The 112,729-nt window shown below is 35.7% G+C and overlaps 8 protein-coding genes and 2 long non-coding RNA genes across 18 annotated transcripts; 7 read left to right on the forward strand and 3 right to left on the reverse strand.

Moving 5' to 3' along the window:
- The first annotated feature begins 19,478 nt into the window (after positions 1-19,478).
- Positions 19,479-21,063, forward strand: LOC130462638 (uncharacterized). Its single transcript, XR_008923204.1, has 2 exons — positions 19,479-19,629; positions 20,579-21,063. It is a non-coding gene; the product is annotated as an uncharacterized lncRNA (long non-coding RNA).
- Positions 21,064-21,900: 837 nt separating this feature from the next.
- LOC130463531 (uncharacterized) lies at positions 21,901-43,585 on the reverse strand. Its single transcript, XM_056832689.1, has 4 exons — positions 43,422-43,585; positions 23,411-25,634; positions 22,962-23,313; positions 21,901-22,863 (listed from the first exon to the last, which is right to left on the reverse strand). The coding sequence occupies exons 1-4, from the start codon at positions 43,583-43,585 to the stop codon at positions 22,046-22,048; spliced, it is 3,558 nt and encodes a 1,185-aa protein (XP_056688667.1). The 3' UTR covers positions 21,901-22,045.
- Positions 43,586-50,742: 7,157 nt separating this feature from the next.
- Positions 50,743-53,865, forward strand: LOC110790808 (pentatricopeptide repeat-containing protein At1g32415, mitochondrial). The gene has a single exon (XM_021995573.2). The coding sequence runs from the start codon at positions 50,910-50,912 to the stop codon at positions 53,094-53,096; it is 2,187 nt and encodes a 728-aa protein (XP_021851265.1). The 5' UTR covers positions 50,743-50,909; the 3' UTR covers positions 53,097-53,865.
- Positions 53,866-54,570: 705 nt separating this feature from the next.
- LOC110790809 (uncharacterized) lies at positions 54,571-63,498 on the reverse strand. Its single transcript, XM_021995574.2, has 10 exons — positions 63,257-63,498; positions 61,997-62,216; positions 61,759-61,913; positions 61,513-61,658; positions 60,817-60,879; positions 60,634-60,726; positions 58,632-58,793; positions 57,596-57,687; positions 55,390-55,541; positions 54,571-55,242 (listed from the first exon to the last, which is right to left on the reverse strand). Exons 1-10 carry the CDS (start codon positions 63,342-63,344, stop codon positions 54,926-54,928), a joined length of 1,488 nt encoding a protein of 495 aa, XP_021851266.2. The 5' UTR covers positions 63,345-63,498; the 3' UTR covers positions 54,571-54,925.
- A 5,170-nt stretch (positions 63,499-68,668) lies between these two features.
- LOC110790810 (cationic amino acid transporter 4, vacuolar) lies at positions 68,669-76,294 on the forward strand. 3 transcript variants are annotated; one of them, XM_021995575.2, is made up of 14 exons: positions 68,671-69,214; positions 71,253-71,454; positions 71,544-71,628; positions 72,022-72,156; positions 72,262-72,380; positions 72,470-72,566; positions 72,774-72,946; positions 73,082-73,148; positions 73,446-73,604; positions 73,697-73,958; positions 74,239-74,347; positions 75,329-75,441; positions 75,620-75,695; positions 75,823-76,294. In XM_021995575.2, the coding sequence occupies exons 1-14, from the start codon at positions 69,064-69,066 to the stop codon at positions 75,950-75,952; spliced, it is 1,878 nt and encodes a 625-aa protein (XP_021851267.2). In that variant the 5' UTR covers positions 68,671-69,063; the 3' UTR covers positions 75,953-76,294. The 3 variants fall into 3 exon arrangements, with proteins under 3 accessions (XP_056687154.1, XP_021851267.2, XP_021851268.2); XM_021995576.2 differs by lacking the exon at positions 68,671-69,214 and having other exon boundaries at positions 71,292-71,454; positions 72,022-72,170; XM_056831176.1 differs by lacking the exons at positions 75,329-75,441; positions 75,620-75,695; positions 75,823-76,294 and adding an exon at positions 74,719-75,291 and having other exon boundaries at positions 68,669-69,214.
- An 846-nt stretch (positions 76,295-77,140) lies between these two features.
- On the forward strand, positions 77,141-79,396 carry LOC110790814 (transcription termination factor MTERF4, chloroplastic). Its single transcript, XM_021995581.2, has 2 exons — positions 77,141-77,340; positions 77,524-79,396. Exon 2 carries the CDS (start codon positions 77,537-77,539, stop codon positions 79,058-79,060), a length of 1,524 nt encoding a protein of 507 aa, XP_021851273.1. The 5' UTR covers positions 77,141-77,340; positions 77,524-77,536; the 3' UTR covers positions 79,061-79,396.
- LOC110790812 (uncharacterized) lies at positions 79,176-84,840 on the forward strand. The gene is made up of 3 exons (XM_056830723.1): positions 79,176-79,181; positions 80,097-80,233; positions 82,753-84,840. The coding sequence occupies exons 2-3, from the start codon at positions 80,138-80,140 to the stop codon at positions 84,838-84,840; spliced, it is 2,184 nt and encodes a 727-aa protein (XP_056686701.1). The 5' UTR covers positions 79,176-79,181; positions 80,097-80,137.
- A 2-nt stretch (positions 84,841-84,842) lies between these two features.
- On the forward strand, positions 84,843-87,749 carry LOC110790815 (serine/threonine-protein phosphatase 7 long form homolog). The gene is made up of 4 exons (XM_021995582.2): positions 84,843-85,282; positions 85,380-85,467; positions 86,587-87,018; positions 87,110-87,749. Exons 1-4 carry the CDS (start codon positions 84,843-84,845, stop codon positions 87,542-87,544), a joined length of 1,395 nt encoding a protein of 464 aa, XP_021851274.2. The 3' UTR covers positions 87,545-87,749.
- A 2,076-nt stretch (positions 87,750-89,825) lies between these two features.
- On the forward strand, positions 89,826-99,271 carry LOC110790813 (cationic amino acid transporter 2, vacuolar). Of its 5 annotated transcripts, none has more exons than XR_002533933.2 (14): positions 89,826-90,239; positions 91,769-91,970; positions 92,204-92,288; positions 93,069-93,209; positions 93,323-93,441; positions 93,546-93,642; positions 93,752-93,924; positions 94,039-94,105; positions 95,069-95,227; positions 96,718-96,991; positions 97,766-97,874; positions 98,077-98,338; positions 98,437-98,549; positions 98,694-98,708. XR_002533933.2 is itself a non-coding variant. In XM_021995579.2 (14 exons), the coding sequence occupies exons 1-14, from the start codon at positions 90,098-90,100 to the stop codon at positions 99,029-99,031; spliced, it is 1,911 nt and encodes a 636-aa protein (XP_021851271.1). In that variant the 5' UTR covers positions 89,828-90,097; the 3' UTR covers positions 99,032-99,271. The 5 variants fall into 5 exon arrangements, 1 of the variants encoding a protein (XP_021851271.1); XM_021995579.2 differs by lacking the exon at positions 98,077-98,338 and adding an exon at positions 98,878-99,271 and having other exon boundaries at positions 89,828-90,239; positions 98,694-98,769; XR_008922700.1 differs by having other exon boundaries at positions 98,077-98,549; positions 98,694-98,730.
- Positions 99,272-101,888: 2,617 nt separating this feature from the next.
- On the reverse strand, positions 101,889-105,487 carry LOC110790804 (uncharacterized). 3 transcript variants are annotated; one of them, XR_008923337.1, is made up of 7 exons: positions 105,105-105,483; positions 104,907-105,011; positions 104,706-104,774; positions 103,678-103,764; positions 103,134-103,262; positions 102,401-102,451; positions 101,889-102,252 (listed from the first exon to the last, which is right to left on the reverse strand). It is a non-coding gene; the product is annotated as an uncharacterized lncRNA (long non-coding RNA). The 3 variants fall into 3 exon arrangements; XR_002533932.2 differs by having other exon boundaries at positions 103,134-103,474; XR_008923336.1 differs by having other exon boundaries at positions 103,134-103,764; positions 105,105-105,487.
- Between the last annotated feature and the right edge of the window lie 7,242 nt (positions 105,488-112,729).

The raw sequence follows: 112,729 nt of genomic DNA on the forward strand, positions 1-112,729 counted from the left end.
TGATCAATCCGGTCCGAATGAAAGGCCATGGGCTACCACCATGAACCCCAACTCCTGTTTGTCCGTCACTTTAGACGTGCACAGTCTAAAGCTATTGCTACTCAGTTTCACTTTACATGATTTACAAATTGACACCCTGTTATGACTCAACAATCACATAAGGCATGCAACTCACATTTATTTATAACTGTTTTTATCTTGGAATTGAGTAAGTGATCACAAAGGCATCAAACAAGACTCATTCCAATTAACTCCAATCTTTTCTTTAATACTGATCAACCCCTGAATATGGGTATAAGGTTTCAACTTACTAAATAAGGTCCTCCGCCCTCATAAAGTAGTGAAAAGCTAAAAAGGGAACAACAATTAACTGATCTGAATTATATACTAAATAATCTAGTGTTCCCAATCAAACATGTTTGCATCAATCTTCCATACTAACATGTTATAATCCTCAAAATGCAATAAAGGTTTAATATGTTCATCCAACAGTATCAAACATGCAATTTCAACCTGACTAAGTTCATCAACAACATTATCATAACCAAGTTCATCAATAATTCAACATGGTTTCAACAATTAGCACACATTCCAAGCACACAGGTATGTACATACCTTGCGTAAACAAACTGATAGGTCACTTTAACACTTTCAGAAGTCGCCTAAAGAGAATTCTCCGCCTAAAACAACCAACAAATAATCCCAATCAATGTCTAATCATTCGCAACCATAATAAAGCATTCTAAATGCATCCTAAACATATTTAAAACCTTCCTCAATATCAAAACTTGAATATTTGATTTCCTAGCATCATAATTATTGAATTAGTGATTGAAATTCGTTGAAAACTCTTTGCAAACATCGTACTTTAAATTTCCAGCAATATGAAATCATTTAAAGCTTTCTCAAAACCAAATTATCATGCTTAGAACATAAAATAATAGTTTTAATAATCCATAATCATTCTACAATGACTTAAAACCATTAAAGGCTTAAAATTCATGTTTTAAATAATTCAAACTCTTATTTCAGTCAATTATACAATCTGAAATTTATTAATTAAATTACATAAAACATATAAATCGGAAATTCTTAATTGAATACTAAAAACTATACATTTAATTCAATAAAACGTAAATTACATAAATAAAACATAATCAAAACATTTAATTAGCTTAGGGTTTTTAAGAATTAACCAAACGAAAGAGAGAAGGGTGGCTGGCCGGCAGTCAGGGACGGCGGCAGCAGGGCAGGAGGTCGGCGCGCCGGTGGTGCAGCGTGGCTGGTGGCGCGACGGAGGTGCAACACGGTGGCTGGCGAGAGCAAGAAACAAGGAGAGAAGGGAAGACTGCTTGCGTGTGTTGGAGGAGAGAAAGAAGGGAGGTTAGCCGCGACTGGGCGGCGCTACGCGACAACGGTTGTAGTGAGGTGGTTGTTGCGGATGGTGGTGGTACTGTGGTGGTTGTCGAGGGAAGCAAGCCAAAAAGCAAGAAAATAAGGAGAAACGAAGGCATGAACGAGAGGGAGAGAAGGGAAGTCGCTGGCTAGTGCAGGTGGAGGACGCGGCGGGAGCAGGGGTGGCGCAACAACAGGTCCGACGGCTGAGGGCAAGGAGGAGGGTTTGAGATTTTTGTGATTTTTTACGTGAACACGTGAATGGGGAGAGAGTTGAGTTTCACGTGAGTATTGAAACAAGGATTTGGGTTTATGGGTTATTTGTTTTGGGCTTTATCAAATTGGGCTATATCAAATTGGGCTAGGATTAGAATTAAGTTTGGTATTTGAATTCAACACCGCTTAGGATTGTTTTCTAAATTCAATCGTGTTTTCGTAATTCAAATTATTTTCAACATCAAATTCTAAAATTATTTTAATTTCATAAATCGTTGAAATATTTAGAACGTATAAAAATAAATAAAATAAATATACGTTAATTATATATTTATTACTAAAATTCGTAAATTTTTATTTAAATATAATTAACTATACGTTAAAATATATAAATAATGTTTCTAAATTTACGGGGGATTACAATCTACCCCTCTTAAAAGAAGTTTCGTCCCGAAACTTGACACGAAAATTCACACATTTTTTCAGAAGTCTTTAATTCATTCTTAGTAGAGAAATACTTGTGCCACTCATGTGCACTCTTTTGCCAACTTAAAGTTGTTTGTGTTACTCAAGAACACCTTTTCTTGTGCGAAAAATATCTTTATTTTGCATTAACAAGTATAAGTTGCTAAAAATGAGCATAAAATGCATAAAATTGCTATAAAAATAGGTAAAAAGCGCGAATTTATATCGCATTCTACCCCTCTTAAAGAAAACGAGTTACGCCCTCGTAACTCATCTCAGGGAATAACTTTGGGTATTTCTTCCTCAACGAATTATGTCCTTAATACAATATTCTCACTAAACTCATTCCAACAAGTAAGACTTCTACAATTCTTTCCATACAGTGCCTCAACATGTGACATCGTAATGCTCGCATGGTAACTATTGATGCACGAAAATTCATTCGAACCTAGGTGGCCTTCCCAATTACCCTTAAAGTCAATAACACCGGTTTTCAACATAAATTCCGTTAGTAATCTCAATCTGTCTATCGGTTGCAGGGTGGAAAGAAATATTCATTTTCAATGTTGTCCCAAAGATTCAACTGGACCTTATTGCCAAAATTTCAGACTTTTGTTCTCGGTAAGGATCTTACATGTTGCTCTATAAAGGTAATGTCTCCAAATATTCGTAGATAACACCATAACATCTAACTCTAGGTCATGGGTTTGATAGTTAGCCTTATAAGGTTTCAATTGACGCGACAATTACTAAATCTAGAAAGCTTCCTCCATTTCTCACTTCACTTGAATTTCGATTCCTTTTTCAACAAGTTGGTCATTGGTTTTGCTTACTTCGAAAACTCTTTCACAACTTCCTATAATAGTCGTCTAGGCTTAGAGAACTTCAAATATCGGACACGTTCTTTGGAGTAGGTCACTCACTCACATCTTGAATCTTAGCAGGATCTACAGAGACTCTTTCTGGTCAACTTTTCCTTTTTACCAAACCTCCTTATGTCATAACTCTTGGTCTTAACTCTTAGAACTTCCACCAATTCATACATTCCCATCTTTTTAAGACAACAAATGATTTCTAACGATCCTGGACCACTCGAATCTTCTCTTAATTTTATTCCCTTAAGTAACGTAGTTTTCAATCAATTTAGTCTTCACTTTTCCGTCGATGTTACTTATACACACATGACTTCAAGATCCGTATACTTAATTCATATGAAATAAATTCTTTCTAAGCGTCTCCAATATAATTCCCAAGTGTTTGTCATGCTCTGTCTCATTCCTTGAATAAATCAGGATATCATCAATATAATAACGAACTTAATTCGGAATTCGTGGAAAATCTTATTCATCACATCCATAATTATGGCAGGTGCATTGTTTAACCCAAAAGACATTATTCTAAACCCATAATGACAATAACGAGTCCTAATGAGGTCTTAGGCCCTTATCAGCTATCCTTAATTGGTGATACTTCGAACACAAATCAATCTTCGAGAACACCCTCGCCCAATTCAATTGATCCAATATTTCATCTCTCCTATGCAAAGGATACATGTTCTTGATGGTGATTAATTTCCTAAAATCAATGCATAATTCGATACTCTTATCTTTCTCCTTAACAAACAACGCAGGAGCTTCCCGCGGTGATGCACTAGGCCTAATACATCCCTTAACGAAACAACTCTTGCAATTGTGTCTTAATTTGCTCATTTCGAGAGGTGTCATTCTATATGGCGCTTTAGTTATAGGTGTCGTTCCGGGAACTAAGTTTATAGGGGACTCAAAGGCTCCAACAGGTAACATATTTGCAATTTCACTCGGAAACATATCAATGAATTCACTCACAATGGCAACATCTTCGATTTTGACTCCAAGTTCTTTATTCACCTCTAACACACTACAGAAAAATAGTTCACGCTCCCTATTCATCAATTTCCTCACTCGCATTACAGAAATAACCAAAGGTTCTTGGACTACCCAAAACATCTATACGAGGTCAATCTTCCAATATGGTTCCTTACATTTACTTTCTGAATTTCACAGTACGTCTATCTTAGCCTTGTACAAACTTAGTCAATTTCATCCTAAGGTTTATGAATTCTTGTGCCTTTTGCTTTCTCATAAAAGGGGTTTCCTTAAGGCAGTAAAAAAACGAATCCCAATTGAATCTCTCAACAGCGCTAAGTCTAACCCCATTTTCTCTCCACCATAAATCAGCTTCATCTTCCAAGTACAGTACAACTTGACCCACTCTCATCTTCTCAAGACGGTTCAAATCCCCAAACAGTTTCTCGAACTCTCTAACCTAGTTCTCTAAAAAGTAAGATCAGTTTCCCCCTTAAAGTATGGTGACTTAACTTTGGCTAGTCTTTTTAAACATGTCCCCAGCAGAATCGGGACGCTCAATTCTCTCTTGGATCATCTTTTCCGTCAAGAGGCGAATAGCAACAACTAAGTCATTATTGCTTGACATTCTAGTGTGTGACCTAAAATTAATTACTCTACGATCCATAACTCATATTTCCCCTCTACGAAAGAAATTTAGATTTAATCATAGAGATCGCATCAACAAACACTTATTCAAGAATGTACACCAATAATAGAGCAATCATCGTCACTCATTCAAGAAAATATCCCCATCAAGGACATACAATTTGAAAACCAATGAATGGAAGTTCAATCACAACAAATAAGTAATAATATTCCCATTCGGGTGCCCAAAATAAACTCATGATCATTTGGATTATCTATAATCTAGCTTTATTCCTCGAAACAAAATGTTGATAACACTTCCTAAATCGTAACATCGAGTTTGTCCTAAAATAAAGTAAAGGTTCTATGACATAAATTTAAACTACTGTTGGCGAATTATGGAATTCCCAAATTGGAAAAAAAAATACTTTAACTTCTATTGCTGACTCTATAAAGGTTTATTATATCCTTGAAAATAATAAAGAACATTTCAAACTTCAATAAACTTTAACCTTAAACTGTTGTAGCTTTGCTACTTATTCTTTAAAACATAAAAGAGCTAATTAACTATTTATGACTTCAAAATATTTGTGGCCTCTTGCCTATCCATTGCTCCTGAAACTTGCGGAGTGAAATTTAGATCTCAAAATCATCAAACTCTTCTTCAGGGTCTTCATCGGGGTCTTCCTCAGGGTTTGCATCTTCACCCATGTCTTCATCTTGATTAGGCTCACTTGCCATCTCCTGTTCACTTTCGAGCTCTGCATCCGAATCACTAGAGATCTCAATGGTTGGCTCATGAGCCGCTGGGTTAGGATACTCTGCCTCAACACCTACATTCTCATTCTCCACAGCTACATCATTTTCCTCTAGGTCATTATTTACACTAATTCCCATAGGTTCTTCTGTAACTGAATCCCCAACATGACTCCCTACGATTTTACCGTCTCTAAACCCACTTTCTGCCGCTTCAATAACGGTGGTCAGAATTTCTGAATCATATTTCCATCTACCATCCCAAGTTCCATACTTAGCCAAGTTTGGAGTTCCATTATCAGAATGCATGTCTTTAAACTTTTCCTTGAGTTCTAGGTATGGAAATTTGTTAGGTAAGCAATTAATGATAGTGGCTGCTATGATATCCTTTCTCATTAAGATAGGTTGCCCTTGAACCTTAGCATAATATTCACATCCAAACACAATTTTCTTCACATAAATATCTGGGGTTTCTATATCAAGTTTCTCGAAGGATCCTATATTGGTATACTTGGAAAGAAACATTTTATCCCTGAAATACACAATTCAAGGTCTCACTAACGATTTTCCAGCCAAAACATAAACAAGGTTCAGTAATCGATAAGTTTGGTGGAATCAAACAATTCTTTATGCACTTGTAAATGTAACACTTAAACAATTAGCACATGCACATACATAACAATCAATTTCTTATCATTGACTAGCTACTAATGCACATATAATTCTATCTTATATGCCCTTCTTATACTACCCATCTCTCATAAACTAAAGCATTAGAATCATTTATATAACGAAATAAAAGGACGAAAATATAATAAAATTATAACGTAGAGTAATAACATAAATAAAAATATAACATAAGTAAAATGAAATAAGTTAAGAAAATGCGTAGCGAATAAGTTCGAGAATAAAGTTATTAATTCGAAAAGATTTATATTTCCTAATTAACGAATTCTAACTCTTGAAACAACTTAAAAAAAAATTGAACTCCTTTTTAAAAAAAAAATGTATTCATATTATTTTTATTTATTTGTTTGAATAATAAATAATAAAAAAAATAAATGTCCAAAGTATCACTTTAACTTGGAAAAATAATTTGATTTCGAACGTAAATAAGGAATATCGTATACTTTCAAACAAGGTAAAATGAAATCGGCCCCCCAAAAAAAAGTACCAATTTTTGAACACTATAATACGTAGAATCTCGATTTTTAAGAAATTTATTTTAAATAACTAGATAGTTAGGCGCCTAAAAATTTATTAAAGTAAAACCTTAGCTTCTAGATACCACTTTGTAACACCCCGACAATTCTCTCTTTTCTAAAACAACATTTTAATATAAAACGTAGAGAATTATCAAGGCATTATCGCCCGTGTGAAAACGTAACGGCTTATTCAGAATTTTGCAGCGGAAAACATAAAACTAACTTTAGGTTTATAAATAATCGATTACAGGTTTACTCCCAAAAATCATCCAACGAAAATAAGGAAATATAAATAGTACGACAAGTTTAAAGTCCCAATTAACAAACCCAAGTTAACTTAGCAAACCAAAACTAAATACAAGCTCTCTATTCCCGATCCCAATGATGCAACATCTTCAAACCTGCAGATGGACAATGCTTGTTGATCCTTAGAGACTGCTCACCAAAGATTGGGTCATCACAGGATCAATAAGGCATAGCCATGATCAACATGCACAAGCAAAAGCACGTAATCAGCAAAGCTGAGTACTACATACTAAATCAATAATAATCCTAACATGATTCTATTAAACGATCAATCATAACATGATACTAATGAACATAAATAAGGGCAGACAAAGCATGAATATCTGACGACCATACTTAACTAGACTAGGCTAGACTGGACTAGACTTTTATAGCAATAATATTATTTTAATTGAAATAGGCAATGGACCGAGTTTTCTAGCTAGGCGAGGTACGGGCGCGACTCCGTAACCTCAGTGACCTGCGATATCGAGGAACGTTTGACTGAAAATAGGACGCGGTGATCAATCCGGTCCGAATGAAAGGCCATGGGCTACCACCATGAACCCCAACTCCTGTTTGTCCGTCACTTTAGACGTGCACAGTCTAAAGCTATTGCTACTCAGTTTCACTTTACATGATTTACAAATTGACACCCTGTTATGACTCAACAATCACATAAGGCATGCAACTCACATTTATTTATAACTGTTTTTATCTTGGAATTGAGTAAGTGATCACAAAGGCATCAAACAAGACTCATTCCAATTAACTCCAATCTTTTCTTTAATACTGATCAACCCCTGAATATGGGTATAAGGTTTCAACTTACTAAATAAGGTCCTCCGCCCTCATAAAGTAGTGAAAAGCTAAAAAGGGAACAACAATTAACTGATCTGAATTATATACTAAATAATCTAGTGTTCCCAATCAAACATGTTTGCATCAATCTTCCATACTAACATGTTATAATCCTCAAAATGCAATAAAGGTTTAATATGTTCATCCAACAGTATCAAACATGCAATTTCAACCTGACTAAGTTCATCAACAACATTATCATAACCAAGTTCATCAATAATTCAACATGGTTTCAACAATTAGCACACATTCCAAGCACACAGGTATGTACATACCTTGCGTAAACAAACTGATAGGTCACTTTAACACTTTCAGAAGTCGCCTAAAGAGAATTCTCCGCCTAAAACAACCAACAAATAATCCCAATCAATGTCTAATCATTCGCAACCATAATAAAGCATTCTAAATGCATCCTAAACATATTTAAAACCTTCCTCAATATCAAAACTTGAATATTTGATTTCCTAGCATCATAATTATTGAATTAGTGATTGAAATTCGTTGAAAACTCTTTGCAAACATCGTACTTTAAATTTCCAGCAATATGAAATCATTTAAAGCTTTCTCAAAACCAAATTATCATGCTTAGAACATAAAATAATAGTTTTAATAATCCATAATCATTCTACAATGACTTAAAACCATTAAAGGCTTAAAATTCATGTTTTAAATAATTCAAACTCTTATTTCAGTCAATTATACAATCTGAAATTTATTAATTAAATTACATAAAACATATAAATCGGAAATTCTTAATTGAATACTAAAAACTATACATTTAATTCAATAAAACGTAAATTACATAAATAAAACATAATCAAAACATTTAATTAGCTTAGGGTTTTTAAGAATTAACCAAACAAAAGAGAGAAGGGTGGCTGGCCGGCAGTCAGGGACGGCGGCAGCAGGGCAGGAGGTCGGCGCGCCGATGGTGCAGCGTGGCTGGTGGCGCGACGGAGGTGCAACACGGTGGCTGGCGAGAGCAAGAAACAAGGAGAGAAGGGAAGACTGCTTGCGTGTGTTGGAGGAGAGAAAGAAGGGAGGTTAGCCGCGACTGGGCGGCGCTACGCGACAACGGTTGTAGTGAGGTGGTTGTTGCGGATGGTGGTGGTACTGTGGTGGTTGTCGAGGGAAGCAAGCCAAAAAGCAAGAAAATAAGGAGAAACGAAGGCATGAACGAGAGGGAGAGAAGGGAAGTCGCTGGCTAGTGCAGGTGGAGGACGCGGCGGGAGCAGGGGTGGCGCAGCAACAGGTCCGACGGCTGAGGGCAAGGAGGAGGGTTTGAGATTTTTGTGATTTTTTACGTGAACACGTGAATGGGGAGAGAGTTGAGTTTCACGTGAGTATTGAAACAAGGATTTGGGTTTATGGGTTATTTGTTTTGGGCTTTATCAAATTGGGCTATATCAAATTGGGCTAGGATTAGAATTAAGTTTGGTATTTGAATTCAACACCGCTTAGGATTGTTTTCTAAATTCAATCGTGTTTTCGTAATTCAAATTATTTTCAACATCAAATTCTAAAATTATTTTAATTTCATAAATCGTTGAAATATTTAGAACGTATAAAAATAAATAAAATAAATATACGTTAATTATATATTTATTACTAAAATTCGTAAATTTTTATTTAAATATAATTAACTATACGTTAAAATATATAAATAATGTTTCTAAATTTACGGGGGATTACAAAGCTAGACTCGGGACAAGTAACCAACGGGGCTAATAGGGCTCAATTTTGTGGAGTTAAAAGAATAAACGGACAAGGCTACAACATGGGTATGAAAGGCAGGAACTGATGTTTCTAAATTCGTCTGAAGGCTTCCTAAGAGAATGGCCTTTGTCATACGCGGCATGCGTGAGTTGCAACTAAGCTACTAATGAATCTCAAGCCAAAATCATAGGATAACAAGTCACATCAATCACACAAACACATAGTAAGGTGACCTACAAGATAATTGGCTAGCTATTCTTGACATGAGACCAACATCTTACCGCATACCATTCAATTGGTTCACACAATGCCAAGCAGTTAGCAATGTATAGCATGACCGACTGAATTTCAGAATCATAACTAAGTTCAAAAGAAGCTCAAAAGAGTCAAATAAAGCCCGAACATAGTTTGAAAGTCAATTGCACAATGCAGGGTATAAAGACATATGAATGCAAAAAATGCAACTAAATTGAACAATAACACTTAGGAAAGCAGTACATTTTTTTCGTTGCACGTAAACTCCCACCCCTTATGGATGGTACAAAGCGTACAACACCTACAAAAGCGATAAAATTATACTAGAAAGCAATAAAGATAGATATCCCTCCCCCAAGCTAAACAAAACACAGTGCCCTCACTGTGAAAATAGCAACAAAATAACTCAAACAAGGGAGAGAGATGGAAAGTGCTCACTTGTGATGAGCCTTGTCTGCCAAGTATGACTCGATAGGACTGTCAACAGTAGAAGCGGTGTGGCCAGAAGCTTCAAACTGACGACGCAAAAAGTCAATCTTCATGGATGTGGTGGATTTGGGTGAAAGATAGTTGGTTTAGTTGCTTTCATGATGCAACAACCACGATTTAAAATACTCCAATCAACCAAGACGGTGCATACTTCAAGATTCAACGATCAATCACAACGAATAGTTCAAGCAATAATCAATTATCTCTCAATGCTAACAATTTGAACTCAACAATCAACAAACGTTAACCAATCTCAATAAATAATTCATATAATATTCACAACGACAACCATTTGAATTCAACAACCAATATTGTCATCAAAATTCCAAATTTCTTTTCAAAATATGATTCAAGTGAATAAACGTTAGAAAATTTGAAATTTTAATATCTTTTTTTGTGCACCACAAAGACCATAGTTTAGTTGTGAATTTCGCAAACGAGCCACAATACTACACAATTTACCAATGTCCACAAAGAACCAAAAACCCCCAAATTGATTTCAAAAGTTAGTGTTTTAAATTCATGAATAGAATAATGGTGAAGGTGGAAGATTTGAGAGGTGGAGAAGGAGGGAAGGTGGTGCGGGGGTGCGCCGACCGCCAGTGCAGCGCCGGCGGCCGTTGATGGTGGTTCGCGCGGGTGGACTGGGCGAGAGTAGAGGGCGTGCGGTGGTTGTTGCGCGGGTGAACTGGGCGAGAGTGGAGGGCGTGTGGTGGTTGTTGCGTGGGTGAGAGAGATTGGAGGGGGTGGCGTGTGGTTGTTGCGCGGGTGAGAGAAGGTGGTGGGCTGGTGTTTCTCCGACCACTGGTGCAGCGCCGGCAGCCGGTGGTGCTGGTGGACGGCAGAGGGGAGGGTGTGCGAGGGAGGGAAGGTCGAAGGAGTGTTGGGATGCGATTTTTTTTGTCTTTTTTGGTTTTTTTTTTAAAAAAAAAACTAAGGATGGGCGGCAAATCCAGCGGGGTAGCTGGAATGCCAGCGGGCGAGGCAGAGCCTCGACTTTTGGTTGAAAGACATCCAGCGAGGCCGCTGGAGAGGCGGTGGAATGCGCGCACAACTGCACCAGCGAGCAACGACCAAGGAGCTGCACATTGCCAAATTGTGATGCATTTTATTTCCGAGATAACTTGAACTTGCACCTATACTTCCTAAAAAAATTAAAAATCAAGCACCACTAAACTCAAAAGTTAGAATCGTTAGTAAAATTAAACACACAAAATAAATAAAAAGATAAGTAAATACGATGAACGAAAAACTAATCTAAATATAAAATAAAATTATGAATTCAAGTGAACTCAATGGAAAATATTTTTGTGCTTTTATTCTATTTTTTTTTCAATAAATTAAACAAATAAAAATAAAATACTAAATTAAAATCAAAAACATTAAATTAAAATTGAAATAAATGAAAAAAAATGAAATGAGGGAAAATTAGAAACCGGGTTGCCTCCCAATAAGCGCTCGTTTTAAGGTCCCGCTCGACCCTACTCCAATTGTTAATCAGAAGAATCCAACGCCTTGAGTAGTTTATCAAATTCCCCTGCAAACATGTCATTGAGCACTACATATGGCTTGAGTAAAACCACATTCATCCTCGCAAATAGGGTATTAGATAAATAAGCAGAAACAATAAAACCAAAAGAAAAAGAATCATAAGTAGAAGAAAAATCAAAATAAAAAGAAAAAGAAAAAGAAAAAGGAGAATATTTACAACTTCCCTCTAATTGCTCCTCGGGCAATGTAAACGATTTAGAATGAGCATCAAGGTCGGTAAGGTCAAATGTATCTTGGAATGGAGACCTATTGATAAAGTTCGAAAGACTTAACATGGGGGATGAAGGAACAAGATCAAGCCTCCGCGAGAACGGGACATAGGTGGGAGGAGATATAGGCTCAACATTAATGCTTTTACCTACAATTCCACCCTCGTGAATAAACTTGTCACTAAAATCTTCAACCAAAAGTTTCGCAACCAATGGTTTCTCAACCAACGATTCTACAACCTTTAGCGATTCTTCATCCTCCAAAGTCTCCGTTATATCCAACTTTTCCTCATCAGTACCAAAAGTCAAATGATAACCTTCCTCTAATGAACTAACATTCTCAACAAATCCACCATCATCATCATCATCATCATTATAAAGGATTTTCATGTCACAATAAGATGGTTCGAGTTGGAAATTTTGCATATCAAATCGAAGGAAAGGGTTGACAGTACTAACATATGACTCGTTATTGGGACAAAGAGAAGTATCATGGTCATGACAATGACAATAAGAACAATAATACTGGGGAGGGGTGTGAGTTTGAGGAATAGGAAAAGAGAAATTTTGCAGAGTAGGTTCAACAAACATTGTCATCTCCCACTCATACGTATCCCTAGCTAATTGCTCAATCAAATCCCAACACTCTTCTGGAGTCTTCTCCACAAACATATAACTACTCATGGAATCCAACACCAATCTTGTATCTTCATTCAATCCCTCATAAATCACCATACATAGTTCCCATTGTTCAAAAATATGATTTGGACCAAGAAAATCTCCAAACCTATAATAATATCTCCAAAACACTTCATTCTCAAATTGAGGAAAACAAATAGAAGCCATTTTATATTAAAAAAAAGGGGAAATTTTATACACAAACGAAAAAATATATACAATGTAGTCTCACCAAAAATAAAAGCTAAAAAGAAAAATAAAACCGTCTCCCCGGCAACGGCGCCAAAATTTGATAGGCTGTCGTACACCCGTCAAAAATAAAATCCTAACGAAACCTCCTAACAATTTAGTAGGGTAAGCAGGGTCGAATCCACAGAGAGATGGCTATTTAAATCTAGCTTTCAAGGTATGGCGAAACTAACAATGTCACGAAATTTAGCATTCAATGTTTAAACTAAAATAAATAGAAAAATAAACTAAAAGATCTAGGGCAACGGTTCACCATGTTCATAGTTCAGAATCAATCAAAACATCATCAACAACTCAAATATTCAAATTATCTAGAGCACAAGTTAATCCTACGGTCGGGTCTTAACACTCTCAATTCAACATATGCAGTACGATCGCTAACATAAGCAGAATTGCTAGTTGTAGGTAAGCCTCTAAAATTCGATCTTTCGATTCTAAATCCTATTAGCATGATTTAATCAAACAATTGATCAGATTGCAAAGATTAACAATATAAACCTGATCAACTAGAAATATCAATGAATAATCAAACCATCAACAATAATAATAAGGATTCATAATATAAACATGGATTCCCAAACCCTAGAAAGCGAACTACTCAATCATGAAACGAACAATGAAAATCAAATCTAAGAATGAAAATATAATTAAAAGCAATAAATAAAATAAAGAGAAAAATCAATAATACCTCCAAGAGTTACATTGATGGAGTATGTAGAAAAACTAGGGTTCATGAAAAAGAAAAGAGAGAAAAAGAACTTGAATTCGAAATCTCGGAGAATTAAAACCTAAAGGAAAAATAAAGCATAAGGGATAAAAGCATTCCCTTGAAGTATTTATATGCTTCCTAAATTCTAAACAAAATAGGAAAAAATAACAATTACATAAGCTAAGATTTAATTGGACGATCACGAATACCAAAACAAGCGCGGAAATCACTTGGGCGCAGAAACCAGCGGGCCCGCTGGTTGGTCGCTGGTTTTCGCGCCCAAGGAGGAGAGTTGGGCCTGCGTTTTGGGCCGTGGGCAAATCGGATAGTCGAGCCATCTTGTTTATGTCATAACTCTGGTTCTACAATGCCTATAAGGACGTGTGACCTGTCGTTGGAAAGCTCTTGAAGTCTACTTTCTAGCCCAATCAAAATCGTCTCATTCCGACATGTAGAACTTGATATATCATCAAAAGAGTGAACGCTTGTCCTTTTTTATGCTTAGAAAAATAGCGTTTAGCTTCGTTGTTGACTCAAAATTATCCCTAGAGACATGCAATGATCCTCGAGTCAACATTCCATCCGTTCATCATCCAAATCAACTCGTAACACTCCGAAAACATCCAAATGACCGTAAAATCACCTGAAACATTAAGAAAACACAAACGGGGCGTAATAGAGTACGACAACAATAACTTATGCAAATGTGATCCTAAATGCAACTAAAATGATATAAATGCCTAATAATGCAACCTAAATGCGCCTAAAATACCCTATACAAATATGACTCATCACTGATCAAACATAGCTCAGTTTCTTGCCCTCCAAATATGCCAAATGGCAACTGAGAAGACCACTTTCCATTGCATACTTAAGGATAGATTATATTCAATCCAATCATGCCATTGTGAACTGAAAAAAGTGGTTAAATTTAACTTCTTGGTAAATCTAAGACGCTGGAAAATTTAATTCCAAAGTATACTGGACTCCCAACAGTCACAAAATAAGTGTAGATGATCTTCATGATGACCATAACATCTAGTACAATTGGGAGAAATGCTGCTAATGTAACATGCTAAAGATTGTGCTACAGGTAAATTTTGATGAACACAATTCCACATCAGCATCCTATGTTTAAAAGGAACATTGATCTTCCACAAAGATTTCCATGAAATTGAGTGAGTGGATTGAAAAGTAGAGGGAGTAGAATTGAGAGACATAAAGTAAGCAGATTTTATGTTAAACTTTCCATCATCAGACTTAGTCCATCTAATATAGTACTCACTCAGTGAGTGAGTTACCAAAGGAGTAGCCAAAATATCAGTGATTATGTGCAATGGAAGGAGATGTTTAATTCTATCCAAATTCCACTTTCCCTTTTTTATTATATCACAAACATAAAGATGCGCTATAGAATCAGGTATATCTTTATCGATTTGTTTATAAATAGGACCCTGCCCCCACCCAATGATGGTACCAAAGAGATGTTGATTGACCATTCCCAATCCCGGTAATTAGCCCCTTCTCTAAGAGTGGTCGCCCACGTAAAATATCCCTCCAGATCACAGATTTAGTCGGACGGAAAATGCTGTCAAAAAAGGTGGTATTCTTTAAATATCTATCTTTTAAAATTTGAACCCACAACTTATCCGGTGACGTCAACATTTTCCATCCTAGTTTTGCCATAAAAGTCAAATTCCATTCTCTTAACCTCCTAATTCCCAACCCTCCCAAACTCATTGGAGCAGTCACTTTTTCCCAGAGGTTCTAGCCAAGTATTTAGTCCTATCCACTTTATTCCATAAAAATTTCCTACAAGCTTTGTCCAGTCTGATAATCACCCCAATTGGCAACTAATTAGTTTGCATATTATATAGTGGATAAGTTTTCAACACCGACTTTATGAGAGTACACCTCCCTGCCATATTTAAAAGCTTTGCCTGCCACCCCTTTATTCTATCCAAAGTTTTATCCAATAGTCCAAAATAATTACTAATTTTTAATTTATTGGGTCTAATATCCACCCCCAGATATTTCCCGAAACAAGTAGTGATACGTAACCCGTGAGTTGCAGCTAGCATATTACGAACAGTGTGATCCATTTTGTTTGAGAAAACAATACAAGATTTCTTCATATTTACCTTTAGCCCCGACAAAGTACTAAATTGAGAAATTGTGCTCATAATAGTTTCCATATTAGTGACAGATGCACTTCCAAAAAGGAACACATCGTCAGCACAAAAAACATGAGATAAAGAAACATTATGGAGTATTATATTAGAGACCTTTAAGGGTTTCCAATTGCCTTTTGCCACTTGATCTTCTATTAACGTTGATAATCTATCCAATCACAGAACAAAAATATAAGAAGACAACGGATCACCCTGACGTATTCCCCTACTTGTTGTGAATTCCTGAGTTGTCTCTCCATTCCAAAGAACTGAGATTCTTGGAGAAGTAATACAACACATCATTAAATCAATTAATTTATTAGGAAAATGATAACTAATTAAAGTGTCTCTAATAAAAGCCCATTCCAGACTATCATAAGTTTTTGTTAAATCCAACTTCACAACCATTATGTTCCTCCCTTTTCAAGCTTTATGAAAAATATGGGCCACTTCCTTTACGACTATCACATTAATTGTCCTCTATTCCTCGGCTTTTAATAAAGCTTGATTGAAGTGGGCTAACAAGATTACCAATTGGCCTTAACCTATTGGTTATTATCTTTGTTACTAATTTGTAAACTGTATTGCACAACCCTATTGGTCTGAAATCTGATATTGTTTAGGGATGATCTGTTTTAGGAATTAAAGTAATGAAAGGATTTATTTATTTTCCTCGGGGATAGTAGCAGACTCGAAACAATTCAAACAAAAATTAACAAGAGTGGATTTTATGTCACTCCAATATTTATGGTAAAAGACATGTTGTATTCCGTCTGGGCCTGGACTCTTTATTAGATCCATTTGAAAGAGGTTATATTTAACCTCTTCCTCAGTAATAGGCCTACACAAACTGATTACCTCGTCACTAGAAATTATCCTTGGGATTTGTAAGCTTGGCACTCCACAACTCTGAAAATGGGTTGTTTGAAAGATTTGTTTGAAAAACGACACTGCCAATTGCTTCAAAGCTCCATCATCCGTTATCCACTCATCATTATCCCCTTTCAAAGTTAAAAATTTCCCCCTTGATTTTCTAATTTTAGCTATTAAGTGGAAATATTTAGTATTTAAATCCCCATGTTTTCTCCGGTTCATCCCTGCTTTTTGAGCCTAGATTAGCCGTTCTCTTTTAAATATGATATTTAGCTCATGTAAAAGAGTTTTTCTAAATTGATCTGAAATTTGGAGTGTTTTTTAGCCAGAGCAATTTGAATTCCATTTATACGCGCCAAAAGTTTTTTCTTTGCTTTTTCTAAATTCCCAAACACATTAGTGTTCCAAAAGGTTATATTATCCAAAAAATTCTTTCGTCTTACCAGAAATTCAGTTTGGTTAGCGTTCCAGAACTTAGTAAAAAAATCTTTAAAATCTGGATGATCCATCCAAACTTCTTTACATCTAAAAGGGAAGGGGCCAGCAGAGTATTCATTAAAGAAAGAAACAATGATTGGAGCATGATTAGAGTGAGTTCGAGGGAGATGTGATACCTTCATATGTGGAAAATTGTCTAGCATTGTTGCATTTGCCAGCGCCCTGTCCAACCTTTCATTGATCAATGCCGCTCCATCTCTAGCGTTTTTCCATGTGAAAGGGCACCCACTGTAACCCAAATCCACCAGGCCAGCTTTGTCTACGAAATTGTTTAGGTCTCGGCATTGTCCTGTTCTGAATGGGCGGCCACCCTGTTTTTCAGCTTGCGAAGTGACCTCGTTTAGATCACCAACCACGGAGTGTCCTCTGGTGGCAACTCCTGATGCAAATCTCTCCACAATTGATGCCTCGGACTCGCAGCACTCGGAGCATGAATGCCAGTGATTAACACCTCTGGTTTTATGTTACGAAAATGAAACAACACATGGAAAAGATTTGTCTCCTCCGAAAACAGTGTCAAATCCACTGTGTTTTTCCAAAACAGCCAAATGCCACCTCGCCTATTAGTTGATTGCACAACCCTATAATCATGAAACTTCAACTGAAACATAACCTCCTTTGCTCAATGATCGTCACTTTTTGGTTTGAAAAATGTGTGTTTGATGAATAACTCGAAAATTAGGTGTAGTTCATGGAAAAAAGAATGATCTTCAGCTAAAATGGTAGAAGCTATTAAAATTTTTGAAATACGTCCCATTTTATTTTAACTAGTATTTAGGCACTGGCCCCGGGATAATACATGAATAATAATTCCAAAAAAAATTCAAAATTTATTGAATTGTCATTTATTATTCGGAGTATTTTGTTACGAAAGATGACAAGTGAACGTTGGAGTGAGATTAGTGAGATGTCATGTCAAACGTAGACTTGCTTATCAACATTTTTTATTATATCAGTATAAATTACAACCTACGGTCCACATCAGCTATAAAAACCTATCATTCTTTTTTACCAGTCAAAAGAAAACCGCCAACTGAATTAGCGGTTTGATATGATAATGATAACATTGAGTTAGCGGTTTATTACTTAAGGAAATTTACACCTCCTCGTACGCTTATTTGGATTTTATTAGATGCACACATGAACGAGTTATTAGCTCGGGCGATGTCCCAACTCCCAAGCAGCGTTTAAAAAAGCGTGCATAAGCGTTGAAGCGCAAAGAGCTTAATTAGGCCTAGGCAAAGTGTTTTGAAAGAAGTGTGTGCGAAGCACTGAAGCGTGTTTTTTTGCGCTTCATTGAAAATCTTTCTCTTTTTTTTTTGTGTTGGAAGCTTTTTTTACATTGTTATTGTGTTTTTGGTTACACCCTATTAACCCTTAACAATAGAAAGTGGGTCAGGAGTCCAAAAGAAAAGGAAAAAGAAGAAAACAAAAAGAAAACAAAAGAAGTCACGGACTCATAGTAGCCACCCTATCTTCTTGATAAACACTATGTTATATGATTTATTTTCGTTAAAACAATGAGTAATATATTTTTTAAAGCAAATCTGATATTTATATATTTTTGCGATTATTTTAGCAAGATATACTATGCATCAGAGGGCGGATCCAAGTTTTATAAAATCGGATCCAAAAATTCTAACCAAGCAACCATAATTGCGTTTTTTTGAACGAACAATTTTATTTTGAACCTAGTTAAGCTACCATAATCTATCTATCTATATACTCTACTAAAACACAGGGCGCTCAGTCTAGAGCTGACAAGTGTCCCTGTGTAAAAAATATAATTAATTTTGAAAAACTAAATTGTTAATATTATTTACATAATTAGATACGTAAGAATATATTTCGCAATCTAATATAGAATATTCGGATGATATTTAAATATAGTTAGCAATCTACTATAAAATATTTAGATGGCAATACAATATAAACTACTATACAATCTAAGTGAAAAGTTATTCTAGAATGTTTTTTTACAATAGCATTAAATTCGAGACCCGTGCAATATCATTTTAAAGGCTTAATATTAAACATGATGAATCTGATAATGAACATGAGGAAAGCCTTAAAAATGATATTGCTATGCATGGGTTCAATATGTAGATTATTCCGATTATTCCTCAATTGCTCTAACATTTGCATTTTTTTTTATTTAACTAAATTCTACCAAATTTACATTATTAAATACGTTATGTACTTATGGTATAATTCACTATAGAATATTTAATCTACTATATCTATTGTAGAATATTCAATGTGCACAGATTAATTAGCCTATAAATCTACTATAAAATCTAGGGAAATTCTCTATGGTAGCATTATGTTTTTATAAATTCTCAATGGTAACAAAATTATTGGCATTTTCTCAAAAATAGCATTAATAATACACATTTTCTCTAATCTAGGATTATTGCAGTAATTTCAACATAATTTACTAATATAATATTAACTATGGTTAAAAATCAGTTAAATTAATTACCCTATTTTACTATCCTCAATTAATCAAACCAAAATGTCTCCAACATTCACGATTAAAGTCCTCTGCAAGACTGCAACCCTTCATTTTTTTTCCAGGTATGTTCTTCATCCTTTCCTCTCACCCCTTCATCTGCTTCCTCGGATTTCTGAGTTTTCTTTTTCGTTCAATTACTCCTCATTTCTTTCAATTATAACCCCCTTTCCTGTACAATTTCTATATGGATTTCTATTTTCATCTCAATTTTTTGGTCAAAATTTGAAGCTCTTAATTGATTCTTACGAGAAATTAAACCTCAAATTCGCGTCGAATGAAGTTTAATCGTGATTGTTAATACTCAATTTCGCAGAAAATTGTTGATTGATTCCTTTTCTGTAACAGATTATCATTTTGCTTATTTTTGCCCAATTTTGTCGACCTAAGTTCTGCTACTTTAGTCGATCAATTCTTTGTTTGTTCGTTAACTCGATTCAATTGGATAATTTTCAAGTTTATGTGCAGGAACTTAGCCCTTGATTGTTCTATACTTCTATGTTCATATTAATTTCGCCTCTGCTCGATAATTTCTTGTCTGTCATTGTTGTTTAAACTGCGAGTTTTTTTTTCTTTTTTCTTGGTATTTTAATTCATCTACATTAAAAGTCTGTATCACAGAATAGTATTGGAATCTTTACTAGAAGTTCTTGTTGCATAATCCACTCAGTGATGCAACTCATTAGTAGTTATGGAGTAGAATAGTATTGGAATCTGCTCGATAATGCGATGCTTTTTAATGAGGCAATTTGATAGTGCTTTACTCCTCATAATGTGATGCTTTTTACGTTATCTAGATTAGGTTCATACATTAAATGAGGCAATTAACTAAGGAGTACCAGTACTCATTTATTAGCCTTTGTTGCTGCTTTTCTTATGTTTGGTTATGTGGGGACATGATTGATACTGCTGAAGTTGTCAAGATACTCTGTATTAAAACCTTGGTTGTTCAGAGCTGCCTTTGTCTATGTTTCTTATTTGATCTACATGATCACTTTGATCCTTTTATGTCAGTTTTCTCAATCGATTCAAGCTGATGACATTTTCACGTTCTTCTCCAAAATTAAACGAACTTGGGACCGATGGATGGAGCTCATTGATGCATTCGAAATGGTGAGAGAAAAAATGCTAGTATAGATTGCTAATAGAAGAGGAGAAGTGCATTGTACAGAAATAACTGAGAATTTTCTTACAATATAACTGGATCAATTGAGAAAAGCAGAAAGAAGATCATTTATACTGCATATAATATTACAGCCTTAGAATTGAGATGGGAAGCAGCTCAGTCTGAAGTTGTAGAATTCAAGAGATGGTCAGCAGCTCACTCGTTTTATACTGTTATTGTAGCATAATTAGTTTGTTACTTAGTGTAATTAATCGATTAAATATATGCTTTATTATTTGGCTGGAAATCTGGCAGTCTTGTAACAATGGAATTTAATCCTCTGTGTAAATATTTATCAGTGGATGAATGAAGAGAATATAAATTTTGTGGTGAATTTGTCAGGATTATTGCATTGATCAGGGAAGCCTTCTTTTTTTGAAGGAGAGCATTTAGCTCATTGTATGAATACATCAGCACTCAAAATATTCGAAATACAGGGAGGAATATCATCTTCCCATATCCTTTGGCCAAACACCCATGGTTGAAAGTGAGCCAAGGCATGGACGCCTTTGTTCTCTCTTTGTTTGACAAACGACCAAATTAACCAACAACAAAATATCATCTAAAATATCATCTTCCGCCACAACGGGTTCCCACACCTGTTTGAACTGGACAGCAGCACATGTGCAGAAACCCCCTGCATCATCCCTGCAGACCACTCCTAGCCCTGTGCCCATCTCACCCAACATGCACTCCAAATCTCCCAACAGATTGTTACCACCTCTCCCATCTCTTCACTGTCCAGCTTCTCAAAACAAAACTCCCACCAATCAACCAAGGAAGGGCACCGCATTAGCAGCAGCCTCAGCAGGGCAAGGGTTGTCAGAGCGCCCAGTCGAGGTCTGCATGAGTTAGTCCTCCACGCCCTGAAACACCACGAAAAGAAAAAAAACAGATATCCAGGATCCAATACTCTTAGGGAGAAACTCGTTTCATGTGGTGCTTGAGCAACATGTAATGTTTTACTTAATGCAGCCAGAGTTCCATTCACAAGCATTGCAGCTGTCATACTGTTAAATGATCCCATGAGTGGTTTCTGAAGCTACTAATTGATGTGGTGCTTGGACATGCAACCATTTCAACTACAATCATGTACTACAACCTGTTTCAGCATAATTAAAACTGCAAGATAACATATGTCTGCTGTTAAAAACCATTAAAATTTCAACAAAATAGCAGCTTCATTAAAATAATAAATCGGCACACAGTTACCATGTTCAATTCACACACAAACAAATCTAACATTGTTCAAACTTAAAAAAAAAATCGGCCTTGTTCAAGCATAAACTGAAAACCACCTAACTTATCAAAATAATTCAAAAATGTCTTGGTTGAGAAGCAAACATAAAGACAGAGCCTGATCTTGTTAATCTTGCAGGTACAGGCTGAGATGCATATTGCATTGTTGTCTGACTAGTTAATCTAACAGATTGAGAGAGAAATTGTTGAGTGTTCTGTCTGGTATCCCTGCCTTGCTGAGATGTTGTTGCTTCATTGGTGAAGCCATGAGATGGAGAAGATATACCTTGGACCGGAGTCTTCTTATTTTTCCCTTTCCCCCACTTTTGTTTTGCAGTAGCCCCTCCCTTGCAAGTCTTTGCATTGTGCCCAAATTCCCGACACTTGCTGCACATTACAGTTTTTGCTCTCTTCCCCTTCTTCTCTTCAGTATCATCTCTCTTTCTGTTCCTACACGGCCTTCCAATTCCTCTTTTTAGCTCGGGTGGTAATATCTTTGGCATATTCATATCAGGCCATTGCTCAAAGTCTGGTATAGACTTTATGCCACTAGAGTATGCTAACTTGTATCTACGGACAGAATGCCACTCATCAACAAAAGCATGAGGGTCAAGTTGGGCATCTAATATGGCCCTCATCCCATGCCTACATGGAATTCCAGAAATTTGCCATTGTCCACAAATACAAGTTTGATTGTTCAAGCTTACGGGTAGGTAAGATTTACCTTCAAATATCTCAAACTCACCTTCAGAACAAAGAAATGAATGACAAGTCCTAGAATCATGACAAAGCTTTTGAACCCTTTTCACAATATTTGGACATACGTCATTCCTTGTCCACTCTTCACACATCTGTCTTCTAGTAGCTAATCTCACCATAGTATTCCTCCTAATACCTAAAACAGACAATTTAATAGTTTAACACAATTAAGAAACTAACACACAGACTGTACAATATTACAATATTAAACAGTTTAACGACGTGTGAATTTACCTTCTAACAGTGTAAGCACGGGTCTACATCTGTCAATACCAAGCGTTGCATTAAAACTCTCAACAAAATTTGATGTGTTTACATCACACTTTGTAGCAACATTGAACTTATGCTTACTCCATCTAGCCTGATTACCAAGTTTGGCCAGCCACAACCTTCCTCCCTTTCCCACCTTATCTATTTGCTCCATGGCTTTTCTGAATGTGAAAGTTGAGTATGCCCCCGTTGCTTTCCAAAATAGAGAAAGCATGAGTGGACCAGGAAATGCTTTCTTCCAATTGCCGGACAAATGTTTGGTACAATATCTCCTATCTACTTCTGGCCACAACTTGTTAAATGCAACTTCAATACCCTGCTCATACACCATCCCAAGTTAGCAACATTCAATATTCAAATGAAATTTTAAAACACAAAATATAATGGAATGGAATGAAATGCAGCAAACTAACCTGATGTCTATCTGAGATAACACACCACTCATCTCCTCTTCCAGTTGATCTCAGCAAATCTCTCAAATGATGCACAAAAAAACACCAAGTGTCTGCATCTTCATTTGACACTATTCCCCATGCAAATGGGAACAACTCATTGTTCCCATCTAATGCCACTGCAGATAACAATACACCCCCATAATTCCCTTTTAAATGAGCTCCATCAACACCAACAAAACCTCTAACGCCCTGCCTTAGTCCATCTACACAGGCCTTAAATGAAATAAATATTGTGACAAAAGCCAATGGTCTGTCAACATGATTAGCAGGATTCCACACACAAGAAGCAACTGATTGAGGGTTAGTTTTCCTTATCATCTCACAGTAACCAGGCAAATGAGCATATGATTCATCAAACCCTCCATGTATTTCAATTAGTGCCCTTGCTCTCACTCTGTACAATGTACTTGTAGCCATTTTAACCTTAAACTTGTTCCACAACAACAAGTTCAATGACTTTGCAGAAATATCATTGTTTGCCCTAATGTCTTCCAACAACACTCTGCTAGCCCATTTTGCTGTGACCATTGGGTTTCGGATCTCCAAACCTAGGCAAGTATGCTCTGGATTCTTGATTGACTTGATAGCCCAAGTGAACCCATCTGCTAATCTGGAAGCATGTAGCCTCCACTCACACCCCTCGGCTGAACAATAGACGGTGTAAATGGAATTGTTGGCTCTATCAACCACTACAGAAAAACCACGTTGGATACAATAATCTCTGACTACATCCCTCAAATGGTTTTTATCACAAAAAAGATGCCAAGGTTTCAATTCAATCTTCACATTCTCTTTCTCTTCAAACATTTCCCCATTTCTATACAACTTTGCAAAGTAATTCCCATCCCCATCATCATCTACTCCATCATCTACCCATACATCATCAACATATGGGTCATAATTATCTACTACAACCATCCCGGTATCACCATCTAACCCCACATTATCTTCATCATCCGCACTCAATTCATCAGAATCTGAACCTCCAATGTCACTGCCACTAACATTGAATTCCGAGTCATTTTCATCACCATCAAAATCCTTATTTCGAATTGAGAGTGCATTATCATCAACATCAACACTAATAGTAACACTTCTGTTCAGTTGCTCATTTCCACCTCCGGAAACAGAATTACCACTTACAAGCAACCCCTTCCTTCTAGCTGTCGTCTTTGGTATCTTTTTCCTATGAACGGAAGCTTTTGAAGACAAGGATGACCCTCTACTTAAGATTAGGTTTGGTTCTATGACAGTTTCAAGTTGAGGTTCAGTTACAAGTTCAGGAGTAATAACAGGTTGAATAACAGGTTGTTTATGTTTTCTTGGACTTCTCCTTACAACCCTAATTCCAATTTCTTGTTCATTTGACTCATGAGTTTCAACAACAGGTTCATGTTCAACTATAGGGTCAGTTGCAATGTTTGTTTCATTTTCAAGCCCCAACCAATACTCAAACCCTCTAGTTGGACCTCTCCCTCTCCCCCTAGCAGATCCCCTTCTTCCCCCTCTCCCCGCACCTCTTCCTCTACTTCTTCCTCCGCCTCTAGCCTTGCACCCACCTCTGCTTTTCACTGGAGATAATTGAAAATCTAACCATGTGTCATCATTGGACCTATTCAAAGCATCCATTGCCTCCCAATCAACCTCATCTGGGTTGTAAGGTTCCTTATTTTGCCCAAAGTTAAGGTTTGGAATGACCAGAATCTCCTCTTCCAACCTTAGGCTTCTCCTAGATGTTAGTTCTGGAGGACTAAATGCAACAACATCATCATTCCTCTCAACTCCAATGTTACCCCCATCATTCACTGTAATACCAAATTTTTCTACAACCCCTCTCATCACATCCTTAAGCTCTTTTGCATTTCTGGTTGTCCTTAAACTCGTAACAACTTTAAAAATCTGAGATGGCTTATCTTCATCACTTACCCATATGTTGATTACATCCTTACCATTCAAATTACTAAACATCTTCATTAATTCATTATCAGTGTTTAGAGGCAGGCGTTCATTCTTATGCATGTACGTAAAGCTAGGAAATTTAGGTATCTCATTTTTTTGCTTAACCGCATTATCGCAAAAATCAATTATCAAGTCAACCAGCATGACCTTATCAATATCATCCACAACTACATCAACATCACCAGTTCCAAACATAAACTTTAACAAAATATTATCACCCATCCTGCAATTATAAAAAAAAATGTTTATTTAATTCAACTGGCATAATTCAGAAACAATACATAACGCATAATTCTATCAAAAATCAGAATGCTCGTAATTCAGTTCACATAATGTAATCAAAATACGCATAATTCTATAAAAAAACCAGAATACCTCAGTTTACATAATTCAATCAAAAATCAGAATACCCATAATTCAATTTGCTCAATTCAATCAGAATGTATACAATGCAACATATTATGATAATAAACCATACTTAGTATTAGGCTTAAATTTGTTAACAGAAAACTAAATACAGGAAACTCTGAAAAGTGTGAGAAAATAATCAAAATTTTACTCTGTTATTTCTGGAGCAATATGTGTTTTTTTGGAGTAGCAAATGCTCTGTCTCTCAACCCAATTCACACAAGAAAGTGTAATTGGAGTATTCTGTATAAGTATCCTATATAAGACCTTATTAACGCATAACTTATAACTCACTAACGCATAATTCAATCAAAAATTAGAATTCAATCCAAATCAATACAAAAAAAATCAATAAAAAGTCATAATGAATCTAAATTCCAAACTTCATACACACAGGCTACAATAAACTTCAAAAAGTAATTCATACACTCGAAAAGATTAAACTAGTATCAAATAACCAAAGAATTCGCGAAAATTTTAACCTACTTCACACTTCATCAGGGCAGTAGGGAATTCGGTGTTCAAACAAAAAAATCAAAAAAAAAAAAATTGCGTAAAAGGAGAGACGAAATACCTTGCAAAAGTTGAAATTTATCCTCTTTGTCCAATGCCAGGAACCACCGTGAAGATTGATATATTTAGGAAAGATTAATGGAGGAACTTGGAAACAACGGCTTTGCAGAGGAGTTTCCCGACGTTTTACGGAGTTTTTGGTTTGGAATAGCCTTTTTTTTGACGGGGGGTTTGGGAATAGTTAAGGATAGTAAAGTAGGGTTATTTAGTAATTTTATTGATATTTAATCATAGTCAGTATTATATTAATTAATTAGGTTAAAATTATTAAAATAATGCTATTTTAGAGAGATTACATATTACTAATGCTATTTTTGAGAAAATGCCAATAATTTTGTTACCATTGAGAATTTACAAAAGTATAATGCTACCATAGAGAATTTCCCTAAAATCTACTATTATCTACTATATAATATTCAATCTACTTTTTAGGTTGTGTGTAGCAAACTTACATTATTAGATACGTTAGATTATAGTTAGGAAATCTTTTGATTCTAGAAAAGATTTTATACAATACATGAATTTGGTATATTATTGATTTAAGTGCAATAAAAAAAATGGTTGCAAACTTAAAATAAATAGATCTAACCAAATTCATATACCGTATAAAATCTGTTGATATTGCCGTACAAGTGTACAACTATATGCCAATAAAAAAACTGATACCAACTAATTACTTATATTGAATTGTCTAGGGTTTGCACCATACTACGTACTCCCATAAATATATAAGAAACTATTAGTTATTGAGTAATATCTATATATCTATATCTATCTATATACCATACTAAAAGACATGACACTATCTATGAAACTGACACGTGTCCCAGTCTTTTAGTATTTTTTATTTACTTTTTTTACTTACAAATATATTAAATAATTATTTAAGTTAATCGATCAATATCTTTTACAAATCTATTTTATCATATACGGAGTATTTGAAAAAATGAAATAATTCTATTACTTTGTCATACTTAACAAGAGTTTCCTAATATAATGATCGATCTATTATTTGGTTAACCTTAAATAATTATGATTCCAAACAAATTTAGAATGACCAAATATAACTAATAATGTATAATATCTTATACATAATATAACATTTTAAAATATAAATTCGACCTAAAAATGCAACTATTGAATGTGGAATATTATGGAGTATGATTTACATTGCTTGAGTTACGTAATAAACCAACTATTGAATGTGAAATAATTGTAGATTCAATGTAATAATCTAAATACTCCGAATCTATTTTTTAAAATGGGTACTATATTAGGCCGATAAACTTATGAAATTGCAGAGGATTTCATGAAAAATCCTTTTAGTAATAATCTAAATGTTTGGTAAACGTTTTCAAAATTACCCGTATGGATAGTATATGGCTTCAATAATTGCAAACGTTTTAGTAATAATCTAAACGAGTTCTATACTTTATGTTATAATGAACCATATTTTTAAAAAAATATCTTTATAGTGGAGTTTCAAGGGTACTATATGATATATAATAAGTAGGTAATATATATCATTTTAAAAAATATCTTTTATTTTTTTATATTATTATATATATAAAAAAAAGTATATATTACACATAAACTAATTAATTGATATATTATTGTCAGATTAGGCTGACTGAATGATAACAACGACTTATCAATATGCAAAATTCCATGAAATACATCAATATTTTACGTAGTCAATCTCATGCATAATATCTTAATCATAAAGAGTATTACCTGACATAATCTTATCTTAGTATATTTTACTTAATAACGTATCATGGACATTTTATTTGGAATACAATTTTGTGTACTACATTTATACACAATAATATTATTGACAATATTACTAATATACATACATACTCCTTTAATCCTTTATACAATCTCATGATACATTCTCACGCATTTATACAATGGAATTATGAATATCTTTGCATATATGATAAATAAGACCCGTGTGATGCACGACTTACAAATTTTAACTTGTAAGTGCGACGTAAAATTTTTTATGGAAAAATATATAAACCGATTTGACAACTAAAACAATTAGGTGTTATACATACTTTTCTATTGGCTACTTTAATTTTTATTATTAACGTTTTAAAAATATGAAGTTGTCCTGCTATTTATTAACATATTGGAAACACATCAATAAGATATGAAAACTATCACCAAATAAATTTACTAATATCTTAATCTTATGAATTTACGAGTGTGGGGTATTCTCAATTCCATGATATTATTATCTTTAATATCTCCATAAAATATTTTCTATCACAACTAAAATAATAAAGTCGGTGAAGTGAGTTGAATGAACATTTGTCTGCCTCCACCCTATTAGACGTACGGGAATATATAAGTAGTGATTCGACGAGTGATGGACATTTATAGAGATAAAATTGTATTTTTCGTGGTGATGTGGTAAGTGGTATGTGGGTTTTCTTTGGTTTGCATTTTAGCAAACATAATTTCTTTCCTTCATAAATACTCCACAAAGTATAACCATTTATTTATTTATTATTTTGACCACATATATAATAATTTAGTAGAAAAAAGAAAAATGGAGGGGGAGATGCGTTCTCTTCACCTTATTTGAAAATAAATTTTTCGAATTTATCTGAACTTATCTAAACTTACTGGCCTCGGAACTGATTAAATCTAATGAAATTTGTGGATTTGGTCAGACTTGATTTCAAGAGAATAACTTGAGATTGGTCGGGTACTTAAAATGAGTATGGGTAACATAATACAGGATGAGATAGTATTTGAACTTAATATGGGTTCAGAAATGGGTCGGGTTGAACATGTATGGCTGGGTTACATCGGGTTCAAGTTTACCTAGGTTCAGGTTTTTATCGATAGGTTTATACAATGTGGATAAATCAGTGCGAAATGAAATGGGTAGAGGGTTGTACTTCGGGTCAGGTGAATTCGATTCGAAATTATAAAATCACAATTTTTAATACGTTTATAAATTCTAATGTTTGAGGCCTTAATTAGGGGACAAAGGCAATAACTAAAATTTAAAAGTGTTAATAATTTACGATAAATAGCGGGATTAAAAGTGTTATGGGTTATAAACGATTCGAATTAAACATGTTACGGGTTGTAAACGGTTCAAATTAAGCGGATTACGCGTTAAAACAACTTCTATTGTAAACGCGTTTTCCTCGGGTTCAAACGGTTTGGATTGAAACGAATTGGGTCACTAACGGCTTTCAGATCCATTCGGTTCGGGTTGAAACGAATCGGGTTGTTGTGGAACAGGTTTGTTATCGGGTTTCAGATCTTAATCAGGTTAATATTTTCCCATCGGTTCGGGTTGAATATAATAGGATCGGGTCTTGGGTTACAGCTCGCGGGTTATTAACGGTTTGGGTTCATAACGATCGGACCAACCCATCGAGTTCAACGGTTCAACTTGAGAATTGACATCTCATAATACAGGATGATAACTGATTTTTATACCTAACATGAAACCATGTGTGGTGCGTGAAAAGGAATAAAAAAATCTACGTATTTATCTATGTTTTTTTTTCTAAATTAATTGAACTTTACACTTAAATTTTAAAATATGTAAACCGTGCATCGCACGGGTCCTATACTAGATATAAATTATAACATATAATAATAATCTGTAACTAGTTAAGTCGTGAATTTACCCAAAAAAATGTTTAAAGGATTCTGCAAACCGAATACTCACCACGGGGTACTCCATATATTAAGGCAATTAACACCGTAATTCGTTGTATGAGAGAAAAACGGTAAGAATTAGAGACCAAGTTTACCTTTTGTGTGACTTGCGAGAGAAAGAGACCAAATTTACCTTTTGTGTGACTTTGTGAGAGAAAGAGATCAAATTTACTTTTTATATGACTCATTTACTTCTTATAGAGTTGTAGCTGGTAAAACATATGCACAAAGACTTCATTTCACATAGCCACCATGTTTACTGAAAAGACATGTCCTTGTAGTGTTGTAGCCTATAATTTGATGGGAGAGAGAAAGATACTCTGACACAAAATTCTATAATTGCAGCTTAACATTTAATTTTTACTAGCAATATTTTCCTTTTACATTGTAGTTCAGGGTTTTTTTTCCCAAAAATAATGTGGGTCCCTTTGGACCCCACCAAGACATCATAGGTCCGCTTATGCTACGCATAATCGTAAAGAAACATTTAATTATTTAAAAGTGTGCTTCACTTTGATGAAGGCGCGTCTTGCGCTTAGTCTCTTGGACTAGTACGCTTTGTGCTTTTTTTGGTCCGAAGTAATTGCATCTAACATGAGATTAACTTATTTTTATTACTAAACTCAATTGTTGAACATAAGAGAGGATAAAAAGATTTGAAGAGGGATTATACTACATGTACTCCTAGAGTACATGGAATCTTGTACACCATGCCATTCATTGGTTGAAATGGCATCTTTAAAGATGCCCTCCTTTTTGAAATTTTCCAAAATTTTCAAATTTAATTTCAAATTTGAATTTCAAATTTTACACAGATTACAATAAACTTAATTAATGCATTATTTTTTTCAGATTTTTTTTTCAACATGAGAGAGAAAACATATTTTTGGGTTGAATTTTTTCATCCATTCTCAGTGTTCTCTCCCGTTCTTCGTGTTCTCCTCAGTTCTTGGTGTTTGATTTTCTTCTGTTCTTCATATTCTTCATTTCTTCACGTTCTTCCTTGAATTAAAGTTTTTGGTTTAATTAAAGTTTTTGTTTGAATTAAAGTTTGATTTTCTTATGTTCTTCATGTTCTTCATAAACCCAGATTTACGGTTTAGGGTTTTGGCGGCTGTGGTATTCGACCCAAGGGTGGTTGTTGGAGTCAAACCACGACGGTGGTGGGTCGTTGGTGTTCTTATTTCCGGCCGGAATCTAGGGTAAGAGGGGTAATATTAGAAGGAAAAAGAAATAAGAGATTCGAAAGAGAAGGGAGGTTTGTTGAGGGTGGTGACGACGGTGATGGTAAGGCGGCCAGCGAGGAAGTAGGCGGACAAAGGCAATAACTAAAATTTAAAAGTGTTAATAATTTACAATAAATAGCGGGATTAAAAGTGTTATGGGTTATAAACGATTCGAATTAAACATGTTACGGGTTGTAAACGGTTCAAATTAAGCGGATTACGCGTTAAAACAACTTCTATTGTAAACGCGTTTTCCTCGGGTTCAAACGGTTTGGATTGAAACGAATTGGGTCACTAACGGCTTTCAGATCCATTCGGTTCGGGTTGAAACGAATCGGGTTGTTGTGGAACAGGTTTGTTATCGGGTTACAGATCTTAATCGGGTTAATATTTTCACATCGGTTCGGATTGAATATAATAGGATCGGGTCTTGGGTTACAGCTCGCGGGTTATTAACGGTTTGGGTTCATAACGATCGGACCAACCCAGCGAGTTCAACGGTTCAACTTGAGAATTGACATCTCATAATACAGGATGATAACTGATTTTTATACCTAACATGAAACCATGTGTGGTGCGTGAAAAGGAATAAAAAAATCTACGTATTTATCTATGTTTTATTTTCTAAATTAATTGAACTTTACACTTAAATTTTAAAATATGTAAACCGTGCATCGCACGGGTCCTATACTAGTTATAAATTATAACATATAATAATAATCTGTAACTAGTTAAGTCGTGAATTTACCCAAAAAAATGTTAAAAGGATTCTGCAAACCGAATACTCACCACGGAGTACTCCATATATTAAGGCAATTAACACCGTAATTCATTGTATGAGAGGAAAACGGTAAGAATTAGAGACCAAGTTTACCTTTTGTGTGACTTGCGAGAGAAAGAGACCAAATTTACCTTTTGTGTGACTTTGTGAGAGAAAGAGATCAAATTTACTTTTTATATGACTCATTTACTTCTTATAGAGTTGTAGCTGGTAAAACATATGCACAAAGACTTCATTTCACATAGCCACCATGTTTACTGAAAAGACATGTCCTTGTAGTGTTGTAGCCTATAATTTGATGGGAGAGAGAAAGATACTCTGACACAAAATTCTATAATTGCAGCTTAACATTTAATTTTTACTAGCAATATTTTCCTTTTACATTGTAGTTCAGGGTTTTTTTTTCCCAAAAATAATGTGGGTCCCTTTGGACCCCACCAAGACATCATAGGTCCGCTTATGCTACGCATAATCGTAAAGAAACATTTAATTATTTAAAAGTGTGCTTCACTTTGATGAAGGCGCGTCTTGCGCTTAGTCTCTTGGACTAGTACGCTTTGTGCTTTTTTTGGTCCGAAGTAATTGCATCTAACATGAGATTAACTTATTTTTATTACTAAACTCCATTGTTGAACATAAGAGAGGATAAAAAGATTTGAAGAGGGATTATACTACATGTACTCCTAGAGTACATGGAATCTTGTACACCATGCCATTCATTGGTTGAAATGACATCTTTAAAGATGCCCTCCTTTTTGAAATTTTCCAAAATTTTCAAATTTAATTTCAAATTTGAATTTCAAATTTTACACAGATTACAATAAACTTAATTAATGCATTATTTTTTTCAGATTTTTTTTTCAACATGAGAGAGAAAACATATTTTTGGGTTGAATTTTTTCATCCATTCTCAGTGTTCTCTCCCGTTCTTCGTGTTCTCCTCAGTTCTTGGTGTTTGATTTTCTTCTGTTCTTCATATTCTTCATTTCTTCACGTTCTTCCTTGAATTAAAGTTTTTGGTTTAATTAAAGTTTTTGTTTGAATTAAAGTTTGATTTTCTTATGTTCTTCATGTTCTTCATAAACCCAGATTTACGGTTTAGGGTTTTGGCGGCTGTGGTATTCGACTTAAGGGAGGTTGTTGGAGTCAAACCACGACGGTGGTGGGTCGTTGGTGTTCTTATTTCCGGCCGGAATCTAGGGTAAGAGGGGTAATATTAGAAGGAAAAAGAAATAAGAGATTCGAAAGAGAAGGGAGGTTTGTTGAGGGTGGTGACGACGGTGATGGTAAGGCGGCCAGCGAGGAAGTAGGCGGACAAAGGCAATAACTAAAATTTAAAAGTGTTAATAATTTACGATAAATAGCGGGATTAAAAGTGTTATGGGTTATAAACAATTCGAATTAAACATGTTACGGGTTGTAAACGGTTCAAATTAAGCGGATTACGCGTTAAAACAACTTCTATTGTAAACGCGTTTTCCTCGATTCAAACGGTTTGGATTGAAACGAATTGGGTCACTAACGGCTTTCAGATCCATTCGGTTCGGGTTGAAACGAATCGGGTTGTTGTGGAACAGGTTTGTTATCGGGTTACAGATCTTAATCGGGTTAATATTTTCCCATCGGTTCGGATTGAACATAATAGGATCGGGTCTTGGGTTACAGCTCGCGGGTTATTAACGGTTTGGGTTCATAACGATCGGACCAACCCAGCGAGTTCAACGGTTCAACTTGAGAATTGACATCTCATAATACAGGATGATAACTGATTTTTATACCTAACATGAAACCATGTGTGGTGCGTGAAAAGGAATAAAAAAATCTACGTATTTATCTATGTTTTTTTTTCTAAATTAATTGAACTTTACACTTAAATTTTAAAATATGTAAACCGTGCATCGCACGGGTCCTATACTAGTTATAAATTATAACATATAATAATAATCTGTAACTAGTTAAGTCGTGAATTTACCCAAAAAAATGTTAAAAGGATTCTGCAAACCGAATACTCACCACGGAGTACTCCATATATTAAGGCAATTAACACCGTAATTCATTGTATGAGAGAAAAACGGTAAGAATTAGAGACCAAGTTTACCTTTTGTGTGACTTGCGAGAGAAAGAGACCAAATTTACCTTTTGTGTGACTTTGTGAGAGAAAGAGATCAAATTTACTTTTTATATGACTCATTTACTTCTTATAGAGTTGTAGCTGGTAAAACATATGCACAAAGACTTCATTTCACATAGCCACCATGTTTACTGAAAAGACATGTCCTTGTAGTGTTGTAGCCTATAATTTGATGGGAGAGAGAAAGATACTCTGACACAAAATTCTATAATTGCAGCTTAACATTTAATTTTTACTAGCAATATTTTCCTTTTACATTGTAGTTCAGGGTTTTTTTTCCCAAAAATAATGTGGGTCCCTTTGGACCCCACCAAGACATCATAGGTCCGCTTATGCTACGCATAATCGTAAAGAAACATTTAATTATTTAAAAGTGTGCTTCACTTTGATGAAGGCGCGTCTTGCGCTTAGTCTCTTGGACTAGTACGCTTTGTGCTTTTTTTGGTCCGAAGTAATTGCATCTAACATGAGATTAACTTATTTTTATTACTAAACTCCATTGTTGAACATAAGAGAGGATAAAAAGATTTGAAGAGGGATTATACTACATGTACTCCTAGAGTACATGGAATCTTGTACACCATGCCATTCATTGGTTGAAATGGCATCTTTAAAGATGCCCTCCTTTTTGAAATTTTCCAAAATTTTCAAATTTAATTTCAAATTTGAATTTCAAATTTTACACAGATTACAATAAACTTAATTAATGCATTATTTTTTTCAGATTTCTTTTTCAACATGAGAGAGAAAACATATTTTTGGGTTGAATTTTTTCATCCATTCTCAGTGTTCTCTCCCGTTCTTCGTGTTCTCCTCAGTTCTTGGTGTTTGATTTTCTTCTGTTCTTCATATTCTTCATTTCTTCACGTTCTTCCTTGAATTAAAGTTTTTGGTTTAATTAAAGTTTTTGTTTGAATTAAAGTTTGATTTTCTTATGTTCTTCATGTTCTTCATAAACCCAGATTTACGGTTTAGGGTTTTGGCGGCTGTGGTATTCGACCCAAGGGAGGTTGTTGGAGTCAAACCACGACGGTGGTGGGTCGTTGGTGTTCTTATTTCCGGCCGGAATCTAGGGTAAGAGGGGTAATATTAGAAGGAAAAAGAAATAAGAGATTCGAAAGAGAAGGGAGGTTTGTTGAGGGTGGTGACGACGGTGATGGTAAGGCGGCCAGCGAGGAAGTAGGCGGACAAAGGCAATAACTAAAATTTAAAAGTGTTAATAATTTACGATAAATAGCGGGATTAAAAGTGTTATGGGTTATAAACAATTCGAATTAAACATGTTACGGGTTGTAAACGGTTCAAATTAAGCGGATTACGCGTTAAAACAACTTCTATTGTAAACGCGTTTTCCTCGATTCAAACGGTTTGGATTGAAACGAATTGGGTCACTAACGGCTTTCAGATCCATTCGGTTCGGGTTGAAACGAATCGGGTTGTTGTGGAACAGGTTTGTTATCGGGTTACAGATCTTAATCGGGTTAATATTTTCCCATCGGTTCGGATTGAACATAATAGGATCGGGTCTTGGGTTACAGCTCGCGGGTTATTAACGGTTTGGGTTCATAACGATCGGACCAACCCAGCGAGTTCAACGGTTCAACTTGAGAATTGACATCTCATAATACAGGATGATAACTGATTTTTATACCTAACATGAAACCATGTGTGGTGCGTGAAAAGGAATAAAAAAATCTACGTATTTATCTATGTTTTTTTTTCTAAATTAATTGAACTTTACACTTAAATTTTAAAATATGTAAACCGTGCATCGCACGGGTCCTATACTAGTTATAAATTATAACATATAATAATAATCTGTAACTAGTTAAGTCGTGAATTTACCCAAAAAAATGTTAAAAGGATTCTGCAAACCGAATACTCACCACGGAGTACTCCATATATTAAGGCAATTAACACCGTAATTCATTGTATGAGAGAAAAACGGTAAGAATTAGAGACCAAGTTTACCTTTTGTGTGACTTGCGAGAGAAAGAGACCAAATTTACCTTTTGTGTGACTTTGTGAGAGAAAGAGATCAAATTTACTTTTTATATGACTCATTTACTTCTTATAGAGTTGTAGCTGGTAAAACATATGCACAAAGACTTCATTTCACATAGCCACCATGTTTACTGAAAAGACATGTCCTTGTAGTGTTGTAGCCTATAATTTGATGGGAGAGAGAAAGATACTCTGACACAAAATTCTATAATTGCAGCTTAACATTTAATTTTTACTAGCAATATTTTCCTTTTACATTGTAGTTCAGGGTTTTTTTTTCCCAAAAATAATGTGGGTCCCTTTGGACCCCACCAAGACATCATAGGTCCGCTTATGCTACGCATAATCGTAAAGAAACATTTAATTATTTAAAAGTGTGCTTCACTTTGATGAAGGCGCGTCTTGCGCTTAGTCTCTTGGACTAGTACGCTTTGTGCTTTTTTTGGTCCGAAGTAATTGCATCTAACATGAGATTAACTTATTTTTATTACTAAACTCCATTGTTGAACATAAGAGAGGATAAAAAGATTTGAAGAGGGATTATACTACATGTACTCCTAGAGTACATGGAATCTTGTACACCATGCCATTCATTGGTTGAAATGGCATCTTTAAAGATGCCCTCCTTTTTGAAATTTTCCAAAATTTTCAAATTTAATTTCAAATTTGAATTTCAAATTTTACACAGATTACAATAAACTTAATTAATGCATTATTTTTTTCAGATTTTTTTTTCAACATGAGAGAGAAAACATATTTTTGGGTTGAATTTTTTCATCCATTCTTAATGTTCTCTCCCGTTCTTCGTGTTCTCCTCAGTTCTTGGTGTTTGATTTTCTTCTGTTCTTCATATTCTTCATTTCTTCACGTTCTTCCTTGAATTAAAGTTTTTGGTTTAATTAAAGTTTTTGTTTGAATTAAAGTTTGATTTTCTTATGTTCTTCATGTTCTTCATAAACCCAGATTTACGGTTTAGGGTTTTGGCGGCTGTGGTATTCGACCCAAGGGAGGTTGTTGGAGTCAAACCACGACGGTGGTGGGTCGTTGGTGTTCTTATTTCCGGCCGGAATCTAGGGTAAGAGGGGTAATATTAGAAGGAAAAAGAAATAAGAGATTTGAAAGAGAAGGGAGGTTTGTTGAGGGTGGTGACGACGGTGATGGTAAGGCGGCCAGCGAGGAAGTAGGCGGACAAAGGCAATAACTAAAATTTAAAAGTGTTAATAATTTACGATAAATAGCGGGATTAAAAGTGTTATGGGTTATAAACAATTCGAATTAAACATGTTACGGGTTGTAAACGGTTCAAATTAAGCGGATTACGCGTTAAAACAACTTCTATTGTAAACGCGTTTTCCTCGGGTTCAAACGGTTTGGATTGAAACGAATTGGGTCACTAACGGCTTTCAGATCCATTCGGTTCGGGTTGAAACGAATCGGGTTGTTGTGGAACATGTTTGTTATCGGGTTACAGATCTTAATCGGGTTAATATTTTCCCATCGGTTCGGATTGAATATAATAGGATCGGGTCTTGGGTTACAGCTCGCGGGTTATTAACGGTTTGGGTTCATAACGATCGGACCAACCCAGCGAGTTCAACGGTTCAACTTGAGAATTGACATCTCATAATACAGGATGATAACTGATTTTTATACCTAACATGAAACCATGTGTGGTGCGTGAAAAGGAATAAAAAAATCTACGTATTTATCTATGTTTTTTTTTCTAAATTAATTGAACTTTACACTTAAATTTTAAAATATGTAAACCGTGCATCGCACGGGTCCTATACTAGTTATAAATTATAACATATAATAATAATCTGTAACTAGTTAAGTCGTGAATTTACCCAAAAAAATGTTAAAAGGATTCTGCAAACCGAATACTCACCACGGAGTACTCCATATATTAAGGCAATTAACACCGTAATTCATTGTATGAGAGGAAAACGGTAAGAATTAGAGACCAAGTTTACCTTTTGTGTGACTTGCGAGAGAAAGAGACCAAATTTACCTTTTGTGTGACTTTGTGAGAGAAAGAGATCAAATTTACTTTTTATATGACTCATTTACTTCTTATAGAGTTGTAGCTGGTAAAACATATGCACAAAGACTTCATTTCACATAGCCACCATGTTTACTGAAAAGACATGTCCTTGTAGTGTTGTAGCCTATAATTTGATGGGAGAGAGAAAGATACTCTGACACAAAATTCTATAATTGCAGCTTAACATTTAATTTTTACTAGCAATATTTTCCTTTTACATTGTAGTTCAGGGTTTTTTTTTCCCAAAAATAATGTGGGTCCCTTTGGACCCCACCAAGACATCATAGGTCCGCTTATGCTACGCATAATCGTAAAGAAACATTTAATTATTTAAAAGTGTGCTTCACTTTGATGAAGGCGCGTCTTGCGCTTAGTCTCTTGGACTAGTACGCTTTGTGCTTTTTTTGGTCCGAAGTAATTGCATCTAACATGAGATTAACTTATTTTTATTACTAAACTCCATTGTTGAACATAAGAGAGGATAAAAAGATTTGAAGAGGGATTATACTACATGTACTCCTAGAGTACATGGAATCCTGTACACCATGCCATTCATTGGTTGAAATGACATCTTTAAAGATGCCCTCCTTTTTGAAATTTTCCAAAATTTTCAAATTTAATTTCAAATTTGAATTTCAAATTTTTCACAGATTACAATAAACTTAATTAATTCATTATTTTTTTTCAGATTTTTTTTTCAACATGAGAGAGAAAACATATTTTTGGGTTGAATTTTTTCATCCATTCTCAGTGTTCTCTCCCGTTCTTCGTGTTCTCCTCAGTTCTTGGTGTTTGATTTTCTTCTGTTCTTCATATTCTTCATTTCTTCACGTTCTTCCTTGAATTAAAGTTTTTGGTTTAATTAAAGTTTTTGGTTGAATTAAAGTTTGATTTTCTTATGTTCTTCATGTTCTTCATAAACCCAGATTTACGGTTTAGGGTTTTGGCGGCTGTGGTATTCGACCCAAGGGAGGCTGTTGGAGTCAAACCACGACGGTGGTGGGTCGTTGGTGTTCTTATTTCCGGCCGGAATCTAGGGTAAGAGGGGTAATATTAGAAGGAAAAAGAAATAAGAGATTCGAAAGAGAAGGGAGATTTGTTGAGGGTGGTGACGACGGTGATGGTAAGGCGGCCAGCGAGGAAGTAGGCGGCGGGTTAGGAACCCAGATGAATAACCTAGATCTTAAAGTTCTTCAATTTTTTTATATGTCTTTGATTTAACGGGATCATTTAAAAAATAATGAAATCAAGGTAAATTGAATATACGGGGTCATTTGTTTTATTAGAATCAAATAAAGTGATTCTAATACAATTATGGCAGCCATAGATAAAATTAATTTACGTTACCAAAGGTTATGTGCTGATACCCCTTGCCTCATGGTCAATGCAATGCTTCCTATATTTCTTTCAGCCTGCGCGTGGCGTGTTCGATCCCTGATATCAACGATCTTTTTTTCATTTTTCCTTCAGCCTGCGTGGCATGTTCGAACCCTTGTAGCAACGTTTTGTCTTCATTTTAACTCTGAATAAGATTTTACGGGATCTTTTTAACTTTAAGGAAATCAAAAGGTGATTTTTTAAACACTGAATTAATTTATGATTACGTAAATTAACAAATTGTAAATTTGAAATTAAGGGATCATATTCGTTTTCTAGAAATCAAACTAAAATGAAATGTTCTTAAAGTTAAAAAGATACATAAAGCTATCGTCGGTGCTATATGGTTGTGATACAACTTTTTTCCAATGCTAACGAAGTTGTTGTAATACCTCGTATTTTTATAATATTTATAAATATATTTTATTATATTTATAAAGCATTTTACGATTTATTAGCATTTAAATAATATTTAAATGTATTTAATGTATTTTAATTAATTAGAATATTTATTATTTTAATTAATTACGAAACGAATTTAATTCTTGAGTCAGGAAATTAAATGAGTTGCAAATGATTTTTAAAGCTTCGGGTTTTAAATAAAAAGTCCAATTCGTTTTATTAAACGAGCCCAATCAAAAGTATTTAATTCAAGTCCTAAGCTAGAACAATTCATTTAATTCCTAAGCCCAACTTAAATATCCTAAGCCTAGCCCATCAAGGGATTAGGGAGCCTATAAATAGGACTCCCCATCATTAAATAAACCCCTAAAATTTCATAAAGCCCCTTTTTGATTTATTGCACCTCACTCCTCTCCTCTCTTTGCTCGGCACACCGCACGCACGCACACAGCCCCGTGCCCATGCTGCTGTGCACTCGTGCTGCTCGGCCTCACGCCCAGCGCTGCACTCTCTCGCTCGTGCCCTCGCGCGCAGCGCCCACACCTCCCTCACTCTCTCGCTCGTGCCTCGCGCGCAGCGCCCTCACTTCCTTCGCTCTCTCGCTCGTGCCCGCGCGCACAGCGCCCAGCCACACTCTCGCCTTCTCTCGCTCTCTCCTCGCGCACAGCGCGCGCCCCTGCTGCCCTCGTCCTCGCGCACAGCGCGCGCGCCGTGCCTCGTCCCTTCGCTGCTATGCGCACACACACGATTGCGTGTGTGTGTGTGTGTTGTTGTTCGTGTTCGTTTTCCAATCTCTTTTCGCCCAATCACCCTAATTCGTGATTGTTCCGTGCTATAGGCCGGATTGGTATAATTCTCTTCTTCCTTACCTATTCTATTTAAATTTCGTATTTTAAATTATTATATTAATATTGTTTTGAGTAATTAAAATGCTGGGAACCGGTTATGAATACCGTGGTTTGAGGATTTGTGTGTTGTGATTCATTAGGTTTGTTTTAATTTATAAAGGATGAATTTTCAGATTTGTTTATCTAATAAAGCATGGATTTTTATGATATTAAACTAGTGTTATTGGGATTTTCAAGTTAGGGTTTTAACCTAGACCTAATGAGTCAATTGATTAGCATAATTAGGTGATGATTTTAATTATGATAATCAATTATATTTTCAGATTTGAATAAAGGTTTAAAGTGTCGATTTTTATTGATTTTAAAGGCGGAAAAAGTATGTTTTTGTACTAGGGATTGATTTTACAAATTGAGACGACTTTATTATTGAAAAACGATTGAATTCTAAAGTCTAAAGGAAGTTTTAAATTTTATAAAGTTGCTGGAAATTTAATGAACATGGAAATAATTTAAGTTTCATTATTTTGATGATAGGAGGTGATTTCTAGTTGAGTGCTCGTTATTGCAAAGTGGCCCCTACGCTTAGGTATTCAAGGTACGTACAAGTCTAGGGCGACCACGCCTTTTTGTCAATGACATTACATGATTGTTGATGATGTGAATTACATTATGTGAAATCATGTTCATTTTGGTGAACGAGCATGTTTTTTGTGATGTTGGATTTATTGAATTAATTGTTGAACAAGCATGTTGGAATTATTATGAGTATGGATTTCATTGTCAATCATGTTGTTCAATATTTATGCATGTATGGTTCAATTCACATGCAAGGGAAGGATTAATTATTTGTATGCTATTGTAAGGGATGTCTAGCATACTTTGAGCCATTTATTTGTACCTCGTTGTACTACTTATTTTACCACATGTGAAGGGTTAGCTCACGTAAGCCACCCACAATGTAGGGTTCAGTTGGGAATATTATGTATGAAATGAATCAGGATTTGTCGTGCAAGGGCACAACCCTCATGTTAATATGCATGATGTGGAGTCTCACTTTGGTGAGGAGGAACATGGTAGTAATATCACAAGTGTCTTGCTTGGTTGATCACAAGTCTTAAAGCATTAAAATAAGATTGTTTTGGTTGTCGTTTATTAATTGTATATATGCATGTTGTCGAGTCTTGAGTTCGCCTGTATTAAAATATTAATAAACGTAAAGTGCAACCGGAACAAGCTTCAAAACTCTTGGAAAGTATATACCTTGAGTATGAACAATGGGGGGAGTCTTGCCGGAAAGCTCGTACTCCTACTAATGATACCAGACGTTGTTTCATTTATATTATGCGCAGGAATTCCGTCGGTATGGCCCGACACTCGGTATGGCCCGATTTTATTATTATTATATTTGGTGTTTGGTTGGCTCCCATTAAAGATGGCTGTGGGCCGGGCCGGGCCGTGCTTCGTGCCGAGCCCACGGGTCGTGGGCCTAACCGTGCCGGGCCCACGCCAGGCCCACGTTGTTTCGTGCCGTGTCGTGCCGGGCCGAAAAGTTAAAAATAAGGCCCAGGCCCGGCCCAAGCCCACGTGCTTTCGTGCCGTGCCGGGTCGGCCTGTCGTGCGTAAGGCTAATTTGACTAAATTTAACTTGCTTTGTCGTGCCGGGTCGAGTCGTGCCGTGCCTTGTCGTGCTTTTTCCAAAAACGTAAGGCCCGGGCCCGGCCCACGGCCCACGACTTCGTGCCCGTGTCGGGCCGTGCTTTTTGCGTGCTCGTGCCGGGCCGTGCTTTTTTCGTGCCGGGTCGGGTCGGGCTTCGGGCCGGCCCGGCCCACAGCCATCTTTAGCTCCCATCACCTTTTCCCTTTGTGGATTATTCTTTTGGCCCGTTCGAAGCTTATTCTAATTAAATTGTGAGTCAAGAGTCGAGTCAAGAGTCGAGTCTTGTATCTCATAATTGTTTGATTTGTTATTATATGGCTTTTGCATGTTGATTAGTATTTAGTGAGTGATGCATGCTTAGTTTCATTACTCTATGCTTGTAAGTACTCAGCTTTTGCTGACTACGTGCTTTGTGTGTTTCCAGTCATGGCCTTTGCCTTAATGACCCTATGATGATCCATCATTTGCACTTGCATTGTTGGGGAGTAGAATAATATAGCAGGTTGGTAGATCAAGTACGATCGAAATCATGTGGCTTGGGATGATTGAGAGAGTTGCATGTTTTCGTCTTTTAACACTACTACAGAAATATTATTTAATAGCGTTTTTTTAACAGCGCTTTTACCTCTTCCGCTATCAAAAGTATAAAAAATAACATATTATAGCGCTTATATAAAAACCACTGTCTTACGTACACATATTATAGCGCTTATATAAAAAGCGCCATCATATGTACACAATATTACAACGCTTAAGTCATATGCTCTCTCAAACTATTGCTATTATAAGGCTTCTAAAAACAATGCTATTAAAACGTATAGGAGAAAAAAAAACATAAGGAAAAAAAAACTGCATTTTTATCCTACCCTGTTCTCTTCACTCTAAGCCTCAAGACCCTAATTGAGCGAGACCAGCCTAAATCAATCACACGGCGGCGATTACGGTGGTGGCGATGTCCTTTAGGTGGCGGCCTTTCCTCCGCCCAACGGTTCTTCTTCTCATGGCGAAAGAGAATTTCAAGGTAATCCATCCTTAAAATGTGCGATTTCTGTTGATTTTATGTTTGGTTGTTCGTAATTTGCGTTTTAAGTGTTGGATTATTGTTAATTAGTTTTCTTGAATGGTTTTGTGGTGAAAGGGGTTTGCATTCGATTAGGATTGGTTTAATTTGTGTTTTAGGGTTTTGTTCCTCTGAATTGGTTCACGTATGTAGTGAGTATTTAGATTGTAATTGGGTTTTGATTCTCTATTTTGATAATAGGTTGTTGGATTATTTGGATTTCATTATTGCACTAGAGTATTACATTTGCTGGAATTTTGGAAAACTACAGTAGGATACTTATCACTTTAACTTCAAATGTGACTATTTCATTTGTAAGAAAACATTATACCAACTGGAAGTGGGATATATATTTGTTTAGGATGCTTATCACTTTATCTTACTAGTCTCAATTCTCCTTAGACGACTCTTGATGCACAATTGTATTTCAAGTGTTTCAAGAATATTTTGTTTTGATCTTGGATCTACACTGCATAATTTCTTCAAATGTGGCTTCTTTGTTACATTTGATGAATAACCGAAGGCTACTTTTCAGGTTAGTTAAATTTTTTTCTACTATGTTCTGAGATTGTAATTTATTTATTTTTGGTTAAAAACTTAAAATTAATTTGATCTGATTTTAATTTTAGTTAAACTTGATGGGCTAGTAATTTGGTTTTAAACTTATCTGATTATGTGATTCAATGCTATTTTGTCGAGTAAATATGTTTTTGATTGTTTGGTCGAATGAGTATGATTCAATTCGGTCAACAAGTGGCCAATTTTGACTGATTCTGGTTGTATTTAAAGGAATTGGAATTAGGCGGAGATAGATATAGGTTTTCGGTTAGTTAGAGCTTAATTAATGGAAGTTTGCTCCACTTTTTGCCTTAAAAAGTAGATTATAGGATTCAGAGAAAGATTTCATCAAGAACTTTAATTGGATATGCCAATTAACTTTTATCAGGAACTATTAATATCGAACCAGAACTGCTGTTTTATCATAACTATTTTATATGGAAATTTCTATTCAAATTTTACTGTTTTTAACCTTGTGTAATGATTATGGAATGGTTGTCCTGTTTATTTAAACCAGGACTGCTGGTGTAGATGAATTTCTTTCACTGGTTTAGTAGACATATGATCATCCTCTTAGTAGGCTAGAGCTAGATAGAAGCTATGATATCTTGTGGATCCCCATCCCAAATTTTGGAAAATGGAGCAATAATGTAGTTGCAATCTTCAATATGTTTTTGATTGTTTGGTTGATTGAGTATGATTCAATTCGGTCAACAAGTAACCAATTTTGAGTGATTCTGATTTTATTTAAAGGAATTGGAATTAGGCGGAGAGAGATATAGATTTACGGTTAGTGAGGGCTTAATTAATGGAAGTTAGCTCCACTTTCTGCCTTAAAAAGTAGATCATAGGATTAAGAGAGATTTTATCAGGAACTTTAATCGGATATGCCAATTAACTTTTATCATGAACTATTAATATCGAACCAGAACTGCTGTTTTATCAGAACTATTTTATCAGGGAATTTCTATTCAAACCTTACTGTGTTGACCTTGTGTAATGATTTGGAATGGTTGTCGTGTTGATTTCAAAACTAGAACTGCTGCTGTAGATGAATTTCTTTCACTGGTTTGGTAGACATACTATCATCCTCTTCACATTAGGATAAAGCTAGATAGAAGCTATGATATCTTGTGGATCCCCATCTCAACTTCTGGAAAATGGAGCAATAATGTAGTTACTATCTTCAATATTTTATCAAACTCCTTGTCGAGGTACTCAATTCGACAACCATGGTCAGTCAGCTCAAAGACGGTTAACTATACAAAAAAGGAATGGCAAATCGATAAAATTCCCAGTATGGTTGTCTTAGACCCTACAGGAACAATAACCAATATAAATGCAACTGATATGATATGGATCTAGGGTAAGCATACCCCTTCGCAGGTTCAAGAGAAAAGGAGTTGCGGAGAATAGAAAAATGGAATCTGAGACTCTTACTTGACAGTATCAACCTCTTTTTCCCATGTAGGTATGATCTTTGTTCTAGAATTTTAAAATCTTCTCTGTTATAGTTGCAATAAACTTGTGCACTGGTCATTATCTCACAATAATGTCAGGTAGAAAAGGGAAGAACACTTTGCATTTACGGAAGTATTAAACTTGAGTCGGTAAGAGAGTTCAACGCTGAGATTAAAACACTAAAAGCTTAGTTACACAACTTCAGGTGGTTTATGTTGGAAAAAAGGTCAAAGTGTACTAGTAAGAAACATAGTCTCTTCCACAGAGAAAGAGAAGCTAAGCCACTCTCTTACTTTGACTAAGATATCTTTATTTTGGAGGCGGCTTGAGAGTATCAGACAGTCCAATACTCAGGTTTTGATTTTGGTTTTGTTATTTTCTTTTCAACTTTCTCTAATTAATATATTTTGTTTTATCTTTTCCTATTGATAGGCGACATGTATGGACACAATTTTGCTTGTCTTATCGTGGTCAGAAGCTACTAAATGACAACGAATATCTCAGAAACAGTCAGAGATTGTGATGGAATGAGGTATGTTTGCTCACATACTCTTTAAACTCTACCATGATATTTGTGTTGCAAGTGAGTTATGTTTGCGTACATACTCTTTAAACTCCAAGTGCTCTTACATTTGTATTACAACTGAGTTAAGTTTGCTTACATACTATTTAAACTCTGAGTACCCCAAGCAGGAAATATAATATACTTCATGCCTTCCTGGTATTGATTATTCACTTCCCTAACTTGCATTTTACAATTCCAAGTCATGATAAGATTTTTTTAGTTGTCTGCATTGTACTCTTTTTTTTTTTTCATGTATTTGTGTGATTGGTTTTATATGGTTGTCAGTGCTTTGTCGGCTGAAAAATTGAGATTTATGGGCATTGAGTATGCTTCTTATTATTTTAGGTCAACATATCATCGTTCCGCAGCTTTTCTTTTTAGATAGTAAAATATGAGGATACATTTTCAATATTTTATCTAAGCATGTGGTATTAAACCAACCTTGTAATATCTCTCTACATTGTTGTTGCTGCTGCTCGTTAATTCGTGGCACTTGGTGCTCAAGAACATTGTTCAATTCTCTATTAAAATTAAACTCTTAACAACTTCAACTGTCTAATCTACACTTAACATCTTCAACTGTCCAATCTCTCCTACTGCTACTGCATTCTTATTTTGTTTGTGTTTCTCCTTTTCTACCTTCTTTTATACTGATTCTTTGTATGCATTACGACCGATTGACCGGTGGTAAAGCCTCTTTTTTTCCTGTGGTTGGGGGACTTTGGGGAACTTTGGCTAATGAAGGTTTCAGGCGGCGAGAGTGAATTAACCTAGATGAACTTTTGTTAATTTACTTTTCAATAGAGTTCTTATATTAATGCTAAATCCTTTGTGTTTATTTTTTTTCTCCTCCTATATTTGTATGAGTATCTTATACCCTGTTGTTTCGCAATACTTTTCAGATTGGCAGTTTCCAATTTATGACCAAGAGTAGATGGACAAAGTAAAAACTCACTGGATGCGCTATGCTGTTCAACAGATGTACATTAGCTAGGCTACGTTAAAGGAACCAACAAATATACACCTCTATTATTTTATTTTATTCGAAGTTCAATATGTTTGGTCTTATTTTAGAACATATCTATGTAATTGGTTTTATTGTAGTGACAGTTTCTTCTTTTTATTGAAGTTTGGAAATTAATATTAAACTATTTACTATAACACTTCAATATATGGTGTTATTATGAAATATTTATAGTTTTGTAGTATAAAATGAAATATATATCGTACCCAAAAAATTATAAAAAAAACTTTCAAAAAATTACTTTAATAACGCTTTATATACAAACGCTATTAGAAAATAATTTAAAAGTTGGCGGAATTATCTTTAACAGCACACCTATGATAGCGCTTATAATGTGCTATAAAAGAAACATTTGAATTATCCTAATAGTTCTTTTGACAGCGCTTTTGCAAAGCGCTATTAAAAGTACCTTTTACTTTTAATAGCGGAGCCATCAACAACGCTTCAAGAAGCGCTTTAAAAGGCAAAAATAAGCGCTATTAAAAGTATTTTCTGTAGTAGTGTAAAACTATTTTCTTTAATATTTTAATTATGTTTGAAATGTTTGGATTATTTATATTTTGGGTTTTGGGCCATTATGGTTCCAAATTGTAGGAGGCCTCGATATTTTATTTATTATGGTTTTTAAAAGTTAGTTGACATTTAATTCCGCTGCGTAATTCTGGTAATAGCCTTAACCGTTATCACAGTGGCGGTAATGCTTTAGTAATTCCTTTATTTTAAGTTGGAAAATGGTTTTATAAAAGCAAGGAATTATTAGGGTGTTACAGTTGTGAAGCTCCAAATTGAAGTTTGAAATTTTCTATGGGAGTTGTGTTTTAAGAGACGTTTGAACTTCTCTGTGGGAGTTGTGTACTGAGGGACGTTTGAACTTCTTTATGTGAATTGCGTTTTATAGGTATCAATTCATTTACACTCAAAGGAGTTGGTATATGACGTCTGATTGAATTTCTGGGACGGTATCATTTTTAATAGAATCCTTTTTGATTTGTAAGACTCTATATCCATTTTAACGGATTGAAGTTTGAACCCTATAAAAACAAAATGACTTCTCTATATTCAAAATGATCTCGTATAGTAATGTTATGTTAAAAACATTCCTTGAAAGGAGTCGAACATGGGTGCGTGGGGATATTACTCAATATGATCAGCGTTCAGTAACCATTACGACAAAGGGGTATCAGCACATCTGTATTTTTAAAAGAACCAGTTTGTCTATTGAATTAGAGTTTGACTGTTTTTTTCTTTTTACCTTAAAGGTATAATGATCCTGTAAATTCATGGTCAAAAATTATACCAAGTAATTTCCTCTTTGGCCAGGATTCAAAAGCTTAGTTAAACTTTAAAAAGATGATTTTTGCTCTAGGGAAATCCATAGTCAGGGTAACCTTTTATTTTTATTGTCGTATTAGATATGTTTACTAAAACATAAATTAACTTCTAGGTGTGTATGGATTCTCATCCTAGATTCTTAAAGAGTAATCGTCTATTTAAAAGGTAAATGTAACCTTCTATTACGACGGTATTGTTTTAGCAAATATCTATAAACGTTTGTAATGAATGGATTAAATATTGCAGGTAAATTATAATAGTACTATGATGAAGCATTTAGCGCAAGTCGTGAAGGCTTGAAAAGACTAATTAACTTGAACATATGCTTAATTACTCCATAATTTTCCAAGTGCTTGAATTATCAATCAATATTCGGTCCTAATTCAATAAAGGGTTATTGGCAGAAAACGCTTTTTTATTATATTTTTACTAGGAATTACTCCGTATGTTTTTTTAATGAATCTGCTCCTCTTTTTCCGTTGCAGAAAAGAGATCCCTTCCCCCCGCTTTCAAAAATGATGAATATGAAGTTTGGAATTTTATTAGTATGTATTTTAATATGTGGGATCATTTTATTTATAATGAAATCTAAACATTCGCTGCTTATAAAATCTTATTCTCAAAATCTCAAATATATTATATATTTTCTAGCACAAATGGATGTGTTGATACCCCTTGCCAAACTGGTTACAACGAAGTTTATATGGTCATCTTTATACTGCCTAGACCTGAGTTCGATCCTTTATATGTGGTTTTTTTTTCTTTGTGCAATTGTTGTTTTATGTTTCTATACTTTTTATGGTTTCTTTTTAGTATTTACGGAATCATAATAAACAATGCATAATCAGATTGCATATTGCAATATACGGCCATTGTCACTTCTGAAAAGCCATTGTCGTCTTCATCAACCTTCAGTAAAGGGTCCAGCTTTTGCTTCCATTCAAGCACAAAACATCCACATAGCTAGTTTTCTTCTATACCTTCTTCCAACCATCAATATAGCTAGCTTTTGCAACTGAAACTAATTTAGAAAAGGTAGATTAAATTTATTATTTCAACTGAGTATTTTATCAAACACCTTATATGCATCACAAAGGGAGGTTTATGTAATAAAAATTCTGTCTATCTCATAGCCCAATTCGAAAGATATTAAGGGAAACTCGAATTGCAGTTGATAATAGGTTATATCTAGCAAGAATCTCCAGCTATGAAATTAATTAAATTTCAATATTTATTCTTAGCAGGAATGAATATGGACCAACAATGGCAAAAAATTTTTTTTTAGAACAACAATGGCAGATTTCTTTTATGAACAACAATGACAGAAAAAGGAAAGAGAAGAAGGGAGATGAAGGACCTACAATAATTTCGTTTGGCGGGTTGGCAAACTTGGCGCAATATGGCAAATTGTATCCCGCCCAATTCTCACTAATTGGCGCCATATGTGAAATTGTATCCCGCTCAAAATGAGTTTTTCATTTCTGTTTTCCCTCCCCTTTTTTAGTGGGATTGATGTGTTATCAATATATTATAGGTGGTGTACAAAAGGCTCTTGTACTCTAAGTGTACATGTAACCTTTTCCTTTGAAGAGTAATAAAAAGTACTCCCTCCGTTCCTAAATAAGTGTCCAGTTCCCATAAATAGCGTTCCCTTATAAATGTCCAGTTTTCATTTTTGGACATACACCTTTCCCACTTTTCTATACACTTTTCCCACTTTTCCACACACCTTTCCCACTTTTCTATAAATCATTTCTACTTTTTCTTATACATTCTACACTTTTCCACTTTTCAATCCCTACATTCTTTTTATTTGTACTTTTAACATTAAACTATTATCTACTTTTTCCTTTTCCCAAACAAAACATTTCCAATCATTACTTCTTACACACAATTCAGTTTTATTAAATCCTGCGTAAATATCTAAAGTGGACACTTATTTAGAAACGGAGGGAGTAGTATAATTGGTAATGGATTATAAATGTAATGAAAAACAATTACTCCTAGTGGTGTGTATATGTTACTCATCAAATTTTGTTCTCCTTTGCAAAAAATTATGCTATGTGTTATAGATTGGTGTAATAAACAATAAAATTTCACAGAGTAGATAGTAATTTCTTTATATTCAAGTGAAAAGTTATAGGTTAAAATCTTAATATAATATGTACTCCGTATATTTGTATATGGATGTCGGATCATATTTGTAATTAAAGTAATAAAAGTTAGTTAGTACATTATTTTAAAAGTTAAGTACTGATTGACATTTGACGGTATATCCTAACCCATATGGCCATATTCCTTTCGGAGTGTAGTTATAAACTTATAAATTCCCATGAAAAAAAGTGAGGTTGAACATGAGGCTTTATTGTGCCAGAAACTTGGCCTTTTCTCTCTCCAGAACTCCAACTAAACTAATTAATCGTACGTTCTCTACTACCCTATCTGATTCCCAACTGGTATTTTCCACATTTCAACGATCAAATGAATCTCAGCTCTTGGATTGTTTGGCTTATGGGAACTTGCAGTATGCACGCCAACTGCTCGACGAAATGCGGCATAGAGAAAATCAGTCTCCTGTTATTACATGGACGTCTGTGCTTACTAGATTCTCTAAGAGGGGCCGTGTTGATGAGGCACGGACTTTGTTTGACATCATGCCAGAAAGAAATGTTGTTACTTGTAATGCTATGCTTTCTGGGTATGTGCAGAGTGGTAAGCTCAGTGAGGCGTGTAAGTTTTTTGAGGCGATGCCAGTGAAGAATGTGGTGTCATGGACTTGTTTGCTCTGCGGATTGATGAAATATGGGATGGTTGAGGAAGGAAAGGCGCTTTTCGAGGCAATGCCAGAGAAGAATGTTGTTACTTGGAATTCAATGGTTGTTGGGTTGGTAAAGAATGGGGATTTGGAGGGAGGAAGATTGATTTTTGAGATAATGCCGGTTAGGGATTCGGTTTCTTGGAATGCAATGATTGGTGGGTATGCAGAGAATGGTACGATGGAGGAAGCCATGGAGTTGTTTGATCAAATGGGGGGTAAGGATGTGAATGTAATTACATGGACTACCTTGATATCTGGGTATTGTAAAGCTGGGGAAGTATGGACTGCTTATGGTTTGTTTCGTAGAATGCCCGGAAAAAATGTTGTTTCTTGGACTGCCATGGTTGGTGGATTTTCATGGAATTCTTACTATGAAGAAGCTATATTGTTAGCTCTTGAAATGAGGAGGGCTGGTGTGAAAATGAATGAAGAGACCTGTATTTCACTAGCTTATGCCTGTGCCGGGATGGGTTTTCCTCGGCTTGGTATGCAACTACATGCTTTTATAATCACTAACAATTTCGAATGTCTTGATCAAAGTGGACGACTTTTGAACAGTCTGGTTTATATGTATTCTAGATATGGCTTAATGGAGTATGCTTACTCTATATTTGAGAAGAACAAAAATAACTGGAAGACACAATCTTGTAATGCTTTGATCAATGGTTATATTCAGATTGAAAAATTGGACAAGGCTGAGTATGTCTTTAACAATATGCCTTTTTATGATAAAATTTCAGTGACTTCCATGATCAGTGGGTATTTTGACGTTGGAGAAGTAGCTAAGGCGTATGAACTGTTCAACAACATGACTGATAAGGATAACATTGTGTGGACAGTGATGATATCAGGGTACGTGCAAAATGAGTTGTTTCTAGAAGCTATGTGTTTATTCTCGGAAATGTGGATGCAAGGTGTAATACCTCTACAGTCTACGTATTCTGTTCTTCTTGGAGCAGCTGGTGCAGCTTCTCACCTTGAACAAGGCAGGCAATTGCATTGCTTATTGATTAAAACACAATTGAATCTGGACTTGATTCTTGAGAATTCACTAATCTCAATGTATGGAAAATGTGGTCAAATAGGTGACTCGTATCAAATTTTCTCAAACATGGATTGCAAAGATTTGGTTTCTTGGAATTCCATGATTATGGGTTTCTCGTCTCATGGGCTAGCAGATGAAGCTTTATCACTTTTCAACGGTATGCCAAAATTACTGATAAAACCAAATTGTGTTACGTTTTTAGGTATATTATCTGCATGCAGCCACGCGGGGTTGGTGAAAGAGGGTTGGCTTATATACAGAGCCATGAATGAGAATTATGGGGTTGTTCCAGATTTGGAACACCATATATGCATGATCAACCTCCTAGGACGTGCTGGAAAAGTTGGGGAAGCTGAACAGTTCGTGTTGAGTTTACCTCCTGAGCAAGGTGTTTCTGTTTGGGGTGCTTTGTTAGGTGTATGTAGACTCGGTGAAGGAAATACCGATATTGCTGGACGTATCTTCGAGAGACTCCTTGAGCTAGATCCTTTAAATGCAGCAGCTCATGTTGTTCACTGCAATATGCTTGCAGCAGCCGGTCAGTATGGTGAAGAGAGAATGTTGAGGAAGGAGATGAGATCGAAGGGGGTGAGAAAGGCTCCTGGACTTAGTTGGATATCGAGTGGAAAAAGAACTCATGTGTTCCTTTCAGGAGATAAGAGCACAATCTCAAGGTGAAGAATTGTCATCCGGATAATAGATGACACGTCACATATATATAACAGGCTGAAAGCATTTTGTCTGCAGGAGACAGGACACGCTTCCTGTAAGCAAACCAGTCCAGCATCGGGGATGTAGATATGACTTAAACTGCTAACAATTTTTCTGATTTTCCACTGGTGAATCCGCAATCAAATCATCTGCATATAGTTGAAGACAAAGGGGCAAGATAAACAGTTTGTTTGAGGTTCACGAAACAAAAAATCGCAGCTCTAAAACCTGAATCAAAGGATGTTCTTTATCTCCTGAAAATAGTTTACTTGAAATTGGAGGTGCAGTTGTAGGTGCATTTTATGGTGAAGAAAAAGTTTCATGGATTTGGTGTGCCTGGTTGCAATTTTCTTCATGCGCCTCTTTAAGAACCAATTTTGTCCACTTGTAATTTCTAGTCATTTACAGTGTGTGGAATAAAAGGGTGGAGGGTAGGGGTGACTTGGTGAGAACAGTAGCGGATCTTGACTTAAAATTACGAGGGGCCAAGGTTTGACACTTCAACATCTTACTGTACAGATACATTCAATTACTAAATCACCAACAGAAGATGAAAGTTTGAAGTCTGTTGTCCTGCGTAGTACTATTAGTTTTGGATGTAAAGAAAGCCTTAATTATTTTTTACATGTAATTAGATGTACATATCGATCTTTGAGACTCATTTGAAACTGATAAATGAGAATAATTTTGTATGATGAATAATTTATGTGTGTTTTGCTGTTTCTGTTTGATTGAAGCCAGCCATTCTGCATCTGTCTTTCCTTTTTTTTGGACGTTACTGAAAATAATAATGTATCCCTATTTGTTGATGTTACTGAAAATAATAATGTATCCCTATTTGTTTGTCATGGTGATGGGTCTTTTATTTATTCGATCTCATAGGTGAAAAGATTGGATTTCATTTCTGAATGACCAGCTTAAAGTTGAGCACTGTCATGTATATTATTATTTAGCAACAAATTATGTGCTTAAAAACAGTTTGCTGTAGTTGAACATATGAAGGCAGCTTATTATCATTTGACAGTACTGGTGATCACTAGCAGCTGGCTGGTATGAACTATGAAGGTAGGCTGCTACGGCAATCAAATATTCAGAACCAGACATGTTAATTTAGTTGAATACGCAGGATTGTATCATTGCTGTTTAAAAAAAAATGAAGGTGGAACTGAATGTTTGTAATCTCACTTGCATATTGATGCTGAAAGCACTTCTGACAAAACATGGCGACTTTCATGCACATTTTGTTTGATACTCCGTAACACTTATTTCCTCCGTTTGCATATGATTCCATGAAATGAGTGCCTAACAATCTAATACAACTACTTCGTATACAAGTATATCCAATCTTTGTCCGCCAATCATAAAGCATTGAGAAATATGATATGACAGAATGAGAGTTATAATTGTGAAGGTTAACATATACGAAGTACTCTGTAAACAATGGACAAAAATTAGACTGTAAATTTTGTTAATCAAATATTACCGAGCCAGATTACATCAAAGATACACAACGTGCAAGAGTCTCATGATACTCTCATTTGTGCAAGTTGAATGATTGTATCTACAAAAGAACAGAAGAAGAAACATCTTACAAGTGATTCACCTAAAATTTGACAAAACTTGAAATGTAATTCATGACATCTCTACTCCTAAAATCATAACCTATGCACCTACAAATTGTACTCAACAACAAGATTGCATGCCAACCCCATCTCAAGTTTGACCCCTAACTCAATATCATTCTGACTAATGTATTCAAAACTTTCTAGTCTGTACAGCCCTAGCTAGTCATCTTACTACCAACTGAATAAACCATTCCGAGGGACATTATCCACAACAGTCTCGTCTGTAGAATCTGAACCACTACCAACTGTCTCATCTGAGTTATCATCTGAACTATCATCACCACGAATTTGTATTCGATCCGCATTCTTAATCATCCATTCACTAAATTCTGGACTAGAGGTCAATTCGATCATAGCTTGCTGGGTTGATTCCCGTGTAAACTCTTCCCACTCTTTCTTGGACATCTTTTGTTTACGCATCTTATGGAAGCTTGAATAGTAATTCTTCTGAGCACTCATCCTCCTATTAGAGGAAGGTGATGTCAAACCTGTGCCAACAGAAGGTCCAAAGCATCAGAAGAGTAAAAGGCTGTAATTTGTTAAGCTGTCATGTTAATTATCATTTGAACCAAATAAAAATTCATTTTACTTTTGGTAGTCTCGAGCAAAAAGATGGGATCATGAGAATTCTTTACCTCTAACGGAAGAGTTGCTCCGGTTAGGTGCAGTATTTGGAGACCTCGACACCTTCCCTTGAGGACTGTTTTTCGAAGACCTCCTAAGAAACTCAGCACGATTGTGCCCAGGAGCCAACTTCCTAGCCTTTCTCCAACGAAAATTACTGTACCTGTAAATCCATTGGGTTTTCAATGACACAAGGACATGCATTATGATATGAGGATTTAACAAACAAAATACACAAGTCATCCAATTAGTCAAACTGCTGAGTAATATTACTCCCTATATCCCTCAATATGAAGTAAAACCTACCACCTCAGAAACTCCACCACCCCACCCCTAAAAAGAAGAAAAAATGGCAATAGGAGTCAATGTGTCATTCCAAGGGATACTTCTACAAACTTCAATCAACGGTGCCATCAATATTGATGTGAACCAAGTCCTACTTCGCTACAACATAGTGGTTGGTGCTATGTTATCTTATCCTTTTAATGGTTTCTAGGAGTTGCACGGTTTTTATGTTACTCCTAAAGTGAGGGTTTTACATGTGGCTGATTCTTTCTACCAGTATATTAAAGTGGTTTTATCATTTTGGGCGATTAAATGGGTCCACTTTGTTAGAGTTAATTATTGGGCTAGTTTAGTTCATTAATTAATTCTTTAGAGGTTTTGTTGGGGTACAAAACAAGGTAACATTAACTATAAATATAGAGTTAGGACTAGGGTTGTATTTTTATTTTTTAACTTTTTTTGGCAATTAGGGTTGAATGTTGAAGGTAGACGTTTATTGACAAGTTTACGAGTTAAGCGTGAGCTTTCTTGTTATAGTTTGGGATTCAGGTAATTGAATTCAGGGTTGAGTTTAGTTTTTCATTAATTAAAGATCCAGAGTTATTACTTTTATCCCAAAGATCACTTATATTCTTCCATCCACAAAACTCTTGGATCAGACTATCTGATAACGAATTGAAAGTTGGGCAAAGTACGTGAAAACTTAACCTTCTTTACCAGGTATTACCGTATTATCATCTGTTGCAAAGAAACCTTCCTACGTCTTTTACTTTACCTTATAATTTTTTTGTCTGAAACTAATACTAGTCTGACCAAATGTTTCTAGTCAGTTCTTCTGTCCAAGTCCTACAGGTCGACACCAGTTTAAGGTAAAGCTATCACTCTCTATCATAACTCACAAGACCAGCCATTGACAAAATTCTTACTATATGGTGAATGTTAATTTTGATTGTTGCAACACCGGTAATTCCAGCTTCATGCTCGAAAACCAGGCTCCATAGAAACACATTCAACATAATTCTCCTCCCCCTTCTAAAACAAAAATAATCAACTTCGTTACTCCAATCAAAAAATTATGACAGAATTCTGACTTCCAAATTAATTATGGAGTACTTCCTCCGTTTTTTTTTTACTTGCACCATTTGGGTTAGGGCACAAACATTAAGAAATGAAGTAAATATCAAGAATGCCAACAAACAAATTAGGTAAAAAAGGTTAGGTGTTAATGGTAAATATAAAATATGTATGAGTAAAATGGGTATTTAGTGTGTGAACACACCAAAAGGCATGTGAATGCGTAACATAAAAGGAAATGGTGCAAGTAATATGTAACTTCCAAAAAAGGAAAATGGTGCAAGTAAACAAAACAGAGGAAGTATTATATATTAGCAAAGCATGTGAACTTGTATTTCCTAATAAACAAAACTATTCACTGCCAAACATGCTAGATATCTCCCTAATATGTAATGAGGACCAGATCTTAGAAGTGCATTGAGTTACAAAGAATCCAATTTAGCAAAGCTCTAATACCACTATTTTGAGGTTCATATAACTATATAAGTCATCTAGTGTTATTTGGCTATTCTAAAAGCAATAAAACTTGATATTTGAACAGCAATGAAGTAACCTTTGAAGAATTTGTTCAGTGCATAAATCTTGCCGTAGTGCTTAGAAACCACTTTTCTGCACCGGTGCACAATATATCCTTGATATAGACATATAGTACCATTTAATCAATTCCCCCTAACCTATGTAGATTTATGCCTTCCACAAAGGCACCAACATGCACAAAAATTCTGTCAGCATTCTATTTCTAAGACAAAACAGGCATGTTTCCCAAAGGTAATTTAGGTACTTAAGACACTCCCAAAGAATGCTTCTCTAATAGGGGCAAAAATTTAAAGCAGATTGATTGTATTATGTAAAACATACCCTGAATTGGACCATTGCATGGAAGAGACTAATGAGCACAACAACCAACACAAAACAACTGTTGCCCATGCGAACAAAGTATCAGGAGTGCCCTGCATTTAAAACAACACTGTTATTAAGAACAATCTCAACTTGGAACATATGCTTGAACTTGAAGTATACCGTATCAGTACAGGTGTTATCATTTACAAGTTGAAAGATGGACAGCTCTTTCACACGCTCTATGCACGTCATATGACTTTTCATACATCAACTTTTTGTCTATTTATATACATGCCACACTAGCATGGAAATGATACATCCTTTGTCAATTCAAGGTGTCACAGAATGAGTTAAAGAGGTTTCCTAGACAATTCTGGAGACAAAGACTAGGCATCAATGCATCATGGAACTAAATAAAGATCATGCCTTACATGCAGGTTATTCCATATAGAATTTTCAATTTATCATTCCACAAAAAATCATCCTATTACAAGTGTTTCATAATCACACATTTCACACTTCGTCATATGGTATAGATAATAGATTATAGATTGTTATGTTACCATATGAGCTGTTCTAACACGTTATTGAAGGCAATGCATATAAGCAAAAACTTCAAGGCTCGTCTTATTTGTTACTAATAATGTCTAGAATCTCTTATATTCAATAATCACAATTAACAAGATAAATTTTAAGTATAGCTTAAAACGACTCTTAATGCATTATACGAACAGGAAATTTTCCAGCACGTCAAATCATGCTGCAATGGGCCCTATGACCACACACCACGAAACACACATGAGATGCTGCTTCTGCAGCTTCGCTACTGTTATAACAATCATGACTACGACAGCAACTTATTTATAAGCTAGGCACACTGACAAGTCTAACACTTCCAATGCAAGGAGTTCCTATCCCCTTGTCCTGTAAGATTATATACATGTCCCTGTGTGGGCGTCAAAAATAATTCCCAAGTCATGTCCCTTATATAAAAACAATACCTTTTTTTATTATATCATATAATTGAAATCAATGTAACAAAAATATAGGTTACCTGAAGAATAAATGTACTCGCAATTATTCTCATTGCCCATTTGACAAATTGAGCAACTCCGACATCAACACTCCCATCATCTGATATAACATATCTTCGTACAATCCAGTAACCCAAAGCAGCTCCCGCGAGAACAACACCAACTAGTAGAAAAATGGAAACCTGCAACAAAAGAATTTAGACAACAATCATCTGACTCAAGCAACATGAACTCAAAACTGAAGTATCTACAAACCTATAAGGCTATAACACTCTCAAAATCGAAAGTAACCATCAGAGGTATGACAAGCAGGACATAAAATGTTTTGGAAGGATATATTATCATTTATCAGCACTTCATAGCAGTTAAAATCCTGGATATGAGCAGAAAGTGAGATCAACAAGTTAAAGAGGAAGCAGTTACCAAACCAAATTTCCAAATATTCTCAACCCCCATAAAACTTCTCTCTAAGTTTGAGAGTGCACAATTCCGCATATGCTCATCTGACACCTCCAGTGTGTTTATAGCACTGCCTTTAACATTTTTTCCATTTGGCAAATATAGTGTCGAACTTAATAGCTTATTGCGGTTAAATGTTTCTCCACACATGGTCTATTAATTACCAACTTAAACTATCTAATCAATCATTCTTCAACTCTACCATAATTACAGTATTTTTTTTAACTAGTGCAAGTATTATACTTCAAAACTAGGATGCTGTTGTGGCAACAATCAAATCTGAAACTAATATATTAATACTCTCTCCTTCGTCTAATTACTCTAATACTTGTCACTCCCTCCGTTTTCTGAGTTCTACTATGTTACTACTTACTATAGAAATAGAATCCTAGAGGAAATCAAAAGGGGGACACACATGTGGATACGTTTACTTTTAGGATGAAAGAGGTAGAAAGTGAGGGAATTATTAAATACTAGGGTTCACAAGGTAGAGTACAATGACAAAAAATGAATAAAAAGGTTGCCATAAAGAGAATAAAATAAAAGTGAGTAAAGCTCAGAAAAACGGATGGAAATGAAAAATGAGATTTAATGTTTTGTTGTTTCCCACTAATTCTTCAACACAACATCATTCATTGTGGTGTTTCCACTAATTCCTCAGCATTAACCATTAACTAAAAACCATTTAGTTTTGCAGCATAGTCAATGCTTTCAATATTATACCCTTAAATTGGTTTAATACCAACAAATATTATAGCCAAAGCACTATTAAATCCATAAAATAAACCAAGTATAATTGTCCAACTACTCATATACCACCAGTAAGATAAACATTGACAACCATGATAAAGACCAATTTTTGTGCTAGCCAATGTCAAATTCTTTATAAACTTGCTACCAGTTCAATGTTTTATTTGTTGGTATGAAAAAGAAATTTTATAAGTAATCTCAACTCCCCCCCCCCCCCCCAAACCCACCACCAACACCAGGCCGCCCCACCCAATTTCTATACGGAGTAGTAATTTTGTCTTAGAAAGTACGCCCCAAAAAACCAAAGTCAGGTTATCTTTATCTGTGTGTTGACACAGTTATTTATTCAGAAAATGATGCATAAAAGCAAAAAGTACAACCTGATTATCTTTAAACTAAAACTCTGGTCCCTGTGGAACCATTACAAGATTTCTACTTTTCCAAGCAAACGTTAGCACATTACAGCTACTTCTAGTCATAAAACTAGATGATATAGCCAATATCCTAAATAATACCTATCAAGTTTCTCTTAGAACTGAAGTTGCTAAATATGAAGTACATAATTTTGTTAGCAAAAAGTGATGTCAAGGAAATAGCTACAATTTAGTGAACCAACGCATAAAGAAAGAGGTCATCTAAGCTCGATAATAAAAATGCACAAAAGCTAATTCTAAGGTAGTTTTTCATCAATGAAACATTACATAACACAGCACATATTATTATTATTATTATTGCCAAATTTGTTTTTTTGGTGGGGGGTGGGGGGGGTGGGGGGGGGGGGAGGTAATGGAAACTGGTGGAAAATGAACTTACCGGGTTGTGCATCTCCTCACCCAGGCCAAAATTCACAAGAATGGAATTTACAAGCATCGAAAACTGATGCAAAAGAAATGATCCTGCTCCGAGCTGGTTCAAGGTAGAAAGCAGAAAAGGTATAAGTGTAATCTACAGGTTAGCTTTTGACACAAAGAGAGAAGAATGGATACAAACACTAACCAGTGATCCATAGATAGTCAGATAGAAGAAATTTTTGCGGCCAGTTGGTAATAATTTCATCCCCTGCACACCAAACATATAGATGTAAGATGAAGACAAATAGCTATGATGGTTAGTGAATGGAAATACAGAGCCTTGAACTATGGAATAGGTCAATGACTCTATCAAGTGTCAGAACTTGACAATGATAGCTTAGAACAAATAATAAATTGAGCAGCTCCATACAGCTTAATTCTTGGTTCCATGCTTACAAAAACCTTGTTCGTAAAGAGTAAAAACTTACTCCGTAAAAAAATATAGTCGGTCAATTTATCTTTAAAACAACAGCATAATTTATAATTAAAACAAGTTCAGATATATTTATAAACACTTTTCTGACAGGATTCACAGGAATAAAATCAGTGACAACTGACAAGATACACGATTAGGTAAAACAACAGTTAAAGATGAGCTGTCTGACATGAATTTCTTCATATATGGGAGTGCTTGTTATAAACTTATAATGCAAAAGCAAAGAGCTTCTAATCAAAATGATACTAGAGCAACAATAATCCCACCAGATAGAGAAACAAGTACACAAAAACAGAATTATTGTTATCAGGTATTAAAAACCATGGTTGCAATCCAATGGGGAGGAGCCTCGGGGGAGAAGGAACAAAAAGAAAAACTAAAAGACGGAGCTCAAAGTCTGAGTACCTGAAAAAGAATGATTATGACAACAAGTAGTATCCCGATTGCCATTGTACTGCTATAGTAAAAAGGCACCCAACTGCTAACAACTGGTGCAGCAAGTAATAGAAAGATTCCAAATGCAAGACTGATGAGACGCCAGCGTTGAAATTCTGCACGCAAATCCAGAAAATAATTAATATCCAGAAAGAGAGGAAAGAAAAAACACAAAGGAAGTAAGAAACATGTTAGGGATAAAAAGAAGTCACCAACCTTCTTCAGCTGAGATTGTGACTGAACCCGATACATCAAGAAACCTCACATCAATATATTTGTCTTCATAGGGAGAAATCATAGAGCCCCATATCCCCTTGTGGACGGGTTTCCATGCGTCCTTTTCGCACTGACACATTCCAGTTGAAGCATTCCTGTAAAGGCAGATTATAGAACATGAGCGAAAACTAGCATAGACAGTGTATTGAAGACAAATAAATAACTCTTATCCACTTACTTGTGTAGACATATCTGGATTCTGTTGTGTAACTTCTCAGGAATGACTACAGAAGGTGCCACTGTAAGACGAATTGAGCTGGCATAGCTCTCAAGTTTAAGTCTTGAGCAAGGAACAATATGAACACGCTCACACGACAATACTTCTTTATTGTCTTTGGGCGTATATCCCTGCAAGGTGACAGGTTTGATTGAGAGGTGTGGATTTTCCAAACTGATAGCTGCAATACAATGAGAACCAGGCGTAATTAAACTTCCATAAATGTATACTGATAACAGTCAAGAAAAATAAACACATAGATTAAAAAAATAATCAGCAAGGAGCAATAGTGAACTTTTCAAGCAGAGTCAATGGACTCGCATGACATCAAGGCTCCAGCTGTTCATGGCAAAGTGAATGACAGTAGCAAGTACACGAAACTAATCACAAGAGATATCTAAAAGTACAATATAGATGGCAGAACAAATGCACAATCAACTTCAGAATGACATATAAAGAATATGGAAACACGATAACACCTATCAGATTATAACATATGTCAAGTTTTCTAATGACAGACTAGGCCTAATCTTGAATAGTTTGATTCTCAAGTAGTCAAGTGATAAGTAAGGACACGATTTCTTTGCCTTCCATCAAAAGTTAATTAGCTTGATATCAAACTGAAAATCAGTTTCAATTTCACAATGAATAATTATTCCTGCTTCGCCGTCTAGCATGTCATAATATCTATTAAAACATAATAATACCAATATATTTTCTTAAGATCAGTCTAGTATTTTTACGACTTCTGTGGATTAATTTGACAGTTATCAAGACTTCATCACCACCAAAGTCTAATGTAGTCATTAATTAGGACATAAGAAGTACAAATTACCAACTTCCAGTTTAATAGAAATCAAAAGGTATTGTTATTCTTTTTATACTATGAAACAAATCGTTCTGCTCAACTCAAACAATTAATAGAAGATTAAGATAAAACCCACCAACCCAAATCCCAAATTAGACAACTACCCTTTTCTTCCCATCAAAAATAAAAGTTACCCTTTTGCTAAATGCTAAAAGGCACAGAAGTTGCAACATTTCAAGCAAAATTGAACTGAACCAACGACAACTTGTAGCGTGTTCTTCACAATTAAACACCTAATCAACAAAAATACGAGTGACCCAGAAATCAAAAGGGAACCCAACAAAACCCTACAGTACTCATTTCAAATTTGCAGTGAAAAAAAAAATCAATTAAGGGAAAACTGGATAACTTACTTCGGATTGAAGAGTCTAAGCAAGAGCAGTAGAATGTTGAGAACAAAAGTATTAAGAAGAAAAGATGAACTTTTGAGGAAAGCCCCATTCTTATCGCCTTTTCACTCTTGCTTTCCACGCATCTCCACTTTCTCTCTCCTCTTTTTGTGTTAATGGCGAATGAAATTATGAGAAAAGAGGAAGAAGGAAAGCGCGGTTGAATGAACAATTGAATCGAAAAATTTCTGGGTTTTTCTATTAGTCTTTGTTTTGGAGTTTTTTTATATGTGGGACAACCGTGTTTCTGTACCCTCATGTCTAATTGTCTAATTTTCTACCGTCTACGCTACGCTGATTGAGGCATATACATTTGGCCAGTCGGGTGTCAATTGGGTTAACGGGTATAATTGGGTTGGGTCTAAGTCTAGCTGATCCATTGAATTTATGTCTGGACCCGGTTATTGCCATATTTGACAGGATAGCTCGTTGGATAAAGGATTAGGGTCAGTGTAAATGAATTATATTAGCCATGATCATCGGTTAATAGTGTTGAACGGTTGATGCAGAATTACAATATTAATCCAATAATTTAGTAAAAGAAAATAGATAACGTAAAATCAACATTTGAATAGATTAGTACTAGTATGTACCCGTACTAATGCACGGGATATTTATAAATTAAAAAGCTAATGAAAAAAAGCATTAATCTTAGTTTCCTTCTTTATTCATATTATTGTTTGAATTGACTAAAGTTTTTAATATTTTCTTTTTTTGTTAATATTTTTTTCCTCTTGTTGATAATTTAATGTAATACCCCGAATTTTTAAAACTCGATTAATTATGCTTAATTATTTTTATTTAACTTAAAATCATTTTAAGTCCTAAATTCGAACTTTATTTTAATTAACGAAGTTTTATTTCGCTTGAATTTTTAATATTGTTACACGATTTCTTTTTCAGTTTATAATTTAATTTCAAATTTACGAGCTTGAGCTATTCTTTAAATATTAATTATTTCGTAATTTATTTTGAATTTTGAATAATTTCGAAACGTTCTTATTCTATTCGGAAACTAAATTTATTTTTCGTTAAGGATATTTTTTTTTTTTATAAAGAATTATTTTAAAACTTGATTTTAATTAAACATTTCTATTTTTATAAATTTCTGAAAATTACAACAATTTCTGAATTTTTTTGCCTAATATTGTGAAATTACGAAAATGCCCTCAAGGAACCAAAAATTCACTTTTTCCCTCTTCCCTTGCTCTCCACGTATAAACCAGGAAGGAAATTTCCTTCCCTCAATTCTGTCCAAATTCAACCCCTTGGACCCCAAGTAAACTTTTCAATATTGATATAAAAATTGCATTTCCATTTCAGGAAATTCAATCAAAAACAAATTCTGATTTTCAATTCTCCTCCTCCTCTCTGCTTCGAACCATCACCACCATTAACCACCACAACAGCCACCGACCACCACCATTCCCACCACTGTTCGACCACCACCTCAGCACCACTCGGCCAGCCAGAAACACCACCGCGCCTCACCGCACTTCCCTTTCCCCCTCCTCGAAGCACCGCACTCCCCTGTTCCTTTCCCCTCCTCCTCTGCCTCGTTGCACCACCACCGTCGCGCTCCACCACCTCCAGTCACCCTCCTCCTCTCTCCGGCCAACCTCCGTCTCAAAACCTCGGTGTTCCGCCCTTATATCCTCCCAAGACCCGAACCCAGTGCCACCCTCCTCTCCCCTCAACCTCCCCTGCTTCCTCCCTTTGCTTCGCACTCCCTCCCCCTTCCCTCGCCTGTACCACCACCGCACAAACCACCATAACCGTCGCCTCCGGCGCGGATTTGCGCTGCTGCGCCGCCCAGCTCAGTCATCCTTCCCTCCCTTCTCTCCTCCTCTCCTTCGTGCCCCTGCTTCGCACTCCCTCCCCTGTTCTTGCCTGTTTTCCCAGGAAACCGAGAACAAAAAAAATAAAATAAGAAAGAGGAATCCAATTCCTAATTTTATAGCCTTGACTTTTATCTTCCCTCAAACCCAATTTTAGGTTGGGCCATTTCTTAATTTGGGCTTTTTGGGTGATTTAAGGTTGATTTATAATTATCAGATTTTAACATATCAATGCCTATGATTTAATAAAATGATTAATTACTAATAAAATGTTTATTATTTTTCAGGTTTTATTATCGATTTTACGAAAATAAGTTACTAGTTTTATTTATTAAAAACGGAATTTAAATAATATTTTCATGAAAACCGGTTTTATGAAATATAAATATATATATTTCGATTAAAATTTCATTCAATAATAATATTTTCATTAAATTTCGAAATTATACTTTTTATTAAAATTCGTTAATTAAATTCTTTATTTATAAAATTTATGATTTATAAAATATTGATTTTAAATTATTTATCGTCGTAGTACTAATTCAACAAATTTAATATTTTGAAAGAAATCGGACTTGGAGCTCAGGAAGAACGATCCATCAGACGGGAAATATAAAACTACGGTTGAGGTAACGGCTATTGCTAGTACCCGCAATTCCCTTATAAATGTGATTATGAAATTACAACGTATGATTGATTTATTAAATGAATGTTTTGACATGTTTTATGAATTACGGGAAATGAAATATGATTTTATTGAATAATTTATTATAATATGATTTGATGGAATTATTCCTTATTTTATGATTGATTATAAAATGCTATGATGATTGATTGAATTTCTTATAAAATGCTGGTTATAAGAAACCAGGAAAGAAAGGATGTTTGATCTTATGATCCAAAGGAATTATGTTACTTCAACTGAAGTAAAAAGACTAAAATGTAAAATTAAACGAAACATGATAAATGAAAGTGAAATTCCTAGTCCGTTTGGCAGTATATGTTCACAGGTTACGATTCTCGGTCATGCATGTACCCATGGGGCATCCGCCCATTGAGCCAAGGCTCTCATGTTTTCGGGCCAAGGCCCCATGTTTATGGACAGCGGTCCATCGTGGAAGACGTTCCACCATGTCATACTTGCCACGACTAGCATGTGCACCCTAAAGTGAAAATGAATTAAATAAAGGACTTTATAAAATGTTTTACATTATTCTATTCTCCCTGTGTTATTAAATAAATTGAATTGAAATGAATTTACGTTGCTAGAATAGTTCGTTACTGAGTCTTCGGCTCACCGTTATTTTGTTTTCTGTTTTAGGTACCGCTGGGATCGATGGGAACGCGTAGTTGCGAGGAAATTTCACTTTTATATCATTCACCTAGTTTATGCTTGATGTTTATAATAGTTTAATTAAAGACTTTTAGTAAGTTATGTACTTTTATTTTGAGAATATAAAGGATTATTATATTAATTGGAGGTTTTTATGGCTTATGTATGATGTTGCCTTGTAATTTTCAAGAGAGAATTACGGCAGGTAATGTCCCGACCAAATTAGGTTAATTCCGCTGCTAATTATGCTTTAATAAGTGATTTAGAGGTCGGGGCGTTACATTTAATTTCATTATGTTTTGGTAGTTTCCTATTTGGTTCAGCATAATTTAAGAAGGAAACTAAGGGTGGTGACGTGAAGTAGTTGTGATTTTAGAATTGGGGTTTTGAGGGCCTCTCGTTTCTCACAACTCTACTTTAATAATATACATATTTACATTGATTGTATATTGACTCTCTTTTTCCATCATTTTTCTTGCTAGTTTATTAACCCGCTCATTATCGACATGTTATTGGCCCTTAATGGCTTGACCCACATCAACAAGACCCGATTTGGCCCTTTAAAAATAAATCCTCTAATAACCCAGACCGCTTATGACTCGCACTACCCCTGACTTGACCCGCTTGATAACCAGATCTTCCTATGACGGACTTGGTCTTATAGGTCAAGTTAGTTTGATTTTAAAATAACTTTTTAACACGTCAAAATTAGGTTCGGGTAGACTTTCTATCGGGTAACTTCGATTTCGATTCGATTTTGGATCAGATCTCAATTTCAGATAGAATTCAGGGCAATCAGGCAATTAATGAGTCGTTATCGAATCATTGTCTCGATTTGTAAAGAGTCATTCTTTAGACCAATTCACTTTTAGGTCACTCGATTATTATGATCAATTGCAATTTGCAATACTATTAAAATTTTAAAACCCATTTATTAGCTATCAATATATAAATACCAATTGTCTGTTGGTTCAGTGGTGATTGGGGCTGAACTTGGTAGGGAGAACTCGTGTTCGAACCCCCACAACAACAATTGGGATATACTGGAACCTATCCACCCAAAACTCGCGCCCGAATCCGGATTAGCACTAAGGGTGAACCGGGTGCTAACACCAAAAAAATATATAAATGGATATGGAAGGTACAATATATAAGTAATAAACTGACAGGGTGACTTTTAGATTCGTTGGTCTTTTCCCTGTGATACGGAGACCTTAGAAACCGTATACCTGTCCTTATCAAAAAAATTAAAAAATAAACTGATTGTTGTTAGTGTAATGGAGTGTTAGAATAGTAAAAACATACTCCCTCCGTCCCAGAATAGTCGTTACACTTACCTTTGCACAAAGTTTTAGGTGATAAGTGGTTGTATGGTTATCAATTGTTATTTTATTGAAAAAAATAGATGTGATAAGAGTTAGTGGGGGTATTTTTTTAATTGAATTAGAGAGGGTGTGGGGACAAAAAAATTAGTGGGAAGAGAGAGACAATATAATAATTGTGAGATCATTCCTAATTTAGAAGTGTAACAACTAATCTGGGATGAACGAAAAATGAAAGTGTAACAACTAATATGGGACAGAGGGAGTACAAAAATAGGTTAGCATCTTTATGTTAGACATACATTTGTAAGTGATGGTACTACTTCGTATAAGGCAATGGTTGAATAAGTCTATGTAACTATGCCATAACTATAAATCTGCAAATTTGTATCTGCATTTATATTATAAAGGTATAAGATAAAGAATATCGAAGTGGGTAAAATGACTAAATGAGACAAGTAAAAAGGAGAAGGAATGAGTTATGCTACTTTTAGATGCTGGTTGGGTCCACGTCACTCTCATGTCAGAAAAATCGGGTAGGTTTCTTCGGATCGTGTTAGGTTTGTCAGCTCTACTCATAATATATAAATTACTCTGGTATAAACCAAAGACTAAAGAGGTACGTATGACTGTCAAATTAATCGGGTCATCGATCAATTACAAATTGTGTATAATCGGTTAAGGTACAATCAGAGAATATTTCTTACGGGACCATTGTGCTCATGCAAATTGAAAGAAGCGCAATTTACTTCAAATTTGGTCAAATATCGGTAAAAACGGGTTATTTTTTGACAGCCCTAGATCACCGTATCACATGAATCACATGTTTTTTGAGTGGTTGCTTTTTTTGTACTTTAACGTCATCATTCCCTATTTCTCCCCCTTTCGGCCAATCCCCTTATCAGTTTTTGTTTCGATTGAATTCCCCTTATCAAAACAACTTTGAATCCCGCATCAGATTCTCTCACCCTCCCTCTCTTTCTTCGTCAGCAAACCAGCAATGAACAAATACTACGAATTTTAATATACAGTCAACTTAATTATTTTTCAAATTCATTTGGTCCACTCTGATTTTCCTTGTCCCATACTCAATCAAAAACCCCCAAATTGATTGATGAATATTTGTTAAAAATTAGTCTCTATCATACCCAGAATTAGATTCTCGACATTGACATTTCTATCGTTCTGAATTTTAATATTTTTGAAGAAAAAAACCCAATAAGAACAATCAAATTTGTGGGTTTTATTTGATTTTCTTTTTTTCTTTTTAATAATTTGATGGGTGTTATGAATGACAATGGAGGAGAATGCTTAATGGGTTTCAGAGGCTTAAGAAGAAGAAAGCAAGTTGACTCTGATAATCTCAAGATTAATCGTGGTGATCAACAATTGGCCAAGAGATTAAATGCTATTGATCTTGTTGGAATTGGTATATTCATTCTTTCTCTACTCTTGATTTTAGTTTTTCATTTTATTATGTGGAGTTATTTATAATTCAATTTTTGCTTGTGATATGATGTTAATGCCATTGTTATGTTACTGAACATATTCGGCATCAATGTTTTGGGTAAAGTACCATAGTGAAATCTTTTGTGTTTTGAGCAAATATTTGTAGTTTGGCATGAATTGTGCCTTTTGGAAGAAATACAATGTTAATTCTGGTTTTGAAGAATGTTTATTATTGATACTGGATTGGCTTGAAGACTGAATGTACTAGTTATTTCTCAAATATGATTTTTTTTAACATTCTAGAACCGGGTTTCTCGCTTACTGATAAACAAGTATGAGAGTTAGATGAAGGAGTTAATTGATTGGATTGGCTTACTTCAACCACTATTGTTTCAGCTTCAGGTTAAGATGTGATAATTTAATAATTAGCTTCTGTAAAACTAGTTGCTAAGTAGGTTCACCTATTCCATGGTCGTTTTAGCCATGAATCTGTATGTCTAGATATTCCAATTTCCAGTTTGTTGTCTTTCCAATCATGTTCTTTTGTCGCTTCAGCATCCAATAGCTGCTGCCATAATGAAAATGGCTGAACACGAATCAGGAAAGTTAGCCTGCCTGGTCTCATGAAAGCTGTGGTTTGGGTTCTAGAGTCTTGCCTTCAGCAGCCTTTTTTCGCCTGCTAACTCTGAGTGCCGCTTTATTCTGCAGCCATTATGAGCTTGTAAATCAGAACTTCTACTGTCATTTGTATCATTGCTGATTTGCTGCCAGTGTATAGTTGCCAGACTCCTATACATTTTTCATTCCTTGAGTTGTTAGTCACTTTCACTCCCACTGACTGTAGATAGGTGACACCCTCTCTAAACATGCTGACAAAGGTTTGTGACTTATTTTCTTTAAGGAGTCACCAGAAAGTGAGCAGAACTGGGCAAGTATGTTAAAAATAAAACTATACTCATTGAGCCGGTGTATTCTGGAAGTTTTGGTGCTTGGAATGTAAATAACACACGGTGTATGTATGACGTAGATGTGACAACCTAAGATTTTCCATGCTTGAATATCGTTTGACAGTACACTTCTATAACTTCCTAGCTACACTTTTGTAGTTTACTATTACAAACAACATGACTAGCTGAACTGTCACTTTCTAGCAGAACTCTCTCCCAGCAAACTAGCCCTCAGAGTTATATTTGTCGCAAGTTCATAATTCCTGTGACTGGAGTCTCATCTAGAGGGCTGAACAGAATGCATAGTGTGTCTGCAATTTGCATCCTCATTGCCCTTGATACTTCTCAATTCATCCTCCTACGATTCTAGGAAGTCCCTTCCCCTACACTGGAACACCATCCCTGCCTTATTTCTTCTCAGATTTTGTAGGTTGATTTACTTCTCTACCTCCTTGCTCCACCAAGCCTATTTTAATCAATCTAAACTAACCTAATCAACCAGATTTAGAATGACCAACCATGAACATGGAAATTACTTCGTCCTGCAATCTACTGCTTATGTCAGAAATTAGCACATCTTTTGAAAGATTACGTAGTTGTTTGACGCCTTGTTGCCTTATGGTGCTGTTGAATTGTTGATAGATAGAACAACATGACACCATACTGATTTCCAAATTCTGCTAAACTCAGCATTTGATGGTTAAATAGACATGTGACATGATGTAATGAGTATATTGGTCCTTTTCTTTCAGTCCTTCACTTCCTTTATGTAGTTTTGAATTTTGGGGAACTGTAAAGCCACATGAGAAGGGTGTAGTTATTGAGAATGATTTAGGCCTTGGTTGTATACTTGTATGCAAATCGATTTGGGAAGTTCTAACTCCATGCAAGACCAAAGCTAACATAATACTTATGTGGTATCCAATGGATTAGCGCTTTGAATTTATCTTATCTTAATAATTATCTCCACATCTCTCTATTTCTCTCTCTCTATATATATGTTAATTATCAAGGATGTGTTCTGTCTCATACTCTTAGATGCTGATTTACATTAATTTGTATGTGCTGGAGGTGTTGGAACCACCATTGGTGCAGGGGTTTACATTCTCATTGGGACTGTTGCAAGAGAACAGACAGGCCCGGCCCTTCCTATTGCTTTCTTAATAGCTGGGATAGCGGCTGCCTTGTCTGCATTTTGCTACACAGAGCTTTCCTGTCGTTGCCCTTCAGCTGGAAGTGCTTACCATTATTCATATATATGTATTGGGGAAGGGTAAGTCTTTACTTGTCTTATACGAAGTATTAGTGGTGGATGTTGTCTAGATATCTGAGTATAAACTGGTACTTTCTTATTGATTGCAGTGTTGCTTGGATAATTGGCTGGGCTCTAACACTGGAGTATGCCATTGGTGCTTCAGTTGTGGCTCGTGGTGTTACCCCAAATTTGGTACTACCTTGTTCCTTCATGCTAACGTGCAATTTGTGTTAGTTTGCATTCCTTCACAATCATAATTTCCTTTCTACTAGCAAAATGTTAGATCATCAGTCACTGGGATAGTGGGGTATCCTGTCATATCCCAATGTATCCTACAGAAGATGATATTATTTTGCATCTGTTATTGTTGTTTACTCGTTTTAGTAAAAGAACAGGTGAGAACTTCTATCAAAAAATTTCTATGTTGGAAATAAGTTGTAGCTAGTATGCTTCTTAAATAAAAAGACTCCACACAATTTTATTTTCTACATAGTGGGTGATCAAGTAAGAATGTGGAGACCTGCTTTCCCCAGATATAACAAGTATATTGTTGCTGTCTTAAATCATCTTCTTCCATGCTTTCAGGCCTTATATTTTGGAGGAGAGGGAAATCTTCCGTTAATACTTGCCCGTCATACTATGTTTGGCATTGTAGTGGACCCATGTGCTGCAGCCTTGGTCATCATAGCCACATTACTTTTATGCACTGGAATCAAGGAAGTATGTTTGATCAGGTTTCAGTAACACTTGTTTTTTTCAACTTTTCCCCCAAAATGTAAGGATAGTCCATTTCCTTCAGTAAAAATGTTTTTTTGTTTGTTTCAGAGCTCCTTGGCTCAGACAATTATTACGTCTATAAATGTTTGTGCACTGGGTTTTGTAATTGTGGCTGGTGGGTACCTCGCCTCCAAAAATGGATGGGTTGGATACGATCTTTCAAATGGGTAAGTAGATTATGTTAACTTTAAAAGAGTCTACTGGTCTTTTCCAAATCAGTCATTTATTTTAATTTTGAGGTCTTTGTACATTTTAGGTACTTACCTTTTGGTGTCAACGGAGTGCTTGGTGGGTCTGCAACTGTATTCTTTTCGTATATTGGATTTGATTCAGTTACTGCCACTGCCGAGGAGGTATGTAGCTTTCCCAATTCCTAAATAATTTGGTTTAAATGGTGTAGAAGATGTAAGTACTAAGTAAATGAAAAAACGTAGCCTGAAATTGCATCATCTCTTTTGACATTTGAGCTTATCCTTATCTTCCTTTGTTTGTGCAACAGGTTATGAACTTATGATTGACCATGGTTTATTTTTTATTTTTTTTTGAAATTGGTGCAACAGGTTAAAAATCCTAAGAGAGACTTACCCTTGGGAATAGGGATCTCGTTATCCCTAAGTTGTATACTTTATATGATTCTTTCTTTTGTTATTGTTGGGTTAGTTCCTTATTATGATTTGAATAAGGACACCCCAATTTCATCAGCATTCTCCGAGTACGGCGTACAGTGGGCAGCGTAAGTTTTATATCCCTTTCTGTGTGGCGAGAGCTCTTGTTAGTCTATGACATTTGATTTCTTAATTTTCTGAGAATGATTTATCACCAGCAGGAGATTCACTGGGTTTATTACTGTTGTTCTTGTCAAGTGCAGTTTGATCATAACAACTGGAGCAATTATGGCCCTGCTTGCAGCTTTGATGGGATCACTTCTTCCTCAGGTAACTATATATTGATTTATAATTAAGGGCCTGCTCAGTATCAATTACAGTTTTAACTTTTAAGTTTTTTGGGTTTTACAAAACTGAACACTGATTATAGTTTCAGTTTTTAATTTTTCCAAAAAGGAGTAATACACAACACTAAAACCAAAGAATAAAGCGCTAATTGTACAAAGTGTTAAAAAAACTACACGATGATTTTCCTAAAAACAATTGTATGCTTTTCTTTTCCCCTTATAAAAACAAAGAAGACTTCCTTTTACGGCTGCTAATGGGTTACTGTGCTAATCTGTTCAGTCTCGAATCCTGATGGCCATGGCTAGAGATGGCTTGCTACCGTCCTTCTTTTCTGTTATTGATAAACGCACCCAAGTTCCGGTGAAGGGAACAATAGCAGTTGGTATTCTTGCTGCTGCAATTGCATTCTTTATGAACGTGTCAGAGTTGGCCGGAATGGTATCTTTATGAACTTGAAAGATTTGACTGCTTCCTATTATGTATTTATTGTATCTTAGACAGTATAAGCAGAGTCTGTTTCTTAACTGCAGGTCAGTGTGGGTACATTGCTCGCATTTACTTCAGTTGCAATATCGGTATTAGTAATCAGATATATTCCACCAAATGAATTGCATCTTCTAGCATCTGCTGGTGAATCTTCTTCTGCAACTGGTGGCCATGGTCAAAGTATGCCAGGAGCTGACGAGGACGTTGTTAAGGGTTCTTTTACTTTGTTGGGGAATGATTGCGAAGATCTAATTCTGAAAAGGGACCCATGTGATGGAGCATCTATTGACCAAGAAGCATATTTAGGTAATGAGGATAATACAGGAATCAGTATTCTAGACTACTAGTTCACTTCGCGATCAGTGTGTTACTCAGTTTTCTACTTTTGACTGTAATTTCCATATCAAACTCTTTCTTTCCTTTTACCTTATGCTTTTGTTGAGGTTCTTTCAATGACGCCTTGAGCATGAAAAGAATAAGTCCCGTTTTGTTCTAAAATCAAGTTTTGTTAGTTCTAGTGGATGTAGGTTGCTTGTCTAATCTTCACATTTTTCCTAACTACATTTTGAATTTCTTTAACAAGCAGATAATCAAAAGGGGCAAAGAAGACGGAAATTGGCTACATGGTTCTTAACTACTATTTGTATAGGTGTTATTGTGCTTACATCTTCTGCCTCGGCAGAAAGCCTTCCAAGGTACTTTGTCTTTGAAATTTCAGATGCTCAATTCTTGCAACTGATTCCCACTTTGATGGGCATTTGTGGTATTTAGTACTCCCTCTGCCCCTTAAAGATTGCGCCATTTTCCTTTTTGGGCCGTCCCTAAAAGATTGCTCCAATTCCATTTTAGTTAACATGGTCCCCACGGTTTCTCTCTATTTTATTTACTACTCCACATGCTAAAGGATAAATCTACCAACTTTCTCTATACATCTGTTAAAAGTCAAAATTGGGGATGGGGCAATCTTTAGGGGACGAAGGGAGTAACAGGCTGTTGGTATATCATAGTATATGTTTATACATATTAGTGAATCTTAAGAAAGCCTTGGAACTTTTGCTGGGTGCAGCTGAACATGATGGCTTATAGGTTAATGGTCATCCCAATGTCCTTCCAAAAGCATGGCCCACACTTGACATATTCTCACGTATGCATCCTGCTATATTTGCTTTCTATGTTGGACCAGTCGTTGTTCAGGTAGATGTATCAAAATTAAGAACGGAAGACATTTAAGCATGTCATGTATTGGTTTAGTTCTGTTTCTGGAAGTCTTTTCAGGTGAGAAAGAAGCAAAGATTTGGCTATCAAATACTCTCTATTATATTGCTTTTGCATGGCTCCTTGCATCTGTTGTCAATTTGTCATCATAGGAACTCTTTCGATAGTTACTCTGGTCATTCACTAGTTCCTTCAATGAAATGTAAATGTGTGTGTTATGTTCAAGAAGCTTCTAATGAAGGTTCAATTTATCGACCTTAATCTCGAAAATAAATTGTATGCAAGTTTCTTCTTATATTCTGTAATTTTGGTGAGGTGAATGAGTTTTTTACGTAAATTATGTCGAGGAACACTAGCATTGAATTCTTAGGGGTTAGTTTTAGGAGTGCTGTGGCATGGGTAAACTATCTTTTCTTTCTGATGTGATTCATCTTCTTTAATTTGTGATTATGTGCTGCCAGCCCCATTCGCATCACACTTTGTGGAGTTGGTGGTGTTATTTTCATGCTTGGGACGATTGGCCTTGCATTCATAGGCCAAGATGGTGCAGCAGGAAGATTTGGACACACAGGAGGTAAACTTCTAATATCTGATTATCAGATTATGACAGTCTTTGGTCTGCTAGTCCAAGCAATTGTTAAACCTAAGCTAATATCAGATCTTCTTTTCCCATAAATCTTCAGATTTTTTTACTAACTCAAGGCGAAAACTTGTATGATTAGATTATAACTCATGGAATCTCATGTCTTCAGGTTTCACATGTCCATTTGTTCCATACTTGCCAGCTGCTTGTATACTTCTAAATACATATCTTCTTATAAATCTTGGGTGAGTATTCTCCGATCAATCCAATGTGCATAACGTAGCTACTTTATGACAAATTATCTGAACTTCCCTTAAAATGCTTGTTAAGGGGAACTAACTGAGTTTGATTCCATTAATTTCATCTTGGCAGCATAGGGACTTGGATTCGCGTATCAGTATGGCTGCTAATAGGAGCATTAGTTTACCTTTTCTATGGCCGAACACACAGCTTACTGTTAGATGCATCATATGTACCCATTACTCATACTGAAGATATATAAATTATTCTTAGTTTCATCCAAACTGCCACAGGAAACAACAGGACTTTACTGAATTTCTTCGGTGTACTTCATCGCATTCATGCTGGGGTGGGAGAACCATGCTCGCCGACCAGCAAATATTATGTGCATAATTATTTGGAAAAATCACAGATTCATTGACAATGTCGTTGGAATTGTACAGTCAAAATGTATATTGTTACAAAAGGGTGTTCAAGGTCTTCATAGCAACACCCCCATCAAGAATTTATGTTGTTGTTTGGTAGTTGTAATTTCATCGTAGACCAGACACTATAGACACATTTTATTGACATTGGTGAGTGATTAAGTGTTTTATACATTGTACTAGTGCTTAAGTAGTCATCTTTTGATATATACTTTTATATAAACGAAGGACTCAAGGAGTTATTTATATACGGAGTATCGTATAGAGTGTGAAACACGAGACTTGCACGGATTTGTTCAAATTTGAAATAATGTCAAAAGATGATTAGTTGTCTTCCTGTTATGGGGTCGGGGGATCCGGTGAGAGAAAGTAAAAAAAAAAAAATCTGTAAAAGTTCATGTCGGAATGATTAGTTGTCTTCGCGATAATGGGGCAGATGATTCAAACCTGAGACCTACTGTACACAAAACCTCAATCTTAGCCACTTGGTTGACAAAGTTGTTATTGATATTATTTGATATTACTTCTTTAAAATTTATAGTCTTGACTGTATTATGACCTGACTCGATATGAATGTGAACCTGCTAGAACATAGAACAAACCTATTTTCAACCTACGACCTGTGTCAACTGGGACAAAATAGCATTCCTCATTTCCTCCCGACTACAACCCGATTAAAATTAACTGATTCAAATGATTCGTTAGTTTTCAAAATCGACCTCAATCGACCCGCCAACTAAATGAACTCCTTTCAATCCACTACACAGTTAACTCGATCCGATTATGACCCGCAGACCCGAATGGATATGAATTCAAACACGCTTTAACCAGACCAATTCCAAACTTTCAAACCGAAATAACACATGACAATCCGACTATAACCTGACTGATTTGAATCCTTGTAAAAAAAATACCGAACCGAAGTGACGACCAACCATAACCAAGTTTTCTGAATCGACCCTAACTGACCAGCTAGTCAAATGAACCTATTTCTATCCAAAATCGTTCAACTTGACCCATGACCAAACCGTCAACCCGAAAAGACTTTATCCATTAACATCTTCATTTCCGTACGAATATTTTTAAGAAAAAGCTGAACAAGGCAAAGAGCCGTCTTTCTCCTTTCACCAAATTGTGGATTTGAGGATGAAATGCTAAATATTGAGAGGGAAGGATTTAAGGCAAATTCAAACTTTTCCAGAACTTGAATTCAGCCACAAACTAGGTAAATTGCTCGTAATTTTCTTTCATTGCTTAACTCTACGGATTCAGCGTGCAATTTTTATATTTCTAAATTATTAAATTTTTAGTTTACTTTTTGTTGTTTTTTCAATTATAGTTCATATTAGAAGATTTTAGAATTAAACTTGATTTTTGCTGTTTTTGTTGAATTTTGTGGGTATTGCAGATAATCTATAAACATGAATATTAGAGGCTGCACTGGTGTTTTTGCTAAACCTGGTTTTTTACTAATTCAACTGGACTTACCCACTTTGAGGTTGGGCAAAGTACATTTATGTAACCCTTGGAAAAATGCAGATTTTAGATTTAGATCATTTTCTAGTTATCGGCCCGTGTCGGCGGTTAAGCCGTACTCCGGCGGGAGCCAGGTGAAGGAGAAAGAAGAGGGTGCTTCATCCTTGTATTTACGCCCTAGTTTGATAGATATGAAGAAACAGAAAACGGAGAATCGAACCCGGGTTTACGAGTTTCTTAGAGGGATTGGTGTGGTTCCTGATGAGCTTGATGGGTTAGAATTGCCTGTTACAGTGGATGTCATGAAGGAACGTGTTGATTTTATCCACAAATTGGGACTTACAATTGAAGATATTAATAATTATCCACTTGTTCTTGGTTGTAGTGTCAAGAAGAACATGATTCCGGTACTAGATTATCTTGGAAAACTAGGTGTTCGGAAATCTAGTGTGACTGAGTTTCTAAGGCGGTACCCACAAGTCCTCCATTCTAGTGTTGTTGTCGATCTTCAGCCTGTAGTTAAGTATCTCCAAGGGATGGATATTAAACAAGCTGATATTCCTCGTGTTCTCGAAAAATATCCAGAGGTCTTAGGGTTCAAGCTTGAAGGGACCATGAGCACATCTGTAGCATATTTAGTCGGGATTGGTGTCGGAAGAAGAGAAATTGGTGGAGTTTTGACTAGATACCCTGATATTTTAGGCATGAGGGTAGGCCGCGTTATCAAACCTTTTGTTGAGTACCTTGGAAGTCTAGGCATTCCAAGTTTAGCTGTTGCTAGATTGATAGAGAAAAGGCCTCATATCCTTGGGTTTGATTTAGACGAGAAGGTAAAACCAAATGTTGGATACCTTCTAGAATTTAATGTCAGAGAAAGGTCACTTGGAGTAATTATTGCTCAGTATCCTGATATTATTGGTATTGATCTAAAGTCCAAGCTTTGCACGCAGCAACAATTATACAATTCTATCCTTGATCTGGGTTCCGAGGACTTTGGGCAAATAATAGAGAGGATGCCACAGGCTATAAGCCTTAATGAAAAAGCGATAGTGAAGCATGTGCATTTTCTTAAAGTTTGTGGTTTCTCTACAGAACAGATTAAAAAGATGGTTGTTGGGTACCCGCAGTTGCTTGCACTGAATCTAGATATAATGAAGCTGAATTTTGATTACTTTCAATCGAAAATGGCACGGCCTTTGGATGACTTGGCTGATTTTCCAGCCTTCTTTACTTATGGTTTGGAGTCCACAATAAAGCCAAGGCATCAACAAGTTGCAAAGAAAGGATTGAAATGCTCCCTTTCTTGGCTTTTAAATTGCTCTGATGAGAAGTTTGAGCGAAGAATGAGTTATGAATCTATTGACTTGGAGGAGATGGAGCCTGAGCCCACATTTGACATGAACTCTTTAATGGGATCAATAACAGATGAGTCAGATTCTGAGATTGATGATTATGACGATGAAGCATGACGCTCACATTTGACATGTAATGGGTTTTTCAGCTTTGTAGCTCTACGGGAGTTGTGCATTGTTTCACTCTCCAACAGCATGGGAATGTCCATATAGATAGTGGTATTCTAATATCTTGAAGGTAAAGTTATTGATCATTACTGTATTATTGTATTAAGCATATTCACGAGTTTGTTAAAAAGCTAAAGCTCCATCGTAAAGGGATATCAATTTGCTTACTTGTCAATTTGCACAATTGGTGTTAAAGCTCCATCTTAAAGGGATATCTAATGTGCTTACTTGTCAATTTGCACATTGTGGAACTGCTGCTTAATTGCTTATGTATTTATGGCTATATACTCTTGGTGACAGATGAGTACACATTGTAGTGTGGTTATAGTTTCATTACTATACTGTATTGTTGTACAGAACTTCGATAATATGGTAAAGTGGTAAACTAATGAATTGTAGATTCCCGTAGAGAAAAGTAGGAGCATTCAAATTTAGAACTCAGCACTGCTTTGTCATTGCCTTGTCATTTATTGTCACCTCGTGCTTTACTATGGGGGAAATTTTCCACATTATCTTTGGCATATGAATGCCATAGAGCGTGATAGACAGCTTTAACTACCCATTATAGTGTTATCCCCGTACTCCTGCCTCTTAGTCCTCTACTTATGTACTATCAGGTTGCTTTGACATAATGGATGTCTTTAATTTTGGGGTTCAATATCATATAATATAATCAAGTCCATGCTTCTTTTCTTTGTCCCTTTCATTTGCTTCTATAGTCTGAGGTAGTTAGGTTAAGCCTGCTGTTGGGGATTGATCAACTTGCTTATGTGAATTATTGTAGTAGCCAATCAGTGAAAATTTTCATCATTTTCTCTTCTGTATGAAATTTATTTTGTGGCAATAAGATGATGTCATTTAATACAGTTAAGGCTACTACAATAATTGACAAAAGCAAGTTGATTCCCCCTGTCCGGCACTAGTATCCGCGTCCGAGTAACGAGGTTCTATTGCTGGTGGTCCTATGCTTCTCATTTACCTGCAGGATTTGCTAGCAATGATGTACTAGTATTGGTTAAAAGTTCCATGTGGAAGCAATTGGTGATCTTTTATTCAAATGTGGGAAGTAAATCCAAAATGCAGCTTCTGGAGTGTTCCTCAAGGATCTCAATTATATCTCAGGTTAGTCAGCTTGTTTTCAGGGTTCCATTTCGATTCTTTTGTTTAACCATTTTAGCAGCGTTATAAAAATATCCATAAATGAACTCACAATTCTTGTAGTTGATTGCTTTAGTCTGGGTTCCAAACTTTTAATTACTGTTTGTTGCTCTTGTGCAAAATGTTTTACCATGAAAATTTTCTGTTCAGAGTATACGAATATGTCAAGTGAGAATTGAGTTCAAACTGGACAGGTGGACAGAAAGGGGGGGAGGGGAGGTTACTTGTGCATTGAGTGATGGATATTGAATGTTTTCACAACTGAACAATTAAAGTCTTAGAAGATACAATTGACATGACTCATGAAGTTTTCTTCTTTGTAATTTTTTTTTACATCGGAGTGCTAAATGAAATTACAAATTAATAACAGGAAATTATGTTCTGTAATATCATGATGACTTTACTGAACATGTTGACGAGGCAATTTCTTAGTACAACACCCATTGCAAAGTAGCAGCCTGGAGTAGAATCTGTTTAATAGTCAAAAGTATTTCCATGGGAACATTATTGCGATGCAGAGAAGTTGTGACCAATTGTGGAATCAGATATTAATCCTTACGTGAGTAGAATTCTTGTCTTGACCCAAAATTAGATCTTGTCTTGTAAGTAGGAAAATGTCTCTATTTGAAGTGCAGACTGTATGGCAGCATCGACCTCTACGGCTCTACCTCTACCTCTACCTCTACCTGTACAGTCACCTGTCGAAGGGGAAGCTGAAATCCAATCTATAGCTGTAACCAGCAACTTTGACCTGAATTTGTGGGGAACCTAATTTGTGACTCCTATATTAGGTACTAAGAACAAGTTGGGTCCATTGTATCTGCGTGAACCTTTGTTAGGTTTCACAATTTGTATGACTGAAGGCCATTGTATCCCAAGATATAAGGTTGCTGGCCTCTTAAAACTAACTCATTTGTAGTTGCTGTCTCAATAGTGTCATCTGTTGTTTAAGTGTACAATGCAGTTGCTCATCAATCTAGCTTCTTAATTGTTCTTATTCAAGGCTTCATCAGCTCTTGCCACTTAACCATCAGCACAGGACTCTGCTCACACCATTCTCGTCCGTCTTCTGTTTCCGAATTGCTTACATTAGCATCCTCTGTTTGGTTTATAGGCTTCTACTTATTTATACCAACTACGGAGTATATTTTTGTGTTATTTTGGGTCACTAACTTATTTATACTAAGTTGGAAATGTTTCCACGCATCTTGGTTGTGTACATTGTTATCAACCCACACTGTCACTGATGTTCGTTAATGGTTATCAACTTTGGCAACTGTCACGTCACTGCTGTCAATTTCCACGTCATGTTTCCTTATCCTAAGTTTGGAGTCTTCTGATTTACTTTCTTTTTTCGTACGACTCTACAAGATTTTTTTTTGGCTGGGAACTGGTTTTGAGTAAGAATCTTCCCCAGGCCAATAATAGCATTTGTACATTGTGAAGTATATATATTAGAGCGATTTCCGTCAATAATGCACAAAGATAAGTTAATTCCCAAAATACGTTACTTTTTTTGTTAATTCCCACCATACCGTCCACGTCAGCATAGTGAACCGGTCTTTTTTTTTTAAATAAGCAGCGCAAAACCGCTATCTTAGATAGCGGTTCATGGGGGTTAACCGCTATCTGAGATAGCGGTTCCTGTTTAATGAACCGCCATCTCAGATAGCGGTTTACCACTTATCACTTACCTCCAGGAAGCAAATTCAAAAAATCAAAAGCACAAAAAAAACCCTGCTTTGTTCTGCGTCTCTCTCTCTGTCTCCGTCGTCCTGCGGTTAACCTGCCGTCGTCCCTGTTTCTCTCTCCACCGGCCGGCTCGCCGTTAGCCGACCTCATTCCTCGCCCTACCTCCGGCCGTCGCGTCGAGCCTCCTCACCCACAACGGATTCTCGAGTCTCTTTCTCACCCTTCTCCATCGTTCCTCCGTTTCGAAATTGTTCCTCAGCCCTTGCCGGCTGTCGGACCTCTTCCTCACCACCACCAGCCGTCGAGCCTCCTCATCAGCCACCAAAGCCGTCGAGCTTCTTTCTCACCCACCACCGGTCGTCGGTGGTTCGAAATCAGGTAAGCCCTAATTTTTTTTTTTGAATTAATATATTTGAAGCTAATTATTAATTCAGTAATAATCGTTGCTATGTTTAGGTTTGTTTGATGATGTTATTAGGAAGATCATGCTTATGTTTGATTGATGAGTTTATGATATGATTACCCTGAATTAATTGTAATTTTTTTTTATTGTTAACGTATATCTAACCGCTATTTGAGATAGCGATGTTATGAATTATATTATTTTAAAGTGATTATGCTGTGATTTTTATTTTTTTGAATTATTTCTGATCTTTGATTCGTTTTAAGCTCTTGAGTTTTTCAATTTGGAATTTTAGTCTTCAATTTTTCAAGTTCAATTGAATTGAAATCAGATTATGATGGCCCAAATTAGGGATTTCATATTATTAATCATATTATTTTTTGTTTAGAATATGGAGTTGCCAGACTATCCTATTTATTGTCATTGGGGAGGGGAAATTTTGCAAAGTAGCGGTGATGTTACATATAAAGGAGGAGAGCGGAAATTTGGGTTTGTCAATTGTCAAATGAGTTATGATGAGGTTTTGAGTAAGGTTTATGATCTTATGAGATGTGACTCGAGATATGTGGAGTTGAAGCTACTAATGAGGTATCCAATGATGTCCGGTTCATATGAAGCCATTCCGTTGGATGATGACAATTCTTTAAAAGCAATGTTGATTGCTATGTCTCAAACACAATCAACCACAATGCAATTGTTCATCGAGCAACTTCCAAAGCAACCCGAAACTCAATCCCACTTGGAATCCTTTCATGAAATGGATTCATGGGCGAGTCCATTTCCCTACTTGCCCTTGACAAATCAAAGTGGGTTAACGGGTTCATTCACAAGAATGCTTACGGATGAACAATATGCTAGTGAACACATTTCAGAGCTCACTTCTCCAACTCAAACACCACATGTAGAAGCTACAAATGGTGATCCATCTATGATACTTTTCGATTCTCTAGATCAAATATGTGTTGATTTTTTTGGAGATGAAGCGGTTGGGGTGGATAGTGATGTTGATGAAGATGAAGATACACAAGATGCTAATGACAAAGCTATAAGAGAAAGCGCTCCATCTCAAATTTTCAACAATGTTGCAGAGTTGGATCCGATTTTGCTTGATTCTTGGAGGACTTGGTCCAACAACCACTCTTTCGATGGTGAATTTGCTATTGGGCAAGAGTTTGATTCTTTGGCGCAATTGAAAGACATAGTCAAAGGTTATTCCATAGCTAAAAATCATTCATTTAAGGTGTTGGAGAGTGAGCCCACAAAATACGTAGTTGAGTGTAAAAGAAAGAGTTCATGCAAATGCTCATGGAGGTTACGTGCAATCAAGGATCCTTGTCTTGCTTCATTCAGAATTGTGAGGTATAATGGCCCCCATGCAAGTAATTGTTTGGGTGACATAAACTCAATTGATCATCCTCTTCTCTCCTCTGATTTTGTATGCAATGAGATAAAAGATCTTATTCGTGCTGATCCTTCTTTGAAAATCCGTGTTATTGTGCAAGCGGTGAAAGTCAAGTTTAAGTATACCATCACTTACAAGAGAGCTTGGTCAGCGAAACAAAAGGCTATTGCAAGCATTTTTGGTGATTGGGAGCAATCTTACGAAGAGTTGCCTAGGTACATGCAAGCATTGAAAGAATCTAATCCAGGAACCGTCGTGGAATGGTGTACCTTGGCTTCTAATGAAGATCCTTCTGTTCACATTTTTTTGAGAGTGTTTTGGGCATTCAAGCCTTCCATCGATGGTTTTAAGCACTGTCGACCCCTAATCACCATAGATGGAACTCATTTGTATGGTAAGTACAAGGGCACGTTACTCATAGCCATGGGTACAGATGCGAATTTTCAATTGTTCCCTCTTGCTTTTGCTATTGTTGAAAGTGAAAATGGTGAGAGTTGGAAATGGTTCATGAAATGCATTCGGCATTTAGTTACTCAGAGGGAAGGTTTATGTGTCATTTCTGATAGACATGCAGGGATTTTGCAAACAATGAATGAGGTCAATAGTGGGTGGGAGGAGCCGCGTGCCCACCATCGATTTTGTACTCGTCACCTTGCCTCTAATGTCAACACTCAGTTCAAGAATGCTTATGTGAAGAACCTTTTCGGAAAAGCCGCAGATGCTCGTCAAAGAAAGAAGTTTGATTACTACTTGGGAAGAATTGGTGAATTGAATGTTGAAGCTCATAAGTACTTGATGGATATTTCTTCTCATCGGTGGTCGATCCACCATGATGGTGGTTTTAGATATGGCGTGAAAACCACAAACATGTCCGAAGCTTTTAATGGGGTGATGAAAGGTGCTCGTTGTTTGCCGATAACCGCCCTTGTTCGGATGACGTTTTACCGAGTGAACTCCTACTTTGTTACAAGACGAGGTTGGGGTAAAAGGAGAATTGAAGAAGGCCACGATTTCGTTGAGAAGGCCACAACAACAATTGAAATGAACATGGCAAAATCCAGGGTTCATCATTGAGGATGACTTGGTTGAGGCGACACTTCAGTCAGGGCCCCCCTAATGACGCTGCTGATATTGTTTATGAGAGGTTTAGCCGAGCATATATTCTTGCACTTATGGGGTCCATTTTGTTTGCTGATAAGAGCGGTGATGCCGTGCAGCTCGTCTACTTGCCATTGATTCGCGACTTGCGTAGAGCTGGGACATACAGCTGGGGGAGTGCGACCCTTGCTTATTTGTATCGACAGATGTGTCGAGCCGCTCGTAGACGATCCCGTGACATTGGTGGTCCACTTATACTTTTGCAGTTATGGTCATGGGAGCATATTCACATTGGTCGTCCGAGGATTTCGAGAGTTCGCGATGCTCCACCTCCTGACCCAGAGCATCCTATTGAGGTCGACGATCCATCTATTCTTGGTACTCAGCATCAGCGTGGAGTGGACCCCTTAGCATGCAGGTAACTAATTTGTTTAACTACTCATTACTACTTCGATAAATCAAGTAATTTGTTAACACTTTACTTTACTAACACTTTACTTTACTTGTTTTGTTAGTTGGCTTAGGGTTCACTTTTCATGTGGCCATACAGCTAGTGGACTCTCTTTCTTTAGGGATGCACTTGACCATCAAAAGGAGACACAGGTATTTAATATCTCACCTTACTAATTACTCAAATGCTTCTTTTGTTTCAAGTTAGGTCAACTTTGGTCAATTTTTGTCAATGTAGGTGCATTAAAGTCAACTAGTTCAACTTTGGTCTAAATTGTCAATTTAAGTCAACTTTGGTCTAAATTGTCAATTTAAGTCAACTTTGGTCTAAATTGTGATTAATTCAAGTTAAAAGCATAAAATGACCTAAATTCAACTAAAATAGCATAAATTGACCTAAATTCAACTAAAATTGCCTAAATTCAATTAGTTAGGTCAACTTTGGTCAATTTAAGTCAACTTTGGTAAACTTTGGTCTAAATTGTAATTAATTCAACTAAAAAAGCATAAAATGACCTAAATTCAACTAAAATAGCATAAATTGACCTAAATTCAACTAAAATTGCCTAAATTCAACTAGTTAGGTCAACTTCGGTCAATTTAAGTCAACATTGGTCAACTTTGTTCTAAATTGTGATTAATTCAACTAGTTAGGTCAACTTAGGTCAATTAAGTCAACGAACGTCAATTTGAGCTCCCTCGATTCTACTTAGATAAAGTTATGTTAATTTAGGTTAATTTAGGTAAATTTGTGCTATTTTTGTCTTAAATAGCCTACATTCACCAAAAATTGTCTAAAAATTCCCTTAATTCACCAAAAATTGCCTAAAAAGGCTAAAATCGCATAAAATAGCTTCAATTCACCTTAATTAGCCTAAATCCACCAAACATAGCCTAAAAAGGCCTAAACTAGCTTAAATTCACCTAACATAGTCTAGAATAGCTTGGATTCACCTAAAATAGGCTAAAATAGCTTAAATTCACCTAAAATGGCATATAATAGCTTAAATTCACCAAAGATTGCCTAAAAAGGCTTAAGTTCGCCTAAAATGGCCTAAAATCGCCTTAAATAGCTTCAATTCACCTTAATTAGCCTAAATCCACCAAAAATAGCCTAAATACACCTAAACACGCTTAAGTTCACCTAACATAGTCTATAATAGCTTAAAATCACACCTAAAGGCTTAAATTCACCTAGAATTGTCCAAAATAGCCTAAAATTGCTTAATTTCACCTAAAATTGCCTAAATACTCACTTTTTACTTATTGTAGATGACTTGGCAGCCATATTCAGAGACGGTACTTGGTTTACTACCCGAGATTTGTAGATGTGATAGAGATATATGGCGCTCAGTTGTACCGTTGATTTGCTTTGACATTGTTGAGTACCACTACCCAAATCGAGTGATGCGTCAGTTTGGATTGGAACAGTCAGTTCCCGTTGCGTGTGACACGAGTGTTGATCTTCATAATGTGGATCGATGGCATAAAAACAAGAAGTTTGAAGAGATGCATCGCAAATATGTGGAGGAGTGGCGTGATCGTGAGAGTCGGATTGTTCAAGGCACTCCTTTTGCCGGTCATCGTGAGAGGATGAAGGAGTATATGGATTGGTATTGTAGCATCACGAGACTCCTCATTACTCCTGTTACACGATCACCCCCCACCACTCATTATCAGCCGTCTTCCTCTGATATTATTTTGGTAAATTAATCCTTGTTCCATTTTCATGTATAATGTTTATATTCATAACTAATGTTGAATTCTAATTATTGTTTCACATTCTTTTTGGTAGTCACATGCATTGGCTGATCTTGCCTCAAGATGCACTCGAGCTGTGGATTCTGCGTTAGAGTTACCTCCCAGTTTGGCCCTTCCTCTCACTCTTGATACGTTACGCAATTTGAGTTCCTCTTGCATTGAGACCTTATCAAGAGTGGGGCAAGAACATATCCTCCAACAATATGATTTAGCCTCGTCTCAGTGTACACCCGACACCTCCACCTCACATGTTTCTCGAGGGCGTGGTTTTCGACCACCACGTGCACGCCCTCCACCACTTACTCCTCCTCTACGCCCTCTACGCCCTTACTTCTCCACACCCTCCACCACCACCTTCTCCACGCCCTCCACCTCTTACTCCTCCTGCATCTCCGCCAGCATCACAAGTTATTTCATCTCCTCCTTTGCAGCTTCTCACTTACCGGCGACAAAAGGGTTGCTCTCCTAGTCAACGTCCCGAGCCAATTGCCGAGGAGGATGAGTCCTCATTTTCATCGTCCGAGCATTCAAAGAAACAACGTAGAACTTAGATTTGAGCTACATTAGAAATTTTGTGTAATCTTTTGTTCTTTTTGCTAGTATTGGAACTTTTAGAACTTTTAGAACTTTTAGAAACTCATGTGTCATTATTGGAACGATTGAACTTTTGGAAATTTTTTGTTTGCTCTTCTATTTTGTTGCATAAGTGTTATGGTTTGGTTGGTTGGTATGATTTGTGGAGGTTGTTGGAGTTGGATTATAGACGTTGGAGTTGGATTATAGACGTTGTTGGAGATCTTGGATTTGTTTACAGGTTGTTGGAGTTGGACTATTTGGCAGAAGATCTCAGCCCATTTTCTGGATGAACACTGGAAACTGCAAGCTTGGATGCAGGGGGCATTATGAACCGCTATCTGAGATAGCGGTTTGGTTTTGAACTAAACCGCTATCTCAGAATGCGGTTAAGTAGTATAAACCGCATTCTGAGATAGCGGTTTAGTTCTAAATCAAACCGCTATCTCAGATAGCGGTTTAGTGTTGAACCGGAAAAAAAAAATTAGTTTTCTCTCTCCCTTGCTGACGTGGACGGTATGGTGGGAATTAACAAGAAAAGTAACGTGTTTTGGGAATTAATTTATCTTTGTGCAATATTGACGGAAATCTCCCTTTGTTTTTATTTATTTATTTTAAAGATGGTGTGAGTTAGTATAGGGTTGTAGGACCGTGGGAGAGAGAGGAAGATTGATATTATTGGGAGTGAGAACTATGAGAGGGGAAAAAAAGTATTGTAGTAAAATGTAGAATCTTGTCAAAAATGAAAGTCTTATTCAAAAACATATTATAACAAGGGTAGTTCTTATAAAAAGAAATGGAAGGAGTAGTAAAAAATAAAATCAAACCTAGTACTCCGTACATAAGTTGTATGCAGTAGAAATAGTTAAAGTTATAGTGACGCGTCAAAGAAAAGAGGGAGTAAAATATTGTAGATTATGTAAACTAAGAAAAAGTTGCAATCGTCATGTGATTACAGAATGAAATATTTGGGGGAAGGTATAGCAAAATTGAGAATTTTATAGTACATGAATGTGATTAAAGAATGAAGTTTTTGGGGAAAGTATTGCGAAGTTGAGATTTTTGTAGTACGTGGAAAACTTGCAAGTTAGTCCTCAATCGACCATCATTCATTTTACCAAAGGTTACATATGAATTTTACAGAATCCTTCTTTCAAGAGTGTTCTTTAAGAAATTTAGAGACAAATGAGAAATGAGAATTTTTTTTTTATTTAAGAAAATCCGATAAAAAACAACTATAATTTTAACTAGCAAAAGGGTAAGGATATGCCACATCAATAAACATGCACATAAATTGTCAAAAAACTCAAACTATAATGCAAAATAACGCTCGTTGAAAATATTTTTCTAAAAGAAAAAAGAAATGGGAAATACAAGAACAAAGGTACACGATAACTAAAACATCATAAATTTTAGAGATGGTGATAAGCTATGTAACCATCAAATTAAAAAAGCGATTTCATGGTTCCTAATGATATTCTATAAAATTCAAAATATATCACATCATATTCATCACATGTCAAGGTCTATTCTATAGAAAGGCAACAAACACACCGAAAAAAATTACCTATGTTCTTGAAATCATAAATATCTCCGTTAATTCTTTGTATTTAGAATAAATTCATTCGTTTATTAATGTATAACCGTAAATGTATATAAGGCTCCCACTCACCATAGTGGTCGGGAGATTACTTTGACTCACTGTTGTAGAAGCAAATCAATGTGACAGATTGATCAGCTAACTTTGGGGTATTATCCAATATAAAGGTGATGATCTTTGAGGCAGTATTGAGCGATCTTCATACTCCGTACTGTTTTACTAGAGAATTTGTGTGGAGTAGCCTAGGTTCCTTGCCTCCTTTGATGAACAGTGTGATGGAGGCTCAAATTAGGGTCACATCTCCAATTTTAATTTAGCTTGGTTAAGTTGTATTTTAGTCTTTTCGTTGGGGTGTGTTTTGTTTGTGCAACTTTACTTTTTATTTCTATCCGTCTCGTCGATCTCTTTCGCGCAAAAAAGGTACTATGTACAATAATTTCATTCAAAATATGTTTCAATATTTTTTGAATCAGGTCATATTAGTTTGATTCAAGTCATGTAATGTCGTGCCGTATCATATCCACTACGGTAACTCATTTATGAATGGACAAAATAGGCCAAATGACAATTTTACCTCTCATCCGAGATAAAACCAAATCAACCCATCACTAAGACCCGCTTTCCTCTCTCCCGAGTCTTTCCCATTCCTACCTCTGCAATCGAGTTCGAGAAACAATTACTCTCCAATGGTGGCACACCAAAACTTGCAATTTATCTCTTTAACACCCTTTCATTCTTGAACCCCTTTACTTCGGATTTGGAGGGGGGATTGAGTCTCAATAAATCACAACTTTGAGAAGCATAAATTTGTCCAAAGAACAATTTCGTATAACTAGATTATTAGATAAGATGGAAAATTATGCTGGAAAATGGTTTAGATGTCTGAGCAGAAGAAAACAAGTTGATTCTGTTCATGCAAATTCTTCTTCTTCCACAAGTGGACAGCCACAGCTTGCCAGAGCATTATCTGTTCCTCATATCACCGCCATTGGTACTTAATTTTCTTTAATTTTAAATTTATTTTGCGAATTTTTTGAATGTATTTTGATTTTGATCTTATTTTTAGTTTTTTTTTTTTTTTTTTTTTTTTTTTTTTTTTTTTTTTTTTTTTCTGGTTCTTGGTGTATTTGAAATTTTATGAATAATTTGGCTGACATTTTTTAATGGAGTATTGACCATGGTATCAATTCTTGCTATTAAGTATGATTGAGTTCAGTTTATCAAAATTTGGGTCAGTGCTACAATTTCAGTTTAATCGAATCATGTCTAAGTAACTAAGTTACTCGAACTTGGGCACGGATGTTGATTTCGAGTTTTGATTCAAAAAATCAATGCTGAATTTAAATATTACTCCCTACGTTTCGTAAATAATTGTCTCTTTAACTAGCTCCGTTTGTTCTTGAATAACGGTGGTTTTAGCAGTCGCACAATAATTTAGGGGGGGCGACAATTATTTAGGGGAGGAAAATGAGATGTTTTCTTTTTCTTCTGACTAAAACAATTAAATTTTTTCATTTCGATGCATGGTTATTGTTGAATTTCTTTTGGAAATACTCTAACTTCCTCTTCTCCTATGCATATATTTATAATTCCCACAATGCAATTATTTAAATTTCAATGGTGGAAGTTAGTTAAAGAGACAATAGAACGGAGGGAGTAATTACGAGTAGACCTATCAAATTGGTCAGTCGGTCGAATGATTTGGGGCTCAGGTCAGTAAGTAGGGTGATTTCAGTTTCGGGTGGAGCAATGCTTTTCAAGAGTTAAAACGTTTGGGTTCAACCTATGTGTTAAGTATATTTATACGCCCGTTGTATTCCATTTTGAGTGAGACACATTTAAGATGTAACTCGGTCTGAATCAAGTATGCATTGTATAAAATACATGTTTGAAATAGCAAGTCACAATAAACATAAACATGTATGGGAATTTTATAAAATACATAAACATGTTTGAAATAGCAAGTCACAATAAACATAAACATGTATGGGAATTCTAACCATACAATAATACACATGATGTTCAACTGTAACATAAACCATGCTAAATCCAATATTACTAATAGTTGGACGTTTACTTTTGCAGAAATGTCATAAAAATCTCGTTTCATTGCTTCAAATGCAATGGTTATAGGTCAGAAACTGACCAGGTTGGACACAAATTGTAGTGGGAATTCTGGGATAATCGAGTTTTAGGTCGCCAATTTTTGGTTATCATCCACCTTTTAAGGTTGGATTGATTTTTTGTAGGTCTACTTACAAGTGTCCAAGTGTTATACTGTACTTAATGTTTTTGAGAATTGGGTAATTTTAGCTGATATTCAAAGTTTGAGTGAGTTGCACCTTACACTCTTTTATCACCATCATCATATTCTAACTTAGAACTGCTTGATCTGGTATTGGTTGAGTATATTTTCGGCTCATGTTCATTTTATTTTACTGAATGTCAATGTTGAATTCTTGTCATATGGAAGCTTTTGTTTTGTATTTTTTGCTGCTACCTAATATGTTGAATATGCAGGAATTGGCACGACCATTGGTGCCGGAGTTTATATTCTGATCGGTACAGTCGCTAGAGAGAGTACCGGACCGGCCCTGTTTCTATCCTTTCTGTTTGCTGGTATAGCTGCTGCTCTCTCTGCATTTTGTTATGCAGAGCTCGCCAGTCGGTGCCCTTCTGCTGGCAGTGCGTATCATTACTCATATGTATGTGTTGGAGAAGGGTAAGTCTCTTTGGTATTTCATGCTCATTGTGAAAATATTAAAAGTTCATGTTTATCTGATATAAATTTATTTGAAAAAAGATGTTTTAATTTCACTAGGAAAATGGTTGATCTCTTGAAAGCAATCTCAAAGCTTATTGATTTAGTTCTCTTCCCCTAACCACTATGCAGGTGCCAGCTAAATTTGTTTTCTTAACTTCTTAAGTGACACTATCACTTTCATCTATTTGCAGTGTAGCATGGTTGATTGGTTGGGCTTTGATGCTAGAGTATACAATTGGGGGATCTGCAATTGCCCGTGGCATATCTCCGAATCTGGTACAGTATTCATGGATAATCTTGTCATGTTTACTGAGCTATTTGATCATGATGTCAGTATTGTTTTTCTGAGACATGACTGCTTGGCCGGAGAAAATATATTTCTTGAAAAACATATTATATTTTTCTAATTGCTATTTGTCTCCACAATTTTTTTTTTTTGAGCCAAAGAATCATTTGTTCTTTTGGCTTTGGGATGTAATGGACTAAATCAAAATGGCTCTTAAAACCTCTTCAATTCCTTTCCATGAAGTAGAAGATGGTCGTTCCATTATCCCCCGTTATCGCTTTTGGGTCGATTGCAGGGGTAAGGTTGCGTAGGTCCAACACCCCCTTACCCTGCTTGTTGCGGGAGCCTCTCTGAGGCAATGGGGTAATGATAATGAATGAATGGATGAAAGAAAATGATTATGTTAACTTTCAATTATTTTGGGGGATTAGTCGTGCTCCTTGAGGTGAAGGTACAAAGGGGTTGTTTGAGGTTAAGTAAGAGTTATATTAAGATTTGTAAGTAGTTGAAAGGAAGATTGACATAGTCTCTCTTCAAAGGAATCCCTTTTAATATTTTTTTAGGTATAAGGATGAGGAGTGAGGACCGCTTCATGTTCAAAATGAGGAAGATAGTGTTCCTTTTTTCCATTAGCCCAGCTTCATGTTCAAAATTTCTTGAAATTTATCTACATCTAGTTTGTTCAAATGCTTCGTTAGAGGGAACTATATAAAGTTTCTTCACTTTTTTATATGCTGCTCAGTGGCTGTTCTCTTCTTTTTTTTCATCAGGTTTTGCTCCTTGGCAGCAGTGATAGGCTGCCTACATATCTTAGTCGTCAATATATTCCTGCTCTTGATGTTGTTGTTGACCCTTGTGCAGCCATTCTTATTTTTGTTGTCACCATGCTCTTGTGTCTTGGTATTAAAGAGGTAGTGCTTTCTATTGTCACATTTCCCAGTTACTTCAAAGAAACTTTTTTCATTTCTCCTTGTTGGCGGTTCGACATATCAACTTTAATTAACTGAATCACTTGATATTGCAGAGTGCATTTGCACAAGCTGTTGTGACAACGGGAAATGTCTGTGCTATGCTTTTTGTTATAATCGCTGGGGGATACCTAGGTTTCAAAACTGGATGGGCTGGTTATAAGCTCCCCACAGGGTAATAATCATGGACCACTGTTTATTTTTATTTTTATTGTAATGGCTTTATGCCCTTGTGCTAGTAGGTCCATTGATTGTTTCATTCCTCACTGCTATATCTAGGTACTTCCCTTTTGGCATAAATGGTGTTCTTGCTGGCTCTGCTACCGTTTTCTTCTCTTATATTGGTTTCGATGCTGTTGCAAGTGCTGCTGAGGAGGTATATGCAATTTATTTCTTGCCAAGTTCTCTGCTTGAAGCTAGTCAATAAGTTATTCTGCTCTCATTTCGATGCACTTCTTAAGCCACCTTTTGCTTTCACTTCGTAGGTGAAGAATCCGAAACGAGATTTACCGTTGGGTATAGCCTTTTCACTGTTAATATGCTGTACATTGTACATGCTGGTTTCTGTTGTTGTTGTTGGTCTGATTCCGTATTATGAACTTGATCCGGACACTCCTATTTCCTCTGCGTTTTCTAGTCAAGGGATGCATTGGGCAGCGTAAGTTGTCTTTACATGTTCCATGTTTGTTTACTTATTTTTGGGCATTTTCCATTTTGTTGGAGTTTGACTTTAGATCTGATGCACTGATAAGAATTCTTGCTGAAAATGAAGGTATATAATCACGATTGGAGCATCAACAGCCCTTTTTGCGTCTCTGTTGGGTTCATTTCTTCCACAGGTAAGTTTATGCGATATGTATTATACAAAATTGTTTTACTCAATTTTTAATGACCCGAAGAGATGATGTTCTAGTTGTAGCTCTAATCATCATCTTTTGATGTTTAATGTTTGCTTTCAACTTTTCATTTTATTATTAAGCTTTTTTCCAGGGGGCGGGATGGGGGCGGAGATCATGTTGTTTAGCAGTTATTGGCTGTTTACGTTCATTTTATTTGTTTTGATGTAGCTTGCAATTCTTTTTCGTATATTACAGTTTTTTAATTGTTTAAATATATGTATTGAATGCATTCCCGAAATTGCATAATCGCGATGGAAATGCTGTTCAGAGCATAAATTGTTCCATTCAAATTACTCCATATGTATAGTGAAAATAACCATATAATTGTCATATTCTATATTCCAATATTTTTTTTCTACACATAAACAGTTTATAAAAAATGATAGAAGATAAAAGAGAAACAAAGTAGATATATTTCTAGGAAAATGTTTTTGGCGGGAAAAATTTACACTAGGATGTCACTCCTGGTGTCTGTTTTAGTATTATAATGTAATATATATTGAATAGAGAATGTTCAGATATAATTGATAATTTAACAAGTAACTAAAAGTTAAAAACATGTGACAGGTATCTTAGGCTCAAAGCATAAAATGTTTTTAATATTTTCCTTCCAGACTCTCAGTTTTGTGATTCCCTACTGAAATCTCCACAACAAAACTGGTAGGTATTGCCTGGAAATAGCCACATAAACAGTACATATGAATTATTCATCAGATTTCATGTTCATCCAGGATGACTGCTGAGGCTATTGTACCCACTATTCTTTTCCATGTTATGTTCCAGAGTAGGAGTTTCTTGTGTTTATTGTGCTGTTTTGAAGTTGGTTTTGTTATTTGGTTAATAGTTGTGATAGAGTCATCCATTTCACTTGGCTAACATATATGTTGAATTTCTTTGCTGAAGCCCCGAGTCCTCATGGCGATGGCTAGAGATGGCTTGCTACCCTCATTTTTCTCAGATATTAACCCACACACACAAGTTCCTGTGAAGAGTACAATTGTAACTGGAGCTTTTGCTGCAATTCTAGCCTTCTTCATGGATGTTTCTCAGCTGGCAGGAATGGTATACCATCTAAAGGTTTCCATATTAAGTGTTGTTCCTCACGTGTTTATTTATTAGACTATTTAACCGAGATGCTCAACTTATCTTTTAATGTAGTTTAGATTCCTATAATAATACGACCAGAAGAATTTCATTTGCATGAGAACGAGCTGATTAGTAATATGAAGTAAGAATCATGGTTTACTTAACAGTATGTCCACTCTGTTGATGTTAAAATCTCGAGAGATACTCGTGTTGCTGTAGCTGTTATTTTCAGTCCAACTGTGGATATTGTTAACTTCAGGATAATTTTTTTTTGACAGCCAACTTCAGGATATTGTGATGAACAATATAGAGCAAATTATTAGCCTCTTGCTTGGTTAAAATATGATTCTTGGTGTTCAAAAACATTTATTATGTTTGGACTTTATTACTTGAGTTACAAACATGTTCCAATGGACTGATGAGGGGACGTTGAAGCTTAAAGGGCATGTAGGAGCTGACATTGCCAAGTCCTAGCCTGAGATTGTACAAGCTTATGTTGCATCTTGATGGTTGGGCCTAAAGATGCATATCTTCTTTTGTCAGGAAAAGAACCCTTCAGTTCATATGTTAACTGGAGTCTTTAGTTCCCAGCGTAGAAACCAAACACACGGTTGAAGTCTGGAGATAAATAATTTTCAATCTTTTTAATTTACAGTTTCTCCCACTCTCGTTGCAGAAGAAAAACAGGGGATTTCCTCCTGCCTTTTCTGCTGCCCAGTTGCTAGTGTAGAAACCAAACTTGTTTCTTTCAATGCAATGGAGAAGAATGATTTTCGTCCTTTTTAATTTACAATTTCTCCTGCTCTCATAACAGAATAAAAACAGGGGATCTTCTCCATACCAAAATATCTTGGCAATTCAGATCATGATTACGACTTGTGTATTGTTCTGTTTAGTGCAAGTTTGCAGATCAGTGGATATCTTAGAGGGTGAATAGAGTTCAATACACAAACTACTTCTAATTTTCTTTTGAAACCTGGCATAATTACTAAGTCAGCTCTTCGCATTGTATACTTTCATTCTTTTCCTGCTTGGTTACTTCATCTTGTCGTTCACATTAAATGATGTGGAGCATCTGGAACCATGATAAATCAACAACCATGTAAATTAGAGTCCCTGGGTACTGAGTTAGGGAAATTGTTTTAATACATCCTTTGCTTTGTGTGGGAGGGGAGGGGAGGGGGGGGGGGGGGGGGGGGGGAGGGGAAAGAGTAATAGGATAAAAAACACAGATGTCCAATTTGGTTTAATCCATATAGTGGTGTTGTGGGGAACACACTTGATCCTTACAGTTCTTTTAGGTAACTGGAAATGTCCGGATGCTTTTTTGTTGGTTTAAATTCAGTACTGGATTAAGGGTTATTTCAGTGTTATATTTGTATATTTACTCATTATCTATATATAGCATCACTTTTTTTTGTTTTACTTTTAACATGAAGTACCAAAAATTGGTCATTTTTATGCAGGTTAGTGTAGGTACTCTTTTGTCTTTCACAATTGTTGCCATATCTATACTTATAGTCAGATATGTTCCGCCGGATGAGGTGCCGCTTCCATCATCGCTTCTGGAATCAACATGTGTGGCTTCATCAGAATGTAGTGCTATCGTTGAGGAGCTTGATGAGGCAAATACTCAAAAGCACGTTGGCTCCACCAATGATGAAATTCAACCTGTACATCACAACGAGAACTTATCTGCTACATATCCTTTGATTTTGAAGCAATCAGCTGAATTCAGTAGTAAGTTAAGAATATCGTAGTTTGATTTAAAATTTTCTTTCAAGTAACACTGAAGCCCTTATTGATCTGGATAATCATATTTTTCCTTCTAAAGAGAAGAAAAGGTCATTTAGATAATGGTATCTTGATACCAGTAAGGTTATTCTCCTGCCAACCACAAACTTCATAATATTAGCATAGTTAAAGAGACTGTTGAGTCTTGACAAGTGTGGACAGGAGTATCAATTGACTTAAAGCTCAATCAGCCAACATCTTTAAAAATGTGTAATACAGAAACTATTCTATCATGTTTGTGAAGATTGTCTTAAATATAAATACATAGCTACCGTTACAATTTCAGTACGTTGTACTAGTAACTATTGTTTGGCCTTGGCGTATTGATTCCACTAAGGCTCCGTTTGGTAGGGCGTAAAACGTTTTCATGGAAACCGATTTTCCCCTTTTCAATCATTTGTCCATGACTCCCTCAAAGGTGGAAGACCCTTTTCCATTTGGAAGGGAGGGAAACCATTTTTCCTTCTTTCCTCTTTACCTCCCTCTCAATCTTCACCATCTTCTCCCATTTTCCTTTAAGGTACCAAACAAATGAAAACTAGTTAGGAATTGTGTTTTCCCTTGAAAAATGTTTTCCATGGAAAATCATTTTACAAAGAAAACATTTTACGCCTTACCAAACGGAGCCTAAGAGTTAAATATATGAAGTCACATATCCAGCTTGTTAACATCTAATATTTCTGTTGGTATTGTGTGTTTAATTATTTTATGTACTTTCAGGTACTTCACATGATGAGAAGAGGCGAAAAATTGCTGGCTGGACCATATTGCTCACATGTCTAGGGGCATTTCTTCTCACATTTGCAGCTTCATATGCGGGGCTTCCCAGGTTTGTAACCAGTAATTTTGCGATTGCTGAAATTGTGATAACATTATTCAAGGGGGGGGGGGGGGGGGGGTGATTCCATGAAAATGCGTCATATAACATTCTCAAGAGCTCAACAAAGATGTAGAATATTCTCATTTATATAGAGGCTTCATAATATTGAGCACATTTGATTTTTTGTGTGTGTGTGGTGGGGGGTTGTTAGTGGAGGCTGGTAGTGGGAGAAGCCACAAATGAAGGATAGTTCATCGGTTGAATCCTCTTATCCTTCTTCTCTAAGCTACTAGCACATCTATGATCTGAATCATCTGATGGGTCTGAACTCTGATACCGACACTCCCAAGCAGAGATATGCAAGAGTTAAAGGTGAACCTTTAAGAACAGTTTTAAAATGTGCATGGAATGTAGTTAGGTTGGATGTTTTCTAAATAAAAGCTCTTGCCGTCATATCAAGCGGAGGTAAATTGGTACGATTATATGGAAAGCTTTTTCCTGCTAAATTCATCGTTAACATTGTACTGTATGTAAACCTATGTAATCTTAATGCGGTGCCTTTTTTCACCAGTATCCCTCGCTTCACATTATGTACGATAGGCGTTGGTCTTGTTATATCCAGTTTGGTAGTTCTCTCATGCATTAATCAAGATGATGCGAGGCACAGCTTTGGTCACACCGGAGGTACTCTGTCCTTTCTATTGAAGGGATTCTTTCCCTGTTTCTGTTCTGGTTTTCCTTGTCAACATCCAAATGGACAAAATCTCAATAATACTTGTTATAGAATAGTCTTTTACACTTATGGAAGTTGCTCTTACTTTTTTTCAGGTTTCATTTGCCCGTTGATTCCACTGCTACCTGTTGCTTCCATTCTCATCAACATGTACTTGCTGGTGAATCTTGGGTGAGCCTATTAATTCCTCTAGTTTTACTTTCACATTACATGCTTATTCTATTAACTATTTGGGTTCTGTTTCCAATTCTCTGTCTTAATTATCCCTGTCACTGTCAGTGCCTCCACTTGGGTTCGTGTGCTTGTATGGATGGCAATTGGAGTGCTTATTTATATGTTGTATGGGAGGACTCATAGTTCACTGAGGGATGCAGTTTATGTGCCTGCAGCACGTGCAGATAAGATCTTACGCAGTTTATGCAGGGCTGACTAGGCATTCATACACAGATTACAGATACACTAACCTTAACAATGGAACGTACATTGTGTACAGGAGACAATGTATACATGAACATGACAGCTTTTGAAACTGGGAGCCATTGTTATACTTTCATCGTTTTCTTGTTAGCAGGCAGATGTATATAAGTATATAACTCTGTTATGTCTCGAATACTATCAATGTTGTGATAGATCTCTATATCTTTTTTGACATTCTCTTAAGCTTCCCCTCATATTTTACTATTCTCATCATTTACTTCGTTCAGTTGGGTAATCAGGGCGGACCTATATAGGGTCTAAAAGGATCTCCATTATTTTTGAAAAAAAACTGTAAAATTGATATTTGGGTAATTACTTGCGCTTGAAATAGTTAATTTATGTCTAATTAACTTACATTAATGACAATGAAATATACTTTTAGCAAAATAGTTGTTTGAATACTATGCTACACAGGTAGTTTGGGTTTGAATCCTCTTAAATGGAGGTTAAATATGAATTTCTTTTTTCCCGCTTATTTTTGTCTTTTACTTGTTCTTCGTTGATCATTTAAATTCTTCATGTTTTTTTCTTCCTTCATCGCTTTTTTTTCTTCTATAATGGTTCATGATTTTGCTTTTACGAAAAAATAAAAATAAATAGTAATGTTATTTTTTCTTCAAAAGTATTTTGTAATTTTCATAGGATATACTCAGGCCCGGCCCTTGGGCAGGGCATAAGGGGCAGTCGCCCCGGGCCCAAGGGAAAAGAGCTGAAATTCACGCCACCGGTTAATTACAATAATAATATTCTCTATTAAGAAATAACAAATCACAAGGCTGGCTCACGGGCTATGGAAATAAAATTAGCACACTGCAAGTGAGAGATCGTGTGTTCGACCCCCAACTTGCACTATCTTTTCAATTAGTTTATTAATTTCTTTCACGTTTACACCGGCTATATTTATGCACAACTCTTACCGTCTTAATATTTTTTTTCTTTTGTTTTTTTTATTTACACTTCCTATTTTTAATTTTGGGATTTAGAAAAAAGAATTGAATTTTTAGTCATAGTATATGTAATCAAATTACTTTAACGTATATATGGTCTGAAAATTTGCATACACTGCTAAAACTTTTTTACAATACGAACATAATTATTTTTTCAATACATTTCTTTCATCCAATGTACTTTGCGATCCATAAATGTATTGTTGTTAACTTGTTATTTTTCTGATGTTAGTTTGAAAATTAATGTTTGAGAATTGTAATTCATGTTCAATAATATAAGATCGGATGTTTTCAAGCCTTATACTAGTATGTTTTTAATAGAGTTCAAAATGAAAAAAGAGAAAAAAATAAAATTGTTTGAGAGTAGTACTGTATCACCTTTTTAATAAAAGCATATCCTGTTTACAAACAATTTTTTATTGTAAACCTTTAAATATATAGAGCCCCAAATTATTTTTCGCCCATAGGCCACAAAAAAGTCAGGACCAGCCCTGGATATACTTCTAACATAATGGTTGTTTGAATACTATGCTACACATGTAGTCTGGGTTGAATCCTCTAAATGGAGGTTAAATATGATTTTTTCCGCTTCTTTTTGTCTTTTACTTGTTCTTCGTTGATCATCTAAATTCTTCATGTTTTTTTTCTTTTCCTTTATCACTTTTTTTCTTCTATAATGGTTCTTGATTTTTCTTTTACAAATAAATAAATAAAATATAGTAATGTTATTTTTTCTTTAAAAAGATTTTGTAATTTTCATAGGATATACTTCTAGTAATGTGTTTTTATACTCCATTTTTATAGACTTATAAGCTTAATTAATTCTTTCGTATGTAATAGCATAATGCCCAATAAGAGTCAAGAATGATATTCCTTTTTGTTTTATTAGTGTATTTGTGTATTATTTGTTCAGTGACAATCATTGTAATAAAATAATCTCCATCAAAGTATGAAAAACTCATTTTTTTTCCCATTTTAAATTGAAATTGAACCAAGTTATTGTTGCAATTTGGACTAGGTGTTGAGTTTTATTGTTATGAAAACCCAAAATTAAAGTTCATAAATCCTCCACATATTTTATTATGGCGTTTTTAATATTTCGAGTACGTGCCTCTCAACTTTATCCCTTATCATGGCGTTTTTAATATTCCGAGTACTTACCTCTCAACTTTAACCCTCTATAAAGAGTATGAGAAATAAGAAAGCAAATCATAAATTTTTTTTGGACCTCCATTTGTAAATTCCTGAATCCGTCGGAAATATGATGTATGAGAAAGTGGGAAAAGTAATATCCAAATAAGAAAACATGACTATAAATTTGGGATGCCCAAAATAGAAAACAGGATTACAATAGAAATTTAACTCTTTATTGTACTAGTTTGTCTAGTAGTATGAATTAAACTCCCTTGGTGTAGTAGTACTAATTAAAATCTTGTGTGTACTTGTATGTCTAGTTGTACGACAAATGGTTTCGCCTTACGTAATTACATAATATACATTCATCAAAACAACGGGAACTTCTACAATCTTCAAATAACCCCGTACGATAATATTATTTTATTATTATTATTTGTATGTACAAATTTTAGATAATAGAATGCTATAAATTACGATATTAAATGACAACAATATGCTTTAAAACCAATTGTTACACCAAAGTATCAATGGCGTCGGCTTCACGTTACATTGGTTACACACTAAACATAGAGCATTGCTTTCACCTTGCTCCCAAATTCGACTATGGCAATGAGCATAATATTTCGCGCATAAACAAACTATCTTCCCACACACCCCCCCTCTATTTATTTTATTTACTAGTCTTATATGCACGCGATGCGTGCGGGATTATATACACAAAAATAATCCTCACAAAAACCGTTGTTCAAAAGATCACAACGATGCATCTTCAATTTATTGTCATACACACAAAAATAAACCTCACACCCATATTTGATTCGAGATTGTCCCCATAAAATTAACAAAATTTACAAAATGTTCACACTTAAAATCAGGTCTATATACAAATAGTTCAGCCACGGTTCAGCCAGAGCATAAGCACTTAGTCATCTACAGGGTCTTGAGGAGCCTGGAACCTCCTTTGCACGTCGCTTGATTGTAATGACGGGGCATTCAGCATGCTTGAACTCCTTTAAACTCCTTATTATGGAAAAACAGTTACACCTCACCTTCAATGTCCTAAACTTCCTAGAAACCCAAGCTACCATTTAATCTGTTACATTGAATAGTAAATAAGTAACAGCAGAAAAATTGGAAGATCCCACAACAGAAGAAAACACAAATGCAGCACATGTGGAATCCAGAAATGAACAATCAAGAACTTCATAGAAAAGAAAACTAAAGGCGGTACAAAGAATCACCTATTTCCTCAGTTTCCCACCCTGCACGCCCTGCTCCTGGAAGCACCTTTCCTGTATCAGTTTCATGCGGTTATATACGAAATTTTTCTTGAGATTGCCAAACTCATCATACATCTCCCCATCATCCTTTAAACTCCTTATTATGTGAAACAATCAAGTTCTTTATTTCCGTAAACATGACTAATTCAAGAGTAAATCAATTACACAAATTCACCTCAACTCATCTTTAAATTCCTTTGAACTCCTTATTATGTAAAACAATCAAATTCTTTATTTCCGTAAACATGACTAATTCAAGAGTAAATGAATTACACAAATTTACCTCCTTTATCTATATGGTCCAAATTCTAGAGGCAAAGCATCAAAGACAGTGACTTGATATTTCTTAGTATGTTCAGTTTAGCGTTAAAAGCTTCCTACTTGTATCTCAATGTAAAGCCTAACTTCCACCATTTTGCAACCTTAAATTGACATCCTTATCCATATTTGAAAAAATCTAAAGGCAAAGCACCAAAGCCAGTGATAAGGTACTTTAAGCTCCCCAATTTCATATGAGACACTTAAATTATATTATAAAACCGTTTACGTGTCTATCTTGTTTCGGAATTTTAAAAAAAAACTAACTGATGTATTAAACCCTATTCCAGAGAATTGAGTTTAATATCATCTAATAAAAAATGTACTTCAAATATAAAAATAAACATAAAACCAGTAAATGAATTTGGATTTAAACCTTGACTGCTTCCTTGAGAATTGGTTCGTCAGATGGATTGAAAAAGAAAGCTCTAATTGAAACCGTTCTGCGTACTTTCTGATTAATTAACGATGTCTGATGATTATTTGTGACAGATTTTGGAGTCCACTGCAATTATCAAAGTCGAAAACCAATAATTAAGTTGAAGAAGAAAAGAGAAAATAATGAATTTAACTGATGTAGTAAGAGAAATGTCAGAGAAGCTTATCAATAAGTTGATTGAAGTTGACATTTTTTCGTCAACTTATGAGGATTGCAATCGATAACCACCAACCCTATTTTCACCGGAAATTGAGTGAAAAATAGAGGGCCACGTTTTTCTAAGCAAAAACCATAAAAAATTAGAAAAACCCAGGAAGGGATGAATCAAACAACAAATAAAATCCCCCAAAATGAGTATATAAACAGAATTTCCATAAGACTTGATTATTAGCAATTCAAAAAAGTGTTGTTTATCTCATAAAATTGGGAAAAAGGTGGAAACCCTAGAATTATGAAATTGAATTTATGTGATAGAAATTACCAAATTCAGATTGATTCGCTGCTCGACTATACCGCCGGTGTGCTAACCGTCCGTCTCCTCCCGCTATCTCTCTGGTTCAATAAAATCCTGAAATACATTAGAGCAGCATTTCAGTCAAATACACACGTCAATTAAACCAATTAGACAACGAACTCACTATCTAATGCTAATCAATCGAAACAAAACTGCCATCAATTTAACCGCAAAAGGAACAATAAATTCACACAAATTAATCGAAATTGCAACTCTCCACAGAAAACCACATAGAAGCTAAAATTTTAGTCTGAAAGTCCAATATGATATATTTATATATCACACACATTTGAAAGCTAACCAAAACCATTCCACTTGAACTTACGAATTATACCTGAAACGCTTTTAAGCTTTACCAACATCAGGAACGGAAAAAACACCCTAAATAAAATCTATTATAAAAACTGTTAATTCAAATCAAAAGGTCCAATAACAGAAAATGAATGACCTGAAACCCTGCATTTCTACTCGATCCCTATGGTCAAACAAAGCAGCAGAATTAAAATCAGGTTATTGATTCACTACGATCAACAATTACGAAAAAAAAGTTCAATAACAGAAAATGAAAAACCCTGCATTCCAGGTTATTGATTCACTATGATCAATAACTACGAAAAAAAGGTCCAATAGCAGAAAATGAACAACCAATTCAACAAAACTACCAGAGTTATATCTGTTTTAAGAATCACCCAGTTTCATCTCATAGGATGCGACTAACTTCACCCAATTTCATCTCCAGCTAACATTAAAATTACAATATGTATACAATGACAGCCAAAAATTAACCAGGCCTTCTAAAAAAATGTAAAGCAAAAGAACACTATCATCCCCCCAACCTCCATGAAAGATGAGAAACATAAAGCCAGCACCAAAATGATTATTATCAATGAAATTAATCAACAACTAACCACTAAAAAACAAAAAAGAGGGCCTTACTCTACAGACTTAAAAAAAAGCTCTGAAATCTGTTTGTTCAAAGGAAATAGTTTCAATACCTCCTTTGTGTCTTTCAACCGCAGAAGATCTAATCTCTCTAATGGCCTTGTCCTTGTTAATGTGGTTAACTGCAATCATAAGCACACCAACATAATTTGAACAACAAATTGTCATTATAATGTTGATCAAACAGTCTCAAATTTCAACATTCAATCAATTTTTTTTTTTACTGGAATCGCCAATTCAAAAACCTAAATTACCTGGATTATTTGAAATTGAGGGTTTGATGATAAAATGTGATTCATCAACTTCAGTTGGTGCAACAGAATTCCAGCGATTAAAAATTCTGCAAGAAGTTGAACATTCTGCAAGAATTTGAATTGAAGTAAACCCCTAAAACCAGATTACGAATCAATCACTGAAATGGAAAGAGTGGAAAGGGAAGCTTGAAATTAAACCTGAAAGGATGAAATGGAAGGTGAGCCGCCATCGCCGCCGCCTCCAAGGAGCCATCACCCACCATCGATTTCTATCTCCTCCATTATCGACCTTCAATCCGTTCTTATCTATAATCGAATCCCCTTTCCTAAACCCCTAATTCGATTATTTTTTACGGAAGTTTCAATTTGAATCTCTCTCCTTCAATGAAAACATTTCCTTAGAAACCCTAAAACCCATTTCCGCCGCGGCTGTTGAGGGGGACGCCGCCTTCGAGGCGATCGAGGATAGAGTTGATTGAATACCATCTTTGCGGGAGAAGTCTAACCCTAGAAATGCAGTGTTGTTTGGTGAGGGGAAGGCGAGGAGAGAGAAAAGTGAGAGGAGGAGAAAGGTTCAGCAAACGCATACACCTGAGAGATATCTGAGGGTATTTTCGTCATTTAGTTTGGGGACACGAAAAGTTAATTTACCAAAAAACCTTCAGGAGTTGGATTATATAATAGAGATTATTAAACGGTTTTTTCATGAAATGCCCTTGAGGTTTGCAATAATGCACCAAATACACCTGCGCATTTCAAAATTCATAAAATACCCCTATTTACTCAAAACTGTTCACCAAATACCCCTATTATGACTTTCCGTTAGTCCTCCGTTAAGTCATGTTTAAAATTCATAAAATGCACCTAAATATAAAGGTTTTGCATAGTATACCCCTATTTTTAAAGTTCTTTGCACCAAATACCCAAACTTCATAATTTGAATCCAACGGCTAGTTTTAATACAATATAGCCGTTATGTTCATGTTGCCTATAAGTAAGGATGTTGTTCACTTGACTTGCTCCATGTTTAGACCTCTATTTCCTAAATAGCCATGAGTTCTAATTCAAAAACCGGATCCTCTTCCATCCCAAATTTGTCATACCTAAGAGTTCCAAATAAAAACTGCAATCGTGGGAGAAGATTTGCAATTAGGAGCTCGGAAACGGCTAAAAATCCGCAAAAGCTTTACTACAAGTGTGATCCTTGTGATAATTTCAAGTGGTGCAAAGGTTTTGTTGAGCAGACATTTGATGAAGCTGAAAGCAAGGGAAATAGACCTGATGAAAACAGGGGAATGCAAGAAGAAAACAGGGGAATGCAAGAAGGAAGCAGGGGAATGCATGAAGAGTTGAAGCTATTGAAGAAGAAACTGAAACAACAGAAACAACAATTCAAGTTTGCAATAAAAATTGGTGTAATAATGTTTGCATTTCTAATTTGGATAGCAATGAAGTAGAGTTGTAACAAATTTCAAGCAATAACATGACTTGTTTAAGCATATGAGCTTTACAAAAACTAATTTCTAAGTGGACAAATGCCACTGAAACTGCACAAAAACATCTTGTCTAAGCACTTGTTTTCTTTCCAAAAAGTGATACTAACTGTGCACCTACAATTCACCAAAAAATTCCTAACTTTTAACTTTGTGCATGGTTAAGTTGTTGTGTTTGCTCTTTTCCTCCCCCTTGGACCCCCTTGTGATGTACTTGCTCCTGCTACTGCTGAAGTGCTTGGTCTAGTGCTTGGTCCTCTATTCTAACATGTCCTTGAGTTATGACCAAACTCCCTGCACTTTCCACATTTCACATTGCTGTTCCTCTTCCCCTTCCTGGGTTCATTTGGTCCTCTCTTTCTCTTCTTAGCAGGTCTGCCAGCTTGTCTTTTGATGACTGGAGGCTGAATGGTAGCGAGAGAAAAGTTAGGCCACTGTGTTGGGTCTGACATGGGGTGAATGTGATCTGCATATGTAAGCTTGTATGCAGCAGACTTGAAGAATGGGGAGACAAAATCAATGGGGTTCAGCCTTTGGTCATAAATCACCCTTAGTGCATTCTTGCAGGGGATTCCAGAAATTGGCCACTTCCCACACCCACATCTTCTAGTTGATAACCTGATGGGGAAGTTCACATGTGCATCTCTGACCTCAAATTCCCCCCCCCCCCACCACAGGCTGTAGCATAGCAGAACCTAGACTCTCCTGTTCTTTCATCCACCTCTTTCTTGGCATACTCAGTCAACTGACCATCCTCCATATCAATTGCCATGTCAAATCTTGCCCCAACCCTCTCCATACACCACTTTCTGATTGTTGTACAACAACACAACAACATACAACATTATACACAGAACATCACAAACATCAGAAAATAAAGGAACAGAACATGAAGTGGTGAGCTATACCTTCCAACAATGAGAATACAGGCATGTCTCTGTATGGTTTTGTGCATGCATTGAATGACTCCACAAAGTTTGTTGTGTTGTGATCACAACAAACAGCAGGGTCAAACATATGCCTGGACCACTGCTCCTGGCATGTGTCCAACTGTCCAAGTATGCAACAACATTTGGATCATGAGCAGTGATCTTCTCTAATGCTTTACCATACACATACTCATTGTATGCATATATTTGCAGCTATCCAAAACAGTTTGAAGAAAGCAGATCCACTAAATCCATTGTTTTTGCAATTCATGTACAAGTGTTGGCAGCAAACTCTCCTAGTAGCTCTAGGAAAAATATCTCTCACTGCCAAGTCAACTCCCTACACAGAACATAAATAGGTTCATTTTAGGCCAATCATATCTGTTGCAATATTATAAAATTGAAACAAAAAAGGAGCAAAATGAATATATACCTTCATCCTGTCACTGATGAAGGTCCAATCATCTTTGTTGCAACCCTTTTGCTCAAACATCTGCCTCAAGCATCTCATGAAATATGTCCAACTATCACAGCTCTCAGTGTCCACTATCCCATAAGCCAGAACAAATATTTCATTGTTCCCATCAATGCCAACAGCTGTGAGTAGGTGTAATACCTCGTATTTTTATAATATTTATAAATATATTTTATTATATTTATAAAGCATTTTACGATTTATTATCGTTTAAATAATATTTAAATGCATTTTATTTAACGTATTTTAATTTAATTAGAATATTTATTATTTTAATTAATTACGAAACGAATTTAATTCTTGAGTCGGGAAATTAAATGAGTTGCAAATGATTTTAAAGCTTCGGGTTTTAAATGAAAAGTCCAATTCGTTTTATTAAACGAGCCCAATCAAAAGTATTTAATTCAAGTCCTAAGCTAACCCAATCATTTAATTCCCTAAGCCCAAGTCTAATTCCCTAAGCCTAGCCCATTAACAATAAGGAGCCTATAAATAGGACTCCCCATCATTAAATGAACCCCTAAAAATCTCATAAACCCTCCCTTTGATTTCTTGCCCAACACTCCTCTTTTCCTCTCCTCTTGTCCGGCTCGGTCTGCACGCAGCAAGCACGAGCCTTGCTCGCTGCTGCCCTCTCGCTGCCGTGCGTGTGTTGTTGTCGTGTGGTGTGTCGCTGCTGCCCACACACTCGCACACTCCCTCTCTTCCTCTCTCGTCCCGCGCCCAGCAGTGCTGCACGCTGCTGCGTGCCTCGCATCCCCTCGCCCGCTCCCTCGCGCCAAGCGCGTTGTGCCCTCGCCTTCCCTCGCGCACAGCGCCGAGCACCCCTCTCGCTCACTCGCTCTCTCCCTCGCGCTGCGCCCAGCCCGCACGCGCGCGACCCTGCTGTGTCCCCCTTCGTCGCTGCGCACGCACACACACGAGTTGTGCGTTGTGTGTGTGTGTGTGTTCGTATTCGATTTCTTTTTCGCCCAATCACATTAATTCGTGGTTGTTCCGTGCTATAGGCCGGATTGGTATAATTCTCTTCTTCCTTACCTATTCTATTTAAATTCCGTATTTTAAATTATTATATTAATATTGTTTTGAGTAATTAAAATGCTGGGAACCGGTTATGAAGACCGTGGTTTGAGGATTTGTGTGTTGTGATTCATTAGGTTTGTTTTAATTATTAAAGGATGAATTTTCAGATTTGTTTATTTAATAAAGCATTGATTTTTATGATACTAAACTAGTGTTATTGGGATTTTCAAATTAGGGTTTTAACCTAGACCTAATGAGTCAATTCATTAGCATAATTAGGTGATGATTTTAATTATGATAATCAACTATATTTTCAGATTTGAATAAAGGTTTAAAGTGTTGATTTTTATTGATTTTAAAGGCGGAAAAAGTATGTTTTTGTACTAGGGATTGATTTTGCAAATTGAGACGACTTTATTATTGAAAAACGATTTAATTCTAAAGTCTAAAGGAAGTTTTAATTTTTATAAAGTTGCTGGAAATTTAATGAACATGGAAATAATTTAAGTTTCATTATTTTGATGATAAAAGGTGATTTCTAGTTGAGTGCTCGTTATTGCAAAGTGGCCCCTATGCTTAGGTATTCAAGGTACGTACAAGTCTAGGGCGACCACACCTTTTTGTCAATGACATTACATGATTGTTGATGATGTGAATTACATTATGTGAAATCATGTTTATTTTGGTGAACGAGCATGTGTTTTGTGATGTTGGATTTATTGAATTAATTGTTGAACAAGCATGTTGAAATTATTATGAGTATGGATTTCATTGTCAATCATGTTGTTCAATATTTATGCATGTATGGTTCAATTCACATGCAAGGGATGGATTAATTATTTGTATGCTATTGTACGGGATGTCTAGCATACTTTGAGCCATTTATTTGTACCTTGTTGTACTATTTATTTTACCACATGTGAAGGGTTAGCTCACGTAAGCCACCGCACATGTAGGGTTCAGTTGGGAATATTATGTATGAAATGAATTAGGATTTGTCGTGCAAGGGCACAACCCTCATGTTAATATGCATGATGTGGAGTCTCACTTTGGTGAGGAGGAACATGGTAGTAATATCACAAGTGTCTTGCTTGGTTGATCACAAGTCTTAAAGCATTAAAATAAGATTGTTTTGGTTGTCGTTTATTAATTGTATGTATGCATGTTGTCGAGTCTTGAGTTCGCCTTTATTAAAATATTAATAAACGTAAAGTGCAACCGGAACAAGCTTCAAAACTCTTGGAACGTATATACCTTGAGTATGAACAATGGGAGGAGTCTTGCCGGAAAGCTCGTACTCCTACTAATGATACAAGACGTTGTTTCATTTATATTATGCGCAGGAATTCCGTCGGTATGGCCCGACACTCGGTATGGCCCGATTTTATTATTATTATATTTGGTGTTTGGTTGGCTCTCATCACCTTTTCCCTTTGTGGATTATTCTTTTGGCCCGTTCGAAGCTTATTCTAATTAAATTGTGAGTCAAGAGTCGAGTCAAGAGTCGAGTCTTGTATCTCATGATTGTTTGAATTGTTATTATATGGCTTTTGCATGTTGGTTAGTATTTAGTGAGTGATGCATGCTTAGTTTCATTACTCTATGCTTGTAAGTACTCAGCTTTTGCTGACTACGTGCTTTATGTGTTTCCGGTCATGGCCTTTGCCTTAATGACCCTATGATGATCCATCATTTGCACTTGCATTGTTGGGGAGTAGAATAATATAGCAGGTTGGTAGATCAAGTACGATCGAAATCATGTGGCTTGGGATGATTGAGGGAGTTGCATGTTTTCGTCTTTTGAAACTATTTTATTTAATATTTTAATTATGTTTGAAATGTTTGGATTATTTATATTTTGGGTTTTGGGCCATTATGGTTCCAAATTGTAGGAGGCCTCGATATTTTATTAATTATGGTTTTTAAAAGTTAGTTGGCATTTAATTCCGCTGCGTAATTCTGGTAATAGCCTTAGCCGTTATCACGGTGGCGGTAATACTTTAGTAATTCCTTTATTTTAAGTTGGAAAATGGTTTTATAAAAGCAAGGAATTATTAGGGTGTTACAAAGTGGTATTTGCAGAGCTCTAGTTTGAGAGCTGCTTTGCATTAATTAATAGTGCAAAGTAGTAAATCCTTAAACTACGATTGCGGAACTTTAGGATCTTCGAAAATTATTTTCCTAAAGTCAAAACGTATTATTTTGAGTACTCAATATTTTAAAGGTCAAATAGCAATTATTTTGAGTCGTTTGAAATAAGTTGAAAAGTTGGATTATTATTTAATTTAATTAAATTTTCCGAATTAATTTTTTTTTTATTCGAAAATTTCGAATTAAATTCGAATTTATTTTATTAATTTCGGAAATTATTTTATTTAATTATCCGAATTATTTTAATTATTTATTTATCTATTTATTTTATTCGAATATTTTTTTTTCGGATTTCTTTTATTTTTAATTATCCGAAAATTATTCATTTATTTATTTAATTAATCGATAATTCTTATTAATTTTCGATTTTAATTTAAATAATTTCAACTAAGTTAGGAGTTATTTCTTAATTAATTTCGAAAATTAATATTATTTTCAACTGAGAAATGGGTAGATTAAGAAAGGGCATATTAGTTTAAGTATACATTTTATGTGATTATGTGGATTATTAATTGCCATATATATGTTCTAACCATGTTTTATCTTGCTTTATGTGATTAATTGCATCATATTTCATGTTGAGCATATATTTGTGCATTGAAATTGTATGGCTCCACGAACTATTTATTGTATCCTTTTTGGTGTTGGAATTTCTATGGAAACGCGTTAGTAAGACTTTTGAGTTGTGAATTTTCAGGAATTAAGGATGCTACCTTCTAAGTTCACCAGTTTAGGATACTTAGAGAAGATGGATAATGAGACTCCTCGCACGTATGTTCAAAAGATCGTGTTTGCTTGTGACTATTTGGCTTCGACCAAGAATATGCCCCACCTTAGGCACAAAGATATGGTGGCTAGTATGATTATACATTGCTTACCCCATAAGAACCCCTACATAGACCTCAAGAATAGGTTCAGTGACATGCATTATGGTGATGGTACCCCTAATTGGTACAAATATGGGACTAGTGATGGTAGATGGAAGTATGATTTTGAGGTTCTTGCTACTATCCTAGAGGTTGCGGAAAATAGCTATGAGGATGGAAAGTATTCTGCGGGTTTTGGTATGGGCTATGGAGGAATAGAAAGTGATGGTGAGGATGATATGATCCATGATGAGCAAGCTAGTGATGTTGAGGAGGATAGTGATGATGATGTGGTAGAGATTGAGAATCCTAACCCTATAGTTCCTGAACCAACCATTGAGATATCCAGTGGATCTGAAGATGAGCTTGAAGAGAATAATGTGGTTGATAGTGAGCCACAGCAAAATGATGAGGCTATGGATGAAGACTCGGATCCGGAAGAAGACTTGGATGATTCTAATGATCAAGACTTTACTCCAGAGCAATACAAGGAAAGAAATGATCGTCGTGATGACGTTAGTCTCTAGAGAAATGTAATCCTTAGTTTTATTTCTTTTTGTTCTTTCTTTTCGTTGAAGTAATAAAGTGGCAAAGCTACTATTTATGGTTATAGATATTATAGTTGGAGAATAAATGTTATGGCATTAGTGGATGTAAGACTTATTCTTTGGAGTTTTAATAAAAGAATAGAATTTCCTTTTCGTTATCCTTTAAGTTTAATTCTCAATTCTAAGTCTTGTGGGTATCGCAAAGGGATTATTTGTTATTTCTTCGATGAAATTTTATGTGCAAGGTGGTTTAGTAGCAACCATCTAAATTTACTTGCATCGAATAGTGGGGTGAGAAAGCCCGAAAGTGGCGCCAACTCTTCCCCTAGGTGGCGCCT

The sequence above is a fragment of the Spinacia oleracea genome, chromosome 6 (assembly GCF_020520425.1).
Source record: "Spinacia oleracea cultivar Varoflay chromosome 6, BTI_SOV_V1, whole genome shotgun sequence".
Taxonomy (NCBI): domain Eukaryota; kingdom Viridiplantae; phylum Streptophyta; class Magnoliopsida; order Caryophyllales; family Amaranthaceae; genus Spinacia; species Spinacia oleracea.

What these genes read in the sequence shown, in the direction of transcription:
- LOC110790808 (XM_021995573.2), top strand. Translation starts at nt 50,910, where the DNA reads ATGAGGCTTTATTGTGCCAGAAACTTGGCCTTTTCTCTCTCCAGAACT.
- LOC130463531 (XM_056832689.1), bottom strand. Translation starts at nt 43,585, where the DNA reads ATGGATTACCTTGAAATTCTCTTTCGCCATGAGAAGAAGAACCGTTGG. An exon ending in TTATCTCAGATAGACATCAG is followed by an intron (nt 23,314 to 23,410) that starts GTTAGTTTGCTG and finishes GTGTATGAGCAG; the next exon opens with GGTATTGAAGTTGCATTTAA. An exon ending in CGTGCTTACACTGTTAGAAG is followed by an intron (nt 22,864 to 22,961) that starts GTAAATTCACAC and finishes TGTCTGTTTTAG; the next exon opens with GTATTAGGAGGAATACTATG.
- LOC110790810 (XM_021995575.2), top strand. Translation starts at nt 69,064, where the DNA reads ATGGGTGTTATGAATGACAATGGAGGAGAATGCTTAATGGGTTTCAGA. An exon ending in TGACCAAGAAGCATATTTAG is followed by an intron (nt 73,959 to 74,238) that starts GTAATGAGGATA and finishes TTTAACAAGCAG; the next exon opens with ATAATCAAAAGGGGCAAAGA. An exon ending in AAGATTTGGACACACAGGAG is followed by an intron (nt 75,442 to 75,619) that starts GTAAACTTCTAA and finishes TCATGTCTTCAG; the next exon opens with GTTTCACATGTCCATTTGTT.
- LOC110790814 (XM_021995581.2), top strand. Translation starts at nt 77,537, where the DNA reads ATGAATATTAGAGGCTGCACTGGTGTTTTTGCTAAACCTGGTTTTTTA.
- LOC110790813 (XM_021995579.2), top strand. Translation starts at nt 90,098, where the DNA reads ATGGAAAATTATGCTGGAAAATGGTTTAGATGTCTGAGCAGAAGAAAA. An exon ending in TCCTCATATCACCGCCATTG is followed by an intron (nt 90,240 to 91,768) that starts GTACTTAATTTT and finishes TTGAATATGCAG; the next exon opens with GAATTGGCACGACCATTGGT. An exon ending in TCATATGCGGGGCTTCCCAG is followed by an intron (nt 97,875 to 98,436) that starts GTTTGTAACCAG and finishes TTTTTTCACCAG; the next exon opens with TATCCCTCGCTTCACATTAT.
- LOC110790809 (XM_021995574.2), bottom strand. Translation starts at nt 63,344, where the DNA reads ATGGGGCTTTCCTCAAAAGTTCATCTTTTCTTCTTAATACTTTTGTTC. An exon ending in ATCCAGATATGTCTACACAA is followed by an intron (nt 61,914 to 61,996) that starts GTAAGTGGATAA and finishes CTGCCTTTACAG; the next exon opens with GAATGCTTCAACTGGAATGT. An exon ending in TGACTATCTATGGATCACTG is followed by an intron (nt 60,727 to 60,816) that starts GTTAGTGTTTGT and finishes ACCTTGAACCAG; the next exon opens with CTCGGAGCAGGATCATTTCT.
- LOC110790812 (XM_056830723.1), top strand. Translation starts at nt 80,138, where the DNA reads ATGTGGAAGCAATTGGTGATCTTTTATTCAAATGTGGGAAGTAAATCC. An exon ending in GGATCTCAATTATATCTCAG is followed by an intron (nt 80,234 to 82,752) that starts GTTAGTCAGCTT and finishes TTTTTTGTTTAG; the next exon opens with AATATGGAGTTGCCAGACTA.
- LOC110790815 (XM_021995582.2), top strand. Translation starts at nt 84,843, where the DNA reads ATGACTTGGTTGAGGCGACACTTCAGTCAGGGCCCCCCTAATGACGCT. An exon ending in GTGGACCCCTTAGCATGCAG is followed by an intron (nt 85,283 to 85,379) that starts GTAACTAATTTG and finishes TTGTTTTGTTAG; the next exon opens with TTGGCTTAGGGTTCACTTTT. An exon ending in CTTCCTCTGATATTATTTTG is followed by an intron (nt 87,019 to 87,109) that starts GTAAATTAATCC and finishes TCTTTTTGGTAG; the next exon opens with TCACATGCATTGGCTGATCT.